This window comes from Rhipicephalus microplus, chromosome 8 (assembly GCF_043290135.1).
Source record: "Rhipicephalus microplus isolate Deutch F79 chromosome 8, USDA_Rmic, whole genome shotgun sequence".
In the NCBI taxonomy this organism is placed as follows: domain Eukaryota; kingdom Metazoa; phylum Arthropoda; class Arachnida; order Ixodida; family Ixodidae; genus Rhipicephalus; species Rhipicephalus microplus.
Genome location: NC_134707.1, coordinates 72,808,111 through 72,952,289, shown reverse-complemented (window position 1 = coordinate 72,952,289; position 144,179 = coordinate 72,808,111). Strand labels below are relative to the sequence as shown.

Sequence of the window (144,179 nt, the reverse complement as noted above, 5' to 3'; positions counted from 1 at the left end):
CTTTGCTCTAAGCATCAGTGTAGAAACAACCCAGCACTACGTGGCTAAAGCCCTGCAATGACCATGTAGCAATTTGCATCTGCTAGCTAGGGCCTAAACACAGCATAGCATCAAAGAGATGCCTATGGTGAGAGGCAAAGCAAAGAAATTACAGCAACAGTCAAAAGAGTCTGACTGATTGTAGCAACACCTGGGCTACGGTAACTGACTCGCGGCATAGTTTACTTATTGAACAGATTTAGTTTAGCATCCGCAACTAGTCTGCAGACGCCGCCTGCCAAAGCAAATGGCCTCTAACTGCATCCGCAGAGCTGTTGTGGACGTCCAACTAAACTGTTTGGTGAACGTCATTGCCCGATTAGATGGGAATACAGTGCGCGTTATGTCTTTCTTGCTGGCCGGCTGCGTATTTTAAATTTTTGGTGCTGCTGCATACGGGAGATAGAAAAGAGAGCAAAAAAAAGCCGATGGCTTCGTTAGGTTTGCTCACGTGCTATTAGGTCGTACCTTGAGGTCTCGTTGCTACTTTCGCGCGTTTGGGAACGCACGCGCGCACGCCCAAGAGAATGCACAAACTCTTTACGGCTGCTCATTAGTACTGTAGCACCCACGTCCACAGGCGCGCGTGACGTGATGATTTACTTCACTTCACCGAGAGCGTGATCAGACAGTGGTAGATATAGAAGGCATGCTTTAAATCCTTCAAAGTATGTGCCCATGGCACAGAGGGTAATGTTTCCTGTATCTGTTGTCACTGACTAAGAGGTCAGGGGCTCGTTTTAATAGACGAAACCTATTTATTGTCTTCTAATTAGGTGCATTTCTTTGACGTCATTTCATTCTTGAAAATATGTCACTGAATTTTGTTAAGCTCGGCATAAAACTATCGTGTGAAAGATACAAGAAGACAGCAATTGTGCAGCTTGGGTAGCTGGTGATAAATGCGCGTACCCACAAAACCTCTATTTAGTGATTCATTGTGCTCAACGCATGCGTATGAGTGCGTGTACGACAGCAGATTGTAAAACATGATTGAATGCAGAACGCGTGTCATCAGTTTGCGTCATACTTAATGCCGAGTTTAAGTAGGTGCAGTATGTTTCGCAGTCCAGACAATCAAAATGAGGAGAAAAAATTTAAGCACAGCATAGCCAGATATAGAATAGCTATATATATAGCATAGAAGCGAAAGTGAAATGTGGGTGTGCGGGAATTAAATGACAAGGAGAAGGAAAGAAACAATAAAGAGAGGCTAAATTCTAGCAGAACTATGTATGGTATAGCAAAGCAAAAAGGTGGGGAAGTGCAATGAGAGTGAAAGCAGGAGAATGAGCAGGAAAGCATAGCATGATCATGTATAGTATAAGGTAGAAAAGAGTTGGTTTAAAAAGAGAGCATTGAAAGAAGAGAAAAAAAGATGAAATGTGTAATACCAAGTAGTGGAGGTGAATAGAGAAGAGAGGGAATTTATACGTTGGAGACATGCAGGTAATCAGGTTGAGAGGAGACCCGAGCTGTGAAGAGCAGCAGCGGCGCCGGTATTAATGCCGAGTCCGTTGTGGGAGAAGGTAGGGCGCAGACGCGCCTAGCGCATGCGGTGTGGTGTTAGTGCTGACGCCGTAAGCTTTCACGACGTTGAGTCGGTGAAGCTGGCCTCTCCGCTTCACTCTGTATTGTTCTTTACGAAGGAAAGTTTGTTAAATATTTGTGCTTTTTTATGTCATCCAAAAAAGGTGGAAGGGGGGGTTCTGGATTGCCTGCTATGCAACAACAAGCACCACTTTCTCCTCTACGGAGATCTTTATCTCGATCAGCATCTCGATCACCACCACAACGACGACGTAAACTTCCACTCTGTCAAAGTAAGCAAAACATATTTTTTAGGCAGACATCTGTCCTGCGCAGTATTGAAGATAAATATTTCTTTTGTATCCTACAGTGCAAACAACTGGTTATACAAACATCTGCAACTTTTCAACATATGTCTGCGCGTCCAACATTTATGCATATATTTAGTGTCATTTCATGACGTGTCGCTATATTAAAAAATTGCAACATGGTCCCATTCCCTCCGCATGCTTCGCATAACGTCGATTTCCACGTACGCGGGATCTGCCAATTTTTTTCGGTATTGCTGATGCGCGTGTAGGTTATGGGACACAAGATACTGTGATCATAACACCTTCCCTCGAAATAATAAATGTTGGCACAATTACCCTTTACTAACCACTGTAATAAGACAAAACACAGCGTAATCCTTTTATGTTCCGGCGAGCGCCGTAAAGCAAGGGCCGGCGAACAAATCTACGCGCTCGGAGTCACATTGGCGTATCGGAGTCACATGGTGGAGTTCGCACCGTCTCAAGCGAAAGAATACAGTGCGTCTACCTTCAACAAAAGTTAAATACGCACCAATAATTTGGTGTAGTTGGTACTGATTCATGTTTTAACCAGATAAGGTGCGCACACAAACACGAGCTCAAGAACTAAAGCACAAGAACCATGGCCACCTACTCGCTGCTTAAGCTTGTTTGAAAGGTAAGAAAGTACATATGTATCACTTCTATCACAATACCCGGCTAATGAAACAGTGAAAAAAGAATAAAAATTGAAAAATATACACAGGAGGGGGAAAAAACAGATTCTTCAAGATCAGACACTCAGAGTGCTCATTAGATGCGAAAGTTTCTTGCCTGCTTGTGTGATAGAGGCTGCATTTAGGCAATTTTTGCACATCTAATGTGAAACGCCTCTATCAGCTCTCTGGTGCTCAAATCTCTGTGTTTAGATAGAATAATTGTATCACAAAAGTCTGGTACAATTATGATGATGGGCCATGAGCGGAATATCATTTGTATCCAACAATGTTCTTTGTTTAATTAAGCTTATAATAATGCATGCACATGCGCGCCCTTTTCCTTTTTTTCTGTTACGCTTCCTCTCTTTTGCCTCGCAAAACTGACGCAGGCAGGGCCTTCTAGTCTGCGGTCGCTACTCCCCTCTCTCTTCAGGGGCATTCCTTCTCACGGCGTTTACACCTCTATTGCGCATGTGCGTACCCTGCCATCCTCCAGTCTTTCAACATATCTTCTCGCAACGCCAATGGAGGCATCACTTATCCTGAGTTTCTTGATTTACGAAAAACTGGCCACCCAGTATATATAGGCACTGGATCTTGATCTCCATGGTAGTGCTGGTGGGAGATTTGATTGATATATGAGGTTTAAGTTCCAAAACCAATATATAATTATGATAGACGCCATAGTGGAGAGCTCCAGAAATTTCGACCACCTGGGGTTGTTTAACGTGCACGCAAATCTGAGCACACAGGCCTACAACATTTACGCCTCCATCGAAAATGCAGCCGCCGCGGATGGGATTCAATCCCGTGACCTGCGGGTCAGCAGCCGAATGCCTTAGCCACTAAAGCACCGCGGCAAGACTGCCAGTGAGAGATTTTTTCAGTTTTCTGTTGTAGAATAAATATTCGAATCCTGCGAGTTAACCCAAAGTGAACTACGGGTCTTTGTGTACACTCATAGTCTTCTGTCTCTCATTGCCGAATAGCAGCGATTAGCATGTTTTAGTAGGAAACGCTCCTGCACCACGGCGCAATGAGCACCAGCATCAATGCCGCTGCCAGTGTAAGCTTTAGTCCCCACTGCTTAGCATCTATGCACGGTTCCCTTTTGCGAGAGATGGCATCACTTTTTAGCATTTATTACTTGAGAGCCGTTACCAGACGCTCACATATCTCTGGCTGAGCGATGAGCAAGAGTAGTGATTATCCATTTTGCTGTTCTTTGGTGAGCACCAACTCATGATAGTCATAATTTATATTCTATGAGTAGTTAGTGCACATGCAGTGTAATGTCTTGCCGTAAATTCGCTTTCCTGAAAAATAAATTGCTGAATCTGTGCAAGTAACATTTATTATATACTTTTACACCGAACATGAGAGGAACATGGTTTGCCATGTGTCAAAGAGAAAAAATTTTCATAACCATGAAGAAGAACCCACTCTGTTTCTTCCCTCTATTATTGACTTTTTCGGCATCCTCATCTACTTTGCAGTGAGAACACATGTGATTGTAATAGATCGGCGAGGGATACAATACCTTTTATGAGCCAGAGAACGAGTGCACAGAAAGAGAACAAAAGAGAGACAGAAAAAGCGAGAGAGAAAGCGAAAGACACGAAGAACAGATTAAAAAGAAAACAAGTGTAGGCAAAGGAGAGTCAGAAATGAGAGGGTAAAAAGTGGCCAAGCCAAGACGAGCTAGGTGCCCGACAGCTGTGATGCGACCTTGACTTATCTGATATAATGCAAGTACCACCTATTTTTTTTTCATTTTGGATGGTAGTACAGTGAGACGATGAAGGACTGTGAAGAAGCACACAGCCAAGCTATCACCCCTCTCCTTCTCTCTTTCTCATGCAAGAGATCACGAAAACTATTTACACACCAAAAAATGAGGGAAGGGGGATGTCAAAGTGGCGGTAAGGAAGACGTATTTCAAAAAATTTTTTTTATATATTATGGGCGAGGATCAGTTTTCTAAAAAAACAGCTCGTGTTTTTTAGACGTTGGTATTGGAAGATAAAAACAAGTGTAAGTGCTACTAATGTTGGAGCGGCCAGTGTCTTGGCACTTTGAGAGAAGTCAGCCCAATGCCATCAGCTGCATTGGCTAGCCTAGAACTCTATTTTACAAGCAATACGCGATGAAGCGAAGGATGGGCTAGCAACAATTGATGGCGGATTTGTATGGTTCATCTCTTCATGCATCGTATTGCATGAGGTTGGTTCAGTACAAAGGTTCGCTATTTCGTAAAGCAGCAATTCTCATTCGTAAACCTTCAAGTTTTTCTTTCCAACAATTTTTATTTAACATGAAAAAGAGGATTGTCACCGACTCTCACTAAAACACAAAGAACATAAAGAATATTTTGTAAGGTACAGTGCATAGGTATTTTGTTTATGTATATGTTTACTAGTAGGGTGCTTTTCCTTGTTGATGTGTAGAGTACTATTCCTTTATTTATGTTTTGTATATGGTGGGACACCTGTATGTACAATGTTTTTCAGTTTTCGCTTGTTGACTGAAGTATATGTTTTTTCTACATTTGTGAATGTAGTTTTCTTGGGCCTCAGGCACAGTTGAACATATATGTAGATTTTGCTCTAGGGTCCCTTCCCTCGTTTTTATCGAAAAATAAAGACAATTATTATAATTATTACTATTTTCTATCGAACATTACGTCTGCCCGTGATAGTGGAGATGATGTATCAGTTTCAGGGCTCTGTACCTTTACATAGGCTGAGTTCTATACAGCGTACGACAGCGTTTCCCGTTCATCTAGGACAAAGTGGTAAATAACAACACGACGCACGCACGAAGCTCATGTCTTAGTTAATTTGCACGTTGTGGTAGTGTTGAGTTTCAAATTTAGAAAAATGCTTCATATATATATATATATATATATATATATATATATATATATATATATATATATATATATATATATATATATAGAAAGAGAAAGAGAGAGAGAGAGAGGAGAGAAGCGACACAACTTAGCGGGTTAGTTTTATTTTCGACTGATGGAGCTGCCTTCGTCAGGGTTTGTGAATAAGTGCAAGTGCACTTATTCACAAACCCAGCCCGGTTCACTGGTCGAAACCATAAGAAATATAACAAAGACAAACTCCTAAGTCGTGTCTCTTCTATTCACAAGTACGCTTGACCCATCGAAAAGGCTTTCTGAATATATATATATATATATATATATATATATATATATATATATATATATATATATATATATATATATATATATATATATATACATATATATATATATATTTATATATATGATGCTCTCGAGATAATATATTGAATGACATGTTTGCGTTTCTTCCAGAATAAAAGCGAACATTAATGTTGGTTTTCTCTTTTTCACTCTGTTTTAACAGGAATTCAGGAGAAGATCAGTAAAAAGAGAAAACAGTTAAGAAATACTCCATTCAAGCTTCACAGATCCTAACAAAAGTAAGCTTGAAAACTGCATAATTTTGAAATAACCTGCACCAAGTAATGGTGCATCACTACAATAAAAGTCTTGCATTCTTAAACAGCATTTACGACATTCAAGTGACATTTTACGCAAAAAGTTAGATAATATAGGTTAATACTTTCTCTATGTGCACAAGCGAGATTAAGTTGTTCCGCCTTATTCCCACTGAAAACTCCCTTGGTTTATAATTGCTTTTTATGTGTGAGTAAAAGGTGCTACATAGCAAACATTTACCACCTTCTGCGTGCAACGAGTAAAATGATGTCCTAATGGAATTATACTACGCAAAATCATTTTTAACATGTCATTCTTGGCACCATTTAAGAGTTTTTTACAATGTGACTTCAAGCTCACAATAGACTGCCACTAGGCGTCACTTCTACATTCAGTACACTGATGTCACAAGTGCTTTTTTTTCTTTAAAGATGGGTATGCGATTGTTACACTTCTTCGTTGACTCTCAGCGTCATACTTTTTTGGGAGCTGGGAGCAGCGGAAGCAGAACAAATAAAAAAACAGCCTTTTAATTTGTTCTGGCGTTAGGCTGCGCACATAGGGCTGTATAAAAAGTGGCCTTAACAACAGACACAAGCTCAAGCCACCATGCTTGGACACCGCGAAAACCCCGCTTCTGTGCAGAAGTGGAGAACACTGCAACAGAACAAAAGCTGGTTGCGGCGATCATCCCTGGATTTTTTTTCTTGGGAGCCACTAGCTACAATCCCGAATCAATATTTCGCTACGTCGTCAGCACCGAGCTGGGCAGTGGCTGGTGAAAGTATACCACAAGAGCAGGTGAAACAATAGCTACACAGGTTTGTTTCACAGAAACGAAGGTCTGCTGAAGTGAAGTACAGTCCCAAATATGTTTTATGGTCTAACCAAGAACCACTGTAAAAGTTCAAGCATGAAAGAAAACACCCAAGCCAGACAGAAGAACCCAACGGGCGGCCGCCGGTGCCATGGTTACACGACCACGGTGAAAACGCGGACTTAAAGCGGTCTTGTTATTTTAATTGAATTGTTCCCAAATATGCCGTGAATAGCAAACAACTATTTTTTTTCTTGTGTTTGAAATATCAAAGGCTAAAATTGCACAGAAGATGCCTTATGTGATCGCTAGCTGTCGACATGCTTTAAAAAAAAAAGCCCTGTCTTTGCATGTTTCAGTGCAAAAGCAGTCGAAAAATGATAGTCTTGCGTGTGGAGAGAGCGAAATAAGTGTTTATTGATGTTGCGGGCAAAAACATTGGTGGATTGTATTCTGGAAGCACTGCATTTGAGTGCCTCGATTCGTGCAGCAAAGGCGAACGAGCGCATCTAGGCTAGCGAGAAACGAGCGCTGCCTCGTAGTTCTCTTCGAAAGCTAAGGAAAGCGTGTACGCCTGTCTCGGAGGCGATAAGGTGTAAGAACTCAAAGTGGAGGGCAGGTGCCACCTACCATGTCGTCTTCGAAAAGCGTTGAAAACACTTGCCTTTTTGTGCATAGCAATGAGTCGTAAGCGCAGCGTGATTGATTGATTGATATGTGGAGTTTAACGTCCCAAAACCATCATAAGATAATGAGAGACACTGTAGTGGAGGGCTCCGGAAATTTCGACCACTTGGGGTTCTTTAAGGCGCACCAAAATCTAAGCACACGGGCCCACAATATTTCCGCCTCCATCGGAAATGCAGCCGCCGCAGCCAGTATACGAACCCACGAAGCGCAGTGTGATAAACGCTATGGTCTTCAGAAATACTGATGTATGCCTTCCCTAGTATAAAGACACATATACAGAATATCTACGTGTTGTTCTTTTACCTCAAATATGCGCAATAATTGCATTTTAATTGACAATCGCTCAAGTGTGAACGCTGAAACTTCAGCAATTTTGTTGGGTACTACGGAGGGGGGTTGATTTCAGCCACTTAGAGTATCGTATTGGTGGACACACCAAAAAATGTACAGAAAGAAACACAAACAGACAGACCGAAATTCTTGCGTTGATGTTCCCCAAGAAAAACTATCGTCTTTGAAAAGCCTTGTAACGCCATCAGTGACAAGCCAGTATAGACGTGGCACTGCTCTTCTCTGCTGACGTTCCTGCTACTCCGCCAGTGCATGTCATCTGAATGAATATTTATTGAGAGGTTGGGGTTTGTGTGTGGTTGTGTATATAATGCGGACTTGTGTAGCAGTAATGCTAAATCTGATGCTATCAATAATTTGTGGTCCCAGTGCGCCTTTATCTGCTGTAATCGGATCTGGCGCATGCACCACGCAAGCATAACCTTTGAGACTTCTTTCACAAATTTATGCAGTGCGATTTCGACTTCACTATTTGTGTTTAACTTGAAGCCCGTAATGTGGACTCTACGAACAACACATGAATTATTAAGTCATAATTTTGAGGTTCAGCGGTGGAGCGGCTTGTCATGATTTGAAAAGTGACCACTACGTGAGACACGTGTAATTATTGTATGTGTATGCGAGAAGGGAGAAGGAAATCGGTACTGTTGTGTAGGGAAATATGGTGGGAATTTCGTTAACCTTTGCAAGGCAAAATAGCCGAAATAGGTAATGTTAACATCTCTGAATGGGAATTCTGCGGCATTGTACGGAACATCAGTGCTCGCCATCATTTACCTCGGGAATGTGCTGTGATTTGGGAGACACAACTCTTACAGTGACCGCGACTGCAGTACGTCTCAACAGTAAAGCGCTTTTCAGAATCTGGAACGCACACAGTAGACACTGTTCTCTGGTTGAGGGGCAACGCCTGGCGGGCGTCAAACAAACTGTCCGGCAGCTTTTCTGGGTTCTTCGGTCGAGTGTCTTGAATATTTTGAGAAACCAAGTCATCAGTACCCGGTGTGGTAGCATATCTTAGGAAAAAAAATCTTTGACAGACAACCCTCTAGCAAAGTAATTTCACCTCACTAAACACACCACACGTTCATTCAGCTTCTCTGGTCGTCTCCTGAAATGGTACTGTTTTTCTTACAGCATTCACAAATATCGGTCCTAGATTTTTTTACACTGAATTATAAGCATTCGATGCGGCAAAGAGAACTTCTAGAGCCTAGAGGCAAGAAACTTGGTTCTTACTGTGTTTCCACCTCATTAAGCTGGAAACACAACTGCTTCAGCTTTTGAGGTGGATAACGTTGAAGCCCTGGCATCCTCAAGATGGCAGCTGTAGGCACGCGTTTTTTAACTATAAGAAGTAGAGTCAAGACTGCCCGTCATCACAGTGCTTTCAACTCATTGAATTGGGCATATGGTGGTTCAGGGTTGCAGCATGTCTCTTTGTGGATGATTCCAGTTTATTAGATGCGGAAGCTGCGAGCATGTGATTTTAAACGACACTGGCTGAAGAAAAGCCACAGATGCTGCCCAGTATTTAGGAGACGAAGCTAAAAAAATGAAAGCAGGAGGCACTTTTTATGTTACTGACGCACGCTTCTTCTATTTTTATGCAAACAGTGAAATGATGTAGGCACAATAACCCATAAAGGGTGCTACTCAAGACAGCTTCCTTTTCTTTTGGGCGAGGCGGTTTTTGCTCTTTCGCAATTGTCTGATGCTAAAATATCCAGCAAGCTATAATAGGTTGTTGCAGCTAGTTATTGCCTTGTAAATTATGCAGAAATTCTCTACTGCACCGTCTGCGACTTGCCCATCAAAATACCAGCGATGTACGCAGCGAAACCTTTTACGTCTTGCAGACAGCGAGCGGCAATGGTATAAAATCGTAGAATTCAATAAACTCCTGTTTATTTACAAGTCAAATGTTTACCTACAAAGTTTTTCTAGAGAGACAAGAACATAGTAAACATGTTGTAAATGAAAACATTTATTATAATTTATTTCACAACACCAAAAATAGTTGAAAATACTGCGAAATATGAATAAACTTGTTAAATACAAAAACCAAAATACGAACAGTGAAGACTCTTGCATCCCCGTCATAGATGACGTTGTGTGTTACTTCTGAATAATACTTTGTACTCATACAAGCTGTCATCTCAGGCGACCACTTAGTTGCCCTCGCAGAGAGGCAATTACAAAATTCCGTCGGTGCCCAGTCAGCTCTTTCGGTGTTTCGCTTTGTGACCAACTAACTGGAGCTATTTAGGCTCACCCACACCAAAGTCAGTGAAGGCGCTGGAACACATTTTGAAGTGCTTGCGTCAAACCGTGATGAAGTAATATTAAAAATGAAATGAACATCAAACGTCATCCTTTGCCATGGTGGAAAGTCTCATCATGGAGTCAAGTAACTGAACTGAACTACACTGCTGATGCGGTGTAGTTCAGTTCAGTTATTGTTTAGTTCAGTTCAGTTCATTTAAAGTAGGTGCTCGTTCTAATGATTCGTGCAGGTTCAAAAGAGCACTACTTTCTTTTCAATTTTAACCAGCCGCATCTTTTATTATCTTTATTGTGACTTGCAATTTCTTTCAGCAGCTTTAAAGTCTGAGCAAGATCAAGACCAAGGTTTGAATCAATGCCATCGTCCTTGAAGTACAAAGCTTTCCGAGAAAAAAAATGGAGGGCATGCAGTAAAAACTTGACCGGTGGCACGGCAGCACCAACAAAAATGAATCGCTCAGACGAAAACATTTGTTATAGTGTTTTCTCACCTGCGCGGTGTTCCGAGGCGTGACACCAACACGGTCCAGAAGGCGCCACTGCTACGAAACTCGCCGCCAAGGTCTTCAGCCATTTGGTAGCGTGTGTTTCTCAGCTTCCGACTGCTTCTTCGCAGAGATGATAGACGAGCAAACAAGACGACGGTGAGTTAAGGCGAGGTTTATGTACAGCATACAGATAGAGGCATTACAAATTCGGCACGGGGGCGGACAGCTTAGAGATTCGAAGAGCCGATATGTCTTTTCTTTGACGCATAGGTCAGCTGCTGGTAACGCGCCGTTTGGCTTTTTTTAGGCGCCGGGAGGAATTTTACGTCACCAACACCCAATCAGAAGCGCTGCTAGCCGTGATGTCAGAATCTGATGCCGAGGCAATGATGTTCAATGTGGACTTCTAGGCGTAACAGCACCCCTCCGCCAGACAATGCGCTGGAAAGACGAGTTGCTTCCATGTGGCTCGGATGTCAAGCGCGTTACCTCGCCAGTACCCTCTAGGTTTGCCTCAAGGGCTATGGGGAAGATGTAGCTCCAGGCACAGTTCCGTGAACACAATCTATTCTTGAGGATGAATTCCAGCTCCACTGGCTTGTCGCAAAACCTGTCGACAATCTTCGCTCGTCTCTTCTGATGGTTATTGGTCTCCGCACATTTCGATGGTTCTGCAACTTGTCAAGAACTGTTCGACAATAGACAACACACGACACAAGCAAGTGCCCTCGTTTACCCGACAGAACACAAGACAAAGTATAGTACAACTTATACCTAGCTACGTGTCTATCGGACTTTCATTCCCTCTACATCAAGAGACACATGTGAGACACAAGACTCTTAAACAAAGAACTCAAATTTTTACGCGTACAACAACGTGATAAAATAGAATACAAAATAAAGTTGGCCCATTAAGATCACTCTCGACGAGAACGCTCAGCTAAGGCCGTGATGAGGACAAAATTTTGCCCCGACTCGTCAGCAAAAGACCAAAAGGTGGAGAAAGTACTAAATAAAACGCGCGGTATATTCACTCTCAACTTCAGAACTTTATCAATACCCTCTTTTATGATCTGCTTTTGCACAGGGGAACATCGATACGGCTTGCTACGGATTGGCTCCTCACAAGTTTGCTCGATATCGTGTTCAATCACCGTCGTGTTTCTGGGATGGTCCGAAGCACGTCTTTAAACTCGGAAACAATCCTTCTCAAGTCCTCCTTCTGTACTTCACTTATTCTAGGCTCTAGGTTCAACAGCTCCAAGATTTCCTTCGTTCCTATTTCGACTACATCACTAGAAGTCAAAATTTCTGCTCCCTCTTCTTCTGAACCATTCAAAAGCAGATTTACGACTGCTTGACGTTGAACGTAATGCTTGATCAAGGTACTCTGGTAAATTTTGTTCAGCCGTCTTCCTAATTTCACTTCATGATTGGTACCAGAAAGCTTCCATATTACTTTTGCGGACCCTTCCCAATGAACTTCCAGCTTGTTCTTCTTGCATGGTCGCAGCAGAACTACCTGACCACCCACTTCAAAGGTGCGTTTCTTCGCCGATTTGTCGTAGTGCTCCTTCGACATCACTTGTGCAGCCTTCTCGTGGCTTTCCTTAAGGTCTTTAGTTTTTCCAAGCATCTGAGGGAGGTCTAGAACATACGCAGCTATATAAGAGTACTCATCAAATACCTCCCAGGACTCGCATTGCATTCGCAATGGTGTTCTCAACTCCTACCATACACAGGCTTTGCAGGGCCAATACCAGAGCTCTCATGGAAAGCTGATCTCAAAGCGAACATAGCGAAGGCATACACACTTCCCAGTCGCATTTGTGCTGGTAGCAAAGAGTTCTCAGTATCCGTTTAAGAACGGAATGCATACGCTCTACCGTATTAGATGGCGGGTGATGCATCGAGCTGTGCACTAGTTTTAGTTCACGCTTATCCAAAATCTTGAGGTAAGGCAGCTGGTGAAGACATTGCCGTTGTCGCATTGGATTTCAGAAGGTAATTCCACGCGCGCAGGTATAGATGGCAGTGCATCCACGACATTCGGGGAATTCATCTCGTTAAGTGGTATCACGTCTGGAAATTTTGTGGCTACACAGAGGGCCATCAGGATGTACCGACAACCTTGCATTGACTCTGACAATGGCCCGACGATATCAATTTCTAGATGCTGAAAATGTTCTGTGATAATTAGCACGAGCTTCATGGGTGATTTCCACTTGTCCTTGGATTTCCCCGCTCTCTGACAAGTGTCGCATGAGAGCGCAAAGTATTCGATATTCTTCCATCAATTTAGCCAAGAAAACTCATGGGAAATTTAGCTTTGGGTTTGATAATGTCGAGATGCCCTACCCACGCATTTTCATGCGCCAGTTTTAATAGTTGGCGACGATACTTTTGTGACACCAAGAGGAGCTCATACTTGCGACCTTGCAGATTTGTGTAGCTCAAAAACGAGAGCCCTACCTTCTCAAGAAATGAACATTCTTATTCTTTTTTCCCAAGTTTACGTTTTCTATTAGCTCTTATTTTGAGAGGTCCTCACGCTGCTCTCTAATGAGCGTTTCTCGATCAAACCTCGACCGCTTACTCCAGCTTTCCGCTACAGGCGAGAGCGTTCCACCCCTCTCGCTCTGATTCAATGACGCCATGTCGTCTTCTCCACCGAAAAAGGCGGCTTCCGCGACTGGCGGCTTGAGTGACTCATCCCGAGAATTACCTGTCCGAGGCACCGTCGCCTCGACGTCAAGGTCACGCAGATCAGCCTCTTCAGCAGGTAGCGTTTCACTACACTGAACGAGATCAAGTTCCTACAAAAGCTACAGCGCTTACGATCGCGTCAGGGCCATGTACGCTCAGTTGGAGTAGAACGATTTACCTTGCTCTTTGAGGAGCTGCTCATACTTATTAGAAAAACGATCGGGAAGCGTGGCAGACACAGCCGCTTCGGTGCGAAGCTTACCGAACGGGCCTTCAATGAAAGCTGTAGAGATTGGTGAGCAAGCACTCTGCTCCTCGGTGACTCGTCTGATCCACGCGCATTCTCCTGTAAAGTCGTCTGGAGACACCAACGAATGATAGACAACGTCCATGGTTGCCGCCGAGCCTTGAAGTGCTCGACACGTTTCCCCATTCACACCAATTTTTTTGGAGATACTGCTCTAACAACAGCATGTTCTTTTCCAATTGTCGGATTGTTGCGAAAGCAAACTTTTGCTGGCAGTTTACCGCGATGGGTCCTTCATTTTCGCAGTTGTAGCAGATCAGCGGCTTCTGTGATTCAAACGCTCGCATGGTACCACTGCACTGTTTAGTAACTTCACTCGATTTCTCCGCATCCGTTTGCCTTTCCCCTACAGTGTCCTTCGAAAAGGCAGGCCCTTCCCAAAATTAGGGTGTAGAGTGGATTTCCGTTGATCAAGTTTCTTTGAAAAGCCCTCTTTCATTATTTTCAATGTGCACTGCCCTGCTATGGTACTTTCGGCGGGTGTGGTACTCTTCAGCTAACTCTTCTGCCTTGTTTAGCTGTACATCACCAAGTTTGTCCTGCAGCCAAAGCTTGACATCCTTCTTGATGCAGGAGAGAAATTGCTCCAATGCAATGTATTCTGCAATTTTATTGCGATAATCATGAACACCTTCGCCCGTAAGCCATTCAATTAAATCGTCTTTAAAACAAAACGCGAAGTCAACGGGTGACTCATTCCTCCTTTTCGCATACAGGAAACTTTGCCGGAACGCCTCGGGTGACCACTTATAACGCCTGAAAAGCACTTTCTTAACTTCATGGTAACTCTCAAACGCCTCTCTCAAGAAGCACGTTATCACGTCGGGCACTTCGACGGGAAGAACTAACAGTTGCAGCACCTAAAGAGATCCACTCCAAGGCATTTCGCTCACAAACACGTTCGAACTTGACAAGATACTTCGCCATGTCCTCGCCGAGTACGAACAGTGGCAGGTGGTCCCGAATTCTATGACCGCTGACCTGAACTAACGCAGAAGCTCAAGAGACAGTCGGATTGGGCGTGTTGGTATAACATCATAAAGGGTGCTTATCAGCGCAAACGACAGGGCAGGAGGGGAAAAAAGAAGAGACGAGACAGAGCGCTGACATCAGCGCCCTGTCTTGTCTCTTCTCCTGTCCCCTCCTGTCCCCTCCTGCCCTGTCGTTTGCGCTGGTAAGCACCCTTTATGTCGCAGAACCTACGCTAGGCGCCTGCGAACACTGTAGGATTGCCGATTCTATTCGTTTCAACTCGAGGCACTCCTGTTTCTCGGCCTCCTCACGGCGTTCTCGCCTTTCAGCTTCTTCGCGTTCGCGACGCTTTTTAGCTTCTTCGTGTTCGCAACGCCTTTCATCTTTTTTCCCTTCGCGAACTTCTCGCCTTTCAGCTACCTTGCGGCGTGCTTCAATATCCGCCCAGGCCTCATCGACTCCCTCAGTCGTCACTCCTGCATCCATCATGATCTCAAGGGTCGCTTGCTTTGGTTTTGCACCACCAAAATAAGGCTAATTTCCTCACAAATTTGATGAGTTCCTTCATTTCAAGGTTCTCCATCGTTCACACTAGTCTCTTGCTGTTCGCCCCTATAAAGGATCTGCTTGCCGCACTCGCTATAAGTCGACTAGGAAGACGCGCAATCAATGTTTAACACTGCCATCTTTACACCCTCTGCACTAACTTTGGTTTTAAAGCACTCCGACTTGGCTTGAAGCGATAAAAGCTCACTCTAATGCTTCACACTGCCCTTCTCTAAGCTACTATAACCTCTGCTAGAGTAGTCTGGTGAACTGAAGGGAAACAATAAGGCAGTCACTGCATCGATGTCGCTGACGCCGGTAGATCCCGCAGCTGCCATTCACTGTTATGAGGCGCACCGCCGACGAGGTTACGAAAAGCGCCACGAAACTCGCTGCTGCCAAGAACACCGGCCGCGCCTACAGCGTGGGAACTCAAAGAGGCGACATTTCTTCTCTCTGATGCATATGTCGGCTGCTCTGTGACGCATAGGTGAGCTGCTGGCAACGCACCGCTTGGCTTTTTTATAGGCACCGGGTGGGCTTCACGTCACCAACGTCGAATCTGAAGCGCCGTTGGCCGTGGTGTCAGATTTATTCAGTCAGGAACCGCCACTGGGTTGTGTCATGATCCTCGATTCTGGAGCCGCTGCACTGGGTTGCACCCAAGGACGAGATATGTTGCCCCCCCCCCCCCGCCATTGCGTAAGACTCACCAGACTGGATGGTGTCGCTTGCATGAAGTCGTTGAGATGATGACGTCAGGCGGGCTCGCTCGGTGGCCTTGACCCAGATTGCCTTCGCAGAGGCCATGACATTCGGTTTGGACTCCCAGGAGTAAAAGCGGCAAGAAGAAAATGGTTGTGAGCGATTCACATCGTTCGGGTGCCACTGTGCCCTGTGGCTGAGTAGTCGAGCGGGTGTCTCTTTATAGGCTCTTTGAATGGTGTCGCCCCGCACAACTTCTGCGCGTAGTTTTCTGCACCCAATGACTTCGAATGATCTGGCAGTATGCGGGACGGTGGTGAGACCAGGTTCCTAGTGCCATAATTACAAATCTCGCAGGGGAGTATTGGTGTTGCATGCTTAGTAGCGTTGAGCGTGACGAGGTTCGAGCAGCCCACAATATGCAGGATCTCAAGGAACTGCGCGGCAAGAATAAAATGGTTATGAACAATCCACATTGTTCTGTGCGCTGTGGGAGTCGGTACGAGTAATGCATTTGTGAATAAAATATGAGTTTGCTTACTTATTTATATTTTTTCACGGTTTCGAGGAGGCCGCTGAGGACGCCGACAAGTAAAGACGTGGTTTACGTCGGTTTCTGCTTTCATGAACAGTTACACAAAGAAAATCACGATGTACACTTTGAAACCCTCAAAATTCGCACACCAGCAGCCCACCCCTCACACCTACCAGTCTTTGCACACATACACACAAAGCTCACCATAAACCTCTCCCTAGAAACACCCTCGTTGCATACTATTCGGCCCACCGCGAGGCACGTGAAAATGCTCTCCACAAATACTACGGTTTCGAAGAAAATGCCGTAGGGGTGGATGCAGCTTGCATGGGCGATGACGCGGCAGTTGCAGACTTTCAGTCGACCGCACACTCCAACCCATCGGAACTCTGTGCCTAACTCCTGCATCACGCCTGAAATCCTCGGAAGAAGCGGTGATCGCACATACCCTCACTTGCACTGATGCCCGGTACGTCCTTTCCGGCTCAAAAACAGCAATTCTAAATTTTCCTTGATGCCGAGTCGACGAGACCGCTTTCAGCATAATCAGCTTGCCACCCCCCCCCCTCCCAAACACCCTCTCCGCCATGTGGAGCTGATTTGGGAGCCGGCTCACTCTGAAATTCTCGGCAACGAAGCCACCAACGACCACCCCTCAGGTCGTATCAACCGGGAGGCGGTAGACTCCGAATCTGGCTCTTCCAGGCAGCGCATGCTTTTCTTCAGCGAGATGACAAGCATACCACGCGGAACGCCAGCTATACCCTTCACCCCACCGATCCCTGGACAATTTTCATCAGGTATTATGGTGTCGCCTCCAGACCTGCACACTGTTTCCTTTCCCGCATCTACCTAGGAGCATACTCGCCATCTTGTTCTCAATAGACTCACCCCTACGCTTCTCTTACACGCATCCTCCTCGATTGTCGGGTGGACTCTGCAAGCTCCTGAACCAGCTCCAGGTCGGGATCGGTGTCTAGTGGACTTAAAAAACAAGGTGAGCTGGGCAGACAAAGCGCGCGGCATGCGACCGGAGAGAACACAGGAGATTAAAAATAAGAATTCTAGATATACCAGCAACAAGCAAGAGTTAGAATGGCTTAAAAATGAAATCAGACAAGTAAAAGAAATGATAGAACAGATGCAAGATCAACTAAAACTCCCCACTATGAAACGCGAAGGCGCCAAACCCAGAAGCCTTACTATAAATAAATAAGTATTACTGTAATGCAGGGGGTAACACAGATAGCCGACCACCGCATGGACGTAAATACCCCTATCATTGAAGCAAAATGTCAAAGTGCAAAAACTACATATTCCCCAAGCACTAAACAAGAAAGCACATTGCGACAAGCAAGCCTGGATAAGAGTGAGAAAAAGATATCTCAGTTATTAAGCACGCAACAATCGATCCTGGAAACCACCGCTAAGACGTCTGTTGATCTGACGTCACTAACAGCCAGGGTAGAAACGCTGGAACAACGACACAATAAGTCCATAGTCCCAGACCTTGAGGGTGCAGCCGGGAACGTTCACCAACTAGCACAGGCACCATATCCCTGGCAGGCAACTCCTACAAAACCATCAATCATCCTCATCAACCAAGCAATTTTCGCGCCCCTCTCTCCACAGAGAAATAAGAAACGACATTGGAGAGGTGTGGTACAGGACAACTCTACATACGGCAATAGAATTGCAGAAGATTCAGGCCTAAGAAGTCTGTCATCCAACAGTACATCTGATAAGGTAACAAGCCAGATGTTATTTTACTTCAAAAACGAACGACGTCACCTCACTACCAGGATACCTGTCAGTTAGTCCCGAGCGCGAAGAAGAAAATAAAGCTCTCAAAGCTCTCACTACACTAGTACGAAGAGTGATAATGGTCAGAACCCATAATCTAGAATGTGGATACAGCCATATGACAGAACTTCTACCTAATAATGTAAAAGAGAGAAGCACATTTATTCTTAACACCTAAAGCAGGGCTTCATACCACAGACAGTAATTTAACTCTCTATTTAGGCAGGTCGCAATATTAGAGGGCAATGCCCCACTCATCAGAGCAGGGGATTTCAACGCGTCACACGAAGCATGGAGATATGGTTTCCCCAACCCAAGGGGAAGCGGTTATGTCAGAGCATAGAAGACGAACAGCTTACTCTGATGACAGACCCACATGCACACTCAAGCATAGGCACAAGAACCTAGCGAGGCACAACAGCGGATCTTACAATAACCTAGGGTGCCTCGGGACTACATGGCACAACAAATGCTAAAGTTTAAGCAGCGACCACCAAGTACTCGAAACCGACGCATTATTCACCAATGGCGACAAGATTACGGCTATGCGTAACACGAGATGTCTTGTGGACTGAGATAAATTTCGGAAGATCGGAAAACTGGTTAACAAACCCGCTTACAATATCCAGCAATGGTGCGAGAGCATGATAGACACCGCAACGAAAGACCCATTGGAAATAGAAACATATATCCCAGTGGAGCACATCGACAACAGATTCATCCACACGTGGTGAACAAAAGAAGCGTTACAACACAAATATCCAAGGCAAAGACACAACGGAAAAATCCAGAAAAATATAGCACAGTTCAACAAAGACATCGAAAGTTATTGCAAGCACCTTTATGAGCAACAATGTTCGGAGTTTTGTAAACATATGGGTACCCATATTAGAACATAGCAAAAGGGGAAGTTGTTAAGGTTTATCTTATATGCTACCAAGACCGAAACTGAACAGAGAGACATAATTCGTCGTCTCACACGTGAATAAGAGGGAAATTAGGAACAACTAATGACAGATCCGCATGCTCTCTACATCCCCAAGTCGCCGCCACTACAACATGAAAACTATACAGATGAAGTGAACCACAGAATGAACCAAACTTCGAAGCAGCCAAGATTAGAGCAGTGCTTCGCAAATGAAATGTTCAATCAGCTTCAGGAACTATTGAATTCACTGACCGAACGTTTCGCAACCTGGATAATGAATCCAAAGAGTTTCTGTCTGAATATATCAACAAAGTTAGAGCACAAAAAACCGTACTCCACGCGCGAAAATACTTTTAGACAATATTTACACTAAAACTTCGAAAGCCAATGAACAAACTAAAACTTCGACCCATCTCAATAATATCATGCATAGCAAAACTAATGGAGCATGCATTCCTAAATCGAGCCAAAAACTACCTTGAGGATGGTGAGTACTACGCACACATGATGATAAGCTTCCGTCGTCGTCACCTAGCCACTCAAGACGCCATGCTTCAGATTAAAAACCAAATCATAGACTACCCCACAAGATGCACACCAGTCATACTCGGTCTGGATCTCAAGAAAGCACTTCGCATGCAGCACATGCAACAATTTAGCCACATATGGAACTTAAACATGGGAGACCTAGCCTACAATCACGTCAGAAAATTACTATTCAACAGGAAAGCAAGACTGAGCCAAGGATGCCTTACATCTGATCTGTAAGAATCGGGCTGCAGAGGCACTTCACAAGGCTCTGTATATTGCCAATGCTCCCTAACTTAATCATGATTGGGCTATAGAAGGAGCCAGATAAAATTCCAGGAATATATCTCTTTTTATACGCGGATGACATCACAATAGGGGTCAGTAACGGCAGAGACTGCTTGCGTAGAAAAGAGATTCCAAAAATCAAGAGGAATAGCTGAGTGATACCTGGAAGGCACATGACTGATAGCCTCCCCAGAAAAATTTGAACTTATTCTCTACAGACTCGAGCAATCAGAGGCAGACCACCCACTTAAAAGGAAAACAAGAAGCAATATGAATCAAGTGGGATTCATGCACAAGAGGGCACAGCTATACCAGTATTCCCTAGAATACGAGAACTGAGATTAGCAAACGAGGCTAACGGCACCAATCGCGAGACCATACACAGACTGAATTCCAAAGCTACAAATGCGATGAGACTCATTCGCAGGGTCACGACTAAACACCGAGGCATGAAAGAAGCCCGCATAATTTGTCTAATCTAGGCCTTCATTATAAGTCACATGACGTATGTAGCAGCCTACCACGATTGGCGAAAAACTCAAACTGAGAAAGTAAATGCACTCATTCACAAGGTCTACAAACAAGCGATAGGAATACCTGAGTATGTTAGCTCAGACCTACTTCTTCAGCTAGAACTACACAATACACCTAAAGATATTATAGAAGCTCAGTGCATATCTCAGCTTGAACGGCTCACTTTAAATAAAACGGGAAGAAATATAATGAGTAAATTAGGAATCGTGCAACATGCACAACTTGGTGTCAAACACGCCATCGCCACTACACTCGAAGCTACGATCATCTCTAACCCGATACAGAAAAACTTGACCCCCAGTATCAACACGAACCGGAAAAGACACTGAGCAAGAGTGCTGCTCCCAGCACACGGCACGATCACTAAATTTTTTGTCGTAGATGCTAGCCCAAATATTGAACGAAAGGCTCACACTGCTGTGGTGATCTCTACGTTTGACATTGTATTAATGCGTGCTCTGTCGTAACAAACAATACTAAAGAGGCTGAGGAGGTAGCTATAGATAGCCTCGAAGAAACACACATTCATATAGAGCGATTCGCAAGTAGCCATCAGAAATTTTACACAAGATTGGAATTCAGAGCAATCCATCAGAATCCTCGTTAGCAGCCGAGAACCCAAATAGCTCGTACAGTTCGTGGCGCATGGAGAATTTGATACATCCAATCCGAACGAGCTGGTTCACAAGTCGTCTCGAGATTTGACCCGCCGAGCAACCCGACCACATCGTTCTGTTATAATCTCTGGTGCCACCGTTGTACCACACTAAGACCAATTTACAATCTACACAGAATACAAGCAGCACTACAGAGAAGCAAGGCGCATCTTTCGCGCACTTGACCCGAGCCTAGGAGCCTAGACAGGCAAAAAAGCAATGGAATGCTGACCGCTACATTAAAACTCTACCCCAAAATATGTGCACCTCCACAGGAGCTACCCACACTTAAACTCGGACAGTTGATGCAAACTATGTGTAACAGAAAGGAAGTTCTATAAACACATAATATTGAAAGGCCTCCACTTATCAAAATGCTCTTATGAGGTCCGCCGGCAGCGGTGGCTGCTAGTGCTACTCAGCTCGGAGGTCCGAAAACAAAGAGGGGCTATCCAGCAGGCCAGGGCGACTGTACGGAGACACGGTCTCCTTTATGACCCGCCTGTGTGGTCTAGCCCGGAACACAAATATGCGTGATCCGGAAATAAAGCATTCATTCATGATTTGGGTACACTCTCGAAATTAGGCAAATGGATTTCAGAGAGGGCTCTTGATAGCATCCGTCATGATATATACACAAAGAAAACAAAATGAGCTCTAAGCTTTTCTTTTAAAAAATTCAAACTGTACCGAAGCATAGAGGCGCCAGCTCTGTGCCAGCGTGAAAGAAGACGTTGACGTCTGTGTGTGGCTCGTGCTTGCCGAGTTCCTGCCTGTACCAGCTTGTTGCGGCTAACGTTTCTCGAATAATAACCTGTGTTTTTACGCAACCTTGCTCGTTGCAAAACCATTATTTTTTCCATAAAACTTCTACTGAGAGGTTATACTCACTTTTGAAAAACATTATTGAGGCAATAACCTGCCTATATGTTCTACGCTTCATTAAAAGTACCCAAACACCACACCGTCTTTATTCTATTTACTAAAAGTGTCATCTAACTTTTTCACTCATCCAGACCGATATGCCATCCCCTCTATTTCTGTACTCGCTATCTGCGCACTTTTTCCTGTTCTTTCCTCCCATTTTGTCTCTGCTGGAGGAGAAGCTACGAAACATCCACGCGAACTGCTATGGTAAGTAGGTGCATTGAAGAAGTACGCTTCTAGAAACGTCGACTAAAGAACGTTGCCGAAGGTCGACCTCCCCCTCCCCAGTTAGTCAATTTTTTTGCGTATCTATATACGTACAAATAGAAACCAACACACGAACATTGATGAAGTATAATTGAACCTTTCAGCCCCCCCCCCCTCCCAATAGTAGAATTGTGGCTACGCGCCTGGAAGCTCCACTTCATGTTGAGAAAACTTTTCATTGCTATACATATAAGATGTATAAATGCGCCTTTGTAATCATACACTGGTGGTTGCACTTGCCATTGTGGTCAACACGTTCATAGAGCAACGGCTTGTCACACTCATACCAGCAGAAAATTGGTGCGTAGATTGCTGCCGCATTTAACTCTTGGAGGCTTAGTTTATAAGTCCCCCAACGTTCGTCTGCTGTTATCGCATGTATGTTTCTATATGCGTTCAGAATTTTTTTATCTTGAGCATGCCTTACCACTGCATGCCGTACTGCAAGTAAAGCACAACGAAAAATGGTGGTCTAAGCTTCCGCAAATTTGCAGCTGACGAAGATCTACTGAAAAAGTGACTAAGTGCCTTGTGTGTCTATATGCATATATACGCGCGTTGCACTCAGTCATAACTTTTCATGGAGTTATGACACGCGTAGAAAACTAGACTACTTCACATAGGAGCCCATTTGCAGGAAGGTCAGCTGCCGTGGCTTTCCGTTCATTGCCGAAAAAGTTGTCTTCGAATAAAGCAGGTGAGCTTCGGCATTGAAGGCCTCGGTACCCCGAGGCATGTCTGCCTACCTACATGATGTCCTTTTCGTGAACGCCATTTTTTGGCGCTGTTAAACCTTAAATATTCAAAAAGCGATATATTCAAGCTCCGCCAACCATCCCGCATAAACAGCAAAGGAAAGGGTGGGTACTAGGCGAGCGCCGCCATGCATTGACCTGAGCGGTCATGGTCCCTTTTGCGCTCATGCCTCCTCCGTCCGAATGAGACGGCCGTAGGTAGATGGATGGATACATGGATGTATTCGGGTGTGTTTTTTAGATCGGGCGGTGTCTCATGCAACTTAGCCGTAAAGTTAAGTGTTTAAGAATTGGACCTCACTCACGCCTTGATTGTGGCCACCAATCAGTTAGCCTCCTCATAGTTTTTTTCTGTACGTTTAGAGTCTATTTTGCCTTTACTGTTCCTAAACCCCACAGCTTTGAAAATTTCGGCGCCATTGCTTGGATTATAGGGCGGAGCTTTTTACAGTATAATATCAAATGTTCAGCCGTTTTCTCATCGTCTCCACACGCACTACACACTGTGTTCATGTCTTTGTATTTTGCTCGGTACGTCTTGGTTCGATACACTCCTGTTCTGGCCTCGAACAGCAAAAAACTACCCCGAGAATTATCGTACATTTTTTTCTTACAATTTCCTGCCTAAAAGTTTGGTAGGTCACCAGTGATGTTTTCATAAGCATTCCCACCTTCCACATGTTCCTCTCTGTTTTCTTCACCTTCTTAACGGGTGCTTCCTTTTGCCTTGGTATTCTTCTGTTGTCTAAATACTTGCTTGACAATTTTCGAGTCGGGTTTCTCCCTTTAATACCAACAATCTTCATGTACAAGTAGCTGAAAGCATTCTTACCCTAACGCTCCTCTCCCATTTCTCACAATCGCTCTTCAAATGCTATATTACTCCTACCTTTCCTGCACTCAAACGATGTCCATCCCATGTCACCCTGTACCCCTTGATTTCGGGTATTCCGGTGTGCTCCCAAAGCAAGTCTACCCATGCCACGTTGTTTATTTCCAATCTTGCTTGAAACTCTGATTTCATGCACGAGACCGCATTGCCAAACATTAAACCCAAGACCATGACACCTTTCCAAATCACTCTCACAACGTCATACCTAATGTAGTTCCACAGTACCCTATTTTTCATCAGAGCTGCATTCCTGGTGCCCTTAGTCTTTACGTATACTTCGTGTTCCCGTAGATACTCAGCCCCACTATATAACCATACGCCCAAATGTTTGTATTTATCTAATACTTCGAGCGTGACTTCCCGTATCTATTGCTCACTGCCTTTGTTATCATTAAAAGTTATGATTGCAGACTTTTTTCTGCTGAACAAGAAATTTAACCCGTCTCCCTCATCACCACAGATGTCTACAATTCCTGCATGTCTTCCTTCTTGTCGGCTTTGTATACTACATCATCTGTACACATCAATGCTGGTAATGACTGTCTAATCTGTTTCCTTGCTTGGCAAAAGGGAGGCTGAAGCCGAGTCGACTCCTCTCTGATTTGGCTTCTAGTCCCTGTAGATACAGCATAAATAACAAAAGTGACAAGAGACATCCCTGTCGAAGCACGCGTTGTATTTCTATAGGTCCAGATACCAGTTTTTCCCAATTTATAACTACGTTGTTACTTTAGAGATATACTTCAGAACTTTAGTTATTCCATCTTCTACATCTAGTCTGTCCAGTATTCCCACAAGTCTTCTTGAATTATACAATCGTAAGCTTCGTTGATATCTAGAAATACCAGCCACAGTGCCTGTGTTTGTTTTCCGCTATTTCTATAAGCTACATCAATGAAAACAGATTGTCCGCCAACATCCTTCGTTTACGGAATCCGTTTTGTAGTTCTCCAAGCAACTCCTCCTTCTCCACCCACGCCTGTAGTCTTTACCATCTTTATCACCAGCCTGCAAACAACTGTTACCAATGTTATAGCACTGTAGTTGTTTATATCAGCTTTGTCCCGCTTTCCTTTATAGACCATGCTCTTTTTGCTTAGTTTCCATCCATTGGGAGCTTCACTATTCATTATTGCTTTGCTCGCTGCTTCTCTTAAAGTTTGCTTAAAGTTTATTTCTAATTTCTTTATTAGCATGAATGGGATACCATCAGGGTCTGTTGATGTGCTATAAATGCCCCACCGCGGTGGTCTAGTGGCTAAGGTACTCGGCTGCTGACCCGCAGGTTGCGGGATCAAATCCCGGCTGTGGCAGCTGCATTTCCGATGGACGCGGAATTGTTGTAGTCCCGTGTGCTCAGATTTGGGTACACGTTAAAAAACCCCAGGTGGTCGAAATTTCCTGAGCCCTCCACTACAGGGTCTCTCATAATCATATGGTGGTTTTGGGATGTTAAACCAAAAGATAAATAATTGATGTACTATAAGGAACCCTTTTCTCTGCGCTTTCCCACACTCGTTGTCCTAGTGGAGCCACTGCGCTAATTGGTTCATCCTCACCTGATGCGGTGCATGCAGCGTTTTCTAGGTGTTCAAACTTTGCTGTCATCGTTGTTTTTATGTATTCTATTGCCTCGTACCCTTCTAGTCTGTGACCCCTTGAATTGTAGTTGTGATCCTCTGTTCCACGCTTGTCTTATTACTCAGAAAATTTAGACGGTTCCGAAAGTTTGCAGCAGCTTTTCTATCCTCTTTTTTACTACCGCCATTTATTTTGCCCCCTTTCTTCTAATCATTTCACTGATCAGATCATGCGCTTCCCTTCTGGAGCTCGAAAAGTTATACCATATTCTTTTGACATCATCTTCCGGTTCACCCCTCTTTCTAGCACACCTGTGTTCTCTGGAGGCTTCCAGACGTCTTACTATGGCTCTCTTAACTTCCTCTTTCCACCAGCTTTTGGATTTTTGTCTCCTTTTTCCGGTAGATTGACTCGTACTTTAGCAAGCTCAAACTCCAACAAGCAAGTTAGAGTTCTGTAAGTCCACTTTGTTTTAGTACCCTCGGTGATTACTTTCTCAATCTCTTTAGTTGCTATTTTCATTAGCCTTTCAGAATAAATATCACAATGTGGTTGCTCATAATGCCTCCTTCCCTATTTTATTTCTCTTCCAAAACTCAGCTTGATACGTTTCTGATCACTACCTAAGCTTCCGGACCGATATTCATCTATATTCGTAACACTTAGCTGAGAACTTATCCAATGTGAAATTATTGCGTAATCTATCGTCGACTTCAGCCTTCCCACCTCTCAAGCTATCTGCCCTTCGCAATTCTCGGTGCTGTTGCAATTGATTGAATCATGCCTTTCACAAATATTCATTAGCCTTCTGCCCACTCGGTCAGTATATCCAACCATATCTTTGATGTGCGCATTCAAATCTCCAAACAAAACTACCTCGCACTCTTCTCCTAGTTCATCAATATCATTTTCTATGCACTGCACGACTTCTAGGTTTTCCTCTCTGGCTATTGCCTCTCTCAAAAAGTATGCAAAACCGAGGAGCGTCATTTGCCCTGCCACTTTCCTTTTTAGCCACAAATGTTCCCTGCACCCCTATATGACACTTTTCCAGTCTGTACTTTTACGAATGAATGCCCCAATACCACCCCTCTTTCTACTGCCTTCTGTTCTATTACAATATTTCCATGCATAGCCCGGAGTGTTAGGTGGTTGTTCCGTGTCTTTAAGATGTGTTTCTTCAAACCCATATACCAGCGACTTCTCTTGCTTTAGATGTTATCTCTTACCACTTCAGCCTATTCCTGCCACCCTGTATATAAATTTGCCTCGATGCGCGTGCCCCCGTGTGGAGCGGAAGTGAACGAACGCATCAATTCAAGCCATTAGAGCCGGAGGAACACCCCCACGTGTGCTGTTCCAGGCTGTCAATGGTGAAGAAGCATGTTTGCAGGATTACTAGCGAAATGGTGCGATGGACACACTCGGCGTGAACCGCAAGGCAGACGATGCAATTTTCCATGCGATTCGGCATGCGGCGCGACAATTTGACAGCCGGAGTAATGACGTTTTGCGACGTTTCATGAAGTTTCTTCGCATCACACCACCGAATCGCCTGTGCGGCGTGCATCAAACTGGTCAGACATTTTAGTCGTCGCACCAGACCGCTGAAGCTTTTTATATCCACAAGCATGGCGACACGTGTGTCGCGAGGCCTTCGGTCGCATTGCACCAAGTGAAGATAGATTATCTAACTGTCAATCTCTCATCTTCTAGGTCACTTTCTTTGCTATTGTTGTAGGCCCGTGTGCTAAGGTTTGGGTGCACGATAAAGAACTCCAGGTGGTCCACATTTCCGGAGCCTTCTACTACGGTGTCTCTCATAGTCATATGGTGGTTTTGAGACGTTAAACCTCTTGTATCATCACCACTTTTCTTGCTATTTATATATGTGTTTCCTTCAATAAACTTTCAGCGTCTAGTCTGCGCGCGTGTGTGTACATTTTCTGTTTCTTGTCTCTTTTTCGCGTAGTTTTTGTAGTTATGACTTACCAACTCGCCGAGCACTCAGTCCTCATGCTTTTCAAGCACAGCGTAGTAATGACAGGACCACTTGTTAGTTCTCACTAACTGAGCGTTCAGTGTTAAGCTGTACACGTCCTTAGTTTGCTATCGTCCTTTCTGTTGTTTTCGTGCGCCATTTGTGCGTGAGCAGCGCACTACATATTTTGATCTCCTTGCCGTTCTCAGCGTTACAATACAAGTTGTTGCGATCGCATACATTGCTTCGCTTTTTCGGCGAAACTGTGACTCTTTTGTTGCTGCAGCATTCAGTCCTCCAGCCTTGTGGCGAAACAATGCACAATAATTGCTCAACTACCTCCGCGAACATATGTGTCAGTTTTGTGTTTAACCAACTCTTACAAAGTGGTATCAGCCACATACATTTTTTTTTCAAATTTCGCGTTACCACATTTGCGTGGTGCACGTAGTGTACATAAAATGTGATGGTTTTTAGACGCCCGCTTTGAAGTGACTGTAGCGTAGGTGGGGACAAACTCACTTCTTTTTATCAAACGACGGTGTAAAATGAATTCGCTTATGTTTAGGTTGCATCGACAGCCGAGTATTGCGGATAAGATTACCTATTTTGTAAGATCTCTTTATAATTCGAGTGCCTCTAGGCCTAACTAAAAAATCTACAAAACAAAGAAATTTGCAACATAAAAATTTGGGCGTTTATAGCGTGGTTCGTATTTATTAAATTCTATTATTGCTAAAAAAGCAGTAAAATTGCTTGCTGCGGTGATATAGGCAGATATTCTCATTTTTTCGGTGAGTTTCAACCTACTGACTCTTTGCAGCAAGGCAGCAACGTTCTAGCTGGGGCACGTAAGCCACGTAAAAGCTATTCAACAAAACTAAACACGCTGTCCGCAACGTTCATACGGGGTACGGTAACGCGGTGCTCTTAACCCCCTACTATCGAGATAAAGCGAAACTAAATCTGTTAATTTTCTCGTTGTGGGTACTTGGGGTCATCGGCTCCGTGCTGCCGCTTCGCAGCCATCTGTTGGGCCAACTGTTGCAATCATCATTCTTTGTAGACTGGAGGCTAGTAGCATATCTGTCTTATTTTCCTGGGACACACGAGTTTAATATTATTATAGTTTTCCGGTAGGCCGCGAGGTGGTACACGCCCGTTAAGGTTGTAAGATTCTTAACGATTGACTGGCCATGAACGATTAACTCCACTAATGTACTTTGCAGTTGTCCAAAAATTTTCTTCGGGTCCCACACTACATGTGAATTGTGCGATGAAGCATCGAGGCAGGCAATGTTTTCATTTCCCCAAGATCTGTTGCAGAAAAGTGTCTAATAAAGATTCATGTTTAGTACATCTATCATGTGACTTGCGGAACAAGCAACTGCTCCCTTCTGCCAAAGAGGAATATGCTTAGCATTTTTCGCAGTTTTACTTGCACTCAAACTATTCCAAATGAATACTTTTGTTTCACTTAATGAACAAATAATGTCTACGCAACTCCTAAAAGAATACTCGCATAATTACCGGCTCTTTACTCTTGAATATATGAGATGGGATAAATTTCATTAAAAATCATGTGAGCGACCTTCTCACGAACGAACAGCCAAGCATACGATTGGCCTAGCTGAGTGCGCTTTGGGCGCATGCGCTTACTTTCGCCCTGTTTGCAACTTGGCTCCGTCGCACTGCGCTGAAGCAAAAAAAAAAAAAAGTCGATGCTCAAACTCCATAGTTATTGATTTGTGTCACTCTGCGTGGGATCTGCTATTTTTTTGCTTTATAGCAGCCCTTCAGACCCTGGCCTGGTCGCAGCCGACGAATAATAGTTTACGGAAGGGAGTCGTGATGGCGCTTGTAAATCATTGTTTTATGCATTCATACTAGGTCTTCCTAAGTGCGGCTGTATAAAAGACCTCGGTGGGGAACCATCCGAAAGCCTTACCTTTGAGGCAATCGAAAAAAAACGCACAACATGTCTCACTACGTCCATGTTGCGGCCGCAGTCCTCTTCGAAGCACCGGAGGCACTTGTCGAAGGGACGTCCTCGGGTGCTGTCCGGTACTATGGCATATTGATGGCTTTTTTTCACATCGGCATGGAAATGGCACATCATATCTTGTCGACTTGTGTGACTCAGGTGACATGATGGCTTTAGGAAGAGGCATGTTGATTACACTGCGTCCTACTGCTTCAACCCTACTGCACCACACCGTCCTCGTGTGGTTTAATATATTCAGCTTTTTTATGTTTTGATACGTTATTTCAATGATCTAGTAAGGACAACTTCGGAATTATCAGCCGCAATGCCTCTGAGAGTTTTATATCTTATTTTTCTTGATAGGTATGCGTAGTTTGACTATTTCGCCATGAATTTTCCGTGATTACCACATATTCAGTGAAATGTTTTGTATTGTCTTGATTCTCATTTTACGAAATACATCGAGAAGTATGAATTGGTAATCATCTGAAATAAGAAAAGGGTGTGCTGCTTGAGACTGGCTCTTCTTTTCTTCTTTTTTTTTAAAATAGTTTATGTCCCCTTACACAGAAGGAACATTCTATAAGTGCTAGGTAGGAAAAAACATCTAGAGGTAAAATGATAAATTACGCAATACATTGCTAACAATGCATTAATCACCGTAATATGCCAACTTATTTAGACTTCACCACATGGTAAATATATTTCTTGACTCATTTTGCGGATCGCTTCAAATCCAATCAATTCACCGAATACATTTACAGCCGTGAATTACACATTAAAAAAACATGATTGCATTGCATTGCTGAAACACTTATAATGTCACTATGCCAATCGTTTTTGGCAAAATAGCGGACACCATACTGCATGTACTGATTTCAGCGTGATTTTTGGAATGCGCCAGTGGTGGAGCACGAAGTAAGTAAATATTTACAGCAAGAGTGACATTTTATTCATTTTAGTGTACTTAGGATCACGTAATTAGTGTTACAGTGCCATTTATGAATGACAGTGAATGTCACCTATGCCTTCTCTTTGAGACAAATATGTGTTGGTATCTTTTATTGTGCTTAATAAATAGAGGAGCCTCTTTAATAGTTCCCTTTCTCTTGGACTCCCTACGCATGTGATTTAATCATGCCGCTTAGCAACCATATTTAATGATGCGTAGATTGCTGATAAGTAGAGTCATATGCAAACGAAATACACAAAAGCCATTTCCACGGGCTAAGCAAGTATGCAAAGGCCAACAACAATTTGATGCACTGATATTACCAGAAAACGTCTACAACGGAATAAATATAAGGTCCAGCAGTTAAGTGATCTTTATAGAAAATACATGTGTGCACGATATTGAATGTCAGTGGACCTCCTAATTATCAGCCAGTCAACGTAATTCATATTGAGTCTGTTAAGGTGAATTGTAATAAAATTTTTAGAATTGTTATGGAAAGAATAGTTATCAAGTTTTGCTACGAAATTAACAGTTGCTTAGCTTGGTTATGATGGTATATACGTGGCGTGAGCTACAGGTGGATGAATTAACAGAACAATCTCAGACAGACGGATTGATAGACCACGAAAGGAGGAACAGAAAAACCACTGATAAGTGTGCCAATGGATGGACCATGGACAGATGGACTCGCGAATCACCTAGCTCAGACGAGTCAAGTGCCAGACCTCTAGAGACACGTCACTCCAGGAGCTTTCACGCCTTCGGCGAGTCAGCTGTGCGCCATGTAACGTCACTTCTTTTCTCCCTTTCATAGCTGATCACCGTAAGCTACGCGAAACTGCTCAAGCTGGGTCAGTGTAGCTTATGATAAAAAAAGCTTACTTATAGAGCTACTACGTGGCACTCATAATAGTTTTTCGACGTAGCTGTTGCCTTCATGTTCAGCATAAAGTCAATATCGATAACATGCGCCCTACCGACATCGTATCTTCTACCTACGGAGAAACAGGCACAAGCTGGGGTATTAAGGTGCTGAAGGAGAGAAGAAAGGAGCCGGCATATCTCCATCGTAAACGGCGCGCATGCGGTAACATCAACACGCGTTCAAAGTCTGCCATTAATTGCTGTTCAAGCTGAGAGAAAACGCCTCACCCGTTTTGAGGGAGCACCAAATATAGGTATGAGGAGATCTGTGTCATACAAAAAGCCACCGTGAACTCTAAACACGATGGCGTGGTCTCGATTGCTGGCATCAGTATTCAAAAGACAAGCATCAGCAAACTTTTCGTACATGTTTCTACTTGCTATGCACAGAACGCCAAAACACAAGCAACAGCAAGTAAACCATTTTTCTCCCTGCAGAGAGCAGCAACGTTTACACCAACGTTACACCATCATTTTGAAAAGCTAAGTGAGATTGCACCCAAAATACTTTATGTCAGCTTTATTTCGTACAACTTATGAACTTGTTATCGCATTCATTGCTTTCGCTTGCGGTGGACTGTAACTGTTATCCATATCAGTGTGAGACGCCCTCAAACCAAGTTATGTATTTATAGTTTTTTCCGAACTATAATGAAAATTTATTTTTCCTTTTATTAGCTAGAAAACTCACACATGAATTGCAACATTTGGGGTAACGACACGCAATAACTGTGCGGCCTTTATATGGTGATTATTTTGAAGACTTCTTAAACCCTTTACTATAAAACCACATCCATCAGGTATCACGTCACCTGGACTCATAGGTTGACGAACTCACCCATAGCTAGACCCACTATGGTTCACTCAGACTGAGATTCAGCCATTAATGTGAGTCTTAGAGAGTCCGGCTGAGTATCAATTTGGTGTGCTTTGGTCTGAGGGAGCCTGGTTGGAGAATATTTCGTTAGTGTTAGTCTGACTGAGTTCCGGGAAACTTTTTGTGAGTCTTAGTTCAAGTGAGTACAAAGCACCAGATATATTTATTGAATCACACTGAGTGAGTTCATATTTATTGGTGACCTGTAGGTCCGAGCTACACAATTTGAGGATCACTATGAGCGTAACTTAAATTCACGTTTATACTGACCTCTACTCAGAAGTATTCGAAAAAAGAAAAGTTCATGCAACCTTTGAACTTTTATTTTTGTGTCAGAGGCGTAAATTTAGTAGGGGCTGCTATTGCCTCCCACACAACGAGTCTTCTAGGATAGTCCTTGATAATTATATCTCATGTTACCATCTCTTTCAAAGAAATGTCGTTACTAGAGTGCAGCTACACCTTAAAAAGTGCAACAGAACGCCTATTGCGTGAGAGATTGGTGGTAAAGGACAATGACACCATGGTAGATAAAACTGAATCCACGATAACGGACTCGGCAGTCGGCTCAATCGCATTCACTGAGATTAAGATGCAGCAGTGAGTGTTAGTCTGCTGGTATCCATGTGAATAATACTTCCTTGAAGTGGTATCGGAGTCACGCCAACTGAGGAAAATTTTCGTGAGAAGAAATGCAAGTGAGCTCTAACATACACTGAGTGAGTGCCACAATTTCGGTCGATTTATGCTGGGAATGAAGCCAAACGTTATTATTGAAAAACTTTCAGGTGGCAAGAACACACTGTTTCGTAAAAAAACAACATAGGTATAAATGAAAACGAACAGCAAGGATACCGACGTGCACTTAGCGCTATATATGTCGCCACTATTTGCAACACTTGTCTATAACGCTGTGTTTCTTCCGGTGTTTCCGCAACGCATCCAACTTCCGTTCTACCTGTTTCTGATGCGCCCAATCTACGCTCTTACTGCTTAACCTCGAATACGTTTTCTGTCTACAGCAAATAGATTTTTACGTATTGGTTTTATTTGCTTACATTCTAACCTAACGTGAGCCATTTTGTGGGCGAAATGAAAGAGAGGAGTTGTAGGCTCGAGTTCCCAGCCGTACTGTACAACCCGAGACTACAACCTGCCCCCTCCCCTAAATGTGTGTACCCGGAATATTCTAGCTATGCTATATCACGGCTATGCTATATGTGAATTTGCCAGCGTTACGAAAGGCGATGACGACTGCATAATGTCACAGCATAAGACTGCATTTACAGCAATGCTCCTTTGTGATTCACTACTGAAAATCTCGAAATTTTAAAATACTGCCCAATGTGAATTCAGTATGCAGCTACATGTTGCGAGGCACACGCTTATTTCATTTGCGATACAGAAGTTGTCGTGTCCAATCAGTTTTTCTTTGACGTCTTGTTCTGAAGAGCTGCGAAAACAAATTCATCATTCATTTTCTAGATGAATGTTAAGGTGGCACCAAATCCAACTATGTGCTCGCTCCATTTCAGGCAGCAAGTCGGAATGCACGTCTCTTGTAGAGACAATTTATTCTTGCTGGGAGTGTTCTTTTTTCTGTATACAATAGAAAATGTACCCACTTATATACTGGCTGGAAATGCACACAGTAGGTATTTTCTTGTTTTCATGTGAACGTAGTAACCAAGATTTAAAGCAACATGTCCGCAGCATTTCAGAGGAGTGTGTTATTTTCCGCAATTCTCACCATAGCCGTCATGTACCCTAATTAACGACTGATTAAGTCATACATGTTTTAGCACTAAGTTTCGCAGACACCAATTATGTTATATAGCTCAGCAACGGCTTCATTGAATAAGGGCGCAAGTTGCTGGCTGCGAATTACGCGTGACTATTCGAGAGAGACGTTATACAAACATTTAAACGGTCACAATAATGACAATCTTAATATTGACCCACCCTGTATTGACGCGTGTGCAATGCTAATTCGAAAATATTGCGAAGATGTGGAAACAATTACATTATTTTGAGTACATTAGGTGTTGTGGTAAATATATTTTTTCTCACATACTACTGCTATTTGGAGCTTGTGAGGTGTTTGTAAACAAAATAATTATATACAAGAGTGACTGGCGAAAGCTTCCGCTCATCACTAATATCCTCGGTCCGTGTGCTGTTTTTTCTTTGAGACTCATGACGAATTCTCGCTGCTCAGCTGGTTCCTACACGAGTTTGTGCGTGTGGTCCCTTAATTCAGCGTCACTTTGTCGAATCACTGTTGTTAATCAGTGCTACTTTTACCCACGTGGCCTGTCTTGGATTACCAACGAAATCTTGATACTGAGGTATCTTCCGTCTGGCAACGTAGGACTGCACACTTAGACGTTACTCTTCCATATGGCATGGCCCCTGCAATAAGGCACTCAACGCTGATGTTTGCCCAGGTTAGTTACTATGAAGCCTATTCCTGTAGATAAGATAACGTCTTCCTCCTAATGATGTAATGGCCACCTTTTGTTTTAAAAGCATTTGCACTTGTGTATTGTATATTTTGCGCCTGCTTCTTCTGGGAGGTGATGTCGAACCTAATCCGGGGCATATGACGAATGTCCAACAGAGAAAGCTGGACCATGTGAATGACACTATATTGCGTAATCCAACTATGAACTCCATACTCCAGGAATCTGTAGACGAAGTTCTTAAAATTCTCATAGACTCAAGAGCCAATTTGCTTAAACTGGCGAGACCTGTTATTCATTTAGAGCGAAAAATAGCAGCAGACCAATCCACTTGGTTCATCTTGAGATGAAAATAAGTATAGCAGGTTCTCAAGAGAAAAAATCTGACGACCTTTCAAGTGGTCAATACCACTAAATGTTATATTTCATGTCATGACAGATTTAAAGAAAGGTCAAAGCTGAGATGATACTAAACGGGCGTGAAGGATGGTTGTAAGGGAAAATTTGGGTTATGTGTGACGTCGGTATCGCGAGCGCATATTTTCAGCCTTCCAAAAAATTACGAAGGACAAATGCACGTTTCTTTAACGCGATAGCTTTGTGTTGAATTAAAATGGCAGATCCAGATCAAGGTTTTTTGCTCTGAGCGGTGCGATCTCATTCCAATGGCGGATTGGGAGCATGAATTGTGTGTTCCGATGACAGATGGAAAGCAACCGCAGATCACGAATTGCTCCGTAGAGCAAGAATTCTTTAGCCGTCATGCAGTGGCAAAAGCCATCTTAACACATTATATACTTCGTTGCAGAAGCGCAAAATCACGCCAGAAGTTAAAATTCGTTATTTGAGTGCGGACCGAATATTGCCACTAATTACGAAGCACTCAGACAAATTCATTGTTCATCATCAGTAGCGCAGTCACCAACAATTTTAAAAACTGCATAGTTCAGGTGTTGCCTTACGGACACGTAGTGGGTCCTTTGTGAATTCAGAAAAGAATTTTTTATAGTATAATTAGGCACCTAACTGTGTCTACAAGAGGCATTCAACTACACGTTTAAACGGCCAATGATAGTGCAGATCTGTTCATTTATCTACGCACACTTGAGGCATGCATGGAGAACCGAAGTAGATTATCAGGTCAAAAAGCGATGCGCGTGAAGTCCGGTTACACTATCGTGACCTCGTCTTGTAGGCGAAGCTTAGGCATCCTCTAATTTTTCACCAGCTTTTTTAACACAATGATGTTAAATAGTAGAATGTGACCAAAAGCCGGGCAATTGTTGTTTCCGAATGCCATAACAATTTACTTTTTTCTGTATCATTCAACTTCAGCACATATGCCAGCTTGCCAGCTAAATTTCATAGCAATGCCGACAATAAGCACCCTTTTTTCCAATAATGCCGGAAGTGTACCAATACCACAAGCGTACGCCAATGCCAGAAGTGTACAGCTGTGATGCCGCATGTAACGTAACGTGCCGCAACGCGTTCCCCTCGTCACAGCTGTTGGAGCTGTGCCAACGCAGCAGCTGTGCGTTGACGCCACGCTCCTCTCACTTTCTGCCCTTGCTGATGTGCGCTTACGTCAATCTCTCATTCACCCGCACCACACTCGCATCAATGCCCACAGGTGCCCCTCCGACGCCGCGAGTCTGCACGAACCTTTTATTGTGTTCTTCGCTGATCACAAGGCCGTGGTAGTCAAGGCGGAAATCACATCTGCTCCATTACAGCGCCCAAGACGAGTCTGAAGAAACAACTAACTACAAAGTATTGCTAAACGCTTTAATGAAACTTACACTAAACACAACCCATTTGTCGTGTCCTTGCGTTTCGAAGAAAAGTTTCCAACCGGCATCTCGTGCCCTTGGGTTTCAAAAAAAAAAATGTTTAGTCAAGTAAGTGCTACACCGAGTTTCGGTTCAAATCGTTTCTCCAGCGCACGCATCGATGCCTGTTTCGGCCGGGTTAACACCATACGCACCGCTGCTGTTTGGCATCTCGTCATGGTTCCCTTCGGGAAGATGGTCCTTAACTTTTTAGGTTTGTAAGCAAAGAAAGTTCTGGGATGGTTTTAAAGCCGCCTAATTTGACCATCACATAAACCCTGATGATGATTGTTTGATATATGGGTTTTAACGTCACAAATTCACTGTCACATAAAACCTATAAACATTGCTTAAGGGAGCAGCAATTACAAGGTCACGGAATCCCACTTTTGTCGTCAGCGTCGACATTCTTCGTATAAGGCCTAAATTATTTAAATTGCAACGTGCATGTTATGTTCTGCGCAAGAGAAAGTGCGCTGCGCAACTGATGGGCGTCATCCAAGCTAACATGAAATGTGCGGTCCGCGTTACTTTAGTGCGTACCGCAAGGAGGGGCACCCGAATGGGACCAGGTGCTTTTCGCAGGGACCGCGTAGTACATTAATCAGCCTGGCATGGTCGCCTGCCCACGCGCCTGCTGTATCTACCCAGGAGATCCACCGACGGCTTATACCTACACTAAGAAGATTGATATGCTTGCTGAAGCGGCCTCGTTTCTGCATGGCATTATTTCGAGAATTGCGTCAGGCCTGTTACTGAAGGTGTCAGCAGCTAGCTATATATTAAATACGTTCTGGTTAACGGCTATCACATTCAACGTCTTACCATGGCGTATTTTAATTCTGTTTTAATGATTTTACCCGTTTTATTTTCTTGGTAGGTAAAAATCCAAAGAATGTGTATTTATCTCCTCCTCCAAGAAACACCCAGCGTAAGTATCTTTTTCTTAGCTTGCCTGACAACGCAACTCTCCGATGACAACGTGTGTGTATTTTCAAGTACTGTAAAGCGCAGTCAGTGCAAGAGCACAAGCACAACTGAAAGACACTGTAAATATTTTTCAATACAGTCTCAGACAGACAGTATGTCGGGTACATCTGAGAATAATTTCGAAAATTTGAGATAGATTTTCAGACACACAATGGATGAAGTTTCACATGACTTGTAAGATGCAGGAAGATTTCAGTATTCGCCTATTCTTCACCGAGGCTTGCGTTCACACGCAAGCGCGCGCTGGCGTTTCAACTACGCGCGGCATCCATGGCTGAGCGGCATCTGTGGCCTGTGTGGCGGGAAAAACTTTTTTGTCCCGTAGGGTTGCTCCCTCCCCCTCTATTTGGCTTCTGTACAGGGTTTCCGTTGTTGACTGCTTTGCGCTATACTGCGTGCTCAGTGAAAATTTCGTTTAGTAGAACTGACTCTTTCCGGACTACTTTTATTTGAGATGTGGTGCGGTGGAGAGACACTTTTGTATGTATTGATAATGCACTGTAATTTCAAGCTGTTATGTTGTATAAGCCAACGCGTGCAGACGCACTTCCCCCTCCTTAGCAGGCTTTTTATCAATGGTACACACCTGACGCAGCCTTCATAGCGTCTGAAAAAGGGTGAAGTTACATGCATGTTGGGAGTAGTCTTGTGATCAAGTACTTACTCCTCCCTAATTCCTACATCTGTGTAAATGACATTGGGCCACTGAGAGCAGTTTTTACTTAAACATATGCTGAACATCTCGTGCAACCGGTGGCAATTTTGAACACATCGATTCGCGATGCATTTACTGCGAAAAAAACCTTATAAAACTGAATAGCCTGCGTGATTTCGTTGGACGCTATCAGTATTGTTTATAGGTTCTTTCACAAAATTTTGATAGTTCTATATTTATGGTATATATAACATGGGCCATAGGCACGTATTGTGGAATCACTGCGTTTTGTAATAACGTAATATTAGTAAGGCAGCCTTGTTTGGGTGCACAGTCCCTGGTTAGAAAGAATGCTCTTTCTCAATAAAACCTTTACGTAAATCCTAAGGAACTCTACGGTTGAGATCAGATGTTTGGTCTACAGCAAATACAATTTTGTGAAAACCTTTACGGTAATATATTTGTAGTAGTTATTGGTTATAATAACGCAATGGCAACATACATTAGAAAAGAGAGGGGTCCCTCTGGCAGAGTTCCCATGAAATGACTTAAAAACGCTCAAGCTTTGCAGCTTGTGCGTCATTCAATATTACGAGTATTGTCCCGTGAATTCACGTATAAACGTTAAGAGACAAACCCGCAATATTCAAAATAACATTTAACAAAAAAACCACGTGCTTTACGTCATGAAGAGCCCGTTTGAATAACGTACAATGAACCCTGAGTATCTCTGTTCTCGAGCTTTGAATGTAATAATAAATACCCTGCGTGCATGTTGTCATGTCTGTTCATTGATTAGTACCCTTGAACCACTGTTCTTTTGTAACCATGGCGTTTTGATTATGGCCTTTTAATTTTGCATCAACTGGCAAACACACTCTTTATGTAATGAATAAACGGCAGCAAAACAACCAAGGTAAATATATTCTAAGGGAGTACGTAATCTGAAGCAAATGCATGGCTTCTAGTTAGAAAACACGAGGAGGCTCTAATCATCCAGCCCCTTACTGCTTGTTTCTGCCAGTTCTACTCTGTTTTGTGTTACTGAAACTGTATTCGTGATTTCCAATTACAGCACGTTCTCACTACCCACCAAGTGGAATTCCAAAAGAGATAGTTTTAGGACGTAAGTTTTTGAATAAACCTAACAAGAGGAGTTATTTTCTTGCTGACCTACCAAGGAACTACAACAAAAAGTGCCAGATTAACGTTTATGTTGTACTGATATCATCACGTAGGGCAACGAAAACAGATGACTTATGTTATGTTAAAGAAAGATTACGTCAGGTTTTTATTACTATAGCTGTAGAATGCTGTTATAAAGCTTCATGTAGAAAACTTCATGCCAGAGTTGATGTTGCTCGCTGCATTGTATTCAGATCCCGGTAAAGACAATGCATAGATGAAAGACGGAGATAGGTGAAAAGGGATCCCAAACAGCGGGACAGCGTACGAAGCGATCACATGATTGCAGGCGTGCCGCCGTGGGTGGGAAAGTCCTTGCCGTGACGTCATCCACGCGTACCAGAAAGTCGTGCCACTCAAACTTCTCTGCGCTACTAACTTTTTGTCGGTGTGCTTGCCATAAAAATCTTGGTAGTTTAGGCAATATATGTGCAGTCGTATTCAAAATGACAAGGCATAGTGCGAACAAAAACGAATAATGTGCGCAATAAGCAACTATTTACAGGCAATCCAACTTTAGTTTTCAAATGAGCGAAATTTCTCTCAGTGATATCAGCGTTAAGCATATTCACTTATTTATTAACAATTTTCCTTGATATTTGCGTGCTCCCACTTTCCGGAAATTCTGTAGATTAGCTTGTGGACATCATTTTTTTATTGCATGACAAGTCAATGACACAATTAGCGCAAAAGGATGCGAGGTTTTATGAAAAATTATCTTGCTTTCAACTCCTGAATACCCTATGAAGCACACATTAGTGAGCTTCGGTTACTCTTCATAGTTGTAATTACTTGCGGCCTATACTCGAACTGAGTCACATGTCCCAGCGGCTACCTTCTCCTCTGTGTACTCGTTTACTGTCGATTTTGATAGGGCAAGTCCTATGGCGCCACATTTCCATTATCTTTTATGTTTAGTATTATTATTTTAAGTGTAGTTTATTATTTTTCAGGAACTCCTAGTCCAGCTAAAAAAAGGTTGCCAAGACCGCCAAGAAGATCGTCACCTAGCAGACCCAGAAGGCGTACGTAGGTTCCTCACACGCGGGCCCGCTGTTTTTCGGTGTCTTCGTAGTCAAAATATACCACTCGAGGGACCATGGCTTGGACCTACGAGTTAACGGACGTTGTTGAGCTTGGTGTTGTGACTACCTATTCTTGTAATCTTCAGTGTTATTTAGTAACATGTAACAGCATTAACATGTATGGTATGCAAGATTCTGGAACATATCATTTACAATCACGTCTGCGAATTTCTAGACAACTATAACGTTCTTACCAAATTCCAGCATGGTTTTAGGAAAGGTTATTCGACAAACACTCAGTTAGTTGAAACAATACATGACTTTGCCAAATCAATAAATAGTAGAAAGCAGGCTGGCGTTCCTGCTCACATAGACAGCTTTTTGACTGCGGCGTTCTGCATCGCTCAGTGCTAGGACCACTTCTTTTTCTCCTCTTTATTAATGATATTGTTGATGGCATCCCTGTTAAAATCAAACTCTTCGCTGATGACTGTGTTTTTTATAACGAAATATGCTGTCCCGCAGACCAACACGTGTTAAATGATGCTCTACAAAAAGTGTCCTCCTGGTGTGATGAATGGAACATGGCTATTAACTTCGAAAAAAACTGTGTTTATGCTAAAAACTAATAAAAGAAATCCTTCAGAATACGAGTACTCTACTACCCATACTAAACTTTCCAAAGTCCCGTATTACAAGTATCTTGGCTTATCGATCACAGATGACCTAAGTTGGACGAAACACATTATTATAGTAGCTAACATTGCAATGCGTAAACTGTTCTTCCTCAGACGAGCATTGAAACTCTCAACCCCCTCCGTCCGCCTTCTGGCTTATAAAACAATACTTATACCGACTTTGGACTATGCTTCCATTGTATGGGAACCTTTTATCAAAACTACTATCAACAAGCTAGAAAGAGTACAAAAAAAGCCATTCGTTTTATTTATAACAGCTTCGGACGCACTTCAATTACGGAACTTTCAACTCGAGCTAGTCTACCAACACTAACAGAAAGAAACCGCTTATCTAGACTAAAATTTCTATATCAACTAATAAAGGGACACTACAAGATAGACATTTCTGAAGTTCTTTCATTTTCGTCTGGATATGCAACTCGACAAAGGCATGAGCGCACAATAACACCCTATGCAACCCGTAACAACTGCTTTAAATATTCATTCTTTCCAAGAAATATAAATGACTGGGACAAACTAACAAACACCAAAGATTTACAGCCATCCTTAACATTGTTTTCTTCTAGCCTCAATAACAGTGTTTAATATAGCATGCCAGTTAAGCTCTGTTCCTATAAACCCTCAAATTTTTGCATATTTCGGTTGCTTTGTGCGTACTTTTGTTTCTGAGAGTTTTTATCTTCCTATTTTGAAAATTTGTTCGTCTTCATATTGAGCATTCAAGTAATTCATGTAACCCACTCTGCGAAAATCCCTAGTAGGGATCGCAGTATTTATAAATAAATCAAATAAATAAATAGTAAAAAACAAGAGAAGTTCTTAACTTGTGGTGCTCTACACTTCAACGTGCCTCGTATTCCTATGGTGGTTTCCGCACGTTAAACTTCAGATAAATAAACAAGGTAAATTAATATGCATGTATTTTTATAAGTCAACTGCATGTTACACTCCGCTTCCAAGCAATGGCCAGTGGTGATGCAGATGAATTCATGGTTTAGCGCGCAAAGACAGAAGATAATAACGTTGTACTCCGTTCAAGGTATGCAATGTTTAGTACTAATATTTTCAGTGAGGTCTGGCTGCCTCAAGTCCTTGAAGCATTCGCAAAGTTGATGCCGTGTTACTGATCTGCTTATGTGCCAGCCAAAAAAGTGGTTGCCCCTAAGTTGCTTAACTTCTATAAGGAATTCTTATAACTTGCAGTTAGTGAGCTGCACATTTTAAGTCTGATGTAAATATCTCACCCAAATATCCGCTGGTCCTACACTTGTGCAGAATAACTCTAAGTTGTACTCTTACGACATGTTTTCACACGACATAATATAACAAAAAGAAAAGTGAAAGAGTTAGCCCACTTTTACTCTGAAGGGCACCAAATCCAAACGTTAGGAGATTCTGTTGTGAGTCACACAGGCTTGTTAAAGGTGTTTATCCAACAAATTACCTTTCTATGGAACAATAGGAGGACTGCCAGTGGCCGACTTTCATAACTTTCAATGTGGCCTCAATTTGTGAGTCACATGAACTGAAATTTACCCATTACACAGGGCCTATGATTTCCACTAACTAAAGAGTTTATCTTGGTATTGATTATAATTATTGCTGAGACTATTGCTTCTATGCACCTGAGGGTGCAATCTGCCAGAGTAAGTGAAACGCCGCAGGTAGCACAAAAACACGTCACTTCTGAATTTTTTTCCATAAATCCACAGTTTTTACGGATATTAGCCGGAGATCACGCTGCAGAAAAAAATAGGACTACCGCATCGATAATAAAAGCGACACACACGACAATATTTAATTTTACCACAAAATTGTGAGACTTTATCTGGGCTGCATTTCAGATATGAGTTCCTGCAACTCATAATCTTTCAACGAATGAGTAGCACATGGGTAGCTCAGTTTTCCATTTCGTCCTCTCGCAATGCACCTCGCCACGCCGACATTCACAAGGGCGACATATGCACACCCTTTCGCACAAAGAACTGCAAGGTACTTTTCCCTGATAAAAGAGCTATAAGGTTGAATCACTAGTGTGTAAGTTTTAGCTCAGTGGAATCACTTCTCAGGCAGGTGTTTTTTGAGCATAGTGGCATTATTTCACATATTCTTTCAAAAGAAAATACACCCAAGACATTACTTGATTTAAAAATTAAGACAGCATCGCCCCAGTAGCACCAACCAGGGCGATGTTGTGGAGTGCCTACTAGGGTACAAATCTTGTGGTTTTACAGTTTTTTCTTTTCCATTCCTAATTTCTATTTATCCGTGTTATCTTCTCATGTGTTCTTTTATTTCTGCCTGTTTTTATACCTCTCTTGAATTCTTTTACAATTTTTATGCCTGTTTTTTTGGCTGTGTTTCTGTAGCCTTAATAATAATGTCCAAATATACTATAATCATGAAACCACTCAGTGAACAAGAGCAACAATGTTAAGTATATTGCTGAATGGAAGCATACCTCTTTTTGTTCGTTGTCGGTGCGTCACGCCAAGCGACGAAGATAGCCTACGGCAGCCTGGTCCCCTGAAATACTCCGTATTTTCCGCATGTACGAACTGCCAGTGAAAGACGAAGCATAAGGAAGAAGGAATACGTAAAATAGCGTGAGTGTCACTTTTTTGCAGGCATTTTGAAGTAACGTCAATCAAGCGAGTCGGCATGTACTCTTCTGCAATGAACACAGCACCGTTTGTGTAGTATTTTGTTCATTTGTAAAAAGGGGATACTGTAAAGGTATGTTGCGTAACAGAATTACATGATAGTTTTTGTCATATGACAGAACACGTGCTTCGGCCGGTATGGGGCTCGATTGCATTTTATTTTATTTTGAAAGGCTGCCATGAAGCATGATAATTAGTGATGTCTCAAACAGGTACGCAAATTTGCTTCGACTGCTGAACCAAAAGTCAGGGTGTCAAATGCTGGCTTCGCGCCACCGCGTTTCTTACCGAGCGGAAAATGTATGAGAACTCTCTACTAAGATTTAGGAGCACGGTAATGAGCCCCACGTGGTGGAAATTCACGTAGCTGTAAGCAACCACATGATTCAACCCGGATAATTAGATCGTGTTTATCATATGACAGAACTAAACGTACCCCTCACTGAGCAGAGAACACTCGAAAAGTATTATCGATCGAAACTGAGCATTTGTAGGGGAGGATCAATGACGCTCTTTCCTCGGCTCCAATAAAAGAAAGGATACTTTTCAAGAAGAAATCTTGTGCTCTAGTGTGACCGGCTTGATATCTTACAGGTTACTGGCTAGGCTTATATTATATTGTGAATGTGTTTACTAGTACAATATATCAATGTGCGCCTTGCGTGCGATTCTCCTTGTAGGGCCAAAAGACAGTGGGGTACCAAGGCCACAACTTCCCACCGAGTAACTGGTGGCATGTTTTACTACTCCTTAGCGCATGAGCAAGATGATGAAGCAGTTCTGAAATATATGATAGTCAGGTTGCATGATATCCAGTGAAACTGCCAAGACGGTGCCACGAGAGAAACTCCGCAGAAACTACGGCAGTAAGCGTGGCGTCCCTGTTCACCACGAGTCTGTGCTTTCGTGCCTATTCCGGTACCAGGCCTGGTCTCATACTGTATGCTAGAAGCATCAACGCTTTCGCGGAAAACATCAATTATGCTTCAAAAGTGCCAAAAGAGCACAACAGGCTGGACTGAGCAAAGTAAAAGCAGAGAAACATAGCTTTTTTTAATGTTTGAGAATTAATTTACGGTTTGTACTTATTTCCAAACTGCCTTTATTTTGATATATTGCATGAATACTGAAAAAGAAAAACGAACCACCTCCGCACATTGTGAGAACTGCTCACCTGTATTTTTGTCGTGACAGCCAGAATAGTCAAACGTGTCTATTATTCAACATATTTGTATTTGGCAAATAAATGCTCAGACATAATGTTTCATTTTTTTTCATATGAATATATACACATATATTTGCAAATGAACCACATTTGCACGTATTGTGCAATTTTCAGCCCACCTCCTCACTCCCAAAATGCAAGGAAAAATACACAAAGTCCTGAACTACAACTCCCAGCTAATGAAAATGGAAGATCTATAAGCAGTATTATTAGTTGTAGTAGCTGGCGGCATTGTAATTCTTGCATGAGTGAATGTGGCCTTCAGCAGCCTATAACTAAAGGTTGCTTCTGAAGACTACTTTTATCACAGAAATGCTTCGTCGAAAAGAAGGACGAAATTTCACCAAAGGCTATCACGGGTGTATTGTGCCACCAATATCTTTTTTCTGTTTTGCTAATTTGATAATTTCCTGCCATGTTGTCAATGAAGTATTAAATATCTGGTCAACGCTCGAAACGCCTACGTAGTGACCGGTGAAAAATTTTGGCGAAGCTTACGTTACTTAGTTGCATCAGGTTCCAAAGAACTTTTGAACCTTTCAGCAGCAGACTCTTTTGTAAAAACTGAACAGCAATATTGACAATAACATGAAATACATTATTAATTTATATTGTACACTGGGTACCATAATGTGAAAAAACCTTCCCGTCAATATACTATTGTAAAGTTTTTTTGATGTACTAAAAGGGAAGAAGCATACTTAAAGCACTTTTCGAGCGCGAGGAGAGATAAGAATTCAAGGTGAGTGAAGAAAATGTACTGATAGAACGCCGAACGGTATAACTGCGAAGAATGGACTCGCGGGACATTTCACAAGAGTTATTGGGAACACGATGTTTGATGTTTCGTTATGAATTCGCACCTTGTTCAGTTACCAACTACAAAGAAGAGCTTTTTCTGCAACCACTAGTCCTGAAGTACACTTCACTCAAAGCACTATCACTATCTTTTTACGCTCCCTTGCTTATTCGTCGTCTTCGACGAAGACGAAGAAGTGTGTTTTGAATAGGAGCTACTTCTGCTAACTCCGGCGTATTTCAGTGGTAATTTAGGTCCGTTGATCGGTTTTCGCTGCTCCCTTGGAGGGGATGGATGTAGACCACCCCGGGCGCCTGCCGGCACCAGCAGCGTCAGCGGTGGCCACCGGCCACCTCCAGAAAGCGGATTGGACAAGCGAGTGACAGCGACAGTGAAGATACTCATGCTTACTATCTCAGCAGTGATGACTTTTCAGATGATGGTTTCTAACCTGTGCTGAGCCGCAAGGTGAAGAGGAGGAATATGCGGACATCTTCATCCTCAGGTATTCAAACTGTAAGTGAAGCGCCAAAGTAGAACACTTATACCATCCTGTTTCTGCCTGCACTTCCTACCGTCAACATGAAACGCCTTAACAGACAGTCTGTGTTGACTGGGAAGCGCTCGTGCCAAATGAGATCACGGACATAAGAGTGAACGCCAGAAATAATATACTGGCTGTTGACGTTTTGCACGAAAGCGCGTTGGGCGTTCTGAGCAGTGTAACTGACTTGGACGGCAATCAGGTGCGCTCTCCTGTTCTCTTGGGATGTGATGTAGTAACCGGCGTTATCTACGACATAGATGTGGCTATTTCCTCACAATTTCTTGTCAAGTCAACAACTGATACTCCAACTGTTGATGTCTCCCGGCTAGGCAAGTCTCACTGTTTGAAGATTGCGTTTAAGAGCACATCTCTCCCCTCTCATGTAAAGGTGGGGTACTTCACACATGCTGTGCGGCCTTTCATTCCAAAGCCTCTCCAGTGCCGTAAATGCATGAAACTTGGACATGTGAGTAGCGTTTGCGAGAATTCGGTGGTATGCCACCACTGTGCCGAGCCCCGTGCAGTGGATAAGTGCGTCGCTACTGTCAAGAAATGCTCTAATCGCAATGCATCCCACGAAGCCACATCGAAGGACTGCCCACGGATTCAGAAAGCAATTACCATCTTGAAGGAGATGGTGCGCGATCACTCATCTCATCGAGAAGCCGCAGCTAAAGTCAGAAGGCGTCGTTCACGTCGACGTCGGTCTTCAAGGACGCCCGCTACCTCCTTAAGGCGTTTGCCAGATCCCTCATCAGTAAAACCTCCTTTACCTCCAAGACCACATGCTGTGGGAAAGGCTGTAAAGGACAAAACTAGTGAGCATACCCTAACTGCGACAGAGTGGCCTGCACTTCAAAGGGATGCAGCACCAAGCGAACCAAAGGAGTTTCATTACGGCCAGCTCGCGATCCCGGCTCGAGATCTCTCCAACCAAGACAGCCAAGTGACTGCAATTGTGCAATCATTAATTGCCACTATTCGCACGCTACTGAGCAGCATACAATCTCCGTCTGCTAAGGGTGCACTGCAAATACTGGATGCACTGAATCCAGTTCTTGCTAACGTCGTATAAGCACAATGGCTCAACAAAGTCTCTTCTTCCGCACTGAAAATAAAACTGCGTCGATTTTTCAGTGGAATTCCAGAGGCATGATTTTCGTATCTCGGACTTTTGCCAATTTGTTTGGGCCAATCAATTCCCTATACTTGTCATATGTCAACCAAACGTATCAACAACTTTTAGATTGTCCGGTTATGAAGCTTTTTGTTCAGCCGCTTGCGAAGAACGAAGCGAAGTAATTGTTTACATTCGCACGGACTTGACTTATCTTTCACACCCAATAAGTTCAAATGACGACAATCAGTACGTGTGTCTTTGTGTAAGGAAGACACAAATATGTGTTGTATGTTTCCCACCTTTATGTAATACCCCCTCTAAGGGGGTCCTTAAGGTAATAAAGTGAAGTGAAGTGAAGTGAAAGAAGAATCCAGTTTCGTTCACGCTTATTGGTGGATATATATCTCCGTCATTGCGATTTGACTGCGACAGAATAAAAGACATCCTAACGAGGACCGATGGGCCTAGGATCATCACCGGTGACTTCAACGCCCATCACATGCTTTGGGGGAGCACTAGGATGAATGCAAGGGGCCGGAACATTGTTACATTTGCTTCCGACCACGACCTTTCCTGTAGACTGTGTGTGCTCCCCCGAGTGTGCTCGTGATTGTGTGTACCTTCTTATTTCTCTACAACCTCTTTTCTCCCCTTCATTCCTTCCCCAGTGCAGGGTAACAAACCGGATGTGCGTCTGGTTAACCTTCCTGCCTTTCCTTGCATCTTTATATCCCTCTCTCCCTTGCTTACAATACTGTACACGGCTTTATTATCCTTTACGCACCCCCTCCTCTTGATAACTCTCTAACTCGCCATCAATTCTCTTCCGCGATTTTTGCTATGTTACATGGCTATACTATGCTCCACCCTCTTCCCATTTCCTGCATCCTCACTTTCATACCTTTTTTCTTACACATCATTCGGACATTACTATTCTGTACCAAACTAAAATATGCTATGCATTACTCCCAATGCTACATTCTCTCGTTCTCAACATCACGTCACTCACTTCGCTTTCATACCGCTTGGTATGGCACAATCCATTTGGCTATGCTAAACTGTCCCAGCTATGCTATGTCGCCTGCCGTAGGCGTTGTCAGGCTGCTGTTGACGATAATGATGACTCTACCACACTATCATAGGCACACATGATACATGACGTCACCTGAGTGACGTTGTACATCGCTATGCTACGATTTACACTATACAATCTCCCATTGCTATTCTCCTGCGCCACTCCTAACTCTATTATGTTTTACCCCTTCATACACATGGCAATGTTACAGATGGCTAAGTTTACTTGCAAACACGGACATGCGACGGTTTTACCATGCCCCTTCTTCAACTCCCACACCTCCCTTTCACGCACACTGCCAATAATTTAACACCCTGAATATAACTTCGACTGAGGCGACGCAGTGAGCAAAGCAAATAAGCAAAAGAGCAGAGTGGATCTGGAAGCAAACGGTTCTTGAGAGTTTTATAGCTGAAATGAAGAATGAATGAAAATCAGCGGACACATTGTGCATAGGCTTGATAGGCACTGGTCGTCAAGCGTATCTGAATAGATTCTAAAGAAAAGGCAATGCGCCTGTAGGAGACATAAAATCAGTTAGGCAAATCAGATTAAGAGGTTTGCGGAAACAACGGGGCAGCGGCAAGCACGCGACTGACTTGAATGGTGGAACTTGGGTGATGCCTTTGTCCGGCGGTAGGCGTTCTCAGGCTACTGCTGATGATAATGATGACTCTACCACACTATCATAGGCACACATGATACGTGAAATCGCCTGAATGACGTTGTACATCGCTATTCTACGATTTACACTATATCCTTCTCCCTGCCGTCATCCTCACACTCACTTACTTTTTCTCACCCTTGCAATAACATTCGCACGGACTGCTTGCCTCATTAGTCAGCTGATGCCTCGTGCTACCCCCTTGTATTGCCAGCGTGACCTTATGGTTTTGCATTCTCCAAGCCAAGTGGTGACAGAATATGATAGCTTGCTCTCCTCCGCCTCCTCCTTTTTGCCTTCTTCTCTCCTCCTCACCCTAACACGGCTCCTCCTAAGCTTTCCAGCCCTTTCTTACTCCCTAGATTTTCTATATATAATTGACTATCCTATGCATGGTTCTGCCAGCGGGGCACAAGCGACAAAGTATGATCATGACCAGATATGGTGGAATCATACAAGCAAGTAGATATTACGATCCACAACTAAAAGAAATACGAAGCACGGTAGGTCGAACGGCATTGTTCGCCATATGTTCAATAAATGGTAGCGTTGATTCACTGCTCTTGTCTCTTCAGGCGTAATGTTCACGGTGCCTGACTCATCAATTGACGAAGTCGACAGATTTTGCCATGACAGAAGCTTTTGATAGCTTCATTTATGTCTATCGGGAAGAAACAGTTCAAGAATGCCCTGCGCTGATGATGTCAAAATATTAAACACCATGAAACATTAGATCCTGTCTCAAACTTCAACACTTGATGAGGTGCGTGTTTCTGGTGAAAAACAGTCTCCCTCTTTACCTTCGGTTTTTGAAGAACTTGCACACCTTCTGTTTCTCCCGGTGCAAAAAAACAACAACAACAGAAATGCATGTTCAAGTTACAAACATGTACTTCTTCATTTAGAGACGATGGGTATTGCAGTGGCAAAAACATGCGTGAATCAACTACGAAAGCATCTATCCAAGAGAAAGTAGAAGCCGCTTCGATAGTGTCGCATTGTTGGGAGATAGCCGACCACAAAAATCACGCGGCGTAAGAATACAGCCCTTTGTAGCACCAAATACCGTTATTACGAGCGTGGATATGCTTACAGATTCATGAATATACCCATCCTATGATCCTAGTGCGACTCTTTCAACTAGCCACTGTCCCCCATCACATGCTCTGGCATTTGATGAATAAATTCCTCATGACCGTATTAGAAACTTACGTCGAACTACTGCTGTTTCGTAAAAGTGAGTTTAACCACTCAATTTCGCCCGAATATGGTGGAGTAAGGTGTGTACTACCAGAGTAGACATGACTGAACCGGCTAGAGCGTTTTTTTTCAATTTTTAATTTGTTTAAACAAAACAGTTGAGATCTCAAGTCGTATTTCAGAGGAACACCATAAACTCTTCTTCAACGGGTATTATGACCCCAGTGAAGTATTATGGTTGTTAAGTTTATTGGCTTTTGTACCTAGTCACACTAAAACCCTAACCTCAGTTAATGCACTAACGACCGTTTCCGTAAACTAAGTAGGCAATCCCCGTCAGCTCCGTGAAATTAAAACATGGCGGCGGTCGTTTCCGACGTGAGGAGCTCGGCTCTGCACAACATATTCAGCGAAAAGTTAGTCAACTAGATAAGTGCCACGCTGGAATTGCCACGCGTGTAAATTAGTGCCACGCGTATAAGATCAGTGCCACGCGTATAAAGTGCGTACATAAGCACTGTCACGGAGAACTTGCCATTTTAATTAGGCCTCCCGCTTAACGATGAGGCAGCTATGCCTTGAAAATGAATCGTTTCTTGCGCAAATTGGCGTTTGGACATGTAGAACTATTTGCCACTAAAGTCACTATGCACAGCCTATGGCCGTCCTGACACAGGTTAAAACTGCATTCGTCACACGTTTACAAGGTTCGTGCTGTCCATCAGTTTACTGAAAACCAACCAGTTTGTTAAAATTGTAAGAATCTATGAACTTTCGACTGATTATTGAAAAGATAAAATACGCTATATCACAGAAACTAGTATGTAGGAGCAAGTGTCGCACTGCCTGGCATCTTTAAGGGCCTTGCTCACGACGGGACACCACCGCCGCGTTTCCTTTCCAATTTAGCCTTCCTAATTTACTTCGCTAGTTTACTTCGCTTGCAAGCGATCACTCGCACACAGAAATTTCGAAGCGACAAGAGATGCCATCACAGCGGCGTTTATGATTACGGCAAAAGCGTGTGTTCTTATACCTGCAAGTTCAACCTAAAAAAGCTGAAAAATGGGGTTCTCAGTTGCTTTGACTATGCCATGCACTAGTGCACGAACCACTTTTGTTTAAAATAGCGGTGACAGTTAATCTGGTGGACTATGTATTTTGCCCTAATAGTAGCAATAGACTTTTAACACTCGTTCATATACAACGATGAGGGCTTTGCCTCTACATATTTAGCTGAGGGCTGTCTGCATGAAGGGCAGTATTGGTGAATGATAACGTACTTTATTGTCTGCTAAAGCCACCCACTCTTGGTTCACAATGACTCTTCTTACTTGGCGTAGCAAAGTGATAACTTTAAAGATCCACTTGGCACCTTTAACGAAGTGACGTCCCATTATCAGTTGTTTAGGCGGAGGTACCCGCTTCCACATTTCAAGCTCACTCGGCCACAGTCGCCGGTTCTTCGGATGCTACAGTCAAGTTCATTCCCATCTCAGAGCACATTCAGCCACTTTTCTGATGGCATAACTCCGGGATGCCCCAGTTGTGAGGCACATAACTGTACACTCGCCCACATGCTCTGGCAGTGCCCGGCGTTACATGGCGCAAAGTTCAACACAGAAGAAGACTGAGAGAGGGCTCTTAAAAGCCCCGAACACTCAGTCCAATACGCGGCAGTCCAGGAGGCCTGCGAACGGGCGGAGAGCCACGGTCTTCCAGTCCCGGCGTGGACGCGGCCAGCAACTGCGATGGACACCTCTTAGAGGGACGTCTGACCAGTTCTCCAGGACCGAATGAAGTTCATTTCACTTGACTTCACTTCACCAAATTTCTAGAAAGTGCCGTATAGCGATGGGTAGTGTTGTCCAGTGTTTGTTTCGTTATGATAACGACTATATATTATTGTTGAGAAACGAAACAAGATGGTGGCTGGAGAGGCCTTGCCATAGTGACGACTTCATTCGGACGAGAATGTAGAGAATCTGTATCATCTACCGCGTCAAGCCCGGTTCAAATTAAGAGCGTTCTATCCTGCGCGTGGCTCGAAAATCACACGCCACGGGGCTCGCCTTTTTTTCTCCGCAACCAGATGGCCAAACTTGACGTGGCGCTAAAATACTTACACTTGGCTACTGATGACAATTGAGTACCTTATGATGTCATCCATTGGCAGATTCGGAGCACTTCCGGTAATACTTTCTTCTGCTCCATGTGGAGCAAGTATGTCACATTGTCGGATTGAGAGTGCTCCCTGTATGTTCCATTGGCAGATCTGGAAGTGCTCTATCGCGAGCTCCACTCCACGGAGAAACGTTTTCTAATTCACGAAAATCGACGGATTTGACAGGAAGTCGCAAGCACCCCGTGCCTTGAATCGGTGCGTACTTTGGGCGCGGCAACGGACGCCAGTCGCGTCAGTTGCTCCTCGCGTCGGAGCGGACGTTTTCTTTTTTCTTTCTTTATTTTACCCTCAGGGCTTTACAGCATAGTAGAGGGGAGGGGCAAAAAGCAAAACATACACGTAATAAGTCAGCCAACGCACAAAAACTACAAAAGATTCAATAATAAGAAAACGAGCAAAAGCGGAACCGGCAAAATTGAAACTGGCAAAAAGCAAAACATACACGTAATAAGCCAGGCAACACAAAAAAGATGCAAAAGATTCAATAATAAGTAAATGAGAAGAAAAAAAAATGAGAATGTAGTGTGAAATACTAGTTACGAATACGATGAGGAATTATCGCGTGCGCAACATAAAATTCAATTTACAGGGAAGGTGTCAAGGCCTCACGGAACGCGTCAGGTTCAGTGATACTGGCAGTTGATGCTGACAGAAGATTCCAGTCGCGACATGTGTTAGGAAGGAAAGATTGGGAAAAGGTAACGGTGTTACATCGAGGAATATGCACTATGTGGGGGTGATCTATGCGGGATGATATGAACGATGCAGGCTGTAATAGGCGCAATTTTAGAACGTGATTGTGATAGTATATTTTTGGAACGCGCGAAGGCGAGCGATTTTTCTACGCATGACAAGCGGAGGGAGATTAAGCCTGACCTTCATGGCAGTTACACTAAATGTTCGGTTATAGCTGGAAAGAATGAAACTTGACGACCGGTTTTGGATTGCCTCTAATTTGTTAACAAGTGTTATGTGGCCGGGATCCCATACGCATGCGGCGTACTCCAGTAGAGGACGGGTGTAGGTGATGTACAGCTGTTTTTTTAAAAAAGTCGGCGCAACAAGAAAGTTTCGTTTTAAGTAACCGAGCATGCGATTAGACTTGGATGTGACGTGATTAATGTGATCGGACCATGATAGCGAGTTAGTAATGTGAACACCAAGATACTTATAAGACCTGACATATTCAAGAGGGGTTGCGTTCAGGCTGTAGGAATAGTTATCGATAGATGTGTGGTTACGTGAAACTCTCCTTGCTTTACATTTAGAAATGTTATGTTCCATTTTTCAAAGGTACACCAATGTAAAATGTTGTTTAGGTCTGCTTGAAAGGTTTCGTTGTCGTTATGATCAGTAATTGTACGGTAAATGACACAATCGTCAGCGAAGAGGCAAACAGGGGAGGATATGTTAGTATGCAAGTCATTAATATAAATTAAAAATAGTAGTGGGCCTAAAACGAAACCTTGTGGTATGCCTGAACGCACGGGCACTTCAGAGGAATTGATATCGTTAGTGCAAACAAACTGTGTGCGGTTGGAAAGAAATTCTTTTATCCAGTCAATTAATAAAGGGTCTTTGCGCAAGCAATGTAATTTTAGTAGGAGCAGTTCATGGTTAACCTTGTCAAAAGCTTTGGCGAAATCTAGGAAAATACAATTGATTGTCACAGCTGAGTCAAGTGCAGCGTGGAGATCATTAGTCAATAGAATTAGTTGTGTTTCGCAAGAGAAAAATTTGCGGACACCATGCTCAGAGTTATGAAAGAGGTTATTTGATTCCAAATGTGTAACGAGGTTTGAGTAAATTATGTGCTCCATTAGTTTGCAAGGGACCGATGTGAGAGAAATAGGACGATAATTACGGGGGTTATGTCTTTCATCAGACTTATGGAGTGGGATCACCTTAGCGGTTTTCCAGTCTTTAGGTAGACAGTTATCTTGGAGTGATTTAGTAAAGAGGCAGCCTAAGATAATGGAACTGTATTCCTTGGTATTCTGAAGAAATTTAGAGTTAATTGAGTCAACTCCACATGACGATGATCGCTTTAGCTTATCAATAAGTGTCGCAATGCCGGTTGTATTAAAGGTAATGGGATTCATAAGAAGAACGTCAAGATTCTGCATGCATGGACGATTGTTAATGATGGAGTCGGAGAAAGAAGAAGCGAACGTTTCATTCAGTAATGAAGCACAGTGAACTTTGGGACTGGATTACCGAGTTCATCAACAAGGCAAATAGTTGAGTCCTCTTTCGGTTTAAATGTGTTCCAAAACGTTTTTGAATTAGCTTGTAACATTGCTGGTAGTGTGGAGTGAAAGAAATGGTGTTTGGCGCTATTGACAGCGTCATTGTAGTACTTAGCTGCCGTTTTATAGACAGACCAGCGTTGGGCGCTTTGTAATCGGTTCGCGGCACAAAACAGCCGTGACTTTTTATTCGACAACCTTTTAAGGTGCCTAGAATACCAAGGTGCGTTAGAATTGCTGTATATAGTTCTTAAAGGGACATGTTGGGCTGTTAGTTCTGCAACCTTTACTTTGAATGACTCCCATAGTACTTCAACAGGTTTGTGACAATAATCTAAAAAAATCATCGAGAAAAGAGCAGAGACTTGAGTTTATAGCTTCAAAGTCTGTTTCGCTATAGTCTCTTATCTGTTTCAACTGTCTACGTGGATTTGGTGCAGGAAGGGTAATGGTAAAGTGAAGTACGTCATGATCGCTTAAGCCAGGGGTGTGTGCCACAGAGGAAGCGATATCAGCAACTGATGTTAGTATCAGGTGAAGTAGTGACGCTGTGGTGGGCGTTACACGCGTTGGCCCAGTTACCAAATGAGACAGATTAAAGTCGAGGCATGCATGAATAAAAGTGATAGCTTCCGCGGATGATGAAATGGAGGACAGGTAAGGCTCTGGCTACTGAATTTGTGGAAAATTGAAATCACCAGCAAGAAAGACGGGCACAGCAGGAATATTGACAATGATTTCATTCACCGAGTCAAGAAACGCCTCAGAAAAACCACTGGCACAACTTCGAGGACGATAACAGGCACCAAAAATTAATTTATTGAAATTGATTGTTACACAGCACTAAATTATTTCCAAGCTACTCGCAGTTAAAATTAGGAAACTCTCGAATGTTTCATTTACAGCAATTAAAACACCACCACCAATCCTCTCGTCACGGTCACGTCGGTACACAACAAACTTTTTGTTGCAATGAAACAGCTCGTTGTTTTTAATTCGTTTGACAACCAAGTTTCACTTAATATAACGACATCTGCATCCGAATCGTTGATTAGAGCACTGAGGCTCTCTTTTTTATTACTAAGGTTGCGAATATTGGTATACAGAACAGGTATAGGAAACAAGACGCCACCCCGCCGCGGTGGTCTAGTGGCTAGTGACTGTCTTCACCTGGATCGTAAATATAGCACTTACCACCTGCGATAAGTTTGTTGTAGGCAAACTTAGTGGTTATGTTAAGTGTTTTGCTGAACTCAATTAGTTTTTCCGGGCAGTGCGCGTAGCGAGTCAATAGTCTTGCTTTATACTTAGTTTATTTCCAGAAAGCAATGAACGCTTTGAGAAATATAAATCTTTACTTTTGTCTGCAGCAAACTTAGCAATAATGGGTCTGTTACTCCCTGCTTTGTATCGTCTCAACCTATGGGCACGTACAATACTATCCGACGAAAGCTGCAGCTGTAGTCTATTCGATGCAAGCGCGATAATTTTTGCTGATGATCGCTCCCAGTTTTCCAGAGGATCATCTTCAATGCCAAAGAACAGCAGGTTGTCCCGCCTAGAACGATCTTCAGCATCTTCATGTCTAGCACGCAATGTCGTTAGTTCTTTTTGCATTGTAGGTACACATTCACGTGTACGGCAGACGTCTCCCTGAAGTCCCTCGAAACAAGCTCTTTGTTGTTCCACTGACTGCAAGCGCTCATTAATGCCCGATACAGTGGACACCAAAGAAGCGTGGGCAGCTTTAAGGTCGTCTATTGCTTGCGCAATGTTGCTTTGATTCGCCTCAATGCGAATGCATCGAGCATTTGTTTCTTTCACCGTTTTAAGTATTTCATCAGTAGGACGGGGATTTCACTCGACGTCTCCGCATAACACCAAAAACAAGACACAGAAAAGTTCAAGCAGGACGCTGGGGCATGGAAGCACAACAACGAATCGGTCGTCTGATCGAAAAGACTTAAGAGGTGGTAATGAACTGCAAGTAACCTGCGCAATGATCAACAAGAATTGTGAGTGCCACATTTTGGTTGTGCATCCATGCCCACTGGCGATAAGATCCGTTAGATGGGCTTTTAAAGGGTGCGGTAGGCGTGTACTTGATGTTGCTGTGGCTGTGACACTCCGAGGGAGGGCGAACTGTGGGAAATTGTACTTGGCATCGCTGTCGGTCTTCAGCAAGAGTAGTTGTGCGCCATGAATACGCCAGCAAGGGGCATTGCATGAAGATCCTTTGCCGAAACCACCATCAGTCGAGTCCGTGGACGCGGCGCCGTTCGTGCAGTCGGCAAATCCAACAAAACCAAAAAGCTGCGCAATAATGAACAAGAATTGTGAGTGCCACATTTTGGTTGTGCATCCATGCCCACCCTAGCGTAGCGTCGCTGTGCCCAGCGTGCCCGCTTTAGCAAGAAGATAGACGCGCGTATCGCGTTCCATTTTGGCTCTGTAATCGTCTCCACAGGGAGAGTATGTGTTCGATTCGTAGAGTCCCTTTTGTTGTTCTCCACAAGAGTGAAGTGCTTCAGCGCAGAGTTTGTGGGTCACTCCATATCCACCAATCGATGACGTAATTAGTAACATGCGATTCGCTGGTGGCAATGTCCTAATGAGTAAATCAGGGGATGCATTACAGCTCATGAATACTGAACTGGACACGCAAAGCATCACAGGTGTGAAAATATTTATTCACAACACTAAATTAATGTGTAATAGTCTCGGCAGAAACCAGTGCCATGCAATAAGTGGACAAACACTGAAAGTTGTACTTATGCCTACATACGACAACGAGTAAACGAGGAATTCAACCATTAGATTGAAATAACTAGAAAAGCGAGATAGGCTGAATCACACTGGGCAAGCATTCTCAAATCATGAATGGGAACCTGTCACTAATCTTCAATGGGAAGGTATATAGCAGCTGCTTATTGCCAGTACACTCCTACAAAGCAGAATCTTGGAGGCTTACAAAGCGGGTTCAACCTAAATTGAGGACAGTGCAACAAGCGATGTTAAGAAGAATGATTGGTGTAATCTGAAGAGGCAACAAGAAATTGATTGATTGATATGTGGGGTTTGACATCCCGAAACACCTTATGAATATGAGAGACGCCGTAGTGGAGGACTCCGGAAATGTCGACCACCTGGAGTTTTTTAACCTGCGCCTAAATCTGATTACTTGGGCCGACAACATTTCTGCCTCCATCAGAAATGCAGTCGCCGCCGCCGGGATTTGATCCCGCAACGTGCGGGTCCGCAGCCGAGTACCTTAGCCACTAGGCTACAGCGGCGAGGCGGCAAGAAGAAAGATGAGTAGGTCAGGGACCAAACGGGTTAAGGACATCATAGTGGAAATGAATATGAAGAAATGAACACGGGCCGGGCACGTTGCACGTAGGGAAGATAACTGCTGGTCAATAAGGGTAACTGACTGGATTCCCAGAGAACGCAAACGCACGAAGAGGAGACAGACATTAAGGTGGGCCGATGATATTAGGAAATTTGTGCGTATAATGTGGCTAGACCAAGCACAGGACCGACTTGACTGGAGAAACTTTGGAGAGGCCTTTGTCCTCCAATAGGCGTAGTCAGGTGGTGATTATGATGATCACAGATGACCAACATTAATTAAATGACGCCCATATTGGCCTATATCTGATCATGCGACCACCTGGTCACAACGGCTTGGCTACTCGGTGTTACGAGTTGCAGTGATGAGCTGCTGAAGTCAGCTTTGCAAAGTGAGTTCTCGACGTGGCTGTCGCATTTTGATTAAGAAAAATTTCTGTGATGCCTGCGCATCACGAGATATCAGCGCATCAAGTAAAACCGGATGCTTGAAATTTTTGGAGCTCTTCACTACGAGGTGCCACATTAGGTTCTGCTTTCGGGGCATAGAAGCTCCGATGTGTTTGTGTTGCCACATGTTCCTTCAATACTCTTCCAAAAATTACAAGTATTACCTTCCATCATGTACATATGCGTAACCTTATTCAAAGAAGTTATGATAGTTCGGACGTTTGCCATGAATATATATATATATTTTGAACAAAAACAAGTGAAATCAAAAACTCATCTCACGATTTGGCTTTTGCTTCGCACATTCCGGAGCCTAAAGGTCATAAAAGCTCGGATAACATAAAATAAGGTGCGTCGTGATGGTTGTTTCCTAATATTATGTTCGCTATAAATTGTTGTCCTCAAGAAAAGTCATACTCTATATAACTCTCAAGTGCATAAGTGCCTATAAGACGTGATATGGCAAGTGCAGCCTTAAAAACCGCAGTGCTGGCCATAAATTAGTCACTGAATTATGTAAAAACACAATAGGTTCTTCATGGGCTAAAAATATTTCTTGATACAACTGACACATCACTCAGGAACATGATGAATATGATATTTGAAAGACCGTCATGCTGTTAATATTGTGAGTCATTTGACAATTATCGAATTCGCCTAGCACCTCGCAAACGCGCTATGCCATCAAGCAGAAATCTCATACTCGTAGGCTGATATAAAATATTTCTTCAAATTTGCCCAAACCGGTGAGTACGTATAGTAGGCGTATTTATTGCAAAGTGGCGGCAGTCAATAGCAATATGATTTAGTGTATTGCGGCTGATTCTTCGGTAACGCTACATTCTTGTATAATTTCTATCTACATAAGTTGCCGACAGTTCGTCGGCTCACTATAGGTCGTTCTCCTGTCGTAGTGTCACGAGGCCGTTTAACGGGCATGCACTCGTGTAGGTTCGTGTAAAAGCAAAAACCACCGACGACATAACCATCATCGGGAAATGAGCTGACGAGACCATTTGCTCCCACCCAAATCTCCAACAGTCAATATATTTACAAACCCCTAAATAACAAATAGCAGACAAAGAACAAAGCATACATAACTAGAAAGAGGTTGGCAAAAAGACCAAACGGCTAAAGACGTGAACAGTGCATTACATAAATGTTCAGTTCAAAATAAACTTTGTCACGACATAGCTGGAAGAGGTGCTTGCAGCGAAAGCTGTGCTACCAATGCATGGACGCACTCACGTAAACGACGACAGCGGGGATGCGGGGCTTGCAACTGATGCGACCGAGTAATGGTGAAGACGCACTCGTGCAGCAGGGGAAAGACTGGCGATTAGCTTGAGACGCTCAAGAGGCTGACTTGCACGGAAGGAAGCGTCAGGCTGGTTGAAGTCAGTGACCTTCCGGCGTTCGGCAGCCGCAGCTCGCACACGAAGCCGGAGGCGTTTCTTGGCCAACGCCAGAAGACCAGAACGAGCCTGGCCCACGTCAGGTGACGAGAAGAAGCTCTGTGTCCAGGTGGGAGCCCGCTGGGACCTTGATGCAGGAACTCTGCTGGCCGCCACTCCCGCACCCTGGCCACCTTCTTCACTCGATCCCGACTCAGCCACGTCTGCCTGGCTTTAGGACTGTGGAACCGTCGGTGACGAGAGAACGCAGGCTGGTGGCGACGCGTCAGCGAACCAGGGTCAACCTGGCCAAGCAGCTGGGCGCACAGCTCAGGCCCGTAGCCCGACGGCTGTTGCTCGCCTGTTGAAATCAAAGTCCGCAGGTCCTAGGAAGGAGTTCAGGACCGGATAGCCACGGTGCTCTCGAGCGGGAACACGACAGCAGGAGGCCCCGGCCGGTCGAAGTCCTGCAGGCTCGGGTCTGACGCCCGACGGCCCATCTTCAGCGCCCGGTCCGGTGACGACCTTCCGCTTGCCCCGTCTTCTTGAACTCCCCTTGATCTGCTCTGCTCAGGCTTCTGCTGCCGCTCTGGCCCACTTGTCTCGTCCCGATTGGAGATTCTGTACTTTCGTGGTACCCAGCCATTGGGCCTTGAAATCTCCGTGGAAGGACCTCATTGAAGCAAAATTTTCACGCCCCCACGTGCCACAACCGAGCGTTATCTTCATCTTCTTCTGGCTGATGGAGTGGCGCACTTTTTAAACGCGCGCAATCACATCACAAAGCCCCCCTTTCGAAAAGTTTTTTTCCGTAATGAAAAAACTGCAGATAAGTGCGCGTTTCACCACACACAACACATATGCTGTCCAACGTTCACTGCCATCTTGCAATCAATCCACTTATTATACCTTGTGCGTTTGGACCGAATTTCCTTAAAGCCCAGTGCAGAGTTCACAGCCAAGCTACGGCGTGTCCTGCCCAAAACTAAGAAAATCACACTCCTTGTGAAATAAAGTTTTAAACACAGCATATTTACAATCAATGTAAGTCCTTGTGCAAGTCGTCTAAATCTAGATGTAGCGGCCGGTTATTTGAACTGAGCTCTCAGCTTATAGCGTCCCACACAAGGCAAACAGAATTATTGTTTTTTTCCGTCTGAATGGAAAGCGAAAATCTTGCAGCATTTTCGATCACAAATATGCCTGTAGTTCTGCCTCGGAATTTTGTCCACATGATCATCAGCCCCGTCAACGGCATCTGTCACTACAGCTGGAGACATGCAGACAGACACTGCTACAACTCCCTCTGAGTTTTCTACTTGGCTTGCACACAGGTCACATGCTCCTTCATACAACTTCTTTTTATTTTCCAAACTGAATGATTTCGTAGTCGGTTCCTGCTCTTCGCACGGAATGCTATGCTCTTTACTTTGACATGACGCAATCATTGCACCATGTTCAGGCGAGATAACTGTATGTTTCTCGACCACGCCTGTGCCACTGCTTACATCTGACAGTGTTACGCAGGATGACTCCGCGGCTACTGCCTCAGAGTTACGTACAAGGTATACGCTCCTTGCAATGTCACTTGTCTTACTTCGTGCACTGGAAGAATCGCATCTCTTTTAGAGACTTCTTCTTGGTTTTTGGATGTGCACTCTACGCGAACATCAACTGCCCTTCCGTCAGGGTTGTCTAGAGGACTCCATACCCCTTCTAAAACTGTGGATTTGGTTGCACCAGTTCGTGTAGCCACATGGATATATAAGGAACTTGACTGTCCCTTCTCTGAAACTTCCTGCGAAGCCGCATTGATCACGGTCACCAAACCTCGACAGTTCTCGCCATCACCCTTCCCTTCGACTCTGCCGTCCACTTGTAGGGAACCTGCACCTAAACCTTCATCACAAACGTTCCAAGTCTGACGTCGAAATTGCTAATAAAGGTCCTACTATCAGAGCACATGTCGATTACCCGCTTTTTGGAGCTCAAATACGAAAATTCCGCTCGCCAGTCTCTACCTTGTAGTACTCTTGCTTCGGCCTCTGCCAGTTTCAGCCGCAACTGAAACGTCTTTTGCCTTAGCTCTTCAATTTCCTTCTTTCTCAGCTTTCTTTCAAACTCCATTTCCTCCTTTTGCCTTAGCTCTTCAATTTCATTTTCCTTCTTTCTCATCTCTCTTTCAAACTCCATTTCCTCCTCCCTCTCTTTGCGAATGCGCCTCTCACGTTCCCCACATCAAGCCTCCATTTCATCGCCTTTAGACCCATGCGTCTTGCCGACTCCTCTAGGTCTGCCCTACTCATGTTCCTGTTCTAGTGTGGAGAGGTAAGTGGTAAAAATGGTCTCGTCCTGTCGCGGACGCCAATTTGTCACGAGGCCGTTTAACGGGCATGCACTCGTGTAGGTTCGTGTAAAAGCAAAAACCACCGACGACATAACCATCATCGGGAAATGAGCTGACGAGACCATTTGCTCCCACCCAAATCTCCAACAGTCAATATATTTACAAACCCCTAAATAACAAATAGCAGACAAAGAACAAAGCATACATAACTAGAAAGAGGTTGGCAAAAAGACCAAACGGCTAAAGACGTGAACAGTGCATTACATAAATGTTCAGTTCAAAATAAACTTTGTCACGACATAGCTGGAAGAGGTGCTTGCAGCGAAAGCTGTGCTACCAATGCATGGACGCACTCACGTAAACGACGACAGCGGGGATGCGGGGCTTGCAACTGATGCGACCGAGTAATGGTGAAGACGCACTCGTGCAGCAGGGGAAAGACTGGCGATTAGCTTGAGACGCTCAAGAGGCTGACTTGCACGGAAGGAAGCGTCAGGCTGGTTGAAGTCAGTGACCTTCCGGCGTTCGGCAGCCGCAGCTCGCACACGAAGCCGGAGGCGTTTCTTGGCCAACGCCAGAAGACCAGAACGAGCCTGGCCCACGTCAGGTGACGAGAAGAAGCTCTGTGTCCAGGTGGGAGCCCGCTGGGACCTTGATGCAGGAACTCTGCTGGCCGCCACTCCCGCACCCTGGCCACCTTCTTCACTCGATCCCGACTCAGCCACGTCTGCCTGGCTTTAGGACTGTGGAACCGTCGGTGACGAGAGAACGCAGGCTGGTGGCGACGCGTCAGCGAACCAGGGTCAACCTGGCCAAGCAGCTGGGCGCACAGCTCAGGCCCGTAGCCCGACGGCTGTTGCTCGCCTGTTGAAATCAAAGTCCGCAGGTCCTAGGAAGGAGTTCAGGACCGGATGGCCACGGTGCTCTCGAGCGGGAACACGACAGCAGGAGGCCCCGGCCGGTCGAAGTCCTGCAGGCTCGGGTCTGACGCCCGACGGCCCATCTTCAGCGCCCGGTCCGGTGACGACCTTCCGCTTGCCCCGTCTTCTTGAACTCCCCTTGATCTGCTCTGCTCAGGCTTCTGCTGCCGCTCTGGCCCACTTGTCTCGTCCCGATTGGAGATTCTGTACTTTCGTGGTACCCAGCCATTGGGCCTTGAAATCTCCGTGGAAGGACCTCATTGAAGCAAAATTTTCACGCCCCCACGTGCCACAACCGAGCGTTATCTTCATCTTCTTCTGGCTGATGGAGTGGCGCACTTTTTAAACGCGCGCAATCACATCACACGTAGTAGGTGCAAGTATCGTCTAAGGAGGAAAGAAATAAATGCCAAAGGTGGGTTTTTAACAAGTGATGTGGCACTAAAGTCACATGCTTGTAGCGCACTTGACTGAATATTCCTTCTTCCGCTGTCACGTGTGACAAATATCCATACACCGTTGTCTTCTGTACCTAAGTATGCGCTGTGTACAATTTATGGTCTGAATCATCCCAGAAACAACGTGAACATAAAGGCTTAAAATTATATGAAACTGAGCATGCAATAAACTAGGTTTGTATACTAACATATCAGGAAATTTTGACACCACAGAGCCGTTGACAAGCGTATTTCAGCAGCCGTAACTAACTATCATGTAGTTCACATTGTCAATTATTCTATATACTTTGGATTAGGCAAACATCAGTAGTGATGTTGATGAACGTCTAACATAAGTTTATTGTGAAGCATGGCTATTGAACAATAACTCAATATATGGTGTACACCAATATTGCAGCAAGATATAGTACAGCCTGCAGCACTTCTGCGGAAAAAAGTAAAAAAAATGAAATAGACCTGCTTTTACTTTGTTTTCATGAAAGTAAAGCATATTCTGAAACGTTTTTGCAGATGTTACTTTCGACTACAAGCTGCGCGTTCTCTACCAGTGAAGTCATCATACCTAAAAAGCCACATACATGCTCTAATGTATTGGATTTACACAATGGCACTGATGCTGCTCGTAACGGTTGGCATGAAGACAATATATGCGGTAGAGTCAATTATTAGCTCATCGAGTGTCATAAAATAAGTTCCTACGACGCAATAAATCAGCAAAAATTTGAATATTACATGTAATTTCAGTGGCACGTTGTACTACCTGCTCGAGTATGCAGACATAATCCACTTATTATTGTGAGTTGTTCTATACATCATAGTGTGATGCCCTACTTTTAGGGCAACGTGGGTAAGAATAACTTCCACATCGATATTTTCTTTTTTTGCAATTCCTTAAAAAGAACATTGTGCTTCCTTCTCCAGGAGTACAAATTAGGACACCGACAGTCCCTTTCTTTATGTAACAATGACGATTGTCAAATGCTGTGTGTTTAAGCTCTCCAAGTGTGATATGCTATAACGGTACCCTGAACACCATATGGCTGCTATGAATGCATGGACAGTTTAACGTACACTTATACCGCTATGCTATTGGTCTATATTCAACTGTTCGTTCAATTATAAATGGCAATGCAGAATTAGCTATTGGTACTCCTGGGCCCGTCTCCCAGCCATATAATGGCATATAACTATGTGCTCAGTAGGTTTCAGGCCATGCTTTTTTTTCCCACTTTATCAAGACTTTGAATACGGCAAAGCCGGAGGCCGTCTAATGTTTTTACACACTGCTACCACTGCGTCTGTTGAGTCTAAGCGCTAGTTTAGAGCAGGAGCTGCGTCGCATGCCTTCCAAAATCATTTTTAAAGTGCAACTACGCCCTCTGTATGAGCTCTAATACAACTCTTGCTTTTCAGTACCATGCCATGACCACACCGACCATACCAAAAGGCTTCGAGGTGCAAAAATCTGCAAGCATTTTATTTTAACGTACTATCTCACAGAGCTGACAACATTATTTAACATTGTCCTGGTTCGTCGTTTAGTACGGAAGCCACTCCAACGCTCTATTGACGAACGATATCACGACACCCATCGTGCTGACAAGCATTTCACTGTGAACCCGGGTGGCCGACACAACGCTCTGGTGATTAATTTCCTTAAACTCCTCCTGGCTGAGGGGTCGCCAGACACTGGATGAACTCGTTAAATCAGAACCGTCCACCGGTCATCACTCTTCAAGTTGACTCAACCGTGAAAAAAAATTGGGCAGATTCTAGGTACCTTAGTAATCAATGTAAACCCAGCATGCCGAGGGAAAGTGACGATACTGTAATGTTTCATCCCCAGACGATACACAAAAAATGATGCTAATGATATCTACAAACGTTGAACGCACACATGGTTTACAGTAAATATGTTTTATATACCTAGTTGTAGGCAGTGGTGTAATGATGTCAAAAGGAGCATGGGTAGTGCTAAAGACAGAAGTGGGAAGATCATATGTTGCACTGGTACTTGCGGTGTTGGTAGCCCAAGCTAGTCCCATGTAGATCTTCTAATGTGAATTTAAGTATGCCAATTACCTTAAAACAAAGTGATGCCACCATAAAAGGAGTACATATGCAGTGTTTATGAAGTTATGTAATGTTTACGAAGCTAGTACTGCAACTGCAGTTGATGTTTTACCAGCACTGCTCCTGCATAGGTTCTTTTCCACAAGCAGTTTCGAGAACTGGCCTGACTATGTAGTGGAATCCTTAATAGCAACGCCAAAAGCATAGTTTCAATTGCTGCAGGAAGCTTCATATTCATTATTTAGAATCGTCAAGCCAACGCAGCCGATGTCAGCTTTCTCTGGTATTCAAGTTACAAGTATCTACTCTTCCCGTTCAGGAGTAGTAGAAATTGTTATTCACATGTGGCTCATATCCACATACGGCAGCCCTTAGTACACGAATATGTGTCACACGTGTGTAGGAAAGAGTTTTAACGACCTATTCGAAGAAAATTTCCGGCTCTTGATGTCACGACATCAATTCTCAAACCTTCTTACTCTCCCACACTAATTCCGATGTTTATCAAAGTTCCGGAGCTGATCCCCAACAACGCGTGTATATACATATATATATATATATACATATATATATATATATATATATATATATATATTGTAACGACGAGAAATAAGAGACAACGCCTTTGCTGCAGGCCGGCTGTTCTTATTCTGCTTCCTCTTCCTCCGCTTCCGTAACCTAGCCTGCGCCCTTGCCTGAGCCCCACTATTTATTATCATTACACTCGGCCCCGACTGCGAGCCTCGTGGGCTACCGACAATGTCTCCGGTGGGCGGCATTGACTATTCCGGGGTGGCCGGGCTCGGCCAAGCTGATATTTCACATGGAAGTTTGTTGAAGGAGATTCCGGAGGACGACACTGGCTGTGACGTGATGGTCGGTGCAGGCGTCGTCCACGATGGGGCCAACGCTGTTGACTTGGACAAGATGCCGCTAGCAGGAGATACAGACTCCTGCAAAGTGGCCGCGTTGGTTTAATCTCGTCGGTTTGAGCATCCTGTCGCAGCCGTGTTACAAATGCTGGAAATAGTCCACGCTGCACCGTCACCTGCTGCACTGAGCGTCGACGCCTGCGTTGCTTGCGGTGTGGCAAGGGGCGTCGGGGTGTCTTTGTAGTCATCTGAGAGCCGAGTTCAGGTTGCAGCTTGAGAGGCAACGCGTGCTCTTGCAGCACTGCCTTTGTCGGACTCATGCTCAAGCTGTTTATTCCTATAGTTTCACGTGCAGTAGAGCCTTCATTGTCAGATGACCTGTCACTAACCGGAAGTATTACCTTCTCTGGTAGGTCTTTGTTGACAGTGACTTTGAAGGAGGCGGCGCTTAGCGTGTGGCAGACGTCCGCACACTCGGCCACAGACTGACGTGATATCAGGAGATGTCGCTTCGAAGTGAGGGTCAACACTGTAGGGTTGTTCGTCCCAGGGTAGGTGGTTAAATTGGCTGTCGGGAAGCTGCAAAATACAGCTGAAGCCGCGAGGGTGGTCTCCTTCTGGGATCTATTCTCGGTAGCGGTCGCGTAAGACTGGGTGGTCGTGGAGAGGTGATGGTGACTCCGTCCAAAAGCAGCTATGAGCTTGTCACTCCAGTCCACCCAGGACGTCTGCCGCACGCCTTCGTATCGATGCCAAGCCGCGGCAGCATTCCGAAGGCGGTCTATGGCCATGCCCCACTTCTTTTGGTCCGTCCACGCTGCGTGATCTCCGACAGCGTTGACGGTTGCCACCCATTCCTTGGCATCGTCCTGGAAGCCGCGAAACTCCGGTAGCTCGAAGGAAATCGGCGATGGCGGGACTGCGGGCAAAACTCCGAGATGTGCCCACGCCAAGCAGTTCACTTGCTCTGATACCTCCGTGAGAGAACGCCCGAGATTGCGACGGTTCTCGGGCGAGCTTACCTCGAAGTTTTGTGAGGCGGCCGCAGCCAACATGGCATTGAGTGCGCACAATGTTGGCAAGATGGCAGGACATAGCTGGGAGCTCGACGCTATGAGGGCGTTGGTCGTGACGCGGAGTTGCGCGATGGTATGCTGCAGCTCCGCTGCGGTGTCGTGTGATCCGCACGAAGAGCCAAGGCCCGCCTCTGCGGAGGATACAGTGACTGCGGTACTCGAGGTGGTACAATTGCTGACCAAGGACGCGTGGACGGCGTCCCTTGGAAATCCAGCTGTGGTAGGAATCGTGGACATGGGTTCCAGGGCGCTGGAAGCGTCAACGACGTTCCCAGGCAAGCGGAACCCGTGTGATGAGTTGTGACCTGGTACTGTGGCGTAGATGAAGCGGTCTTGCGCCGCCGGGTAGGCCTCGACGCCGTACACGGTGGGTGCTTGAAGCGCCGACAGGTTGCCAGGTATGGAGGAGGCATGTACGCCATCCCTAGGTGAGAGAGGCCCGTGCGCATGGTTGCCGCGACGTGTCGCGTCCCAGGACAAGTTTCCCGGAGCCACAACGGAGGCCTGGACGCCATCCGTCGGTGCTGGGATCGATGCTGGCCGCGACGGACGCCTTGCGGGTTCCATCAGCGAAGAAGCGTGACGGCGTTCCTTATCGTGAACTGGTACCGGTAACGGGTGCTGGAGCCGCCGAGGAGGCCTTGACGCCGTCCCCGAACGGTGGTGTCAGTAAACAGCTGCCGAGGAGGCCTTGACGCCGTCCTCAAGCGACGCTTACCGCGGCTGCACGTCGGCGGGCGTTCTGGATGACGAAACCGAGACGTAAGCCGTTTTCTTCGTCGGCTGCGCCATTGTAACGACGAGAAATAAGAGACAACGCCTTTGCTGCAGGCCGGCTGTTCTTATTCTGCTTCCTCTTCCTCCGCTTCCGTAACCTAGCCTGCGCCCTTGCCTGAGCCCCACTATTTATTATCATTACAATATATATATATTATATATATTATGAGACCACGTCCGGTACGGCAGCAACCAGGTTATCCTTTTTTAATCCAGACACACGAGCCAGAAGAGAGCCAGCCCGCGTGATATACGATGATGATCACTACAATGGTTTGGTCATACAGATGAAGATGAAGTACATAGTCAGCGCTCACACTATTTTCCCCCCTTCACGAAAGAGGGCAGCAAGTTAGAAAGGGTTGGGACGCCGAATATACCGTTTCAGTCGAGAGACGTGGGCGTTTTCGGTGTGGCGGCGACGACGATCAGAAGCCGCGTTGACAGGAGCAACGCGATAGTTGACTTCAGATGTTCGTTCCAGGACGGTGTATGGACCGAGATACCAGCGAAGGAATTTTTCGCAGAGCCCAGGTACACGAACAGGTGTCCACAAAAGGACTTCGTCGCCTGGGCGGGACACAACAACTGGACGCTTCGCATCAAGGTCGATTTTTTTCTTGTCCTGAATGGTAGTAGTGTTGGCACGGGCGATTTTACGGCAGCGGGCGACGCGAGCGGCGAACTCTTCCGGGAGAGATGAAGATGGATTGGAAGATGTGGACAAAAAGGTGGTGTCTAGAACAAAAGTCGGTACACGGCCATACACGAGAAAAAAAGGGCTGAAATTCGTTGTACGCTGTATGGCAGTGTTATATGCGAACGTGACAAAAGGAAGTATTGCGTCCCAGTTTTTGTGATCTGGTTGCACGTACATAGAGATCATGTCGGACAAAGTTCGGTGAAAACGCTCAGTCAGACCATTAGTTTCTTGGTGATACGCTGATGTGGTCTTGTGGATGGTGTTAGAGGCCTTTAAGACTTCAGCAAGGACATGTGAAAGAATTGTCTTGCCACGGTCACTAAGGAGCACACGCGGTGCGCCATGTCGTAAAATAATGGCGCGAAGGAAAAAATCGGCTACTTCAGCGGTAGCACCAGATGAACGAGCTGCCGTCTCCGCGTAGCGAGTAAGGTGGTCTACGGCAGTACAATCCAACGGTGACCGGCTGGCGTAAGCAGAAGAGGTCCGTATAAGTCTATGCCCACAAATTCAAAGGGGCTGGACGGGCACGGCAGTGGTTGCAGTGGCCCCGCGGGAAGAGACGTGGTACGTTTTCGGTGCTGGCATGACGCGCAGGAAGCGACGTACTTGGCGACAGAAGTGGAGAGGCCAGGCCAAAAGCAGCGAGTCCTGAGGCGGTCGTCGGTCTTGTGGAACCCTAAGTGGCCAGCTGTCGCATCGTCATGAAACGCTTGTAGAACTTCCAGACGAAGTGAGCGTGGAATGACGGGAACCCATTGGTTCCCGAGAGGATGGTAAATTTGCCGACATAATGTTCCCTCTTGAAGCTTGAAACGGGCAAGTTGTCGTCTTAGGCGGCTGTTTGGAGCACGCGATAAGCCAGTGAGCCGATCGATGATTGTGCGGCAGTAGGTATCGGCATGTTGGAGCGAGGCGAGATCTGTGGACGAAAGAAGGTCCGCCGAGGCAACTAACTGTTTCGAAGGAGCAGCCATCTGTTTGGTCACTTTGGCGGGCGGTGACGAACAGATGGAAGGTGACACTTCTGCGCTTTGCGAGAGCGGGCAACGGAACAAAGCGTCGGCATCTTGGTGCTCTCGGCCCGACCTATATGTCACGCTGTAGTCATACTCTTGCAATCGTAGTACCCAACGGTCAAGGCGTCCCGACAAATTTTTGAGAGACGATAACCAACACAGAGCATGATGGTCAGTCACTATTGTAAAATGCCGGCCGTATAAGTAAGGACGAAACTTTTGTATGGACCACACGATGGCGAGACATTCTTGCTCAGTGATGCTGTAGTTTCACTCAGCAGGTGACAGAGTACGGCTCGCGTAGGCCACGGCTTGTTCTTCGGAAGCGTGGTTCCGCTGAAGAAGGACAGCACCGATGCCAAGTCCACTTGCGTCAGTGTGTAGCACAGTAGGTGCAGCAGGGTCGAAATGACGAAGCACTGGCCGTGATGTGAGGCATCGCTAGAGAGTGTGAAAAGCGGCTTCGCATTCTTCCGACCAGACAAAGGGTGCGCTCGTGGTCAGAAGTTTGTGCAGAGGAGCCGCAATAGTAGCGAAATCACGTACAAAGCGGCGGAACTTCACTACACCGTGAGTACCTCTCATCGAGACCTTCCGGTATTTTCCGGCCTTCGCAATGAAGATGTCGAAGAATGGCTCGACAGTTATGATCAAACCAGCGTTTGTAATTATTGGGACGAGGCGCACAAACTGCGCTACGTTCCTTTTTACCTCGATGGCGTCGCTAAAACCTGGTATTACATATATATATATATATATATATATATATATATATATATATATATATATATATATATATATATATATATAGATATATATATAAACTATGTTAGTGGCCTTGCTTCACACACGGACAGCCCGTGCAATGCGACCACAGGGTGTTTTTCTGCTCACTTTGCTGTGGAGTCAGCTAGCTTTTGGGCCGAATCAATACTCATATTCACGGTCTGTTGTTGTGATGATTACTTTGGATTGCTAAGCTTGTCTTTGAGGGTGCTTGAGAACAAAATAAATTGCGTGCAACAAAGAGAAAAAGATTTGAGTCACGTTATGTTCACTTTTTTTTAGCACACTGAGTAACGCAGATGAAAGAGATCGACGTGGGCAGAAAGTAACACCCTTTTTCGTCTTTGTTCCTTTAGTAAATCATCAATTACCAGCGTATCGAAGCATGCACAGGTTCATGGCGTAACAAAAAGGCAAAGTGCATCTTTTGACGAGATACGTCCAACTTTAGACAGAATTGCAGAAGCTAATTACATTACCGTATGCTGGCTTTTTTTTTGCAGGTTAGCATGGTGGTCTCTAACCAGTACAGCATTGTCTTCCTTGGTTCATTCGTTTTGCTGCTTACGTTATTGCAATTACTCACATGCGTATTGGCAGGAGTAAATCCAAGTATGTATTTTGCTGTTCTCATGCTAACAGCCTAACTAAACTTGAAGCAGAATGTATATGTCAGTAAACAAAAGCTTGAAGGTTTTGTCTTGCGCCATAGCCAGTACAAGGTCAGAGTGTGTGACTCACACCTATTAAGGTTTTTTTTACCTTTGTGAGTAAGAACTAAGAGGTATATTATTGCTGCCTAAAAATGAGCATCTATAATAAAAGTAAAAGCAGGCTTACGATTGTGCGAGAATGTTTTAAAGACGAGGGCATCATACAAACAAATTAACAGTCTCATGATATAACCTATTAATACTATGGACTATCCTCCCTGTTTCTTTGAGAGTAGTGAATTGAGCTAACCCAAAAAACTTGCAAACATTTTCATTTTATCGACAGAAGAAAATATGCGACAGATAAACAAAGAACCTAAATGAAGTCTTAAAGGAATAGGCGGTAAATAGGCGCTGCGGCCCTCGGCTCCCCGTCAACTCTGTCAAGTGGCTTAAACTTTATTTTATGGTACTGCTTCTTCAGCTACTAATACGAAACTGCCAAAACGGGGTTGATGTGTGCTTCCGAAAAATAAAAGTCTAAGAGCAACTTTTTCACTGCGTATGCATTTCCGGTTTCATCTCATGACACCGAAGCCACGTGACATAACACGAGAATTACTATAATATCAGAGCCATTGTTTAATAATGAAAATAGAAAAAAATACTGTACTATAGCGCAAGAAAAGAACTGCAGTGGTGTTCTGCTTAAAATAAGGAAGCAAATAGGCAATAAATGAAAATGGCAAATAATAACTAAGCAACAAGTGAAAACAAGAAGCTAATTCACTAAATGACTGCACACGTCAACTGTCGCCATGCTTAGCTGATCGAAAAACCGGAAAGGTTTTTCGATCAAATATATTGAAATCTGCAAATAAACATGGTGTCTACATGGATAGCAAAGCTTCGGAGCGTAAATGAATTTTTTTTGTGTGTGTGTTCAGGTAAACCCATGTCGAACACTCGCCCAGGTGCCCTTCCAGGAAGAAGAAGGCGTATGTACCTTCTTGTACGCTGTCTTACGTTCTTGTGCGCTGTCTTACGTTCTTACATTATACGGTGGGTACCGTACAATGTCATATACTCGAAATTGTACTACACCGTTCTAACATATTTATTTTCGTACTGTACTTCTGCCTCAAACATTACCATGTGAGCTAACATACATCGAGAGGCTTGGCATGACGCAGCTGCAGGTGTGACGCAGCTTCTTGTAAAATTGGTGATACAGTTTTTAAAGGGTCCCTGAAATAATGTTCAAACTAAATATGAATCGGATTTACTAAAAAATCTTATTGCCTGCCGAATTCGATGCTGTGAAAACTTTAAAACCTTTACGGTACGAGTGCAGTTACAAGGCCTTGTCACACGCTGCGATCGCATTCTCTCTATTCGACCCCCCCCCCCCCCCCGGCCCCGCTGCGGTGGTCTAGTGGCTAAGGTGCTCGGCTGCTGACCCGCAGGTCGCAGGATTGAATCCCGGCTGCGGCGGCTGCATTAGAGATGGAGGCGGAAATGTTGTAGACCCGTGTGCTCAGTTTGGGTGCACATGTAAAAGAGCCCCGAGTGGTCAAAATTTCCGGAGGCCTCTACCACAGCGTCTCTCATAATCATATGTTGGTTTTGGGACGTTAAACCCCACATATCAATCAATCTATTCGCGTTCCAACGAAAGCGCTGGAAGCTAAGCAGGGAGGAGTGGCATAGGAAAAAAATTACGTCACGCGCGCCTCGTCAACTTGAGCACGTTTTGTCTTTTTTTTTTCTTGCTTACTATACGTGACTTTTTCAGTGTGATCGCGCGTGCACGCGTAGGTAAGTCGCGCCCTTCAATGGCTATCCCTGTAACAACTGAGTGCGCCATGTTCACGTCAGCCAATGGCTGATAGAAGGCCTTTTACGATAATTTGTTCAGGTTCTGCTGTCATTGGTCGAAAAAAAAAACGATTTTTAGATGATTTTGATAATTTATGTGAATTCAAGGCCGTGTTCTAGGCTATAATATTTGGCTCACGTGTTTTCGGGAGCCTCTACTACCGAAAGGCGGTGTTTTCTGACCATGCTCAAAAAGCGTTACAGGGCTTCTTTGGGCTCTCATTAGTGAACATGCCCAGTCACAATACCAAGGTGTCACGCAAAACAGCCGACGCGAAAGAGCATTGTGCGATTGACGCTCAAAGATCACTCAATGCTTCATTAGGATAGGCTGACCTGTCTTGATATATGAAGCGTACCCAGCTAAATTTCAGTCACGTGCGATCATACTATCAAAAACGTTTCACATGACTGCAAACGAGAGTAGTTTTTAGGCGTTATACGTGTAGAAAAAACTGTGTTGCCTAGAGAATGCTTAACACTATTGGTATCCAAGTGAAACTGTGCCCTTCTAAATTATTTATATATTAATACGCTTTCCAGCATTTACTAAAAAACCGTTTTCTGTTGATATATATGTATATATATATATATATATATATATATATATATATATATATATATATATATATATAAGGAAAAGAAGTGTATATCTAAGGGCTCGTTTTTCCGTGCTTTAACACAATAATAATGAGATCTAACAGACAGTAATGCCAAGGAATGTACAGGGGAAGTTATTAGAACCAATGGAATGTAAATAAGAAGAAAGAAGAAAGAAAAGTGGATAAAAAAATAACCAGCCGTGAGCAGGAATAGAACCTACGACCTTCGAATAACGCGTTCGATGTTCTAACCACTGAGCTACCACAGCGGCATTCCCTCCATCCACTTTTTTGGGTTTATATGTGAATTTAGAAGTAGGAGTGACAGTCAGTGCCATCTATAAGCCAAACGACGAGTGTGAAAACACTCTTATTCGCATGTTTTGGCGTCACGTAGCTCGTTAACTTATTATGAGCGGGCAGCTGATTAATTGTCCCTCTTATACAACCTAAACACACCAAGTCTGCCAGTACGAGACCCTGGTTCAATGAAATAAGGGAAAGAAGTGTGTATCTAAGGGCTCGTTTTTCCGTGTTTTAACACAATATTAATGAGATCTAACAGACAGTAATGTCAAGGAATGTACAGGGGAAGTTATTAGAACCAATGGATTGTAAATAAGAAGAAAGAAAAGTGGATAAAAAATAACCAGCCGTGAGCAGAAATCGAACCTACGACCTTCGAATAACGCGTTCGATGCTCTAACCACTGACCTACCACAGCGGCCTTCCCTCCAACAACTTTTTTGGGTTTATATGTGAATTTAGAAATAGGAGTGACAGTCAGCGCCATCTATAAGCCAAACGACGAGTGTGAAAACACTCTTATTCGCATGTTTTGGCGTCACGTAGCACATGAACTTATTATGAGCGGGCAGCTGATTAATTGTCCCTCTTATACAACCTAAACACACCAAGTCTGCCAGTACGAGACCCTCGTTCAATGAAATAAGGGAAAGAAGTGTATATCTGAGGGCTCGTTTTTCCGTGTTTTAACACAATATTAATGAGATCTAACAGACAGTAATGCCAAGGAATGTACAGGGGAAGTTATTAGAACCAATGGAATGTAAATAAAAAGAAAGAAGAAAGAAAGTGGATGAATGAGTGTGTTTTTACGCTCGTCGTTTGGCTTATAGATGGCGCTGACTGTCACTTGTGGGAATTGAGGCTGGCCTGCTGCCTTTGCGCGGGCTTTCCCGCCTTTTCTGCCATTCTCATGTCCCGACATGTCTGCCCTCCTTTGCCGTCAGCCGCGCTGGGAAGGGCGGAGTGACGTTTAACTCCCTCACCCGGTAGCGGATGTTGACTGTAGCGCCGCGCGCGGGGGACCCCCGAGAGGTTTTCGCGCGCTGCGTCGGGAGCGGTGAGTACAGTCCGGGACTTCAAACGGTGAGCCACGCATTCTTTTCCGTCCGTCGAGTCCCGTCGCTCGGGGCTCGTCGGACTTCGCTGACGGCGCCTCGCGCCCGATGCGAACGCTCATCTTTTGTTGCCCCGCTGCGTACTCACGGCCGAAGGGCAGTACGGTGTCCTAGTGCGTGGCCTAGCTACGCCGACCCGTCTCCCTTCGAAGCCAACGCGAGCGCCTTTGCCCTCGCTCGAGCAACCGGGCCCCCTTTGTCCCGGTGTCTCCGTGGATTAACTTTACCGCGGAGACGTGCTCGTGGTACCCCTGTGTAGTACTTTGTGCCCGTGGCGTGGATAAGCCTACTTGCTTTCCCGCCGCGCCTTTTTGCAACGGGCTGTACTGCGTTTGGTGTTGCCACAATAAAGTGTTGCGACTTGAGCAGTATCGTGTTCCCGCCACGGCGACGGTTAACGCGTGCCCTGCGGCTCGCTAAGACCGGACCCACGCTGGTGGCCGTACTCCTTCGGGATACGTGTACACCACACTGGCGCCCAACGCGGTGTCAAAAGCTCTAGCTTTTGACTGCTCTTAGCGAGTCAGTTCGCCTGCGCGATTCGGGCTCGTCGCAACATGTCTGCTTCGTGGCATGCCGCGTTGCAGCAAGAGGCCACCGCCTCTATCGACGGGCGCGCTTCGGCGCTCGCCTGTGTCGTCACCCCTTTTTGTGGTGAATACACTCCTACGTGGTAGCTGACGCGCTATCTCGTGCCCCCTGTTGTCTGCCGAAAACCTGGATTTCGGTGCGACGGCTTCGGATTTCGGAGCGGGGGAGCTTTCCGAAGGCCACGAGGCCGAGAGCGAACCCGTAACGCCGACTCACGCGGCGGTTGCTGCGGTCCTGAGTGGGCGCGATACCAGACTCCCCCATTTGGGAGAATGGGAATTGCTTTCGGCAGCGAAGAGCTACTGAAGGCTCAGCAGAGGGATCCGTTTCGAGTCTCGGAGGGACGGAGCGCCGTATACGCTGCTTGCTTTGCGGCGGGCGCCGTTAAACCGTCTTGACGAGGCGCGGAGCGCCGTTACGCTGCTTGTTCTGCGGCGGGCGCGATTAGGGGGCTGAAACAGCGTGTGTCGCTGAGTCCCCGGCGGATTCATTTTGCTGGACCATGACGGGCTCCTGCTGAAATATATAGCCACTGACGACGAGTCCATAGACCCGTTTAAGGTGGTTATGCCCAAAAGTCTGAGAGCCGCACTGTTGCGATCCTCTCATGACGAACCCATGGCCGGTCACCTGAGTGGCTCGAAAGTTTTTGCAAACTGAGCAATGTTGTGACCTGGCCCGGCACGAAGCGTGGCTTTTATCGCTATTCCGTGCCTGCCACGTCTGACAAACGGTTGAGCCAAGGGTTGGAAAGCCGCCCGGTCTTATGAACCGATTGTCAGTGAGCGTCCGTGGCGCGTACTAGCTGAAAGATCCCCTTTGGGAAAACTCAGCCGTGACCACATCGCAGACCTGAAGCCCTTTGTCATGGTCTGACGAGCTTGCGCCAGTGCCCTGCGGCACTTCGCGCAAGCAACGGGCACACCCGGAGCGGCGGACCGCATTCGGACCCCGCACCGGTATAATCTGAGGAAGCGGTCACCTTTGTGATTTCGCGCCGGACGGCGGACTTCTCCGCAACCGAAGGCCCTCAGTTTACTGTCTAGCCTCAGTATAGGTTAGCTTCTTTACGGCCTTTTCTCGTAAAGGAGTTGACCCCGCCCTGTCTGCTGCCAGTGTTTCTTTTTTTTTTAAGTGTTCATGTGTATTTTATGTTTCTTTTGTCTAATATTAAGTGTTATTTGTGTTTTGTTTTTCGCCAGATGTTGAGTGTCGTTTTGCTCTGTTTTTACTTTTTTTTTCCGTGTTCGTTTCGTCTACCGCGAAGGGAGCTGTGTGTGACCTTGTGTGTCGGTGCTTGCCGGGAGAGAGAGAGACGAAGGACGCTTTGCGCCTACGCTCGCGCAGCTGTCGGCGGTGTGTGTGAGTGCGTGACGCTTCGGTGCGAGCCCGCGAGGAGTGCGTCATAGCTTCCCCCCATCGATGCGGACGCTGGAGGTGCTGGGGGGTCATTGACCCATTGACATCAGACCGTCTGGCTGTGCTCTGCTCTCGGCCGCCGTCGAAGAAGCCCTGCTGCCGTTCCCACCATGGCTCCTGCGCGAGGCCAGCTGAAAGCAGCTATATGCTGCCGGCCAACGCCAGGGCGCCTCGCAGCCAATTCGGGTTCGGCCTCCCTGACCACCGGAGAGGCCCGGCTTCCCGCAACGTCCAGCTCCCTCATCGAGCCAGAAATGCGGGGCCTCCGAACAACCGAAGCGGCTTTCGTCGGACTCGCGGCTTATCAAGAGCAGCAACGAGCCATCAGTGAGCCCCTCCTGTACCTCTGACCTCGCACTCGGGCATCGCACCCAGCGGACACTGTCACGCCCTTTTCCGCCCCTCCGCGCAGTGGACGCTTTCCCCCTTAAGCACCACAAACACCAGTGCCACGTTTCTGTCCTCCCTTCCGCAGTTATTTGTATAGTGTCATGTGTTTACTTTGTTATTTATGTTTTGTTTCTCATTTGTGATCTTTTTTTAGCAGCAGTAACAGGGCTGGACTGAGGTTAGCTGTAGCTCATAGCAGTGTCATTTTAACTGCATGGGTGACGTCCGGCTGCCTTTTGCAGACCGGTAAAGGGCAAATTTAGGAGGGGGGGATGTGGGAATTGAGGCTGGCCTGCTGCCTTTGCGCGGGCTTTCCCGCCTTTTCTGCCATTCTCATGTCCCGACATGTCTGCCCTCCTTTGCCGTCAGCCGCGCTGGGAAGGGCGGAGTGACGTTTAACTCCCTCACCCGGTAGCGGATGTTGACTGTAGCGCCGCGCGCGGGGGACCCCCGAGAGGTTTTCGCGCGCTGCGTCGGGAGCGGTGAGTACAGTCCGGGACTTCAAACGGTGAGCCACGCATTCTTTTCCGTCCGTCGAGTCCCGTCGCTCGGGGCTCGTCGGACTTCGCTGACGGCGCCTCGCGCCCGATGCGAACGCTCATCTTTTGTTGCCCCGCTGCGTACTCACGGCCGAAGGGCAGTACGGTGTCCTAGTGCGTGGCCTAGCTACGCCGACCCGTCTCCCTTCGAAGCCAACGCGAGCGCCTTTGCCCTCGCTCGAGCAACCGGGCCCCCTTTGTCCCGGTGTCTCCGTGGATTAACTTTACCGCGGAGACGTGCTCGTGGTACCCCTGTGTAGTACTTTGTGCCCGTGGCGTGGATAAGCCTACTTGCTTTCCCGCCGCGCCTTTTTGCAACGGGCTGTACTGCGTTTGGTGTTGCCACAATAAAGTGTTGCGACTTGAGCAGTATCGTGTTCCCGCCACGGCGACGGTTAACGCGTGCCCTGCGGCTCGCTAAGACCGGACCCACGCTGGTGGCCGTACTCCTTCGGGATACGTGTACACCACACACTCCTACTTCTAAATTCACATTTAAACCCAAAAAAGTGGATGGAGGGAAGGCCGCTGTGGTAGCTCAGTAGTTATAGCATCGAACGTGTTATTCGAAGGTCGTAGGTTCGATTCCTGCTTTTGGCTGGTTATTTTTTATCCACTTTTCTTTCTTCTTTCTTCTTATTTACATTCCATTGGTTCTAATAACATCCCCTGTACATTCCTTGGCACTACTGTCTGTTAGATCTCATTATATATATATATATATATATATATATATATATATATATATATATATATATATTTATATATATATATATATATATATCGAATAATATATTTCGGGAGCAAATGAGATCTTTATCATGATAATACAACATTGTTGAGAGAAATACCAATATCACTCATATTGCGGTTGAGTTTATTCATTGTAGTGGTCTAAGGAAAAGTATGGCTTTTACATTGTTACACAGTATTGTTTAATAATAAGACATTCAGAAAGTTTGGGCCAGCAATTTTCGTTTTGAGAAGGAAAAGAAGAAGTTTTCATTTGAGCAACTTGCGGCAGAGGAGGCAAAGCTGGCCTTCGCCTCACGTTCACCTCCTCTTCACTACATAGCGAGGGTCGCTCTCACTACCTACTGAGTGCGAGGTTCCATTAGGAATTTGCATACAATGTCTTTCATACAAGTGATTGTCACTTTTTCGTTATGCTGCTGAAGAGAACGCCCGAAAGAGGCTCTAGCGCAAATTTTATGGAATCGTATTTTGTAGTTAGACCATCAAAGGGCAGGTAGCATTCGATCACTCTATTGTCAGCGGGGCAGTTGATGGTCTGAAATATGTTAATGAACTGCTGTGCGTTTCATCGGATAAATACTGAAAAGGGTTTTATTGATAAATATTGCCATATGCTCTAACCTCTATTAAGATACATATCCTTCAAACTACGCACCAATTTTTGTTAGCTTTCTTCGCTGCCCTTTTAAACGTCGGAAACTGATGATGTAACCTCTAAATGTATATATTTATTCCTTTGACTGATTCCAGCAAACACAGCAGTTAACATGACTGCCGTATTCATCGATGCTTTTCGTTCAAGTTATGGTAAGTTTTACTCTATTTTTGATAACATACTTTATCTTTGACTATATAAGTGCACAACTCTCAGCCCTGATGGTACTGATGGGTATTTTTCTTCTGCTGGTGCTATATAATATCGGGTACAAATGAACTTTTTACCTTTATACCAATGTTGCCCTGAACTTTTTCACAATATATAACATCAAATAAAAACAGTGTTTGCCTTACTGGAGTCCAAAAGAAGGCAAACGCGTACGTTTGAGTCATAAGTTACATGGTCCAAGAATATTAAGACGTTTGCAGGTATAACGGAACAACAGGGAGCAGATAAGAAGGTTGATTGGTTGAACATGGGAGAGGCATTTGCCCTGCTGCGGGCGTATTGGGACTGCTGCTGGTGATGAAAATGATAACAATGAGTATACGTATTGGAATCAAGCATTCTTTGTGGTCAAGCTTCCCCTTAATACAATATTAAGAAATAATAAGCAGCCGTAATGATGTATTTGAACAAACGCTACAGTTGTTTTATATCGTAAACAGGTTCTTTTAGTCTTGTACTGGAACGTACAAGAGTGTAATGTCATGCCCTTTTCAGGAAAATTATTGGGGCCATGCCTATACTCTCATAAGCATATGAGATATACTCCGTGTTCTTTTCTCTGTTTAATATCGTCGGTGAGGCGAGTGGAATGGGCAATGTGTCAATTCCTGTGCGTGTGCAGGCTAGGTTGTTTTTGAACAGTGGTTGGCCTGTTTTTTTTTTATTCGAGCAGAATAAATTTGCGCGACTGGCCCCAAGTGAAAGTCGGTGACAGGTAAAGACAAACATGGGACTGACAACGCCGATTGCAAAAGTTCCTTAGCGCATTTGAGGTCGTTAAGGGCATTCTATTGGCAATGATTATGCGCTCGAAATTTGTCTTCTGCAGGACAAAATGCCCATTTCTACCTGTCTTGCACCAGGGGACAACATTTCCGATTTGTTCGTACATATTTTGTCAAACTCACTGACCATCGGCTAACCACCCTACGCCTACGAGCCCCCGTGCTCCCACATTTTCGGGATCGGCAGATCTGCTTTCATTAAAAGCCAATTCAATCTTCTAATCGGCAAAGGTGGCACCTTGTATGAATGCAGGCCTTTGCAGATACACACATGGGTGGCATCTGCTTTTTAATTCGGCAAAGCTAACTTTGGAGCTCATCGAACTAACATTTTACAACTAACTTGTTATGCTACTGTTACGAAGGTACGCGTTCTCAAAAACTATTTTAATCATGAATATACTCTATTTTTTTAGCGTGCGCTAGGCCATAACTCACCATTCATGCACTCTGCAGTTCTCTCCCGCACCACTAATTTCTTCGGCATGAGATGCATTAACTTGTATGAATAAAAGAGTGAGTACAGAGCAAAAAAGAAAGATAACTAAAAAGCAAGAAAGAGAGAACGAGGAAGAAGTTACAAAGTCATTGAATTGAATACTTCTGTGCTCAATTCTGAAATGTCGTCGTGTAGAAAGCAAGTAGTATTGGCAGGTGACTTCTATTCTCACCATACATCGTGGTGTTTCAGAACCGATATGAGTGGGAAGCGTTTGTGGGATGTGGTTTCACAGTATAACCTAACATTTATTAGCACACGAACATCCACTTTTGTTAGTAGTCGGCCTCGTTCCACGATTGACGTTACTTTCTACAGTCCTAACCTGATTATCTCTACATGGTCTATCCTGAGCTTGGGTACAAGTAGTGACCACTTGTCTATATAATTTCAGATTGTATGTTCGGTGGCCTCTGTAACCAGCCACTCAATTACTCATGTATATTTTAGTACATTTGAAAAGTCACTACGGGCCGCCTGGCCAAACTGAATGGTTGAAAGTGAAAGCAAACTGCCATGAATTTAAGTAACGTGATAAAAGAATCGTTAAATAAATCAAAATTCAATGTAAACGTAAATGGACATAACAAACGTCTAATCCTTGGTGGAATGCACGCGATTACCGGCTAAGAAAGGTTGCGTGGCGTAACCTATTTTACAACCAATGCCCTGGAAATTGGAGTGATTACAAATATGTGGCTGCCATTTTTAAGAGAACAGTTGCCGCTGCGAAATACAGCTATGACAGTCAGCGTTCTGAGTTTCTGTCAAAACCTAGCAACAGGAAATCCCTTTTTAATTTCCTCAGAACCAAAAAGCTTATACCTTCATCCAACAACATTGAATCAGTGGTTTCTACTCCAAGTGAATTGTGTAGTTTTCTCGAAGGTAATGCAAAAGGAGTTGAAATTCGCTTTACGTTTGCCTTCTCAAACCAATCGCGATCTCCCGAGCAAAGTGACGGTTTCGAGGAGATCACTGCTTTGGAGTTGGAACAAGTAGTAGTTAAGAAACTTGCCCAATACTGCGCCAGGTCCTGATGGCATAAATACTTCAACAATATAAATCATCCATGAGGTTCTTCCCCAGGAACTCCTGATATTGTTTAACCACTCTATCAGAAACTTGTGGATTTTGCCTGATTGAATAATTGCTAAGATAATTTTTTATTAAAAAAAACAACTTGCTGCGTTTAAGATTGACAACATTATGTCTATAGCACTTACATTTATTCTGGTAAAACTAAATGAAAGGATCTTACACATTAGGGCAGATGATTGGTTGAATGAAAACTTAGTCTTGAGCCCATGCCGAGTTGGCTTCAGGTGTGGTTGCTCAATTTGGTGTGCACATGTCGATTTAGAAAGTAGAATACAGCTTGCCTGCTATAAGAAACAATAAGCCGCCCTAGTAACCATAGTTATCACAAAAGGTTATGACAGCATGGAACAATCAAAAATAATAAATTCACATAAAAACGCAGGTCTACCACAATGCTTTGTCACATGCGTAGATTCCTTCCAAAACGATAGGAAATTCACTATTCTCAACTGTTTTGTCGTCCTTAAGGCACAAACAAACTAGAGGTCTCATAAATTGATGAGTGTTATCGCCACTATTATATATTATTTTACTATGCACTATTGATGTACAGATGGACTCACAAGCGTATGTATATGCCAACGATATCAGGTTTTTTGCTACAGCTGCAGGTACACATTCACTTTGTCTGCATACGTATATAAACGCTCTAGAAACGTAGTTAGAAATCATTAATTTATCACTTATTGACAAAAAAAGTGCGATGTTAGTTTTTTTTTCCCTGAGTGTTTCGGTTCATATCGCTTTGCATTACCGGCAAGACGTTATTCCGCAGACAGAATCTGTTAGGTATTTAGGAATCACTTATACGGGAGAGCCTAATTGGAGTCCACGTATAGAAAACATAGCTGAAAAAGGAACACGTGCGCTGGGGATGCTTCGTAGACTCAGCAACAAATGATCAGGTTTACGCCAGGAAGTTCTCATCATGATTTACTGCATGTGTATTCGTCCAATATTAGAGTTCGGCTGCGTCTTGTTTTCTGGTGCACCTGCATACAAACTACGACCACTGGTTCTTTTAGAACGCGAATCATCACGATTAAGCCTTGGACTTCCATAGTTTGTATCAAATACTATTTTATACAAAGAAGCACGCCTGCCTTTTTTCGTAGTCGGTTTCCCAGTCCTAACCGTGCGTACAGTTCTAAAGATCTATGCATAGCCATTGAGGAGATTGCAAGATATATTTCTTCATCATCCGACGCAATTTTTCGGACATCTGTGGCCAAGATTACGGTATCCCCAAGTCATTTTCGCACAGACACAATTGGAAACATTACAAGTGCAGCTCCGTAAGATTTTATTCATAAGCAGATCTGTACAAACAAGTCGAATAGAATTTGATGGCATATTTCCCAAGAATTGCAAACATTTACCCAGTAGATCTCGTAATATTGCAGTATGTGAGTGGCAGATGCAGTTAGGTATCAATAAGCTGTCAACCTGGGTAAATGAGAATGGGTTCAAACTAAAGCCTCAGAAAAACTCCTGCGTTCTTTTCTCCAGAAAAGGAGGCCCAATCCGAACCCCTGATGTTCATATACAAGGGCACTACATTCCCTTGAACAAAGAACAATAATTATTAGGTGTGATCTTAGACTCGAAGCTCTCTTCTTTATTCCTCATAAAATACCTGAAAAAAAGTCTTAAAACCATGAATATTCCTAAAGCACTGTAACAAACGTCATGGGGCAGTGATAGAGAATGCCTCATAAAATTTTACAAAAGCCTCAAACGCACACGCTAAGACTGTGGCTCTGTGACTTACCAGTCTGCCGCTCCAAGTGCTTTGAAAATATTCGATCCAGTTCATAATTTCGGTATCCGACTGGCTACTGGAGCATTCAGGACAAGTCAAGTAGAGAACCTTTATGTGAAATGTGACGAATGGTCGCTTCACTTGCAAAGGTCATATTCAAGCTTTATGTACCTTATTAAAATAATATCTGATCCACAGCATCCCACTCACACCACCCTAAATGATGTGAGCTCAGCCCCTCTGTAGGCACACCAACCTGCAGTGCAACAGCCGTTCTCATTACGGGTGAGAAACCTAAATTAAGAAATAAATGTCCCCGTTCAGCACGTTTTAATGCCTCCTGCGAGGCTTTTGCCACCATGGCAGTGGCAGGTGTTAGAGTGTGACACGTCGTTTGTGGAAGTAACTAAGCACGCTCCAGAAATACACATACAAATGCACTATCTAGAACTCAAGTCTAAGTACTCATGCACTGAATTTTTCACAGACGCATCAAAACCCAACGTGGGCGTGTCCTATGCCGCTGTGCGTCCGTCGTTCCCGGAATTTGAGAGGTTGCATCCACAGACGAGTATTTTTACAGTTTAGGCATAAGCACTTCCTTCTTCTGTCAGGTATATTTATAGTATGAAGCTTCAAAAGGTGGTTATCTATACAGACTCGCTTAGTGTTGTCAAAGCTTTGAAAACACTAAGAACAGAAAAAATGCAATTCTTGTCGAATTCTTTGCAGCTCTGTGTAAAGCGTATCTAGCAAAACAACATGTAGTAATATGCTGGGTTCCTGGCCGTAGAGGCATTGAAGGAAACGTGCTTGCTGACAGAATGGCTACTGCCATAGGAATGGAATCTAGAAACCTTTCTATAGGTCTTCCTGCCTCGGATCTTGAAACAGTTGTGCGCAAAAAGGTGAGGGACTACTTGCCGCCATTGTGGACTACTAGGGCTTCCAACAAACTTCACACAATTATACAACAGATAAGGAAATAACCTCCTTGTAGTAAAGTGCGACGCACTGAGGTCACGCTCTGCCGACTAAGAATAGGCCATACATACAATACGCACACCCACCTGCTCCTTGGCAATGATCCTCCTATCTGTGGTGAGTGTGTTGAGACGCCAATAACCGTCCTTCACACATTATTGGAATGCCGGACACTTGACACACTAAGAAGAAATTATTTTCCCCTAGCATATAAACACAATATACCACTGCACCCAGTGCTATTCCTCCGCTCAGACCCCTTATTCAGCATGGGCTTGATTTTAGGCTTTTTAAATAAAGTCCAAACATTGCGTGTTATTGCACAAACAGTTCCATAACTCAGCTTATCAAGAGAGGCTGCTGCTGTGGTAGGTTTAACAGGCGGATGTCTCCAAGCCCTTGAGATCAAACAAGGGCCCTGTTTAGGCAATAGTGCCACTTTCACGGAACACAAATGCATTTTAAAAATCTTTTTTCAAGTACTTCTAATCTATTTTAACCTCTTACCACTTCAAAATGTAGCTCAACGCCCACCCCAGTATACGAACTGAAGTTTCATCTGTTGTATATATCTCTTTTAGGCCTTTTTACAGCCACGATATTATTAACACATTGTTACTCATGATTCATTGACATCCCAACATAAATTGACATAGCGCTTTTTGGCCAGCCTTGGCCCTTGCGCCACAAAACACCATTACCTAATCATCAGTCTAGTCCGGTACAGTCGTTTTTATGCCTCTATTGCAATGAGTGTGAATCTTTTGATCATATCTTTCTGAAGTGCAGATTATTCACCAATCAGAGGAAAAGACTTCTACACAAACCGCTTCGAAGGTTGAGAATAAACATAACTCTTTTAGTACTTCAATCCTTAAGGGCTACCGTGTGAGTTTTAGCCACAGGAGCGTTTGCGAAACCGTTTGTGATTTACTTCGGGAGACGAGAAGAATAGAATGCTAAGTTCATCGTTAAAAATTATAAAAATCAAGCTTATTCATCAAAAACTGGACATTTCAAAATTATGAACGTTTCCTTCTGAATGGCAAGGCACCGTTCATTTCATGGACGATCTCCTATGGTGGGTTGCGCCAAGATAAAAGAGACAAAAAAACAAACATATATAGAAAGAAAGAAACATACACAAAACAAGACGGAAGCAAAATAAAAAAAAAGCAAGTCAACTTTACACTTGCTCAAACCTGTTTTCAATTCATCTGCAAAGTATGTAATAAGTGAGCCTCATTATTTTCAGGGAATCCTGGTTCACCGATGGGACCACCTCGACAAGCGTCATTCCTACCAGGACCAGCACCACTGCGGAGTACGTATATCGGCCACATTCAAGGTCGAAGAAAGTGTACACCATTCGTTTCAATTTAACTCATTCAAATAATAACGTAATATTTCAACTTCGTAGCTTCCGCTTCAACCGTCCTTTTGATTGGCTTGTGCTTATGCTAGACATAGAAAAAAAATATAATTTTTTGAGAAGTGATAACATGAATTTATTTCTGTTCATTTGAGATTGTTCAGCAACCGTAAAAAGTTGGGCTCCTCATTGTAGGTTAAAGGAGCTTTTACAGCAAAAGCTGTTATGAGATCACATCTCGGGTCTCGTTCAGCGCCGCTGTTGGCCACCGCTGCCGCCTCCACCGGTGTGCGTAAGCAAATCGCGCGAATTATTGAGGAGTACGAGTACCGATGACACAGTGTGGGTTGAGCCCGGGACCGCTGGGTGCCAGCCCAGTAGTCTACCACTGAGCTACACCGATGCTTCTGACTTGTTCTCAAACTTGCCTTAGGCAGGCTTGATGTCGGGAAAGCAATTGCGTAATTACGACTTAAAAAGCGTTTTACAACCGCGAAAGAACAACCAGTCGTCGCACAATGCGAATAGCGTAACAAATGCGCCATCCAATGCTCCAAACCATCGAAAAAGTTTGTTCTTGTTTCCCTAATAACTATGGCGCATGCCCACTTCAGCCATAATTCCTCATCGTCGTCAGCCATTGCACGAATAATCGGCACAAAATTCCCTGCAAGTGTTTAGCGGATACAACGACTTTCTGAAGGCTCACAAAAATAGCATAGCGAGTGTCGGCCTGCTACTCCGAAAAGTTGAATATTAGGGCCCTAGAGAGTATCAAGCAAGCGTGCTTACAGTAGTTACCGATTGAGTGTTTTAAAAAGGCTCTGAAAGGCCACTGTTCTAGCTTTCGCTGTGACTGTGCTGCACCTTCCGCACAGGCCTGGCTTTTTTTAAGCTTTCATCTCAAGCTCTGGATTCACACATAACTTCAAAAGCATGTAAGCTCGTCTTGTTTGCAGCTGCACTGCTTCAACGTGACATTGAACAAGTGCAGCTATATATACACGGTAAAATGTATACAAAAATACAACAAAAAAAACCAATCCTGGTCGCCAAGCCAATGGTAACACCTCAGAACCTCACCATATCGGTCCGTCAGCAATTCATCCACGTCATAATGCCCTGTCGAACCGTAGGTGCGTCAACTGTGTGGCGGCGTGCAAACACTAGCCGCATCGATAAACTCTGTTGCAGCATACCAGCGGTCGTTAATATAGGCACATGCTTCCCGCAGTCACGCCGCTACCATGAAAGAAAGCGATCGTAGGGCACTCAATGCAGCGGTTATGCTGCGGTACCACTGAACTTGAAAAGCTGTAACAACATGGCAATAATGAGAAGTAGACCGGCAGCTAAAACTGCCAAAACAATTAATATTGTCATTTCATAGATGACTGATGGCATGTTGCGCTTCAAAACGCATAAATTACTTCGTGGATACCCGTGGTTATAAAAACACAAAAATAGAAACTTCAGTATCCTAATGACGAATTGAGGTCTTCCGTGAGATGATGGAATTTGTAGTCATAGTCGATTGAAACTGTATGCATATTATTAAAAAATAGTTGCCTAATTTCTTTAACCATATACACCATTGTGCAATTTGTATTGATTGTCGTTAAAAAAAAAACATCGCTATGGATGGGCAAAATGCGCAGCTGTCACAGTGAAAGCTGGAACAGCGGCCTTTCAGGGCATTTTTTCAACATTCTTTGGGTAACTGCTACAATCACACTTGTAGCGTACCCACTACCGCATAAATCTTAAAATTTTTCTATAGGGTTGAATTCATGTGTTTGCTTGCGTTACTTCGAAAAACATTGACACGTACTTCCTCTAAGAAGTTTGGCTAAATTGAGTATGTAAGAGATATATAATAAAAACAAAAATTAAAATATTATTCACTATGCCATCCAGCGCAGTTACTCAGAGATACCCGCTCCACACCAGCTGAAAGTTCTTTGCAATTTTTATGTTGTATCTGACGACGGTGAAGAATTATGCCTGATGCTTTTGTAATGGATGAAGCTTTCGACTTCCCACTCGTAACATGGTTGCTGTTCTAAAACGCTTAATTACTTATATCAATACAGTTCCTCTCACGATATCAAACCTGCTTAAGGCTAATTTTTCATGAAGATCAAAGCACCAAAGTTTTTCAGTGGTGGAGTGCTGGCCTGACACGAAGGGGACTTGGATTCGAATCAAATAAATCCAACGTGGCAGACGCCGGTGGCGAGTTTCTCGCGCCAGAAGCTCTTTAACGCTATCGTGTTAAAGCTTTATTTTGGTCCTGAGAGGACGCAGGGGAGGCCCCGCGCAACCCAGCTAATCTCACGTAGGGACTGTCAAGCCGGGCATGACGGCCCGTTTGCAGGCACTCTGAGCGGCCAGGGTATCATTATTAAGTTCGGGGCTGCGTAAAAGCGCTGCCCACCTGTCCTCACTGAAGGTGGAGCCGATGGCTTCACATTTTCACAACGCATGGCTGATTGGTGCTAATAGTTCACAGGCAGGGCGATCCGAATTTGGATACCGTTCAGGGTACATGGTATGAAAAACCGCAGGGTTAGGGAACACACTGGCTTGCAATAGTCTACGCGTGGCTGCCTGCGCCCTGCGCAAGGCAGGGTGTGCGAGGGGGAATACTCGTCTCAACAGATAGAAGTGGTTTGTTATTTCGTTGAACGTAAGCAAAGATTCCCCATGAGGCAGAGGGACTGCTGAAGCGGCATGGTCAGTGACTCCTCACGCGACCTCGTGTGCCTCTTCGTTAGGTTTGGTGGTAGAGCCCTAAATGGACCTCAGGTGAGCGGGAAACCAAGAGAGAGATTGAGGCGTGATGCTCTTAACACTTTGGAGAATGCGGAGAGCTTTAGGAGCTACCATCCTGGTTTTGTAGGCCTTGATAGCCACCTTTGAGTCGCTGTATATTGACTCACTGCGACTATCTAGCATAGGCAGTGCGAATGCAACCTGTTCGGCTAACACGGGCCCTGATGCACGTACCGTGGCTGAGCAAGTGAGCCTGGATTATGAGTCGACGACGGAAACAGCGACTGCCTCTTGTAGGACATATGGCGCAGCATCCACGAAAATTGCATCAGTGTGGTCGCTACGGATGTGCTCCAGCAGAGCTCTACTTCGGGCCTTACGTCGACCGACGTTGTGCACAGGATACATAGTGCGGCAAATGGGTGGGATGTTCAGTCGAGACGTGATATCTTAGGGAACCCGCATTGAATCGGGGCACTGGTCAATTAAATTGATGCCTGAATTGTCAAATATCTTGTGCCTCGATTTGGTTCTGGAAAGCCTGAGCAGATGTGAGCGGTTTTGCGCCTCGATTATCTCTTCGAGTGTATTGTGAACACAAAGCTGGAGGAGGTTTTCAGAGCGAGTGCCTAAAGTCAAGCCAAGGGCGAGCTTGAAAATCTTTCTTATGAGAAAATTCAGCCTATTCTTCTTGCAACTTGCAAATTATGCATGGCCGCTGAATAGGAAATGCAGCAGAGCACAAACGCATGTATGGTGCGGGTAAGATTGTCTTCCTTGATTCCCCGGTGTATGTGGGCAATCCTCCGTATGAGGCCGGAAATACTCTGTCTTGGTTGTGATCTGTGTGAGTGCGGCTCTGTTAGCTCCGTTAAACTCGATATACAAGCCCAGTACTCGAAGCGAGTCCACTCTGGGCACTGTGGATTCATTACCAGTCAAAAGCCACATTTCACTTTGCAACGAAGGCTTTTGGTCACGGTGGTCACAGCCTCGGGGTCTTGTCTTGTGGAGCAGTAGTTCCGATTCCGATGGAGAGCACCTGAGTCTGGTGGGACGGAGGAAACGTTTAGTTACATTGATGGCGCACTGCATGGCTTCCTAAACTTGGCCGTTGCTCCCGCCGGTGCACTGAATGGTTATATCATCTGCGTAGATGGTATCATTAAGTCTTAGAATCTTATTTAGCCAATTGGAGAGCCCTGTATTCAAGATAATACACAATATTGAGAAAATAAATAAGCCCTGAGGCGTGCCGCACGAAACGAGGGTAATATACTGGATGTACAAATTATGTATTCTCTCCTTTGTTTGATGTGAAAATAAAATGGTTCTGATTCTTGCAAGAAATACCCTTCGATCTTGAGCTTGGTAGTTCTTTGGCTAAGAGAAGATCTCAGGAAGTCGCAGACCCTCTTACCTATCCCTAGGCTGTAAAAGACTGGAGCATATGTTTGCGAGAAATGTTGTCGAAAGCCTTCTTGAGGTCTAATTAAAAGATGGCTCAGGTATCTTTCGTGCTCCGGTCGATGATCTGATGCTTTATCAGCTTCATGGCATCCTGTGTCGAGAGGCCAGCTCTGAAACCAATCATATTGTGGGTGTACATGTCATTGGTCTCGAAGTGCACCTTGGGGCATCCTGTGTCGAGAGGCAGCCGTACGAACGCCGCCTCTTTATTCGCGTCTCCTATCAGTGGTCTGTAGAGAGCCTTTGGTCTATCTCGTCAGGGGAGCAGCACCTCTGGGAGCTGCACTTGTTAGTTTTCCGGAAGGCGACCAAAATTAGCTGGCGACGGAGAGTGGCGGAGCAGATGGGAGCGGGTCTGGGGGCTTGAGGTGACAGCGATTGGCTGAAGAAGTTCCTCTAGAAGACGACGTCCGCGTAGGTGAGTTAAAATCAAGAAAATGAGTGGTGTAGTGGAAGCTTTTTAAGGCGGACAAACGGGTTTTGTGGTCATGAATACTGTGCGCGATACTGACGGCGGTCACGTGAAAACCTTGGTTGGCACGACCATTTGTTGCTGCAGTGGCGGGAAATGTGGCCGTCGCGAGAACGAGCAAAACGAATCGGTCGATCGCAAGTTGTGCGCCACTCAAATGAATTGCGGTATTGTGGAAAAAATCTTGGCACCGATGGACTGCAGCAACAAGTGGGGTGGCATTGGGGTCAGCATTGTTAGCGAGATTCTCTATGGGTGCAAGGCGAGTGAATGGGGGAGGTATCCACCCATATGTTGGCAAACTCCTGCGGAATGATGGTTCCAGTTATTGAGATGGTTGCCAAGTTGTGTTGTGCTAGGGGCTTACAGGTAGTGGGAGATGTGGATTCGAGCTCCTGGCGAATAATGCTGGTAAGGTCACTCTTCACGTTTCGGCGTGGCAGCGCAGTACCTTCATACGAGGAAGTCGAAGATCGTTATGGCACTGAGTAATCCGTCTACTTTTAGTTTGTTCAAACCACCAACGTCCAGTGATGATGGAGTCAATCGTGGCTCAGCTCTTGCGCATGACGATGTTGAAAACATCGCCAGCTATGCTTTTAAATACATAGTTGACTTCGTGTGCCTCTGAAATGTCATTGTCGGACCTGTAGCACATGCCTGTACGTCTTAATTGTAAATGACGCAAGACTCACTGGACAAATAAACAAGTGATTTGAATTCCTCTATAACTGCAATCTAGCGGCCAAGAGACCGGCCAAAGAAATTGAGAAGCTTCTGTTTCACACGTTCCAAATCGTCAGTTATTTTTGTGCATTTCATGCAACGCATGAGACGCACCGCGTAGGTTGAAAACAGTGCTTGCAAGTGTAAGCATCTCATCCCATATGTAGTTCTTGCTCCCACACTCGTAAACGGTGAGCCATTTGTCGACGTTTGTTTTGTTGGGTCTGCTAAAGGTGGTAGAATCTAGCAAGTGAAAAGGGGTCACAGGGGATGGAGTTGGTATGAACTGCGAAGACTGCGGACCGTCTTAGAGACTGGTGGCGGGACGAGGATGGCAGCAACTGTGCATATTTAGAGCCGAGTTCTTGTAAGACCCACAGCCTCCACCAAAAAATATGTTATGGGGAGAGCTTGCATAGGAACCATCAATTGGTACTAAGGCGAGATCACAATGCTCAGGGAGTACGGAATGCAAGTCAACAGGGCTACCCACACTCAGACACACAACAAGAATCTGTCAGCTTCTTCCACTCCACGCCATTCCAACGGATCTGCCTCAGTGGTATTTTCACACCAATGAAAATATCCTGCCTTTTGGGAGGAAAGCTTGGGTGCACCAATGATAATAAAAATACGCAATTCACTATAAAAGTACGGTGCTACGTAGGATAAGTTGATGTAATTTATTTACGGAGTACGGCAAACGTCACCCTAACATCGTGCTTCTAGTCGCAAGCATGTATGCTAATCGCAGTTAGGTCACGTGTCCAAGTGGGCAGCTAGATGGATGTACGCTCGTTAAGTTATTTACATTACATTGGCAGATTTTGTGGTATCTGAAAGCATACCTTCGTTCCCCCATTATTCTCTAAAAAAAGCTCACTATTTCACAGGACCTGCGCCTGCACCGACGAGGCAACGTCAGCCACCGCGAATTGCACGGCGTCCTTCAGGTACGTATCTTGCTCAAATGGGAGCCTGCTGAAAGTGAATGCCTTATTGGTCGTTTGACTTACCCCTAGTGATGATGGGTTAGAAATGTTTTGGACGTCATTAAAAATATTCTGCTTGTTGTCTCAGCCCCAGCTGGATCATATTACGAGCCTAGTGCTGTTTCTTAGTTGCAATGTAAATTAGCAACCTATCAAAAAGTATTTTGGGGATAAAAACATATTGATTGTCATGCTTTCTATCTAAATTGTGAATAAACTGTATGAAATAATGATTAAACTGCTTGTATATATCTTTACGAGAAATGCGCACAACAGCTACTAGGCCGTGAAAATAAGAACCTTTGTTTACTTCTATTGTGCAACATGTATTACATTAACATGCAATGGTGAACTTCACATTTCAGTTGCGTTCATCGCACATTATTTATACCACTTCTTTCACAATACCACATAGAGAGGCATCAATAAATCAAGTACAATTATGTGAAAGAAGTGCTAACGTGTTGTCGCTAGGGCCAACGTTTGGAAAAGCAGAATTGTCTTCCTGTTGCAGCAAGGAAAAGGAGGAGTCCAGTTGTTAAAGTTTCAGCGCCAGGGACACCTAGTGATAAGAAACTTTTAATTTCTTCAAGCATCCGTGTTACCCTGAAGGCCTGCCTTATTTAATGTAATTAGCAGCTTGAAGTTCGTGTTTCAAGGTAGCCATCTGACTTTATCTTCATTTGGCCTCCCCTGTACTACCAATGAAAATGGCAAATGACTTTTGTCAAAGCGTTTTTGTGAGCGAGCTCACGAAATCATCCTTCAGACCGCTTATCTCCATTTAAGGAATGTTTGAGATAAATTTTGGCACATTTTTTGAGCGCGAAGAAACAGCGTCGTTAGACTGAGCGAGATCAGTTTTGATGCCTCGAAAGCAGCCAGGAGAAATCCTCGGGACCATCGCTGGCAAAGCAAACTACGCAAAAAGTCACATAATATTTCTGCCTCTATTTTTTTGGTCCATTCATATCTGTCGCAAAATTTGGACGGAAAGGTGTCAGCACACTTATCGGCACAGTCATCGACACAGTCATCGACACAGAACTTGCAGTTAAGAAAGACTAGAGGAAATGAAGAATAATAAATAAAGTCAAAATTTCAATAGACACGTAAATTTCTCAATTTAAACACGACAACCTAAACTGCTAAAATTCTTTACGGTTGATCAGGCATTCGGCTGAATAACTCACTGCCTCTTTTTTTTTCGTGGACCACCAGAAGCTGAGAGTGCATATAGACAGCCTGATAGTGCGGGCAACCCAGAGCTTTTACTGCTTCTCTTCATTCCGGCGTACTGTAGGGTCAATAAATCACGGTTTATTATTGCGCAGTGCTATCAGGTGTCTAGGTTTTCATCGCATAGGTGCCATCTACTTCGTATAAAGCAAGCTAGCCCAATGAACATGCACATAACCTTTTTCTGACGGCAGGCTGATTTAGCTGCGGGCTCTCACCCTTCAAGGAAAAGGCTTGACGGACAGAGAAGAAGTCCTGGGCTCTCCGAGGGTCCACTTCTCGGTTTCTCTCGCACTTTAAAGGTTTTCTTCATTTTCCTATCTGAATACTTTAATTATAATGCTCGTGAGTCATCGAACGATACTACTTTTTATCCGCGAAGTATTTCGCAGTACACTTGCTAAATGATTAATAAAGCACGTTTGTTTCCCAGATCTTATCTCAAAGTTTTCTTGGGCATTCTGCTTACTTCTCATGTAACGTTGAGATAGCCGTAAAAAGGGATACAAAAAATATCGTAGTTTGCAAAAGCAAGTAAAGAACCAGTACTTCAGATGAGATTCTTCTCGTCATTCAGTTTAAATGCATGACGTCACCAGCACTTACGCTTTTGACCTGATCTTTTACATTTATTTTATTTGTTGCTGTTTGTTGTTACCATAATACGTACGCGGCAATGGCGACCGATGTCCTTGTATAGAAATGTCGCTGCCAGTTTACATATACCTTCTGAATCCTCGTTTTTATTATAGTGATTCATTGTGATTCATACCAGTGACACAAGCGTGAATGACAGAAGCGAACGACTTTTTTCTTGCATGCCCTACATTGTGATTCGTACCAGTGACACAAGCGTGAATGACAGAAGTGAACGGCTTTTTTCTTGCATGCCCTACTGATAAGAGCGTCGTATGCTGGTGGCTTTCAACGCTACCCTGCTGAAGATCTTCGTATTGCTAGTCTGTTTTCTCATTCACCGGATGCACAGAGGATGGCGGCAGAACGGTATTTTTGCTTTGATAAACTAAACAAAAGTAGACACCTACAAAAATTATAGGTGCTTGAGCTCACGTTTTCAGCCGAGCAGAAAAGTGTGTGTGGCGACAAGAATGTTACAAGCCGTGACGAACAACAAGGTGTGCTTTATTAAGGTGATGAAGATTCCGATTGAAATAGCGCTCACGTTGTTGTTGCTGTCCCGCACTCTTAGTTGAAGGACTCCCGGTGGGCATGCTGTAAACACATTTCTGTTCTTTTTTTTTTGAAGATGAACCCTATCATTTCGAGTAAAGTACATGAAATTGTATCTTCATTAATACGTTTGCAGTTTTGGGGGCGAAGCTCCTTAAGACCTCACGATGTCCGCCGTCTCCCGTCTGTCCTTAACACGTCTTCATCTGTGTGACACTTCTGAACCAATTTCCATGTAACCTTCAGCTTATAAGCAAAAGAGGGCGTTGGTGGTAACCATTTTGCACGTAACCTTCAACTTATAAGCAACAGAGGGTGCTGTGGCTAATTGTAGATGTGATGGCGCGGCTGTCAACGCTTTATATATATATATATATATATATATATATATATATATATATATATATATATATATATATATATATATATATATATATATATATATATATATATATATATATATATATATATATATATATATATATATATTTATATATATATATATATATATATATATATATATAACCGCGTTCCATACCACACATTCTCTTCTCTCACTTGGAGGAAGACGAACGCAGGAAAGCACGACGTGACGAGTGTCAGCGTCGCCGTCGACGCGAAGCTATTGCGGAGACAAAAGAGAAGGAAGCGGATGCAAAGCGGCGACGGCGACAACAAAGTTCTACACCACAGACTAGGACTAAGGAAGCAAAGACTAAGCGGGAAAAACGCCAAGCAGAAGCGCAGTAGAGACAACTTGAAGCGGATGCAAGGCGGCAATACCGACAAGAAAACTCTACACCAGAAACGATAGCCAATGAAGCTGTGATTATGAAGTCGAAACGTAACCCAGAACTCGGAACATCATATCAGCTATAAAAAAGAATCACTGCTATATCACAATGGGTCTCAGCACTATCTCTTTGATTAAAAAATATATAAGTAACAAAACCACAATCAGGCTCAGTACTATCTCAACTTTAATCACAATGATCATCTCCGAAAGCTTCACCCCATAATTATTTTTAAGCAGCTTGAAATGCAGTGATTTTTTTTTATTTGAATACCTTCAGAACAGTGGCATTCTTGTCCTCGAGATATTATGCACGACTCCGGAATACCGGGTTGGTTCGCCGCCGTTTGCGGAAGTCGTCGGAACTGGTGGTTTCAAAGAAGCAGTGGTTGTCGTGGTAACAGTGTGGTGGCAGGTCGGCGGAGAAGCCAGACAGCCACTCAAGTCATATTTCTTTTGTCTGATCTTTTTAGTGACGCTGTTCTAAAATTTTTAGTCAAAGACTTCTTTTGTAGCCGGTGTGAAGGATCCTCAAGTTTTCTGGGCAACACGAGGTGTAGTAGCCTTTCGTTTGCTTGAGCATTAGATATATTGCTTGGTTAGTTTAACTGATGACCCTTCTAGACTATCAGTCCTCTGTAAAAGGACGGCTTCGAGTCTTACGCTGCTTGCACTGGTCTATACTTATATATGTACTTATTCGTGGCATTGCGTAAGTATCGGATCTGTCTAGAGGCATCGTTTTGAATGTTGCTGGAATTGCGTGCTTGCGTGATTTCGCTGCACATAAAAATCCAAGCTGGCCAAAGGTTTTGCAGTTTCTACTACGTCCTTTCCTACAATCAAGTCACGGTTTCAAGATCTAGAGTTCTGACTTTTACTACTAAAAACACCTGATCAATGCTTATGCACTAACCAGTACTTTATACGTTAAGCTATATAATATAATGCACTAAAACCTAATGTAATCACGTCGCATGGTCCTAGATAGAATAATGTAGGCCACGGGTATAGACTATAGAAATTTCAGTTTCGGGGATGCAGGCAGCAGTCGAAGTATCCAGGATGAAACTTTCTATGGCGTAACTTTTGGCCAGTAGAGGGGATCTGAGGCTACAGCAAGAAACGTACTCTGTGCTCTGAGGTCGACAAACAGAGTCTTAACCTCATTCAATCGATAAGTGGTAAGTGTGTCGGCCTTTGCACATCTTTTCTTAAAACACCAGTGTTATCGGTAGCGGCCGCTCAGTCCAGGAGGAAGTATTCACGTTGAGCACATAAATTCATCGGAATGTTTCAAGATTATCCAAATAGTTCTCAGTCATTGAGGCGCGCTTTGCCCAGTGCAGTAGTTAAATGGTAATGGAGTGACAACGTATAAGTTGAAAGAAGCGCGTGTTGCAATAACCGATGTTGCCTAAAAACTTTCAGCATATAGTTCAATGCTACCTCGTAAAATTTGCCTTTTTGCAAGTTAAAGTACAGTAGGTGACAAAATGTTTTGTCTAGGTGCCTGGACATTAAAATACTAACCTAATTTCATCCTGACCTCTAAGAGGTATGGAAGAATAGCGCCCTACGTCTTATACTATTTTGCCCAGTATTCTTCAAGGTACTGCTGTCATGAATTCTACTACAAGGCTTCTGTACAACCATGGAAGTAACGTCTCTGGCCACTTCATCGCAATATGTTGTTCTCCCAATTATAATGCTTCATGGCGTGGTGCACGAGTCTTCATTTTTACTATGGGCGAAATACCAGTTCAATACAGTCATGAGTTCGACGCATATACCATCAATAAATATAACAGTGCTGATGCATACTCAATGATATATAGATTTAAGAAGAACCCTTACATCAACGATCTTCTCTAGAAACCGTGCAACTGCCACAACTGATAAACTTTTCTAACAATTAGCTGTTGGCGCTCTTTTGCGCCATTTTGTTTTTATGTGTTTCAATTGAACCTTTTTTCACGCACAAATCGAAGTTCTCTAAGCATTGAGGCTATAATATTAGAAGTACTTTAGTCACGGAACACGGTGTCTTCGAAATATGGCCGTTAGATAACAATTGTGCAAGCGCAGCATAGACACGCATAGCAAAAATATAAAAAGAGTGGAAAGGTTAGTCATGATGAGAAGGAGGAATCCTTAACTGTCGAGGAAGTAAAGTTTCAAGGAACAGCCATGTATATTATAGCCTTCTATGTCACAATATAAGAAGGCGAAGGAAAGGAAAATGAGATGTCTCACTTCCTAATAAAATAATAAATGTGGAGTATGCACTTCACTCTGCACATTGTTTCAGTGCATTGCTGCTGCATGCACTGTTCCTCGCGAAGCTTTGCTAAGGCATACCGCGAGACCCGTATCCCCGTGTTTCGCTAAACGGCTTTTCTCTCACAGAGCAATGCCATCGCACAATGTGAACGTGAAGAAAAGAAGATCGGCTATTTGGGCTAGTTGGTTGGAATTAATGATAATAAGGGCTGCAGCGCGAGCACGAAGGTGCTAGAAGAAAAGTGAAACGAAAGGCGAGGCAAGGAAAGCAAAGAGGACAACATTCAGCGCTCGTGCTGTCCTGTTTGCTTTCCTTGCCTCGCCTTTCGTTTCACTTTTCTTCTAGCACCTTTGTGCTCGCGCTGCAGCCCTTATTATCGTGAAGAAAAGATTATTCTTCGCACAGCCCAGCTCAGTTATTCCGGAAGATCTGTAATCTTATGCTTGACCAAAGTGAGGTTCTCTCACGGGGTAGCACCCTCACACAATTTCAACGTGACGAAAAGAATTGTTCCTCAGGCAGCCTTGCGGAGTTATGCCGGAAGGTCTCTGAATCTCACGTTTGACCAGAGTGTGGTTCTGTCGCATGGTGATACCGTCACACAATTTGAACACCGAGAAAACAAATTATTGTTTTCTCGCACAGCCCTGTTCACTTATCCTAGGACGGCTGTTCTCTTGTGTTTTTAACAATCTGCAGTTCTGAATATGCATTCGAATAATCAGCCAATAGCGAAGCCTACGTAATGACCACCTGTGACTTTTCCAGCAGTTTGCTACTGTGGTGTAGTGCGTACAATGCTCGTATGCTCACCCCGAGGATGCGAAATTCGTGGGGTGATTGCATCCACACCATGGTGTTTGCATCCAGATCGAGGCGATGACCTGACCTGATGCCCGTGTTCTTTTCAATACTAGTGCGTGTTGAAGGGCAACACATGTTCGAAATTCTTGGAGCCTTCAAATACGGTGTCTTTCATTTTCATGTCGTCGTTTTTAGACACACTAGTATTATTGTAAACTGCGCAAGCAAGCACTCATTTCCTTCTGTCTCAAAAGCTGACTTTTTTCAGTAATAAACAATAATCATACCACTGAAACTTCTTGCTTCTCTTCTTGGGCATTTGTATATCATGTATTCTCTTCCGTCCGATAATACTTTTCTACTTAACATGCAGACGCCTGTTACAGGATAGCTTGCGTGCGATAACGTGATGGACTTCGCTGACATACACGTATGTGGTTCCTTCTTAGTCCATTGTCTGCTTCAATGCTGTTTTTTATTTTCATAGAGAATACAGAATAGCTGCACCTTAAACAGTTTGGCACAACGGCTAGTATTATGGAATTTTATCCATTTGTGTCACCTCCTTCTGTCCATAGTTCCTTGAAAATCTGACTCAAACAGTTATGAAGCATCATCTTGCAATTAAATAACAACATCTTGGGCATATTTTCCTTAAAAGTGATGTGTGATTTTTCAAATCATCAAAAATGTATATTTTTTGCAGTGGGACAGCCCCACTATTGCTTACAGCACCACGAATCCAATGCGGAGCGTTCAGTGCACTTCCGCTTAAGCGCCCGGACTGCACTTAGTGCAATCCGCGCACAATAGAGATCGTGGTCTCTCTCGCTTTGCCTGCCCCCGTGTTGTAACAAAGGACCGCGGCTGTCAGTTTGAGTCGGAGTTGTTTAGAACAGTGACACGTATACTCGGTGTACGTCACGTTCATACAACTTCATACCACCCTTCCACGAACGGATTGATTGAACGACTACGATGGCAGCTAAAAGCTGCCCTCATCTTTTGCGAGGCTCGAACTTCATGGGTTGATAGTCTTGCCCTCGCGTGGCTGAAAATTCGCTCAGCGATCAAAGTGACCTCGGGTGCACAGCAGCCGAAATGGTGTACGACACCACCTTCCGCCTGCCTGAAGAGTTCTTCACCTCTATGGCAACTGAACTGTCACAAACTGACTACGTCGAAAACTTGCGACTCTCATGTCAACGCCTGTGACGTACACCAGCCCGACTACCTTCTACTTATAATGTCTTCGTAAGTAAAGACCTCTCTTCGTCAAGTCACGTCTTTGTGTGACGAAAAGACATCCGGTGGTCGCTTACGCCACCGTACGAGGATCCATTCAAGGTGCTCGAGAATACAGGGAAGACCTTCACAGTGGCTCTAAATGGCCGCACGGGTGTAGTGGCAATCCACCGAGGGAAACCGGCGTACACTCCGAACTCAGATTTATCAATTTCACTTTTCCCACTTTGAACTGGCGCATCAGCGCAAATTAGCTGAGATAGTGTTACTCATAATATTGATCTTAACATTAAAACTCAATTTATTTTCACGTTTTCTCTGCAGCGTTCGTGGTGTGCTGCCGTACATACCGCTGTTTATCTACACGCGTCTGTCTAAAGCCAACGTACGTGGTCACCACACAGTTAATAAATGCAGATTAAAGTAGAGATTTCATAGCTGAGTCGCCACAAAATAAACTTCCAAGTATAAAGCGCTTGGTTATGTGGAACTGTGTGGTTGTGGAGCTTCATTTTAGGTTTGAGGAACTTACGCCCGTTAATCATGTTCTATTATTGACGCATATACCACTTCCTATAAGACGTCATATAATAAATGCAGGAAAAGCACTGAGACAGTAATGAATTTGTGCTCGGAATATCATCTCTAATTGTGCTAAAACTAGGAACCCGATAAAGAGAAGTTTAGCCATACTTCATATCACAAGACTGTGTGGTAGCAATGAAGCATCAATCAAACACAGTATATATTGCCGTTGTGCCTATTGTATTCTAATACTGCTACCATGGTGGTTAATCTACTCTGTCTGCTGGTGTACGAGCGCTTTTTTGATATTTGGATGCTGTGAAGCAAGGAGTACGTATATTATGATTTGTTACTGCAGAGTAACCAGTTACTAGTGTTAAGTTTCAATTTAATCGCAAAATGTTTTGCTCGAGACACAGGAATTTCGAAAACATCTGCATACCTACATGGTTGTGTACGGGTGCTCTTGATGCTAATTGTGAATGAACCAAAGTTAACGCAGAAAATGGTAATGAAAATATAACCACCAAACTGTGACTTCAAAACGCAACAAGAGTTCTGCGCACATCATCAGAATATTCATTCGCGTAAAGATTGGTGACTAGCCAAACGACAGGGCCGGCGATACGCTTATGTGGTCTACAGCAGATACGAGGTCTATAGCCATAATCACTTCTCAGAGAGGTCATGCTTTTTGCTATGGTTTGAGACTGCGCCTATTGCGTAAGCAGGAATGGCGTAAACACACATATCTGTCACGTGTCCTAGGGTATTTCTAATACAATTGCCGCTTATTTCGTTCTGTTTCTAGTTCATCTCTTCAACATTAAAATTGTTAGCGCATAGATAGAGACGCTAATTCAACATTAGAGGCGAACAGTCTTAAGGCGTAGCTTGTGCGTCCCTCGTTGTAGTGCGTTACCACTGGTGCAACATACCTGAAAGAATGGTTCTTAGAATGTCAATCGGAAGGTGGCCCTTGTATATGATGACTGCATGACCTCGTATTCGCTCACTGTATTTCGTGCCGACCGGTTGTGCCCTCGCGATCTCCGAAGACAGCGCAGCTCTGGCCGACTGGACTCGCCCTACGCCATCTCCTGACGCCGACAAGAGCTCTCGTCGAGTGGTGCCCCGTCCTCGGACTCCTGTGACCGCGTTCATCTTTCCTATCTTCTCTCTACTTCCATCGCTCGCGGTCCCTGCGCCTCGCTCTCTCCTTCCTCTGTTTATATATACCTTTTATTCCTATCCTTTTAATCCCTCCTTAGCCCATTCCTTGTGAGCTACTGTTCAGGTGTCGCACTCTGATGCAGACAGTTAAAGGGCTCACTTTTCTCTTCTTTTTCCTTTTAAAACCACATAAGAGGACTGCATAATGAAAATATGTGACATGGCTGTAGTTAGAGTGTTCGCTAGAGGGATGGACGCACGCACGAAAATACAGATGGGTGAATAGACAAACAGAGGAACGGCCGCACGAACAGACACACAGACGGACGAACAGGCAGATACATGAACGAACGAACAGATCTAAAAACGGACGTACGGACGAACGCATGGATGGACGCACGAACGGATGGACGCACCGACAGTTACAAGAATGAACGGACACACGGAAAGACGCATGGACGAACGGAACCTAGAATGAATGGACAGACGGAAGCATGGACAGACTGGCGAACGCTTCGCCCCACCAATCAACATTCACTCTGTGGAGATGCTGCAATTTTTTGGGGGGGGGGGGATTGCAGTGGCCTTTTTAATGGTAAAGTTGCAGAACATTCTTTTGGCATTAGAATCTCTCTTTAAACTAAACGACAACGTAAAAAGCGTCCGTGCCTCACAACTCCACTCTCAAAAAGGGAGGGACCACTCTCCAGTAAAAACGCCGAATAAGTGTACTATATATATATATATATATATATATATATATATATATATATATATATATATATATATATATATATATATATATATATATATATATATATATATATATATATATATATATATATATATGAAGCAAAGAATACTTATATAGATCAAAGGTAGCAATGTCACTGCACCAGCAAAGCCATGACTGTGACGCCCGAAAAATTTGAACATGACGTGAAGCACCGCAAGCAGGTCTGAATTTGCTGCGAGCCGATAAGGCATCGATAACGCATCAAAAAAACACAGGCGACGAGTGCGAACTCTTAACTGTCAAACCTCGACTCTTGTACGGTGCTGTTCAAACACGAACCGGTGAGCTTGGAAGCACGAAAACGATGGAAAGCAGCACAAGCGTCTACCATCCAGCACAACTGTTACTTCAACAAGCCTAAGTTTGTTTTTTAAAGCTAGCAGGGAACTCTCTTAGCACACGTGGCTGCTGTTGTGAGCGAATTCATCTTCGTGCGATCTATAACTGATACGCAGGTTCAGGAGTTTGCGCACAAAACAGAAAAACTCCCTCACGCGAGAAATAAGCACGTGAGCATGTGCCACCACACCCTGTATGTCAAAGTAAAAATCGGAGACGGCCATCTTGACTCAAACGAAATACTAGAGAGGTGAAGAATTGGGATCCTGTGAGCTGGGGAAAGTAAAGAATTGGCTGCACAGTGGGGCGGATGTGCAGGATCAAATCCAATTTTGCATCTTCGCGCGCGTGCGCAGCGTGGCGTGGGATTCCTTCTGCGTTTCGCGACATGTTTTGTCCCCTGCAATTTACGCAATGTCGCCTGCACCTGATATAGGCGTCAAACGTTGTTGCTCAAACATACAAACAAACAAAAAACCTACCTACCCAACACAGCCACTTGCGCGATGATGACCCTCGCAGAGCCCTTCGCGCCATCTCCCGTGTAATATCGAACGCGCTGAAGCTCTGCGAGTTCGGCGTACAGTGATTAACTGGCTGTTTGTTTTCCAGCGGGCCTATGACGTGTGGCGGTAGCCTTAAGAATAGCGCCCGACCGAGCCAAGAGTCGTAGCTTGAAATCCGTGGTTGTTTTTTCTCGCTAAGTTTCTCTTCTAAATTAGCTTTATTTGTCGTTTTTATATACATCTAAATACACGCAGCACATGAAGGTCATGGTTATTACCCCCCGAGAGTGTTAGTACATCTGTTATCACTACACAGTGAGAGAGAGAGAGAGAGAGAGCGAGAAGGAGATACTGTATTAGAAAAATGATATTTTCGCCGTCATCCATATATCACCGGCATGCTGCTCTGTATAGTAATGGGGAATAAAAACAACTACAAAACATCCTGCAGTAACGCGTAGAAAAGGCCAATTAGAACAATTACGTTCAATTGGGCCCTTGCAATTACTGCTGTGCGTAATTCGTCTGTGTAGATGCAAAAGACCTTTGGTATTATATGCCACACTCCGGCTTGTGAAGGCGCGTGAAAGGATGTGCTCCCACTCTCCAACCTTAGAACAAAAAATGAACTAAAGCTGCAGCTTGAATAGGGAAGTGTTACATTGGTCGGAAACAAAGAACAGACCACTGAGATGACGCTCACATTGAACGAGCACACGGGGCTACAACAATTCCGCCTCCATCATAAATGCAGCCGCCGCAGCGCCGGGATTCTATCTCGCGACCAGCGGGTCAGCAGCCGAGTGCCTTAGCTACTAGACCACCGTGGTGGGGCCACGACTATGACATGTATATCATGACAATCATGACATATATGTCATAATTTTCGTGTCGTGACTAGTCAAATATGTTCTTTATACAGTCATCTTATACCAACTTTGGTATCGATACCGTTATTGAAACGGCCAGGAGACCTAAATGTCGTAGGCGGCTAGATGGAGAGATAGATACGTTCACAGTCACTGCAGTTCGCTAAGAAATGCTTCGCATTTAAGAGGTTCGGAGCAGAGCTTATGAACAAGCGCACTTCACTCAGATGTCACAAAAATGTTGCCAAGTCGCTGGGAAAATCTGTAATAACTTTGATAAATATTATGCAGGGTGCGTCTGCATTTATTCAGTTTAAACAATATACTGCTGTGGAGGACGTTCATTTTCATCATCTTTTAATGCACTGAAGGCGCATTGGTGCAAACATCTGCTGTAATCTCAATCTGGTCGAACTCTGGATTCTCTCTTTCAACTTACAAGAAAAAGGCGATGTACCAGTGGGATTCTCTTTTCCACTCCGTTATGTGCACTTAATACCAGCCAACACCAGAACAAGAGACGCATTCATACCAAATCAGTGAACGTTTGTATACATTTTGTGATTGATCATTTAATTGAACTTTACTAAGCGCGTCTGCGTCCTTGGCTCACAAAGAATTGCATAGTACTCAACAAAGACATGTTTTAAAATGTGGGTTTTCATCGTTCAGACACCCTATAAACTCCAACCTACGAAAATTGACGTGAGAAAATCTGTCCAACCGGGCTTGCTGCAATGGCGTAATATGTCAGAGCAACTCTAATGCAAATACTGCTGCTTGTAAGATAATGTTGAGGAGTTGCAGCGGTGAAGTAAAATAACTGTGATAGGTATTCGTTACTTTCAAAACTTGTTTACATGACTCTGTAGGGATATTTCTGCTTGCTGCAGTTAGTGTAATGACTGGGCTGGTCACGCCAGTATTATAAGTTCTATCTATGCTTTTGCAAAATGGTATTGCGTTTCTTTTCGTATAATGCGAGAGTAAAGTGTGTTTAACAAAAATATCCCTCTTTACGGATTACGTGGATTTATCTTATAAATGGCGTTCGCTAGAATTAAATTCTGCGGATTGTTTTGGAATACTCTGAACTGCCACCTGTAACTCGCGATGTTTCTGACAATGCTTGAAAAAGCCCAAAAGTTTTTAATACAAAAGAAAAGGCCATTTTTCACCTAGATATGAATGCTCAGAACACCAGTATAAGAAATTACACCGATTTCGCGCTATGTCTAGACAGAAAACTAATACAATGTAGCAAAAAGAAGTATGGTGTAATAAAATGGTAAAATTTGTGCTTCGGTTTGGAATTTTCATACCGGATTGTAGGAAGTTGCATATGCAGCTTTATGTTTTCTTTGTTTTCAGGCAGTAACTTGGAATGCGTGTCTTTCATCAAGAGTTTCTATGCTTGGTGGGCGTTATTTTGATACTGTGCATCGTAGCACAAATACCTACATGCGTACTTGCAGGACAAAAACTGAGTACGTACATTTCTCCATTTTTCTCTACCCCTAATATCAAACTGGATGTCCATGTTTAGACAAATGTTCAAATATATTTATGCACTTTGCAACATGACCTGCATACGTCTGCAGTGTGTGGCAAAGGCACAGTGACGTTGATTTGTTATTAGTTCGCAATAGACACCACGCATACTTTTCGTGGCATTAATTCTTAATGAACTGATAGGACGAACAGTGGGATATACAGCACAGCAGAATGTGTTGCAGATGCGTAATTCACAAAAAATTTCTACTCTGGCACGTTAATGACAGATACGGTAAACGCCGGCTTACATCTTTGACACGTGTGAACGTTCATTGCAAATTAGTCCCAGTTTTTTTTCTAAACACAAGATATCTTGTGTTGTTTTCGGTTCTCCTAAGCACGTTTCACTGCGCGCTGCTATTCTCTTATAGATGCTCGTTCAAGTGCTCTTCCTGTCACTTGCTCGTCATTTTTTCGCTGCTCAGCCAAAAACTGGAACTGCTGTTTAGACCAGATCACTTCCATCATCACCTCACCCGCCTTCATTAAAGAAATGATATGATTTATTCGTGGACAAACACTCTGTAATTTTTCTTCATAAATGCACCCCTCATGTAAAATACATCTGGGATGTATTTTACATGATCTTCAACGGCGTTACAAAAGCAGTAGAAAATGGTACAAAGCATGAAAGCAGATTACATCAGCACCCCTAGCATACATTTATTTAAATGTTATTGGAAATATTTTTTTTCTTTTCGCACTTATGTTATTTGTGCTCAATTTTACGTGAAGGCTATACACCATATCCAACCAAGGTGCAAAAGAAAACTTAAGGCAATTACCAGCACGGGGATGCTGCATCGGTAGCAAGGTTACATAAGGCACTATACATAAGACCATATTACACTACATTACAATTACATAAGGCGCTATACGATGATTGCAATTTTATTCAATTCATTCATCAGCGTGAACGACATAAAAATGAATGACCTAACATAGAGCCGTGCAGTAATAGAAACATGAAAATAACTCACCTCATAACTGAACAACCTCTCTGTTTCAACGCTGGCGTTATCAATGATGGAAATAGAACGCTACAAAGTTTAGCAGTGACAACGTATATATTATTTGAAGACATTGAATATACTGAGTATAAGAAAATGTCAGCCTGGTCAGGCGTAACAAGTTACGGCTTAGGCTTTCGTAGAGAATTCTTCACTGCGTTATTAATTTGTCTTTCATCTAGGTAAACTTCTGACGCTACCACATAGAGCTCCTCCTCAAAGACGTACGTATTCTTTACTATTCATGCTTCACTATGTAACTGTAAAACGAAGTAGGCTGTAGTGCATAATACTGAAAATTTACGCAATGTGCAGCACGACAAACTACAGCCATCTTGGTATTGCAAGACGGAGACATGCTCAGTTTTTTTTCAGAATCATACACCAAACTGCCCACTCAACAGGCGTGAAAGAGACGGTTTACATGTTCCCAGAAAAAAAAAGTATTTACCCATCAATGCAATCGAACGTGGGGGGTCGAAGTAAGCTCCATCGTTCAAAGCTGGTTATAGCACTTTAAGTGTGCGGTGAAGCCGGCTCCTCTTTTGAAGCCGTTAATGGCGAATTCTATGAAATATTGAGGAGCACAAATCGCCTAAAAGGCACTTCAGCAGTGCTTTCACCAACATTATGTCACCATAAATTCTAAATAATGGACAACTTTTTGTTTGGCCCTTTTAAAATCTGGTCTTTGATGCTAAGGCATCATTGATATTGCTACCAAGGTGTACTTGATGCGTGCAAGATTGGTTGGCTGTCTAACCACGCCCATAAAGTGAAACGGCTCACATTTTGATTAAAATTGGAAGGCTTTCGAAAGGCTGTTCGACTGTGTATCTACCTAACCGCCTAATTGGCTTATGTGTTCACCTCGTTAACTGTATATAATTAGTTTTAACGTATAGAATGTATGTGAAGATTTACATGTATTGTTAACAATATCCGTAATATACTAGACCACGCCCAGGAGGACATGAGTACACGATGACTGTGGTTGACAAGTATACATTCTATTCGGCAGATTGCAGGAATTTTAGTAATTAGTGTCATGCGAAGCAGTCGGTAGGTTGTTAGTTTTCAGCAAAAGGTTAAGAGGTTGATCCACGAGTTTCAACATCGATGTGTGCAAGTCGTGGGCTTAGGAGGAACGTCTGCTACACTGGCGTTTATATGGTAACTTACGCTTTGATGGCTTTTGACGGTGCTATTGGTGTGCATTGAGTATTGCTACCAGTTAGTATTTTGATTTGGCGAGCACACGTTCACCCAAATAAAAATTTTCTGACAGAACTGACACACTCTCAAGTTCGTTGGCGGTCTGACCACATAGCAGTTTTATTAGAAACATTGGAGATGGTGCCACGTAGAACATACGTTATCTCGGTTACGTGAAGACGTAGTTCGTTGGCTTACCTTCGCATCGCTTTATTTTGCGTCAGCTTCTCGCACAAGCAGCATAGCATTTATTATCTCATGATGCTTTTCTACAATGAACGGCTTTTAGTACAGCTTAAATAATTTATGAAACTGTAAACTATAAAACTATATATAAAATTATATATAAAACAATGGAGAACGTGATTGTCACGCATTCAGTGTTTACGTGAAGCTGGAAAGCACATGCCAAAAACAGATTGACTTCCATCAGTCAATTTTCAAGCTATAAAATCTGTCTCTGCAGTTTATGAAGTGATTTGTGTTATAGGCATGAGAACAGGTCTACGTCGGTCTGCTACAGAAAAACGCACACCTCGGCGTCTCTCTCCTGCAATCACTTTTTAAGTGTGGTCATATCGTAGACAACTGTTCGCTACATGCTTTCAGACGTCATCTTGGCGGACAATTCACCATATGCATCTAGATGTATGTTAGCTACAGTTGCGTAAGTATGATTTCTTCATATTACGTGGATGTATGCTGTCGGTCTGGAGAAGTGTCACTAGGCATCAATGAGGGCGCATTCACGTCATGTGATGTTATAACTTCCATACCCCAATATAATTTGGGCAAACTCAGCAGTAAGAATGTGCAATAAACAGCCTATTTTCACTGTTGAGACATGATTCAGTGTGATGCTCTAATGATTTTTAATATGCAGGAAATCGCAGCGCGCTTTCTTGTGCGAAGTATCAGCCAGGGTGAAAAAGAAGATTTTAAATGTCTTTACAACAGTAATGATTATTTAGTGTACCAAAGACAACTTTGACATGGTATCTCCTGAAAAAAGACTTAGCACAAAGATGCTCGTGACTACGCAACCACAGCGCAAGGCCAGCTCGCCAACAAATGGCTGCATGGATTAGAAGCGGTAATTTGAATTGTGGTATTGTGCAGGAGGTGGCGAATTCTCATGTGTTACATATGTAACATCCATCATAAATCTTTTTTTATGCTCAAGTTTCTACAAACACATATCGCAAATTTAGAACAAGGCTGATAGTGTAAAATTTGTTTAAATAGCAGGACTTTAATCTAAGATCTATTTTATGTTTGTGACAAAAAAGAAAGTTTTTTCTGAGGCGATCCGGTCTGATTTAAAGCAATGGCTGCAACCTATCGAGTACTGTCACAAGCTGAATGTCTCTTTCTAATGAAGGGACACCAAAAGCAGCTTTCAGGCATTGTTAGGGTTCAGAAACGTCCCAGTGCTTCCTTTGCTCCAAGGAAGAGCTTATTTTTGAATACAATCACATTTTAGCGATGCGCATCGAGTTAGTGAACTTCAAGTTTCAACTTAGTTCCGCTAGATGGCACCATCAACATAGCCTAACCAGGCGAGAACGAAATTCTTGAGCCCGTTGCGCTGTTTCCCGAAGTAAGGGGAGGCAGTTCTTCTTTCTATATTTCAAAAACAAACGGACAAGCAGTGTTTCAATACAACTTTTGATGCACTGAAGGCTTTTTGGTGGGCGAAGCTCTTAAATCAGTGGGTCTCTGCATGATTATCTCTCTTGGTACGTGACCTCCTAGTATAATTACTCAGTCAGCAGGTGGAATAGCTGGACAGACAGACAGACGAACGAACGGACACAGGGGTGGAGGATTCAACATTTACCAATAAAGCCCTCCGAAGCTTCGCCTTACTAATCATCATTCACTCCTTGGATATGCTGTGATTATTATTGCAGTTAGCTTGATAACTCACGTTATCGTTATCTCACGTTACCGTATCATTTAAAAAACGGTACAGTTAACGTACTTTCCCGCTAAGTAGAGCACTGCTGTTCATAATATTGGCGTTTTATAAGTTGTCATATATTGAGCTTTCACTCAGACATATTGTGTTAGTTGCCTTTAGCGTCCCTTTTAATTCAAAGCAATTCATGTATATATTTATTCATAATATTTTACAAAGCCCAAAAAGCTACAGGGGCCAACTACAAAGTAAATAAAAATATTTCAATAAATATTGATCTAATAACTCCAAACCGCATATTCAAAGATAATTGATTACGTTTTTCACGGATATAGTTGGCTATATTTTGACAATAGACGACTTATAAAACTTAAAAGTGTGTCATTCTTAGCACTCTTATGTGTTTTGTATAGCTACTAAGGTTTGGCCAGTTGCGTGCCAACATCGCAGTTACTATTAAATGTTGTTCTTCTATGGTGTTTGCAGCACGCGGAAAGTTAACTTTCTGTCCGAATGGAAAGGCTCACTGTGAGAAAGAAAAATTCTTCCTCGACCGTGCGTGCTTCCGCAGAACTCATTTGCAAGAATTACTCTGCGGTATTGACAGCTACTGTGTAAATTGTTTACGTTTTTTTAGAAGTATTGATTGTGTGTATGCACTGAAATTTTTCCTGCAGTAAGTTATCTTTTTAAACAGCCTCTATACAATCGAAACCTTAAAAATAAGCCGGCAAAAAACACGCAGCAGAGAGTTTTTTTTTGAAGTTGTGTCACTAGAGCAGCATTCTTTTTCTTGTTATAGAATTTGTTTTTTTGTGCACGTGTTGTGACTGGCTATTTTATGTTGACAGCAAACATCACAGAGGAAGCTCTGGGTGTATTTCACAATGCTTCAGAATTATTGTGTCTTTTCAAGACAATAAATCTTCTGAATCATTGTTTTACAGGACCCGTCGATTCACAAATCAGAGAGAACCCACCACAGCCAACTCGAGCACCACGTAGAAGTACGTATCAATTTCTCACGAAAATCAACCTGAAAGAATGCATGAGTGCAGTCTATTTGAATTCACTGAAACAGTGACGTGTGAGACCTTTAACGCATTAGATGTTGTGCCAAATGCCGCTTTGACATGATTAGTAATTTGTGGTTTTTACTATTTTTAAAATATGCTCATTAGACCGCATGACGCATAGCCGTTTTATCAAGAAGCTGCAATTAACTTATTTGAGATATTTTTGTGGCATAGCAAAAGATGTGCACATTTCTGTGCCTTGAGGCTTCCCAATGCCTTGCGCTCAGGGGGCTTTCAGCACCAACTTTGTTGATGTCTTTGTACGTAATGCTGGCTGCACTCTAAGCCGAAAAAATGTTTCAACTGAGTGGCTTAAATTGTTAAATTGTTTATCACCACCTACTATAGCTTCCACAAAAATGTACACGATACTAAGTATTGCGTGCTGATGACAACATTTGCACTCAAGTTGTCACTTCTCTTTACAACTAATACTTGCAGGGACATGTTCGAGTTGGCTATATTTCGCGTTTATTTTTGATTCGTTAGGAAGTATCATGGTGATGATTATAAATGCCGATAATATGTACCATAAAAAATAGATATAGAACAACAATAAATTTACCTATAGTTCTTACAGAAATTGTACACCTGGCAGTTTCTGATATTTATGACAGCTTCGAAAGCATTTTCACCTCTTTTTTCAAAGCTTCAGTACTGCAGTGCGTAAAAATATTTCTAGTGTGCGTTTCAGCTTAGAAACAATACCACGAATCAATTTTCGTAATTGTCAGGTAAGTGATGTACAAACGCAATAACAGTACCTAATAGATTTACAATTTGGGAAACAGAAAGGGTATTTTGATGAATTCTCTTCTTCTAGGTGCACTTTAGGAGCATTTCTGCAGATGTTATGATACGATGCTCGACGGTATATGAAGATAACTGCAACACACCGAATGCCTTTTTCTCAGCCAGCCCACCGCGGTTGTTTAGTAAATAAGGTAATCTGATGCTGACCCAGTGGTCGCGGGAACGTATCCCAGAGGTGGCAGGTGCATATTCAATAAACACGAAAATCTGGTAGACATGTGTGCTCAGATATAGGTGTACGTTAAAGAACCCGAAGTAGTCGAAATTTTTGAGCCATCTACATGCAGCGGTATCTTTCATAATTATATATATCGTGGTTTGCGATGGTAAACCTCACATACAATCAGTCAATCAGCTTTTTTATAGCCCTAATTTTTGTGCTTAACAAAGCTTCCGTGAAAGAGCTACTTTGCCAGATACTTTTGTGGTGTGCACCAAGGTGATATTAGAGATATCTCTTAGCCCAACCGATTCACTACTGAATCAGTGTTGTTATAAAAAAGAGAAAGACCAGAAAAAACTTCACAATGTTCACGGAAAGTGTACAAATGAATGATTCTTAGCTTGTGAACACGCGAACACAGCATCCTCGTCAGTTACGTCGGTATTAACAATAATAGCTGCAGCAAATGTTTGTACAGAACCTAGAGATATGGACCTACGAACGAGCAAAACAGCAATAAAATCGATATGAAATGCGACCAGTGTGTGACTGATATTTGTGCGAGTTGATAACTTAAGTATGAAGTTAGGTTCCTTAGTACTGCCACCATTACCCTTAGTACCTGCCTAATATATGCGAGTGTAACTGCGTAGAGAGAAACGAAACAATAGAAAGAAACAAAGAAAAGTTTGGTGACCCCTCTATTTACGAAATCACTATAACATGAAAGTGAAACGTCTTCATAAAAAAGTAGCAAAGTTTCCAGTATTTTGTACAATGCAAATTTTATGGCTGTGTGACAGCTGTAGCAGCGTTAAACGATGATGCATCCACGTAGACGCTTAGTGATACGTGCTATATCACGACGACTAATGCAGTTGAATAATTCATTACTAGTCCGTGTGTTCGTACATGCCTGTGGTGGCTGTAGTAAGAATCAGAGAAATCAGCGTGAGAGCCACAGGATCGTCACTTTAAAGACTCCTAACGTGATCTAAGGTCGCGTTCTTGCGGCTTGTTAAAGTTATTCAACACCAGTCCCCTACCGCAGGTAAACGGAACGCTGGTCGTGTCTTCCATGTGGACCGGACACGTTTTGTTGTTATTTTTTGCGGGGTGAACGTAAGTAGGAAATAAACAGTTACAGCAATTACTACAAGGTATGCACCCAGGCGTATAGTGTAGCCAAGGCCTATACACGGGGACGCTTCTTAGCGATCATTAGGGCTTGACCTTAGCTTTGAGATAACGTAATTTGGCTAACATTGCTAATATATGACGTAGACCAAGGACCTGTGGACCTTTCAACGAGCTGCGTTATTATTCTAGACGTAAGTGAAGATTTGCGAGGCGCGCGCACTGCCCTAAGTGGCTACCGGTGACGAGCTTTGTTCGTCACGTCAATCACTATCTTTTAGTTATGCTCTCAGTGTATGCTGAGAATGATTTTCTTTATCCTTGGCGAATGTGCTGAAGGCCTACGCATCACCTCCCGCATCACTTCGCGCAAGTTGCTCATCTGAAAACAGCGCATTCAGCGTTCCCATGTGTTAATCGCACGTTGTCTCAGGCATTCTCCCTCTTAGGGGCACCAGTTTTTTGTAATATTTAGGCTGGTGTTTTGAACTGATTCAAATTGTTATCGCTAAGAGCGTGATCATTAGTTACAGGATGCGATCAATATTAACGAATAAATAGGGCTAACAGCATTAAAAAATAAATAAATTTTGGAATTACCAGACACAAAGGTAGAAATTCAACAAAAAAGTCACCAAGAAAACATTTATTGTCAGGGTAATTTTAGAGAGAAGCGCCCGCTTTGCCAATGCAGAACATGTTGCTAAAACGGCCGCTTCACATCAGCAGGTCAATGAAAAATTCCACATATAACTTAGCAGCGCATGATCGAATGGTCCTCCTACAATGTCAGCAACAGGTTCCCCTGTTTCATTTATCCACCTAAAAGTATACTTAAATTTCGCGCTTCAAAGTATTCTGCGATTCCTCACAATACAAGACTATGGCGTAGAATTCCAACAGGCGCAAAAATTTGAATTTGTCAACAAATGGGAGTTTAAAAGGGCGCCCTATATTGACAGCTTGATTACGTGGTTAATCATTATTATCAACGAAATCATGAACAAGGTCAGCAGCTGCGTAGGTTTGCGGCATGTTGCCCTACGGATGCGCTGTGAGCCCTTCACTGATTAGTGAAAGAATTAAATATATGGCGTGGTGGGCACTGCACAACACTACTTGGATTAGGCTTTCGAAGATAGCTTGCAGCACATGTTAAGCGTACCGTCAGGCGTTTTCTTGCGTTGCCTTGGTTGAGGCATGCAACGTGAACGAATGTCAACGCTAGCACTTGAAAAGGCGATGCGCAAAGACACCGATTGCGACATTACGTACTCTTGAAGGCGAAGCTCAAGAGTACGTGATGTCGTTATCCAAGTTTTCTTAATTTTTCTTACGGTGTGGAAAGCCACTAACTTTAAAACAAAGTCAATTATTTACGCAGTTCGAGCTTAGAATATACCTACGCTCAAAGGCTGAGTAATGTTATTTGTTACGTTTTCCTCGCAAATGTGCTATCAGTGCCGCATGACTCACGTTCTATTTAGCGTCATTCATGCAAGCAGCAATGATCATATGATAGCCCGCTTGCGGAATCTCACTCTCAACATGAGGTAACAATGTTTATGATGTGTAAAAGACCTTCTAGTGTTCGTTAAATCTGCTCAAAATAGGTTTCGTTGGGGTTAAATGGGCCTTAATACTTGAGTCTCACTGGTTGTACTGCAGGACCTCCTCCTGTAAGAGTTGGTTGGCATCCGGCAACGCCACCTCTGGGAAGAAATCAGAGTACGTATCATCCTCTCACGCTAGTCTCCTGAAAGATTATGTTTCTCAATTTTATTTTCTTTCTTATGACTTTTTTCTACAAGGGTCATACTGATAGGCTTATTGACCTTCTACTTTCAGTACTGAGCTGACTCATCTATTAGGTCTAGAGTCAAGAACGATGTTGTGGCGTATAAATATTTCAACACGAGTACTGCTCAGAGGCCTTGGGCCTTACAGAAATAAATATATTTTATTGATAGTGCTCCTTACTTATCGAGTGTTCAAAGGTCAGTCATACCTCTGTAGCCCATGCTTCTACGCTTTTTTAATTATACAGTTTCCAAGAAACGTCTACAACTTCAGCAGATGCTGTGAAAAAAACTGAAGGTTGTTCAAGGCAAAAGCTCGCGACGAAGCGATGAGGCAAAAGCCGAAAGATAATGGTCGAGTTTGCTACACGAACTGGGAGTGGAACAAGACAGGACCTAAAAAATCACAGCATATCCACGGAGTGAATGATGATTGGTGGGGCGCAGCGTTCGTCAGTCTGTCTGTCCATTGGTTCTTGCGTCCGCCTATCTGTGTGGTCTTTGGTGCATCCGTCCGTTTGTTCATTCGTCTGTCTGTCCGTCCATCTCTTTTTGCGGCCATCCTTCTGTCTGTCCATCCGTCCGTGCGCCCCTCTGTCTGTACGTCCGTGCGTGTGTCAGTCCGTTCGTCCGTCCACATGTATAGAGAAAACTCCAAGCACAGCCATCTTACATCTTTTCATCATGTATTCATCATATACAAGTGCCACCATCCAGCAGACATTGTAAGGACCGCTCTTTCGGGTATGTGCCACTGGTGGTTACGTACTACGAGGGACGCACAAGCCACGCCATAAGGAGCTTCGCCCCTAAAAATATAATCAAAGACTGAAGAGTAGTCAGAGAGGTAGAAGCCCACGTACTCGTCAGCGACGGGTCTAGTGTTCTAGAACATCCGTTATTAACAGAATCTAGCGCAGATACTTCGTCGCTTCTGGGTACGATGCTGAAATGATATGGTGTCGCATGACTCATTCTCAGGTAGGGGGCCCCGCTGCGGTGGCCTAGTGGCTAAGATGCTGGGCTGCCGACCCGCAGGTCGCGGGATCAAATCCCGGCTGCGGCAGCTGCATATCCGATGGAGACGGAAATATTGTGGGCCCGCGTGCTCAGATTTTGCTGCACGTTTAAGAACCCCAGGTGGCCGAAATTTTCGAAGCCCTCCACTACGCGACCTCTCTCGTAATCAATTGGTGGTTTTGGGACGTTAAACCCTACATATATATCAATCCATCTCGGAAAAAAGGTGTCATCTAAGCAGGATAAAGACAACAAAGTATAAATAAATACTGAACACATGATGGTAATATATGATTCAAACTTCCAGCACGCGTTACTGTAGAGGCCAGTTTCAACAGATTTCATTCATTACTTCACTTATCTTACACGTCTCAAGAAGTGCCATTCTTATACGCAAGTGACCTGTGTGAAGCGCGTAGGAAGCGAGCTTTTATTCCAAACATTCATTGTTTTCAATAAAACGCAATGTCTCAGTTTTAACATAAAAAAATGAGGTAACATGAAAAAAGTTCTCACGTTACATTTCCGCATGCTCCCTGAATATCGAATAAATATGAATTTTATTTAATCGTATTCATGTTAGCCCACGTTACGCCGTAAGCGCTCGTTTGTGCGACAACTATCACATTCAGCTGTGTATAGTTGTTAGCTTTTGCAACTTGACTATAACGAAAAAATTGATACTTTACTTCACACATTGTTTTACATTTTATCCAGCTTTATTATTTGACGTTTGTTTTATTTTTTTACAGGACTCCGTCATCGACCACATGGAATGCATTAACTATTAACTTTACTACAAAGCAGTCGGGGTATGCAACATTACTAAAGTTTGTGCCACCTAATTACTGAGTCTTCGTAGTTTGAACTGTGTGAGGAACGCGAAAACCACAAGGTGGGATTTGCATCACCATTCTCGTTCACTTGGTCGTCTGTGGTTTCACTTCACCCCGAAGTTTGATGAATCAGTTCTACCTGGCGGGCAGCTCCTGTCCACTCACTAGCAGTAATGTATTGAAAAGCCCTGTAGCCGTGACAGTGCTGAAAGCAGCTTTTGGGATGAAGTACAATCTTCATAATAATATCCACTCTTGAGTTGAATAGACACCACCGGACATTCTTCATTGGCTCATCGGCTCTGCTGCACATTGCTGTGTTAACGCGATAGCGTTCATGAGCTCGTTTCGCAGAAATTCCGCTGTCGTAGTCAGAGTTGGTGTCGTTGGATGGCAGCAAAAGATTATCGTAAAATAAAAAATCAAATACTCCGGGTCCTAGTGGTGTTCGAAGCCAGGTCATTTGCGTCGTAAGAGGATGTTCTACCACACAGCAACGCGTCTGGTGGGGAAAACGGCGAAAGAACCTTACTATGCTTGAAAACGTAGTTACAGTGACATTCTTGCTTTATGAGCACGCGCGTTCTGTATGCGTGCTTCCCAATCAACGTGTAAAAACAGGTCGGCTCTTAAGCTTCGTCTTTCAGAGTTGAATGCGAAAGCTATTTCTGTTCTTAGTGCGTACTCCAAACACCTAAGTGCATAAAAATATTTTCGAACTTGATATGCGCCCACTGCGCGCCAACAAAGGTGCAGTAGTGTGCATTCGCGGTGTAGTCGATGACCGGATTTGAACTTTGAAGCCATTATAATCATTCCGTGTTCTGACAATGGGTGGCAACGCGTGCTTGTAACACGCATTATTACGTCAATATTTTATGTTGTATTGTGAAGAATGCATCGTGGAGGCGTGTGTTTGTAAAGCATGGAAGTTACTTTCACTGCAGTACCAAGAGCAGATAAAGTCTTAGTTTCACTGTATTCGCAAGAAGAGACTTAGCTGTGTGGTAGAACAACCACGTGCAACGCAAACGACCGGAGTTTCATTCCCAACCTGACCCAGAATTTGTTATTCTATAGTTTTTTTGTATGTTTTTCGATTGTCCATTCACGCAAAAATCTTTGATATTTTTGTCACGCATACATTATAATTTTTCGCTCACTACCAACGAAGCCGATGTCGGATTTCCGCGAAAGGGGCTTTTTAACGCTATCGCGTTAATATTTCAGCAAAATATACTGGTGGAAACGTACGTTGTCGTCAGCTGTCAAAATATGTGACTATCACAACGACCTCGTGGTTTACAATAAGCCAGTCACTCACTACACAGGGCAGACACGTTACTGCGCCTATTCATTTGGGCCAAGTAGTGGGTGCATAGCAAGTTTCAAAAGATTTCATGTGTGTTGAAGTACGCGCTGAAGACAGGATATTGCTATAGCGTTAAACTCTTAAAGGCGGAACTTAAGGGTTCCCAGTTTTTCATTCTTAAAAAGAAAAAAAATACATTGCTAGTGTAGATATAGGTTTCTATGACTACGATAAACCAAATTTCCTAAATATAGTCGCCGTGCTTACGTACCTCATGAACATTCCTCTAGCAAACTGAGTGCTAATTAGGGCTTCAAAGAACATGCATGTTTCTAGCGGTTGCCGGGCATCCTAAGAGCTGGTCGAACGCACTGATGTTGAGATCAATGTTCGCATTCCCTGGCTTGCACGAGTTTTTGCGAAAAAATACCAATATCAAAGTAAAAAACTTCTCTTTTGTTTACATGTCTTTTCTTATTCCTTCTTTTGAGAAATTTAAATTAGGCGATGCACGGGATCTTTGACCTGCGTCCATAACGTTTGCATCCGCTCCTTCTTGCCCTCACTCAGCAATATTAAAAGTTAGATCGTGCTCAATTGTCTCGCTCGGTTGACGTTTTAACTAAGAGAAAATAAAGACAGCAAGTTGTGGTGGGGAGAGAAATGAAGCCGCAGTGATCTACGCCAAACAAGTCAGCCATGCATTCGTCGAAGATGGCTAAATCAGACAACATATGTTTTCGCAGCTCGGTGATGTGCCAACTCGAAGATTTCTAGTTTCACGAAGGTTTTTTCAGAGTTTTCCCCAGTCAACAGGTGAGCACAAAAATTTAGACCGAACATTCGAGCAGGTATTGATTTGAATGAGTACATATAAGAGTAAACCCAGCTCTCTGCAAGCCTGAGTGGGCTGACAGTAGTGCAGTATCTTTAGACTAAGTGATGAAGATGGCAGCTAAGCTCCTGTTAGGAAAATGCGTTTATGGAAAGGCTTGAATTTCAGTTCTCTCGGTTAGATAGTTGTGTGATTTTTTTAACTTTTGGTGTGTAGTTCAAGTGATGCTCAGTAAGTATAGGCTGATTCCCGTTCAAGAATTTCTGGTAGGTGCAGTTTCACATATTTGTGAGTCCTTATTTCTAATCATCATCATCGTCGTCATCATCAGCCAGACTACGTCTACTGCAGGACAAAGGCCTCTCCCATGTTCTGCCAGTCAACTTGGTCCTGTGCTTGCTCCTGCCAATTTATACCCGCTAACTTCTTAATTTATCTGCCCACGTTACCTCCTGTCTCCCGCTAACCCGCTTGCCTTCTCTGGGAATCCAGTTAGTTACCTTTAATGACCAGCGGATATCCTGTCTACGCGCTGCACGCCCGGCCAGTTTCCATTTCCCCTTTTTGACCTCGATCCTGGCTGCGGCGGCAGCATTTTCGATGCAGGTAGAAATGTTGTAGGCCCATGTGCTCGGATTTGAGTGCGCGTTAAATAACACCGGGTGGTCGAAATTTCTGGAGCCCCCCGTTATGGCGTCTATAATAATCATATGTTGGTTTCAAGACGTTAAACCCCACATATCAATCAATCAATATTCTTGAATTCAACTATAATATACTTAACCCCTGTTTGTTCCCTGATCCACTCCGCACTCTTCTTGTCTCTTAAGGTTACTCCTACCATTTTTCTTTCCATTGCTCGGTGCGTCGTCTTGACTTTATGCTGAACCCTCTTTGTAAGTCTCCAGATTTCTGCTCCATAGCTGGGTACCGGCAAGATGCAGCTGTTATATCCTTCCTCTTGAGGAATAGTTGCAATTTACCTGGGATATTATGAGAGTGCTTGTCAAATAGGCTCCATCCCATTCTTATTATTCTAGTTACTTAAATCTCGTGCTTCGGCTCCGTGGTTATTACCTGCCCTAAGTAGACATAGTCTTTCGCAACTGGAAGTGCACTATTACCTATCTCGAAGCGCTGCTCTCTTCCGAGGTTGTTGTACATTACTTTCGTTTTCCGCAGATTTATTTTAAGACCCACCTTTCTGCGCTCATTTTCTAACTCCGTAATCATGAGATGCAATTCGTCCCCTGAGTTACTCAGCAATGCAAAGTCATCGCCGTAGCGCAGGTTACTAAGGTTAACGTTTATCCTTAACTGTTCCCATTCTAGGCCTCTGATACCTACTGTGAGCACGCAGTAAATATTTCTATTAGTGTCACTCAAATACACGGGATGAACTAAATGATTCTAAAAATTATTACAGAGAATGTCGATTGAGCCGGCGTTTTGACAAGCGAACTTTTCTTCGTCAAGACAACGCTCTCGGCCTGACAATGACAAGTGAACTTGCTGAAAGACTGTTTCCAGTGACGTTATTTCTCGGGAAACTTCCAATCAGTTCAAGCCCAGTACTTCGTGCCTCTGAACTTCATTGTCATTTGGTACTAAAGTTCTACAAGAAAACTATGCGTGTCGCCATAACGAACGTGATTGATTAAAAAAAAGACGTGTCCTGCTTGCACTGGTTGATAATTTTTGCATTGCTTCGGATATTCTCGGTACAACATTATCTCAATATGTCCTTGTGGCAGTTGTAAATTAAAGCTGCGTTTATTGATTACCACTTCCACACTACGTGTATGGATCTCTTTTTTATACAAAACATAGAATAAAAAGTGTATTTGGTTTGTGTCGATAGAGCTTCGCCTTACTGAAAACTCAGCCAGCTTAACTTTAGGTTCTTCTGAAAAGGCGAAAAACTTAAAACAAAACATTAAAAAAACTTTATGGCCGCATTGCTCAAGCGGCCATTGAACGTAAAAGAAGGCACAAGCGCATTCCGCTAGCATGCAAAGCGGGAAAGGAGGGCTTCTGCGTCAATCCTTTTTTTCTCAATTTTAGTCTTTACCCTCTATTTGGGGACCTCAGCAGAGACGTCATGAAAGAAGTGTTCTGTTTGAGCTTTATATCTTGTAGGATGCCCAACAAGCACCAGTGGTAAAGGTGGCGCTGCCGCTGCCGACAGCGAATACACGGAAGGTATAGGGACTTCCTACCCCCCCCCCCCCCCCCCCGACACATGTGCAAACAAGCGCAGAATTTGAGGAATGTTCTCAGTCTCATAGTGGAATGATTTTTTTTCGGTGCAATGCTTTTCTTACTTCACGAGCGGTCAGAACTAGGATGCTGCACGTTATCAAACTGATTAGCCAGCGTTGAGTGTTGGACAATACAGATTTGGGTGCACGTTAAAGAACCCCAGGTGGTCTAAATTTCCGGAGCCGTCCACTACGGCGTCTCTCATAATCATATAGTGGTTTTGGGACGTTAAACCCCACATATAAATCAATCAATCAGTGTTGGACAATAACACTAGCGTAGTATAAGACATGAGGCATCATTCAGTGACAGCACCCCCGAAGCGACCATGACAGTACCAATCTTCAATTTTGTTTGTTTCAAGCTGCTGCCAAGTTTGCTGTCGGATTAGCACGAGTGTGATAATAAGCTTTGATCGCTTATTAAGCGAATTGCTCTGCACCACACATGTGTAAATTTGCTCAACGGGCTTGTCATTTTAGCAATAGTCTTCGCCAAGAGTTTAATGTGGCCACGCTTGCAAGGAGGTTGCGTGAAGCTCCTGCCTTGGGCACTAAAGCTGCCATGACTGCATCTTTGGTGGGATACGGTAGTGACTGTGGCCGCACCTAAAGTATGCACGGTGCCTACAGGTAGAGGGAGGCATATCTGGTACAACGAGAAGCGCATCAATTTACCGCCAACTGGCAGGTGAACTGCTTTGTTTACCTGTGTTACTAATCACTTGTAACTCACTGAACGCCTAAAACCTCTAAAAAATCTTAAGGCATCTTTCTGTAAACAGACAACAATAGCAGCTTGCTGAGATTCGACAAACAGCTTGCTCTGGTTACGAAAATGAAGACGACAGACGTGATACGTCGAGGAAGACGGCAAACGCATGTTTATTGAAAAAAAAATGGATGGCGCAACACAAAGTAGAAACAATAGGTTTATTGACCCGGCTCCAGTTGGTATGTTAACATTGGTGGTCAAATCACACCTCCGTGCATGTTGTGATGTGTTCTTATTGTTGTAGTTATTCGTAATATTTGCGACCATTAAATATTTGTTGAAGATGCTGCTAAATATTTTCCAACTTGCTAATTTCATCTTGAATATGTTTTTTGTAATATAATTAGCTTGACAATCATCGCTGCCGCAACGGCTGCGGTCGCTGATGCGGATCGTTTACGCGGGCATCGTTGCACTGGTGACACTCAACAGCGACGAGCTGGCTGACCAGCTTTGGGCCATCCAGAAAGCTGAAGATTCCGCCCGTGTCCGAAGACTTCTAGCGACCACCTTAAGCACCACCATCATCTCTAAAGAGGGTGCGACGTAGCATGGGTTAAGACCTCTTGCACACTTTCCCACCATCACCCGAAGAAAAGTGCTGGACTGAGTCTAAATATAGTTAATTGATACACTGTTACTGAATTAGGCACCCACATGTAAAGAAACAAACTTGAAAGCTTGCACACGAAGTGAATTATGAAGACTCGATGAACCGCTCGAGAGTTAAATCTCTGACACTGCGAATGCAAATGAGTGTGGGCAATATGTGTCAAGTTTTAATGGTGATAACTTGTATTTTGTGTGGAGTTTTGCATTTTATGGTGCCTTCTGTATTGCTTTATTCAGGTCTGTGATATGTAGAGCCGAAGGTTCTTTGATCTGTTTCAGCGTGAAATGGGTAAGGACGAGGCCTTCGTTAGTTCTTTTTTTTCCATAATTTGGTGCTGGTAGATTGGCAAGTCTTCTAGGTACTTAAACCGTGAGTAAATTTTTCTTTTGTTGGATGGGCTGGGTTTCAACAAAGGCTTGTCCCTCAGTTTTCCTTTTATGTTAACGTCAATTGCTGCTTCGTCGGAAAGTTTTTCATCAAGGCGTTGGGATTTTGAACACTTGGCATTCGATTCCATACTCCCATTGTAGTGCGTCACACGCCTCATACTCCTCAATGGGAGCCGCGGAGCGAGTTGTCGCTGCTTTGTGAGCTCTCAACTACGCGTCATTTTGCTGTCTTCGAAAATGTGGAGCCGTCACATACGCTCTCTTCTCCGGAGTAGCAGTTAACTGTCAGCGTTGCCCCTTGGCTGCTCCCTGCCGAACTCTCACCTCCAGGCTAGCCTATTTTGTGCGTCGGCGTTGCCTTTCAGCGGGCGAGAGCTCAATCACGCTTTCACGAGGCGCGACGTCCCAAAGGCGGCACTGCTCCGAAACTCGCCGCTGCCAAGGTCACTGGCTGTTTGGTAGCGTGTGTTTCTCAGCTCACGACTGCTTCTGCGCAGAGCTGATTGACGAGCGGACAAGACAAGGTTTATGTACAGCATAGAAATAGAGAGTTACATACTCGGCACAGGGACCCACAGCTTAGGTACTCCAAGAGCCGAGATGTCTTCTCTCTGACGCATACGTCGGCTTTTCTCTGACGCATTGGTCGGCGGTTTGTGGATGCGCCGCTTGGCTTTTTTATAGGCCCCGGGTCATCCATTACATCACCAATATCCAATCGGAACCGCTGCTGGTGGTGTCAGCTTCCTCAAATCGAGAGCCGCTGCGCTGGGTTGCACCGAAGAAGGAGTGATGTTGCCACGCATTGCGTAAGATTCACCAGACTGGATGGCACCGCTTGCTTCGTCGGACCCGTGGGCTGAGGGAGCTCAGCGTGCGTTGCGTAAGACAGACTGGCGCCACCACTTAATGACGTTGAGTTGATAGCGTCAGGTGGGCTTGCTCACTGGCCTTGACACAGATTGCCTTTGCAGAGGCAATGAAGTTTGTTGTGGACTCCCAGGCGTAACAACGCTCATTTTCATCTATGACCAGAAGAGAATGGAAGTCTGGAAGTGATATACTTTCGTCGTCAACAGCCACAGCAGGAAGGGCACATATTGCTTTACGGGTGTGTTGCGGGTAGTTCGTCTAACATCAGAATGACCATTGGCATAGTGACAAAGTGGGTGCATTCACACATCACGAAAGCAATGGTGGGCGTACAGTGGGTGGCTTGCTTAGCCTGTGTATGACAACGGACAACACACAACGCACCAGCCTATATTTTAAGGTGATTCGCATAATACTCGCAATAGGTTTGTCGTACATTAAAAAAATTATTGAACTAACCATTGGAGTTACAGTAGCTTATTGTGCCGGTAGCGAATGCAGTTAGCCTGTGTTTTAATGCCATGCCTAGTTTTCAGGCTAGTGTTTTTCACGACAAAAAATGTTTAGTGTTGAATTAGGTATTATCTGCGTGCGTGCCCTTCTTTGTAAGACTGTTTTGTACAGAGTGCAACAGCAGCTTTTACAAACGCCGTGTGTATGCCAAGAGTGCATATCCTCCATATCATGGCATGATTATCTTTTAGAAAATGTCCACTGAAATAATTTTGAATACCAAAGGCCTTGAGAAAGCCACAAGCAGCTGCTACATTTCTCCTTCTGAACACAATATTGGGCCTTCGTGAACATCGGAATCTACTTCGTGGTTTAGTTAAAAGAGAACAAAATCAACGGTTTATTCTAATGTTTATTTAACCATGATGCGATCCATACCACGACTAGGTAGCGGCGAGAACTAAGCAGGCAGCCGTGGGAAAGTTTAAAAATGAACAAAATCAACGTTCACAAAAGAAATCTGCAAGACAACGTGATAACTCCACTAATGGTTCAACCGTGTTTCATGACTAAACATGAAATTGGTACTTAGTAGCAACCAAAGAAAACGACAATAAAATGACATTTTTTTACAGTGCCGCTTGAAAAATATCCTTCTGAAAAACTGATTTAGGAACAGTGTCGGCTCAGTCAACCAATGCGAAATGGTAGGGCTGGCTACTCGTACTCTTAAATGTGGTAGTTGAATTTTAATGAAAGCGAAAATGTTTCAGGTCCTTGTGTTTTGAATGAGGCACACGTAAAGAACGCCAGATAGCCGAAATTTCTGAAGCCTTGCACATTGACGTCTCCTATTAGTATCGCAGCTTTGGGACGGTAAACCACAAATAATCTAGCAGTCCAGGACACGACATGTTGTGGCCGCCCGGCGCCGCCTGCCGAGTCGATATGGGTCTGGGAAAGGCAGAAATCTAGAATAAAGCTCTTGTTTCTCACTTCTCAGAGGCAACATCTAACCTAAAATGCTACGTTTGTATTTGGCACAGTCAAGATTACGCCATAATGGTGGTGGTTGTTTTCAACATCGGCACAGCCATGTTTTAAAGGCAAATGCTTAGGCCACCTAGACTTGTTTAGACACGCAATTCTCTCTTCACCAATTCAGGATTGCCCTAGGGCACAAGTCATGCTGTAAGCTGTTGTATAGTAGTGGATGAGAGGGGCTTAGGGACAGAGGAGGCCATAGTAAAGGGTATTTCACCGAATACTTGGCTGCTGTATTGGCTAGTACAATGACCTATTGGAACTTTATTTATTACCGTGTTTACTATCGAAATTCTTCACAAGGTGAAAAAGACAGAATAAAAGATAAAGAAGCATACACGTAAAGTACTGAATTATTGTGCTTTTCGTTCGCTGTCATCCTACTTTGGACTGCACCATTCTGTTCAATACAAATCGGGACCCTGTGCGTTTCACATTTACAGCCGTATGCGGTGCCATTGGCGTCACTATTTGAGCAGTCACAGATTCAGCTGGGCTTATCCGTCACGAAAACTAAAGGGAAACGATAGCTTGGCACCGTTTTTTGAAATTCTGTGCACCCCCTTATTGCGGGCTACGCAGATTCGATGGTCAGACATCCTAGCATTGTGAAAAAGCGCCTCACTATTGAATATAATATTGATGTTATAGTTAAGTTGTCAAATCGATAAAGTTCCCAGGATGCCAAAGGCTCGGGTAATGAAAGGAAGGGAAATTGTCGGGCCTTCTTGTGAAAAAAAAACGTGTCAGCCTAACAGCACGCGTTAATTAGTTATAGCGGTATTAATAAATTCTGTATTCACCGGTAACGTGAGTACAGATGGTTCGCAGAAAGCAGTCTGGTCAGTAAACTTGACTAAACCAGTTCCCCGAATAGAATATTTGACAGATCGCACGACTTTTTGGTGTCGGTTTCATACGAAGCAGTCGGCGAGAAATGTTGCATGCCGAATTATTCGGTTTCGATCGAAGTGTTTTGAGGTTGTTCGACACCTTTCCTTGGTGTAGTACAGTTGTGAGAACGTGTAAGACTTAGCAAAAACGTTGGCTTTATTACTGGCGTTCAAAGTGCAACTGATGGCCTGACGTAATTTCAGCACTCATATTGCCGTAAAAATGTCCGTATTATTGTAGCGAAGTGTACTTTCCGGCGTGGCCATGAGAATATCACACATGCGTTTTGTTGGCGTATTTGTACAGGGTCGACTAACATTAGAATATAGCTTTGGAGATCGCATGAATACATATATAGTGTTTGATCAACTGCAATAGAAGCGAAGTCTACCCCCTTCACCCTTCAGTCACGAATTATAATGCACTGTCGGAAACGTGTCAAATTCACGTGCAACAATTACTAGGCCCTCAGTATAATATTCTAAGTAACAAAATTAAAGAAAGCGTTGTGCCGCGTGATTTTTTGTAATTGAGGTTAATGAAAGTGCAACTAATTATATAATTATTCGACCACCAGTCAGTTTCAGTACTTGCATAGAAAAATCCACTATCTGGCTCGGAATACAAACGCAGTATGTTTCTTTACTGAATGTCGTTTCGAGCGGAGAAAAAAATACTTTTCACGTTGGTCCTGGAATGCGTCACGTTGAACAATCGTCGAACATGATAATACATCCAGAAAAGTGCTCCTCTGCAGCAATGCACAACATAATAATGTTAAATATTCGCCAGTTGTCCACTAGGAAGGCCTGCTCGAATGTGCACACCAAGTTTCAAGTCATTTGATCAAACACGCGGTGCGTGAAGTGCCATTGAAGTGCGTGTCTCCATTTGTACACACCGTGACTGAAAGGGCTACAAAAAACTAATTGACGTCAACCCGACAAAGTGCCTGTATCGTAGGAGTATATGTGTAGTGTTTATTGTTTTGTTATAAAATTAGCTGGACAACAATGCAGCTAAATTGACGTTAAACCTACATTACACGAGCATAGCGCCTTTTTCACAACCAGTTTCAAAACATCGCGTAGCAGCGTGGCAGAATACTTGACTGAAAAGCTGAATATTCGACTCATTCTGGCTGTCGCCATGTGTTTCAGCATAAAACATTTCTACATATCACAAGAGAAGCGGTACTTGGCCCTTTTGGTTGAGATGCAGGGTAAGGCTGTGGTTTAAGCATACAAAGCTAGACACAAAAGAAGACAAGTGCTTTCTCTCTTCCTGCGCTTAAACCATAGCCTTACTATGAACTGCTACATATCTTAGCGTACTTTTGTGACGTTTTGGTTTATAAAAAGAACTGCATCACAACTGCATGCAGACCGCAAGTTGGCAAAACTTCGATTGACATGCTACATAGGATGTGGCAATTGTTATATCATTGGCATTCAAGGGGTCTCCGCTGTTGATATCTACTTATTCTTAACGTTCTCGAAATTAAATTATCATTGTCTGTTCTCGCCGTGTCTGGTTTCCTATTAAATGTTAATCGCTTGTGACGCTCCCACACATGCTACTAATATGTGCCATGACGGATGCAAAAACAGTCGGAGCAATTCGTGTCCGAAGCAGAGGTTTTGACTGCGCACGTGAGAGCACTGTCACGTCATTCATGTCGTGACTACACACAGCTGCCATATTTGCTTTACGTATCTCCCTCGCACGCCAAATTCGGTCTACAGACAGCTGAGATGGCGATAACAAGACCACTTGGATGTAGGCTGTGAACTAGATAGATAGATAGATATATATATATATAGATAGATAGATAGATAGATAGATAGATAGATAGATAGATAGATAGATAGATAGATAGATAGATAGATAGATAGATAGCAAGTAGGTTCTATAGAACATCTGTAGTGGTTATCCCAGCCGCCGCCAACGGGAACAAGTGAAGCCACCGGCGGCCATATTGCTAGAGGAAACACAGGGTTCAACTGCCATATACCGCAATGAAATACGCGTGTTGCGTGCGTCGGTTTACAGCTCTACAATAAAAAATAAGATGGAAGCCACATTTAGGCTACACCAACAAATCAACCCTCTTCTTGTTTACTAAACAAATTATTTACCGCTCCTTATATCAGCTGCACGCTTTCAGATTAATCTGTTGTCGAGGTATGCTTCGCATATCGAGCTTGCTGGCGCACTATTGCAGTAAAAAAGGGTTGTAGTATATATTGGTGTTTTAAGAAATATGCCAGCAGATACTCAAGATCAAGGGGAACGCGACATTTGTTCACCTATTTATTATATGGGCTTGTGTGTGTGTCGGCCGATTACCAGACAATATGTAAGGAAGTGGAAACAATTAAAGCTAAAGTTAGAAAAGAGAGGGAATTTAGTAAGCTGAGAGTCACCAGTAATTTTTCTAGAGTTATCGACTTCTAACCAATTTACCAGTAGAACCAAAACCGAAGCACCGACGTCACGTGCAACCAACAAACTCGGGGAGACGTACCCCAAATCAACAGTTTATAAGAACAATTGCAGTGACGTTATTTAAGCGTAATATTTATCAACTTCCGTTGGTGACGTGTGTTCTCATGGCAAGCGCAGCCTTCAGAGCCTAAAAACGAGCTAGCTTGATGTTTTATATAACGCCACTTAGTGACTTTGGAAACTTCCTCTGTCGGTGTTTTGGGTTCGGTTTCGTCGGCAAGATAGAACGGATTTGTAAGGTTCGCGTCTCATGTTGTTTTAGACGCAATTGCTTACTTTTGTGATTACATTATAATAAAGCTACGTCAAGGAAGTAGAAACCAACAGGTTATTGCAGATGCGCTTGAAAAGCAGAAAAAAATTGAAGGTGCACTGCCAGGCCACAGTCTGGTTGTCTGCCCCGTTCAGTCGAAGCATCATTCTTCTAAGTGAATAGAACAGAGGTGGTCACCGTCCGTAGCCCTCCAACTGTTTCTTCGAACAGCACGTTCCCAGGCAGAAGGCAGTGCACTGTCTTTTGGAAACCTGTAACACGGATAATCACGGCATGGAATTGTTCTCTACGTTTGCAAATTCCTCAATAAACATGCACCAAATTGGATAGTCACTCGCCAAAAAAATATGCGTGCACGCCGTCAGTCTCGCCTTGTAAAACAACACCAGAAAATTTGGAACTCAAAGGGCATTCAGACGTCCTACACGTTCCAATGTTTGATACGTGAAGCCAGAGACCACAAGTCTCTTGTTCATAAACTTAAAACTCAGCGACATCGTCCAGTCAGCGATCATTTAAAACTTCAAGTTACCTGCCATACGGCTATACGCATGCATTACACGCATGCGCACCTTTGATAATATTTCTGATTTGACAAAATACGCGAAAAAACAGGCGATCGTCAGAGAACCAAGCGAGAATACTAACACGTGAAAAGTGATCCGAGGTGCCTTCTTGGTGCAATTTGTGCAGCAATAAGCGACGCACGAAGTCATCATGGCCTTGTAAAATCTTTAACTGCTTTACAAAAGCTTGTCACAGTCTCCAAACGCCACCGCGAGGGCGGAGCTACGAAGCCCACTTTGTCGTCTGACTTCGAGTCTTTCCTTCTCTAATATGGCGGCAACCAGCGTCACTTATTGGGGTGCACCTCCACTACAGAAGACATAGTATAAAAACCTCCTTGATCGATCGATCGATTGATCGATCAATGGATAGATAGATAGATAGATAGATAGATAGATAGATAGATAGATAGATAGATAGATAGATAGATAGATAGATAGATAGATAGATAGATAGATAGATAGACAGACAGATAGATAGATAGATAGATAGATAGATAGATACTGTTAAGATGACTGACGTTCCCTGAAAATGTTTCATTTTTAAAATAAATTTTGACCAAACCACGTGGGCGTCAATCTCAGTGAACCACCCTAAATGTTTCAATAAAACTGGTTAAGTGGATATTATGTTATCCCGTTAGATTCGAGCGTGTATTTAAGGAATATTACCTCAGTTTCTAGGAAGAGCATTTTATATTGCATGAAGTTTGAGAGATTACAGATCGGTGCAACATGGCACGTTTTAGAAAACATATGGGCCGCAGCAAGCAAAGCGACCTACACGGTGTCTCTTACTTCAAGGTGGATGCTATAATACTACAACAACACGAAAAAGGTTATGAGTCGTTTGCGAATAGCCCGTAAAGATACTATGTTACAATCACTGCCCCATACCCTGTCGCCATTGGTTGAAACCCTGCTTAGAGTCGGTTCTGCATAACCGGCACTGGTGCGCTTGTCCAACACAAAGAATTAACTGCTGGAGTTAGTTCTCAATCGTCTTCTGAGCACATCTGCGCTGTTGTTGTACCTGTTTTGTATTTGATCACCGCGCTGCAACTGTCGAGATGTGGCACGTTTTTCGCGCGGTGCATGTGTGTGTTGTTTTGATGCGAGGTTTGTTTGACCAGGGCGCAGCGATTTTCGAGCTCTTTGTATTTCGTCGTCTGACATTCGAAATTTCTTGCTTCAGCCTTGCTTCGAAACTGTGATATTTTTTTGTTAGGAAAGTAAAGTCTAAAACTCACTATTCGCGTGGAGCGCTATGCACCACGGCGATTTTGTATGATCTTCCCGAGAAATCGCTACAGCGACTCAGCGTAACTATTTTGCTGTGCTAAAATGTAGTGCGCCAAACTTAGCCTCATAACGACAAGACTCACGCAAGCACAGGTGATATGTCATGTTTTGAGTTGTGTTTTGCAAACAAACTGCATTATGTCAATTAGGGACAGATGGTCCGGTTCAAACATGAGTGGTCCCAATTACGCCCTCGCGTTTTAGTCATGAGGCTGAACCTCAAGTGTCCTCCAATTTCTTTGAATTACTTTTGATAGACACCAGAAAAGCGTGAGCAGAAGCTATAAACCTCAATATTTGCAGTGGTGGTTTTGCCACGCTGGATTTGAAATAGTAGAATATTCAGTTCTGCAGTTATATCTTTAGCAATACTGATTGTCGCATTGATGTCATTTTTCACTTACCATGCACTTACTTTTTCAGCAGGACGCCAACACATGCGGGCTGAGTCAGGCGTGTGATAATCGATTGTTCGCTAAAAGAGTGGCAGTCTGATGATGTCAACGTATAGATTTGAAAGTTACATCATTTGTTGACTTTAGTGACAAAAGGACGCATTTTAAAAAGGAAGCGAGCATAAGTATATGCGTAATTCAGGTCCATCACAGTGGCGAAAAAAAAAGTACCATTGTTTAGTCTTAATGGCGTATGCATGCGTTTGTGCCTTGGTGCATACTCAAAGACAGAAATAGTCAATGGGGAATCATTAGAAAAGATGTATGAAATAACTTTCTATTAATGCGCCATTGAGCATCGCAATGGAACAGCTGTACGCGAAGACATCCGTGAACATACTTTTGATTTAGGTGCATGCAACCATGCGTTATTGTATCTTGCCTAAAGATCTGCAAGATATCGAGAAATATAGACCATTTGCTTTGAAGCGGAAAGTAGTCACGGCATATTAGGTTCTTATGAGATTAAGGGAAAAAATTTTAGAAACAGTGTACTGTCCTAGTGCAAATAAAGACACGTTTTTACATGTTTGACGGGCGTGTCCAGGCTATGCTACTACAAGCGTGCATGTCACTGGGCGCACGATGATCTCAGTTACCCTGCTTAGGGCACGCTCGAAATACTGAACGTGAGCCTACGTCAAAGAAATAAAGGGCGCCAAACCGAACGAAAATTGTTGATATTGCATTTGATTGTGCGTTACTGATGTGTAGCTCGAAGTGACACACGCGCTCTCTTTGTTACACATTGCTCATACAAAATGCTTATTGAAACACACAGACACACCACGCAAAGAACAAATGTATAGGGGTAATTGACTAAAAAACCCTTACCAGAAAATTGAAATGGTAGACAATTTAGAGCACATAAAAAGTTTACTGGGATAGTCATAATAATGATAATAATAAGCGTCCTAAATTTTCTTCTGGCGTCCCGAGTATGCGAACCCATATTGGCTGAGACTCTAACTGCGCAATATAATGGCAGTAAACCTTGCTTAATTTTAAAGTTAAATACAATATACATTTCACGATATCTGTAGTGATATGTGCTATCAGAAAGAGTTTGCTGTTAGTGGTGCAGTCGTAATACAGCATACCATTTGACATTTGTTTTTTATTTCTTAGAGAAGCAGCGTTAGCCCGCCGCATCCAAGCCTAATTCTTTTTGGTGTTTCGGCAATTCTGGGAGCACGTGGTTTCACAGAGATTCTGCCTGTCGATTGATTGATTTGTGGGGTTTAACGTCCTAAAACCACGATATGATTATGAGAGACGCCGTAGTGGAGGGCTCCGGAAATTTTGACCACCTGGGGTTCTTTAACGTGCACCCAAATCTGAGCACACGGGCCTACAACATTTCCGCCTCCATCGGAAATGCAGCCGCCCTAGCCGGGATTCGAACCCACACCCTGCGGGTCAGCAGCCGAGTACCTTAGCCACTAGACCACCGCAGCGGGGCATTCTGCCCGTCGATATTTTTCCATACAGTTGCAAAAAATGTTGAAATATCCTACCAAATATTTTCTTTTTGTTGATAGATATATCTTGCAGGATCGATCTTATGTAAATGAGAGTTTCGCACACTGTTCGCGAACATCGTTTTTTTGGACAATCGACCACACGGTTTGCTCACCGAGAGACGAAGGAGAGGTAAATTGATTTCGTGATGAACTGCTTGTCTCAAACAATGAGCATCAGCACTCGCATTGTTTTCACAATGACTTGGGACTCACTGCAGAACGATATTATAATTTAACTAACTTGATATGGGGAATGTGTTCCGTATTTTATATCTTAACGTGCTATTTCTGTTTCCCGATTTCATGCTTTTTGTAAATACTCATTAGGCTTGCGAGTCCCTTAAAAATACTCAGTAAAGTGAATTTAAATATTCGACAGATGTATGTCTCGTTGGGTGTGAAAACGCTTCGTTGGAGTTTATATCATCTCCCACTCCGTAAAGTGATTTTTTCTGCCTACCACCACACCCCTCTATAGATGTATACTATGAATTGTAAAACAAAAAGTAGAGCAAAAAGTCCTGCCGTTGTAGACAATGTAAAGGGGCCGAGTCTACATGGCTTACTTTTTTGTAACTCATGCATTTAAAAAGATTGCGTAAAAGTTAGTTTTCGACATGATCTAGCGATGCATACTTCAATACCAACATCACATTATGTTTAAAGATTGCCTAAAGCAAGGTAAGTTGTTTCAATGACGATCATGTCCCACTATCACTAAATAACGGAGTCAATGTGACAATTTCAAGAATGGTGAGCCGCCTTATTAGGGAATGAGTCGCACCTACAGGTGCCACTGATCGCTCATTCGTTGATAGTAAATTTTACACCAGTATATATCTGCATGGTTACGTGCAGCGGCTCTCTCCTCAATCGCTCAGCAAAGAGGATAAATGAATGTGTCACCAATCGAAAGTAGTACCTAGAGGTTTCCGTAAACCTAAGTGCTTTGAAAGTTTGGTATCACCCAGCACAGTAGCGAATATAAAAACACTTCTGAACATCATTTCCTGAACGGTGTCTTCTAATGCGATATATCGTCACTTTGCCTACTTTATTTTTATGAATTACTTTATGGCTGTGCACGAACTATAGCGTGACAGCGTTGCCCAATAAAACCCTTTTGATGGGTTGCTATACGCAGAGGTAGGCGTATTCGGAGTTGCCTGTTCCGCTTATAGTAAGCTGATTTTGGCTTCTCTTTGCGCCAAGTCGCTTGGAGAATTTTCCAGTTTTTTGACCAATTTTTTTTGCTTATTTGAATTTTCCCAACAAATTTTTTTTTCACCGTCACATTAACAAGTGAACGTTTGGACTTCTCTATTAGAGTGTTTGTTCACGAATGAGCAGTTGAGTGCAAGGGCGCGCGCAGCATTCCCCATCCAGAGGGCGGAAGGTGTATTGAAGCGCCCCCCCCCCCCCCCCCCCATCCTACAGAATCATTGTAAGAAACAGATTTTGCGCCCCCCTGCATTTCTGATGAGTAAAAAAAGCGGATGCTGTCCCATTGATTAACCCTCAATTGCACGCCTATGATTTAGTTTTCTAGTGAAGCACATGGGCGTGAATCAACATGAAACATTGACAGAGCGCTAGAACATGTGCCTTCAACGGAATGGAGGCTTCCCTGGAGACGATGTGGATTAGATATGTCATTTCGTTCACAGTTGTGCATATTTTCTCTTCTAAAAGAATTAGATAATCTTTAAAAACTTGCCTTCATAATAGAGTGAGAGTTTTGTTTTGTACCACAATTCCAAATTTCCGTGAAAATGAGAAAATTCAATAGGTATGAGCCTTTCCGGCTTTTTTTGTTGAGTAATCTGTGTTGATTGCTTTTTAGGCTCGTATAGTGTTTCACGGACACTGGGCGTAAATCTGATGAAACATGAGTTGTGGTTCCAGAGCTGCCCACCTAACTTTATAAACGCTACATATGAGTTCATTCATACTGGTGTCACGTCGTGTTTGCGTCAATGGACTACTTAGGCACCATTCAGTGAAATTGGTCGATACGTCGCACTATCCAGAAGTACTAACTCTCAGGCGCCAGTGCTACATTTTAGCTTAGCACTTCTGCTGTTGGCGTCTGTGTTGCTTTGACATCGTTGCGAACTGGAAACAACTGGTTATACAGAACCTATGCGACTATTCTACATACATGTTTGTACGGAAAACATGTGTACATATGTTTACATACTTTTGTTATGTTTCGCTAAAACTACACCACAGTCCCCTTCTGCCCACATGTTAAGCATGATATCGATTTATATGGTACATAAGATCTGCCAAACGTTTTCTTGTGTTTGAGTATGTTTGTTACCAGAAATATTCAAACTCTATTTTCATAGAGAGAGTTGCGATTAAGTAAATTTGAACGAGGTCTGCAGAAAGTTACAGCGGAAAATTAGGGTAGACTAGGTACGGGGTACTGGACGAATTAAAGCAAAAATAAGTAATAGCAGCGTTGACATTTATTTAATAATTGTAGAAGAGAAGATGTGGTAGTAAACGAAAAGTAACCAGGTTAACTAGTCCAGAATAACTGGTTTGCTACCCTGAAAACGGGACTTGGTTTGAGGAGATTGAAAGAGAGAAAAACAAAGATGATAATTTATACAGAACTCACACAAACATGTAGTAAGATCCAGTTCGTCACTCTGGCGTAGAACGCGAGATTACTGCCGCAGTCACTCGCCCAAGTATAGTCTTCTCAAAACCTGAATAGGTTTCTAGAAGACCTGGCCAGTTTCCCTGGCCAGCTTCTGCTGTGATTTCATCTGTTGATCGACATCCAAGATAGGCTCAACACATAATTTTTGTGTTTTCAAGGTGCGCTATAAGAGACGTCCATGACTGTCTCTGATTACTGAAGACCGGACAGTTACACAACATAAACACTCGACAGTTACACAATATATGTGGCTTAACATCTTCTCGCAACAACAAACATCATGGAGAGCGTTGTAGGTCGTTTTGCTGCGAAAGAAATATCATTTCGTGAAAGTCGCTCCTAACCATAAAAAATAAAGCAGTGCAGCTTCTTTTGGGTGGAATCTAGTTGGCATATAAAATACATCAAAGCAGCGCAAGCAGTGTTATTAATCAGTCTGGTTGGTTGGGCTGCTTGGTTGGCACGATAAATAGGTCGTGACACTTTGTATAAGCACTGAAAGACATTTGGCAACTTGATAGGGCCAATAAAATCTTTCAATGTGCGTTCAAGAGCTGCTCGAGGGGAAATATAGGCGTGTCCCTTTATGACACGCTTACAAGCAACTGAAACGCAAAAGGGCACCCCATGACGTTCATGTCCCTAACATTAGGGTCCTCTAAAAGCGCTTGTATTTGCAAAATATTGGGCTTTGGAAAACTGATAGAACTTGATGTGAGCGAAATCATGCCTTGATGTCGTGCCTTGATCTGATGAAACCATGCCTTGATCTGATGAACTTGATCTAATGAAACCATGCCTTGATCTGATTAACTTTATCTGAGCAAAGCCAGCTGTGGCAATAAAGGCCTGGTTACCAGAGTTTGTACAACATACTAAGCAAAAAGATAAATAAAAATAACTTCACTATCAACAATTCTGCGCTCAACAAATATTTGAACGTGTTTTCTTAAAAGAAATTAATAACATGGTCATTCATATTATGTCGGAATAAGTATAACTGTTAGCCAGCAGCAACTGCAGAGCCAGCATTAGATTTACTTCATCTTAACAATACTAAACTACGCCTGTATTGATAGAATACAAATTAAAAATAAGTGAACATTGATCACATTTATGCAGATATGCACCAATTAAAACTCCTCATATTATATTTCGGCTGCTAAAATAAAACGTGTGACTGCATTTGTTGTCACAGTAATTTGCTATAATGTGGCGTAATAGACTGATCTAATGTTGCCATAAATCAAATAATTCACAATAGTATTTTTAATAAACAGATATGCTTCGCTCTCCTGTCTTTAATAACGTACTTTTGTTTTTAGAAGTTAGACTCCACTTGATGCTGCAATCAGCTTCATTAAGTGAAAAGACCAGAAAAAAGTAGAGCAAATGCACTACTGACAGAAAGGCTTAAGAATGGAATGGTCACCGTATATTATTAGCCGAAACCATGTTCATCACGAGGCAAATCTATCGCTTCACTCGCTACGTTAAATCGAAGATAAATAATCTATACCTTTCACACAAAATGAGCTATTAGTAGCCACACATCATATCTGCCGTTACTTCAAATGCATTATGAAATGATATTATATAGTGCCACTTAGTAGAGTTTGGCATGTCAAAGCGAAATTCCCATCAAAGCGGCCACTCTGCTGCTTGTACAGCCATTAGTGTTCTTGCTTTTCCCCTGAAAGCAGGATTGAGATAGTAAGTGCACGCAGATTTCAGAAACGTGAATTATTATTACTATTATCCTTGTATTTTTCTATGACGCGGCTTTTGAACTTGCTCTAACGTACTCGCAAAGTTGACCGTGCTCGACCCCTTAACCATATAAAAACTTCTAATGCCAGCGTAACTTAATTTTCTGCTTTCATATAGGACTGAGACATGTGTTTCTACGATTTCAACAGGCTGGTAAAGGATCCCGTTGATTTAAATATGCAGCATGCCCACCAAACACTAAATAATTCAAATGTACGCCAAGGTTTAAAAATGTAAAATTGCTTAAACTTAGCCGAAATTTTTTGTCCTGCCAAAAAGCCTAATGGGCAAGATAAATGAAATAACTATAAGCTATAAAGCTAGAAAAATGTGAACGAGAACTCATTTGATAATTTTGGAAAACACACAACAGGGCCACTCTGAAGTTCTTGTCTGCTTGGTATTAGTCCTCTTTCGCTTATCGCACATGCACTTGACATATCATAAAACCTTACATATACTTGATCACGCAATAAGGCGCGCATAATTTCAGTGCTAAAATAATGTAGCCCTGACGCATGAAAAAGTAACACATAGTCCGCAAGAAATATTCATGTTTTATAGCTGCGTTAGCCATACAGGTTTTACCACAATCACATCCTTCCATTCCACTACAGTAGATTCAATTGTTCGCTAGTTTTAGCGGTCTCATAACACTTGGCCGGTTGTGCTACCGCTCAGAAGGCGACATAGCTGTGGTGATGAAGGTGGCTGTATACAATGACGCATCTTTGGTTGATGTTGTACAAAAGATGACTTTCGGCACTGTTTATTTATCTTATGAACCGCCATGAGGCAAGCATGCCGTTCGTACACTGAAACTAAGGGTGCACTGATATCCCGATGCACCAGCGAGAATTTGAGGCAGTATAACTTTGTATCGTGTGGATACTTCTACCAAATGAGGAAACACTAATACTTGAGATATAATAATTTAAACAGGGAACAGGAGGTAAAAGAAAGGCAGGGATGTTAGCCACTCTAGAATGACTGGTATGCTATCCTGCACTGGGAACAGAGATGAGGAAGTTGGAAAGAGGGAGAGAGCGAAAAATAGGAGAGATCGCGCACTCAATGTTGCAGGTCCAAGTAATGCTAACACTACTAGTCTATAAACTGCTTGTCCAAGTGCGTTGTCTTCAAGAAGCTGAGGACTGCTTTCGTCGCCATCACTCGCGATTACTTCTGTGGAAGACCTTCCAGAGTGGTGTCCACCGTCATTGGTCCGCGATCTATGTGAGCTAGCGCAGATGCAAGTGATTTTCTCTGCGCATCGTAGCGAGGACAGTCGCAGGAGATGTGCTGTAATGTCTCTTCAATACCATAGTTGTCATAAAAGGGGTTGTGAGAAATTTCGATACAGCATAAGAATGACTTCGTGAAAGCCACTCTTAAAGATAAAAGGCAAAGTAGAGTGAAATGATTTCAGCATATTTCAGTAGGCGCCTGTAGTCGTAAAGCGTTTGGGCTCTAGTGGGGTTCATTGTTCTGTCGGCTTGTAGTCAAAGTAGAAAGACTGATTTTCCCCGTACTGCCTGCCACTCAAAGATGGCTGGCAGCATCGGTCCTTGATAATGGCATTGTATCAAGCCTGCTTCCTTGAAGCGGTGATTGAGGAGCATTCTGAGCGTGTTCATTGTCTATCACGACTCAATGGCTTGACAGACGCTAATATTTAATGTGGTGACCTTTTTCAAACGCAATATAGAGAGATACCGAACCTCAAATACCAGCTGTTCGTAGGACCTGTGCCACAGGCTTGATTTCAAAGATTGCAGTGCTGCCTTTAAATCCCTGAAGACTGACCAGCGTTAAGGCCACTCGCGGCTGTCTACGTGAAGTGCAGCGAGCTCTGCAGCCGTTAATGACGCTGTGTGGTCTGTCTTGAAACTGAAGGTAATATCTTTCGCTTGGACTGAGTTCTGCGCGAACTTCTGCACGAAACTTGTGGTGAGTAGGATCCTTATTCCGGGATGCCACTGGTTCAAGCTACCGTGAATATATGCGCTGTGTGAGACAAGAACGCCATCTGGTAATATCTAAAAGAAAGTAACGTTCTTTGAGAATGCACAACCACTGGTAGGTGGAAGCACCGTTTCGTTTTAGCAAAGTGTGGGAAACACCAGTATTTTGTTCACAGTTTTAACTTGTCAGAGCACCGTAATAAACACTGCTGTTTTCAGTAGTACAAGTCTATGTTGTTTAGGAATAAGGAAACACGCTACTTAATACCTCCGTATTCGTGTTTACTTGAAATATACACAATAATTGGTTTCTTCATGGTAGCGTTGAGAAGTAATTGGTTGATATGAGGGGTTTAACGTCCAGAAACTACCATATGATTGCGAGTGACGTCGTAGTAGAGAACACTGGAATGTTCAATCACATAGAATTCTTTAACAGGCACCCCAATCTGAGCACACAAGACTACACGTTTTTCGCCTCCATGAAAAATGCAGCCGCCGCAGCCGGGATTCGATCACACGACTTGCGGGTCCACAGCCGAGTACCCCAGCCAATACCCGTCCGCGGTGGGGCCAATGTTAACAAGTATGAACGGAGTAAGCAGATTAAGACGGCTGGGTGTTAGGGATAGCCTTAAACTACTTTCGCCGGGTGGCCGAGTCACACGACGCACTGAATTCAAACAGAAAAGCAGATCAAAATTTTTGCGCTGAAGTATCCCAAAGAAGACTATCATCTTTAAAACTGCCTAATTGTACGTTTTGCGAAATGATGAACTGCATTGTCTTTGTAATATCTATCCACCATTCATTACTTGAGAAGTTCAATAATTTTTCTTGACCAAACATTACACAAAACAGATAAAACAGTTGGATTTACCATTTGATTAAACAATCAGTGAAGTTCAGTGGTCGCGGCGTCACACAGTGTGTCGCAATATTTGTATACTGGCTAGAGATAGCTAGGACATCCTATATGTGTATGGGAACAGTAGCAATTGTGAATTGAGGTATTGATAAATATAATGCATAAAGCAACGATAACATCGACCACAGGCATCAGAACAGACTCCATGGGCCGTCTAGCATCCCGCTATTTTGTCCTGTCCCGAATACGTTCTCAAGCCAGATATGTGTCTTTGCTAGCGCAAACAAAGGTGCTTATAAGATGAGCAAAATCAACACTCTACATTTGCGATAATTTTTTGTTGATTGAAAGCGAACAGCATTGCTTCTTCTGACGTGATATTTGTATTTTGCCCAATGACATCAGTAAATGAGTGCGCACAAACGCACAAAGTTTTCTCTCATCGAGCTAGGTTAGCTGGAGTGGAAGAGCCCACATAGTCAGCGTTTCACTGGGGTGTCAGTTAGCTGCAGTGACTTTGAACAATTAAAATGTCTTGTAAAATGTCATAAAAAGAACTCGTTGTCATTAAAGAGAGTTTACGAAGCGAGGTCGTGTGCGCGTGCTCTAAAAATCATGGTGTTAAACCGCGACTAAAAATTTTTACACATCAAATTGCCGTTTTTCGGTTTGTTCTAACTGCGCATATAATGAATTTCACTTGATTTATCAATAATATTATTGGGATAGAATATTTACCCAGAAATGGCTTCGATATCAATTATACATACACTAAGAGAATTGAATATTCAGGAACACGACTCTCCCAACATGCAGCGATGGATAAGACACACGCAGTACGTTTCTCAGTGAGCTCAGAGCAGACGCTGTCTCCAACAAAACGTTTTCAATTGGTACCAAACGATGTCTAGCAAACATTCGATTGGTAAGCAATCATACTGTCCTGTTATAATTTCGAGATACAAAAGTAAATCTAATAGAACAGAAACAGGCAAGATATATGTAGAATAGCCCTAATCATGGGTGTTTTCACATAATATGTAAAAACGAATATATGAGAATTAAAATGTGATCATATGTTGTGTTGCGATTCAGGTCACGCATCAATATGAAGGTCTTCCATCAAGAGATCGTACTCTTGCTTGGTTTATTTGTTCTCATCACCTTTGACGCAAAATGGGTGTGTGCACAGAGAGTTTTTAAGAAACGTAAGTACTTCCTTGTTCCTTATCATGTACGCAATAAACCTCACTTTTTAATTGCATTCCCTTGCTGAAGCATAAATGGTCGATGACCAAGTTCTCGCGCGCACAACAAGATCGTGTTGTAATACACAGACACACTTATATGTTTGCGGTTTTCAGTACTGGCGAATGGGGAGAGTTTAAGCCAAGTTGCTGTACCACGTTTCACTAGCTATATACCTCGATTAGTGTGCACAACATCATTCAAGATTATATGGTGACACCGAGCTATATTTTCATTGCGCATATAATAAAAAGTTTATGATGCGAATAAAGATCAGTGATGCATGCAAAATGGCAACTCAAATATTCCATGAAAAATATGTGTACACTTCGTTTACATTACACAGAAAACACATTCAAAGCTGTTTAAGTTCTTATAGTGCAAGGCTCGCAGGGGCGTCTGCTTACTCAGGCGTTTGGTGTGTAGCGACACCATGGACCCGAGCTGATGGGGGGTCCTGACCCCTCCCTCGACTAGCCATGCATGTCTGAGCCATGTCTGGAGAAAAGGGGATCTTGTGGGTTGCGCCGACGCCGGGTGATTTGACCTTTAAGCCCCGGCAGGCAACACACCCCTTTGGCCCCGGCTTCATGTAGTTGGCTCCCCTGGTCTGAACCACGCAGGGGAAGTCGGCAGTCACCTTTTCCTATCTCTCTCTTTCTACCTATACTTTCGTTTTTTGCTCTCTTCCAACCTTTCCTGTCTTCTCTTCTCTTCCGTTTACTTCTATTTTTCCTGGCGGCGAGGATTAACCTGGTGGTGCTATTCAACCTTGGGTAATCCCTATTCGGTGATAGTGATAGCATACAGCTGACGTTGTGCAGACTTGCATCAAGTTCTGCCGCGGCCTATTGTTGGGCTCCATGGTGGGTGGTTGGCGCTTTCGCCGAACACACACTCTCTTTTTATGGCGATGGAAGCTTGTGTTGTTTATGTTCACCCTTTGAAAAGAGGGCGCACCGATGCAACCTTTTATTTTTTTTCAGAAAAGCAAAGACATTTTTCCGAAGTTTCATGGTATACATAGGGAGGAAAGCACGACTGATCATAAAATGTCTGCTTTTTTGGTAGCCAAACGCCTCGGAAGCACAATTGGACCTGACTACAATGCCACTGAGATGTCTAACGGCGACTTTCTCCTAGAGCTTATGACCGAAGCCCATTATAAAAAAAAATGAAAGGCCTAAACTCATTGCTGACGTCGCAGTCACCGTGTCTTCACATGAAACAATCAGTACGAGTCGTGGCGTGATTTCAAAAGAAGACTTGTTAGACCTGCGTGAAGAACTTCTAGATAGTTTTCAGAACCATAATGTCAGAAAAAGAGAAAGAATACAAATCCATTAGAACAATGAGCAAATCCCCACCAAGCATGGAATAACCTACGATACCAGTGACCTTCCAAGCAGATTAGATGAAGGGAACATCAAGCTTCGTGTAAGGCCGTACATACAAAATCCTCGGCGGTGCTTTAACTTCCAGCGATACGGGCATGAATCCCGGACGTGCCGTGGAAAGCAAACATGCACTAATTGCAGCTCTAAAGAACACAAATACGACGATTTCAAATCACCTCCCCATGGTGTGAACTGTGATGGAAGTCATCAAGCTTCTCTCGAACATCTCCTAAATGGAAAAAAGAAAAAAAGAAATCATTTTCCTAAAAGTAAAAAAAACGGATATTCCAAGAGGCAAGGAAACGTCTGTTATGCCTTGATCACACTATTTTGCCGAGGTGGCGCAACGGTGGGTAGCGTCACCAACGTCTCGGTAGTCTACCGCGATCTGCAGAAGTGACCCGATAGTTACTGCCCCTACCCCTAAGTGGCGGCGGCAGCTACTGCTGTGCCATCAACTTCGAAGAACGGACAGACTTTGGGTCCACAGATCGTAAAGATAAAGCGCATTTTAAGGCAAGAGACGCAAGTCTCGATGCCTAGTCCTCGATCTTCCAGTGCCTAGGAGAAGGCTTTGGATATCGATGGACGAACTCCGGCGTCTTTGAAGCCCAAAGATCAGTGTTTGGAGCGCAATAAGAAA

The 144,179-nt window shown here is 43.7% G+C and overlaps 1 protein-coding gene across 3 annotated transcripts; it reads left to right on the top strand.

The window, feature by feature from the left end:
• The first annotated feature begins 59,375 nt into the window (after positions 1-59,375).
• On the top strand, positions 59,376-125,602 carry LOC142769161 (uncharacterized). 3 transcript variants are annotated; one of them, XM_075872117.1, is made up of 10 exons: positions 59,376-59,475; positions 71,658-71,766; positions 72,755-72,805; positions 80,157-80,213; positions 86,679-86,747; positions 93,132-93,191; positions 111,642-111,701; positions 115,552-115,611; positions 117,455-117,514; positions 123,069-125,602. In XM_075872117.1, exons 2-9 carry the CDS (start codon positions 71,664-71,666, stop codon positions 117,484-117,486), a joined length of 492 nt encoding a protein of 163 aa, XP_075728232.1. In that variant the 5' UTR covers positions 59,376-59,475; positions 71,658-71,663; the 3' UTR covers positions 117,487-117,514; positions 123,069-125,602. The 3 variants fall into 3 exon arrangements, 2 of the variants coding, with proteins under 2 accessions (XP_075728232.1, XP_075728233.1); XM_075872118.1 differs by lacking the exons at positions 59,376-59,475; positions 71,658-71,766; positions 72,755-72,805; positions 123,069-125,602 and adding an exon at positions 76,467-78,619 and having other exon boundaries at positions 117,455-121,105; XR_012885690.1 differs by lacking the exons at positions 59,376-59,475; positions 71,658-71,766; positions 72,755-72,805; ... (2 more) ...; positions 93,132-93,191; positions 123,069-125,602 and adding an exon at positions 106,489-107,782 and having other exon boundaries at positions 117,455-117,475.
• The last annotated feature ends 18,577 nt before the right edge of the window (positions 125,603-144,179 follow it).

Bases quoted from the DNA above. Each gene is read 5' to 3' on its own strand.
- LOC142769161 (XM_075872117.1), top strand. From the start codon at position 71,664: ATGGTGGTCTCTAACCAGTACAGCATTGTCTTCCTTGGTTCATTCGTT. The intron at 72,806-80,156 runs GTATGTACCTTC...GACTGATTCCAG, and splicing joins CCTTCCAGGAAGAAGAAGGC to CAAACACAGCAGTTAACATG. The intron at 86,748-93,131 runs GTACGTATATCG...ACTATTTCACAG, and splicing joins AGGACCAGCACCACTGCGGA to GACCTGCGCCTGCACCGACG.